Source organism: Panthera onca, chromosome A3 (genome assembly GCF_046562875.1).
Source record: "Panthera onca isolate mPanOnc1 chromosome A3, mPanOnc1 haplotype 2, whole genome shotgun sequence".
In the NCBI taxonomy this organism is placed as follows: Eukaryota; Metazoa; Chordata; class Mammalia; order Carnivora; family Felidae; genus Panthera; species Panthera onca.
In genome coordinates this window covers 110914390-111054857 of record NC_138341.1, presented here as the reverse complement: position 1 = coordinate 111054857, position 140468 = coordinate 110914390, and the positions used below count along the sequence as shown (strand labels likewise).

Genomic DNA, 140468 nt, shown 5'->3' with positions numbered 1-140468 from the left:
CAAAAGGCAACCTTCCTTCCATTCCCCATCCCAACATGCTCTCTAAGGAAGTCCAAATCACTGCTATTGGCACTTACCTCGCATCCCCGGGGGAGGGGGCCGCATCCCCGGAGGGGGCATGCCCATCGGAGTTCCCCGTCCAGGGGGGATCCCCATCGGGGGACCCATGGGAGGCCTCATGCCAGGTGGTGGGCCCATCATGCCTATGAGAGAAAAGCCCCAAGAACACAGCTCAAGTGTCTGTCTTGAAAAGGTAGCAGGGAACGTAACAAAACTGTCCACCAAGTTCTGAGGATGGACCATTCTACCCTCCCAGTCTCTGGGCCTTGAGCCAAAGAGGTGGGGCTCCCCATGGCTCCTGTCCAGCTAGTTCCGTGGTCAGTCAGTCAAGGCTGGATCTCAGAGTAATCCTGCTTAATTACACAAACTCATCACCAGTTTCAGTCAACGTTATGTCTCATCACGAATCCAGCACAGGCACCTTCCATCAATTAGCAGGGGTCTCCTTACAGGCTTCTCACCTGGAGGGGGTGCCCCTCGGCCCATAGGTGGGGGAGGACCCCCACGGCCGGGTGGATACTGGGTTGGGGCCCCTGCAATACTGGCTGTGGCGGCGGCGGCGGCAGCAGCCACAGTGCCTCTTCCTTGCGGGGTCATCACCTAAGAGGACACAGGATCGGGGTCAGGCAGAACAGCAGAGGGCAATGCAACATCCCACTCTCCTGCTCCCAACGTGGTTAAGACGGAGCCGACACCCAATCGATCCCCCACGCTGCAACTCCCGGCATCAGGCTATCTGAAACCACCTGCCAGAGAAGATCAAGCCTGAATGCTCAATTCCCACCTTCTAGACCGGAGTTGAGGAGGCCCACTCCAAATCAGAGAAGGCAACTGCATTTTCAAGTATGACGGATAACCGGTTGTAAGAGAGCATTCCCTCACATGCTGTTGTGGAAACATTCTGCCCCATTGTGGTTGGCCAAAATACCTTTCATGCATCTCTTTACTTCAGTAGCATCAACGTTAATTTACAACGTTCGGTTTCCCTTCTCACGGGAGTCTGGGACTACATACGAAGGACAATGAGATACTGACGGCCTGAGAGTCACAGGTTGGTCCTTCTGGACTCTTCCCGAACTGTGGGGCCCCTCTCCGTCCTTCATTTTAACCACGAGAAGTCGGTGCCCTTCCCCAACCCCTTACCTGTTGCGACGGCCCACCAACCCCTCGGACTGGCCCGGCAAGTCCTGCAGGAGCCTGCGGCATTGGAACACCAGCTGGGATTCCTCTGCCGGCCGCCCTGCCAATCCCTGGGCCCCCGGCAGCTCCAGCAAGTGGCACTCGGGCAATGCCAGTCTAAAAAATAAAGAAATATGCTAAAATGCTTAGGGCCTAGAGAATCCGTGCACTTTGGAACACCACTGCCAAGAGAGGCCCTCAGATTCATAGGACATCAAACCAAACAGCTTAAAAATACTACCTAGCCACCCACGTGTTAATGACATTCCTCTTCCATCCAAGATCATGTGCCTAGCTGCCACCCCTGCGCAGGCTAGAGAAACTTAAGAGTAAGTCTAGAGAAAACACACCACAACTCAACCTACGTGCATTCCTATGAAAATTAAACCAACAAAGGGCCAGGGCTCCATTCAGAAGGGTATATACCACAGGGGCTCCTGGGTGGCTCAGCTAGTTGAGCGCGTGACTCTTGATTTCGGCTCAGGTCATGATCCCGGGGTCATGGGATCGAGCCCTGTGTCGGGCTCCATGGGGAGTGTGGAGCCTGTTTGAGATTCTCCCTCTCCCTCTCTCTGTCCCTCTCCCCTGCCTGCTGGCACACCCTAAAATATAATAAAATTAAAATTACAAATATTTAAAAAAAAAAAAAAAGGGGGGGTATAGTAGTCAAGAGCACTGGATCTGGCATCAAAGAGAAATGAAGTCCAGTCCCAGCTCTGATTCTCACCTAGCAGGTGACAGTGGGCAAGTAATCCCACAGTTCTGGGGCTGTTTCCTCACCTGTAAATGATGGGGTTATAACAAAACCGGATGCAGTCATGAAGATTTAGAATGAGTAGCAACTTCTACTGGAAACAGACACCAGGAGTTACGAATACAGACGTATGCTTCAACCAAAAAATGTGATAAACCCCTTGCAGGCATTTATAATTGGAAAGGCTCCCTATTCCCTTTGGATTCAATGTATGAGTCCAAAAAAGACAGAAATGACTAGGGGGCACCTGGGTGGCTCAGATGGTTAAGCATCGACTCCGGATTTCCGCTCAGGTCATGATCTCAAAGTTGGGGAGTTCGACCCCTGGGGGATCCGCTCTCTCCCTCTCAAAATAAACTAAATACACATTAAAAAAGAGAGAGGGAGATGACTAGGATAACTACTCTGTCCTCACTTAAGGGAATATTTTTAAGTCATTAACATGCCTTTTAAAAAGCATACAGCAGGGGAGCCTGGGTGGCTCAGTCAGTTAAGAGTCCGACTCGAGTTCAGCTTAGGTCATGAACTCACAGTTCAACCTCTGTGCTGAGTGTGGAGCCTGCTTGGGATTCTCTCTCTCCCTCCCTCTGTGTCCCTCCCCCATTCTCTCTCTCAAAATAAACAAACTTAAAAGAAAAAGAAAAAAATACACCAATCAGAAGAATGTTTACAATGTTAAGTGAAAAAGCAGAACACAGTATTACACACATATTACGTGTTAAAAAAAAAAAAAACACGTACACGGACAAAAATAAGAAAAATTATTTCTTTGACGACAATGTCTTAAAACGAAAACAAGAAAACTTGGTTAGATGCTCTAAAGTCTAGTCTATTTCTAAGTGCAGGCTGGTGTTTACAGAACCAAGATTGCCTGGGATCAAATGCCAGCCTCACCACTTAATGGCTGAGACACCTTGGGCAAGTTGCTAACCCCAGTTTGTTTTATCTTAAGTGGGAATGATTCATCTCAAAAAACGGCTTACGAGAAGTGGCTAAAATACTGAAGTGCTTCGCACAGCAGATGTTTCATAAATGTTAACTAGTTTTCTCCAACTGTACAAAATATATACATTCTGCTGTTTGGAGTTAGGACTTTTTACTGTCCAGCTAGACTGCCATCACATTAAGAACTGACCAGATGGCCTTAAGTGCCTTTTGTCCTGACTCACTCTGTACATCAACTGAGGAAGAAGAGAGGCTTTAAAGTTGGAAACCCTCAAATTCTAGTTCCCCATCGCTACTTCCTACTTAGAGGGTAACCTCTTGGAGATTCTACTGTCTGTAAAAGGAGGACAAAAATCTGAGGATGCCTGTGAATTATGCAATGAAATGCAGAGAAGCTAAGGCAGAGCCTGGCTCACAGCAGGGGCTCCCTTCTCCAAGGCTTCCTGGCCTTGCTTGCACTGGCGTGCTCGGCTCTACGCTGACTTACATCTTTGGGAGGAGGTCCCTCTACAGTCATGGAGACTAGGTTCTCCCCGCGAAGCAGCACCAGACCGAGGACTCGCTTCTCTTCTCTTTCTGCTTGCTTTGAGTTCTTTGGCCTGGGGATGGGTTTAGGGAAAGAAACAAAAAAAGTAAGCATCAGAAAGGGGGTAAAGCTCCCGTTCACCTGCCTAGGGGCCTCCAAGATTTTTACACTGTATCTCCCGACAAATGGTACAAAAACTTTCTCTAAAGCAACTCCTCTGCACAGTCCTCACAGGCTGACTCATAACCCCTTAGGTGGCTGTCTCCCACGCCAAGAGGAAGCACTGGCCAAGAGATAGGACAAGAGTTAAGAAAGCCCAGCCCTGGCTCAAATGTTACTCTGTAACCATGGTGAAGGTCTTTCCTCAGTCCACTCTTCTTTGCCATTACCCTATTCCCTCCCTTCAGCTTAAGGCCTCGTCTGTGTGAAGAGGCAGCCTGAACAACTCCAGTCGACCGAATCCCAGTCAGCCCTCTTGCGCGCAAGCCTCCTTCCGCCACCAAGTTAACCCCGCAGAACTATTAACTCCATCCCTCAGGTCACCTCAGAAGTAGAAGAAAGGAAAAATAACTTCATAGAAGTTACACCTCTATCCTCAAAGCACAAAAACAGTTCCAATGCAACAACCAGAAAAGGATGAACAAAATATACCGCTGACCCTTGAACAACCCGGGTCTAAACCGTGCGGGGCCACTTAGATGCGGATTTTTTCTGATACAGTGCTATAAATTTATTTTCTCTTCCTTATGATTTTTAAAAACGTTTCTTTTACTTTACTGTAGGAATACAGTATATACAAAACAGAACACACTAATTACATGCCAATCAAACGTTTATCTTGTTGGTAAGGCTTCCTGGCCAACAGTAGACTAGTAGTTCAGTTTGGGAGAAGTCAAGAGTTACACGTGGATTTTCAATGGTGTGGAGTCTGCACCCCAACTCCTGGGTTGTTCGAGGGTCAGCTGTAAATGTAAACTGGGAAATAAAATAACCGTAACAAGACAGGGGAAGGGAAGAAAAAGCCAAAACCAATATCCTAAGAATAAAGGAAAGACAAAATGCCTGGATTTTTAAAAGCTTAAAGGTTTCTGGGGCGCCAGGGTGGCTCAGTCGGTTAAGCGCCCGACTCTTGGTTTTAGCTCAAATCATGACGTCACGGTTTATGAGGTCAAGCCGCACACAGGGCTCCGTGCTGACAGTGCAGAGCCTGCTTGGGATTCTCTCTCTCCCCCTCTCTCTGGCCCTCCCCCCCGTCACTCTGTCTCTCTGTCAAAAATAAATAAACTTAAAAAAATTTTTTTAATTAAAAAAAAACTTAAAGGTTTCCTTTTAATGATATTTTTTATATTAAATTAAGAGTTTTCTGGGGGTAGATAGTTCTTCCTTTTCTTTTGGGCCTATCTTTATTTTCTCTTTCTTTCTTTTTTTGTTTTTTTTTTTTTTTTTTTTTTTACTAAAAACATGTATTGTTCTTTCATAAAAAAAAAAAAAAAAAAAAAGAAACAAACCTTTCTGGGTATTTAAATTTTTCCTCATATACTTTTATGTATTTTTAAAATCTATCTTCTAATACACATTTTTTAATTATCAGAATAATTTCATTTAAAAAAAATAAAAGATGGAGGGCCTGGGTGGCTCAGTCGGTTGAGTGTCCAACTTCAGCTCAGGTCATGGTCTCGCGGTCTGTGAGTTCGAGCCCCGCATCGGGCTCTGTGCTGACAGCTCAGAGCCTGGAGCCTGCTTCGGATTCTGTGTCTCCTCTCTCTGCCCCTCCCCCACTTGTGCTCTGTCTCTATCAAAAATAAGTAAATGTAGGGGCGCCTGGGTGGCGCAGTCGGTTAAGCGTCCGACTTCAGCCAGGTCACGATCTCGCGGTCCGTGAGTTCGAGCCCCGCGTCAGGCTCTGGGCTGATGGCTCGGAGCCTGGAGCCTGTTTCCGATTCTGTGTCTCCCTCTCTCTCTGCCCCTCCCCCGTTCATGCTCTGTCTCTCTCTCTGTCCCAAAAATAAATAAAAAACGTTGAAAAAAAAAAAAAAAAGAAAACAAAAATAAGTAAATGTAAAAAAAAAAAAAAAATTTTTTTTTTTTTTTTTTTTTTTTTTAATTTAAAAAAATAAATAAATAAAAGACAGAAGAGACCATTTGGAATAGTTCTACACTGATCTGCTGGCCCCTCTCTACTGTGTCCCTGGCACTTGGCCATCCTTATTACACTGTATCCTGTACTTCTTGACCTCTTGCCACAAAAAGAAAACAACAGCCCCAAGGGGAATCAAAAGGAAATCACAGCCACCGACAACCTAATATGGACCACTGCATGGGGCAGAAGAGAGCTGACTGATCATGGAAGTCACATAACCTCTTTGGGCCTCAAGATGTCTCGAATGCAATATGCACAACAAGCTGGCCCACGTCTTTTAAGAGGCCAGAAGCTCAAGATCTGTGAGGCGTGGGACAAGGGAGCTATCCAATTGCATACGGAATTGTAGAAAAGTAGAAAAGATCTGATTGTGTCTATAAACGCCAACAAAAATCACTGGCCCCAAACCCACACGGGAAGCTGAGCACTTACCCTGAAGAGGGTCAGAGGCTTCTTAAAGCAGTTTCAGACCAGGCTGCATTGGGAGAGCCCTTTAGGCTACAGCTTTACAAATAGGCAATGAGGCCAGAAAATCAAGCTCTCCCCCCTCACACACCTGTGGGGAGAACATGAGAGCCCTTTACCCCAGTACCCAGGGGCACACACAGTCAGAGAAACAAAAAGCCTAGCAGCCCTCCTTACAACGTGTACTCCGCTAGAACTAGAGAGCGAGGCTTGCTGGGCTAAGGAAGATTTCTTGGAGTCCAACGTCCCCATTTAAATCTGCCCTCTAACGCAGGAGAGCAGACCAAGGAACCAGCTACAGCTACATCGACCACCTGTCGCTTGGCCCACCCACCCGCTCCACTTCCCTCGCAACTCACATCCCACCCCCCCGTGCGGCCCACTTCTCACTTGATCTTCCTGAACTCATCACAGTCACAGAGGATCAAGTTCATGTGCTTGTCAAAAGCCTTGAAGGTGCCAATGAAGATGCGGCCGTCTTGCAGGATGCACCTCATCCTGTAGTCGATGTGCTGCAGCATCTTGCTGCTCTTGCCCACGGTCTGTAAGGAGAAAGCAACGGGATGAGAGGCCAGCTCTCTTGGACCTATATATCCCCGGCGCTTCCTAAAACCTGCAGCTGTGACCTTCTTTTCCACCAGGCTATCTTGCTCCGTCGAGACTTAGCTCTGTCTTCCAGCCACAGCCCTCCCCTGGGAATTCCCCCGCATCACCCTGTGCTCAGCCCTAACTTCTGCCCACTTCCCGGTTACTCCCTGCCCTTAAAATAAATCTTTTTATTTTTCTTTTTTTTTTTTTTAACATTTATTTATTTTTGAGACAGAGCATGAACGGGGGAGGGGCAGAGAGAGAGGGAGACACAGAATCCGAAACAGGCTCCAGGCTCTGAACTGTCAGCACAGAGCCCGATGCGGGCTCGAACTCACAGACTGTGAGATCATAACCTGAGCCAAAGTCGGATGCTCAACCGACCGAGCCACCCAGACGCCCCAAAATAAATCTTTTTAAAAAAAAAAAATAAATAAATCATCTTTACTTTCATTCAATTTTTTTTGAATGTTTATGATTTATTATTTTTGAGACAGACAGAGAGAGAGACAGAATCGGAAGCAGGCTCCAGGCCCTGAGCTGTCAGCACAGAGCCCGATGCGGGGTTCGAACCCACGGGCCACGAGATCATGACCTGAGCCGAAGTCGGACATCTAACTGACTGAACCACCCAGACGCCCCTAAAATCATCTCTTTTTTTAGGAACAGGCATATTACAATTGCCTATGTCTATGCTGTGTCAGTATCAGGGGTGAGGGTGAAAAGTACCTCCAAATGAATCCAGCACTCCCCTCCACCAAATTAGCCATCTGCCACTGTGCAGATTATATGTGTGTGACTCCAGTGCCGTGGAACACCCACAGCCCGTTTAAAAGACAGAGTAAAGGGACACCTGGGTGGCTCTGTCAGTTGAGCATCTGACTTCGGCTCAAGTCATGTTCTGCAGTCTGTGAGTTCGAGCCCCGCATCGGGCTCTGTGCTGACGGCTCAGAGCCTGGGGCCTGATTCAGATTCTGGGTCTCCCTCTCTCTCTGCCCCTTGCCTGCTCATACTCGGGGTGTCTCGGTCTCAAAAATAAACATTAAAAAAAATTTTTTTTTAATAAACAAATAAATAAATTAAAGACCAAGTAAAACAGGTGCTGGAATGATTGGCACTCAAATCCAATCAACGAGAAATCCGTCATCAGAAAGGAGATGATCGGCTTGGAGGCAAGAGGCATAGAATCTCTAAAGCAAAAACATGGGCGTGCCTCCAAGACTACCTTTAAGAGGGAGACCTTCCGGTGGTCAGGGCGCTAATCAGTTCCAACACATAATGGTCTTGAAGAATATAGAACTTGCTCTCACTTCTTTATTAATCCAACAACCTTTTTTACTTTGTAGCCCGGATTCCAATGTAGCTTTGCTAAGAGACAAAATAGATCTTGCAGAGCAAGTTGTCAGATGTCTTTGGCAGTTCTCGCTCTCTCTAGAAATAAACAACCTGGCATTTCGTTTGCAGATCAGTCTCCTGTCAGCCTGATTGGTGTGGGCCAGTCCTAACTCACCCAAGTGCCTTCTTTGTGGCAGGCACCGTGCTTGCTGTTCATCTCTGTGAGCTTGGACCAGAACAGGGTTTTGAGCCCACAAATGTATGGATCAGAACCTTGACTGACACCCTGGAGACCCTGGTTATGTGGTTTACTCTCCCTCAAACGACTATTTTAACCGGCTTGTAACTGCACAGCTTCTAGCCACACAGATCTGAACCTCTATGGTCTACCTTGTAATAGCTTAACGCTTCCTTGGTGCTCACTGTGTACCGGGCACTGTGACAAGCACTACACATCTCATTTAATTCGAGAAATCAGAACTGTTATTCCTATTTTACAGACAACAGCCACTGAAGCCAGGAGAGGATAAGCAGCTTGTCCTGTCTCACAGCCAGGAAGCCGGGTTGGAACCTAGACAGACTGAATCCAGTGCCCACTCTTCCAACCAATCCCACAAACAATTCCCTGCTTTCGGTTCCCCCCAAGTGTAACAGCTACAGAACACAGTGATCTTTCTGAACACAACTAAGTTTGTGTCATTTTGCTGGCTAAATCCTTGACTGGTATACCTCATCATCCACAGGATTGTATGTAACAGCACGTAAAATTCCTCCCGTCTTCTTCCTCTCTTCCTCCTTCAGAAACTTTCAATAGTGCTACCCTTCCTGCTTTGCTCTTGTAGTCCTTCCAAACTAGAATATTCCCTTCCATTTTCGTTGGGAAGACACTTCTAACAACGTCTAAGGGCTCTGCTCAGGAATCCTCTACTCCAGACGGCGTTCTTACCCCGCCCCTCCCTCGCCGTTACTTTTACGTAATGCCCAACTACCTATCTATCACTCTGGATTAGATTATCTGTGTCCCCACCGAGAAAGTGAACTGGGTGAAGGAAGGAAGCATTTCATTATGTAGCTCCAGGGCCTGAAAAGTCAGGCATACTTAAAACACAGACACGCTGAACAAACGAGCTGAATTCTTCCCCCCAAACATTGCCGTTCACCCTCCCAGTCCCTCCTATCTACCGGACCCAAGCACTCTCTCTAGATTCGGCCACAAGTCTTCCCCACCTCTTTCCGCAACTCCTCCTCAGACCCCGTTTCACACGTCTGAGTCTCTCACCGGGTCTTTCCCACTCCTCCCGCGGCTCTAATGCCTGCTCCGAAACCCCAGACATGCATTTATTCTGCAAAAGTTTACTTCGTGCCTGCAGGAACCCAAGCACTGTGGCTACAGCGGCGTGGAGGGCCGGAGTGCTATCCTCGCCACCACCGAGCGACTCAGACCTCCGTTCCTCAGTTCCAGCCTTCCCCTCCCCCACCCTGCCGAAAGGCCAAGGTCCGGGTCTCCCCTGCCCGGACGGGGCGGCCGCGGCCCGGGCCTTCACCGCCATGAACCCCCAACCCGTGACCTCCTCCCGATCAGTCGCGGCCCCCACTCCACAACAGACTCGGAAGTTCCCGCGCCCCCCGCCTGCGCCTCCTCACCATGGTGGCGGTTCTGATGGCTCCGATTCCCGCCGGATTCCCCTCGGCAGAGGCCTAGACGCCCGCCAGTAGTCCGCTTCCCGCCGCCGCTACCGGAAGAGCGGCCGCGTATAAAATGGGGTCGGGCGGAAGCTACTTCCGGTCCCTGCGCGGGCTCACGAGTTCCGGCCAAAAGGCGGAGCTGTGAGCAAGGAGCCCTCCGGGGCTTGGGGCGGGGCTTGGGGCGGGGCTAACGTCAAGCTGAACTTCGCGGAGATGTTTGGTCACCTTCCTAGTTTCAGTCCGTTCCTGAGATGCTCCTCCACACCTTCCTTTCTGTCCTCCACCCCATGTCCCGGCCCATTCTGTCTTGGTCCTCATCTCCCACCACTCTCCCTCGGCTCTCGTGAAGCCACCGCCCTTGCTTTTCTGTTAACTTGCTTGACGCGCTCCTACCTTAGCATGCTTGCGTTTGCTGTCGCCTCTGCCTGGAATGCTAGTCTTCCAGGCATGTGCACAACTTCACTTCCTTGAAGACTTAAGCTCAAATAACATTTTCCCACTGAGGACTTCCCTAGCCATCCTGTTGAAAACTGCAGCCTTCCCACCCATCCCTGCTTTACCTTTCTCCTTAACAATGATCCCTAATATACTATATGTTATTTTTCCTCCCCATTAGAATGGAAATTCTGAGGGTACAGATTTTCCTTTGTGTATTTTTTGTTACTGCAATGCCTAGAACACTGCTTAGCACAAAACAAGGGCTCAAAACATATTTGAATGAATGAATGAATGAATGAGTCAATCAACCAATCCCATCCAGTCCTATGACCTTTGAATATTATGTAAATGCTCAGGAATCTCAAATTTATTCCTCTGACCCTGGGTTCTTCATTTAACTCTTGGCCTTTTACATCCACCGCCTGCTTGATCTGGATGTCTAATAGGTATCCTAAATTTAACACAGTGAAAATTGGATTCTTGATTGTTGTATTCCCTTTTCTTCCCAAACCCACTTCTTACCAGTGTTCCCGATCTCAGGAGTTTCTCGAGTTAAAAAACAAAAAGCAAAATGACAAACTTGGGAGCATCCTTGATTCCTCTATTTCTCTCCCACCTCATAATCAATCAGTCAGCAAATCCTGGGGACCTCACTTACAAAATGCCTTGAATCTGACTGTTGTCATCTGTTCCACGGCTACCATGCCAGTCCTAGCCACCATCGGCCCGTCAATTTCCACAAACGAGGACAAGGGGGTCATGAATTCACTTGGCCTTTGGTAAAGTGTTCTTAAGGTTCAGTCTAGAACAGGGACTGACAACCTTTTCCTGTTAAGAGTCAGATCAGCTAGTATTTTATGGTTTGTGGGCCACGTGGTCCCTGCTGCAATTACTCAACTCAACCATCATAGGATGAAAGCAGCTATAGAAAACATAACAAATATATGGCTGTGTTACAATAAAACTTTACAGACACACATACTTTTCTTCTTTTGATTCTTTCAACCATTTAAAATGGAAAAATCACTCTTAGTTCACACGCTTTACAAAAACAGGTGGCAGGCCCGATTTGGCCTTCAGGCCTATAGTTTCCCATCACAGGGTCTAAACCATTATATTTCTGTGTCCGGGTTCAGGGCCATAGCCCCAGCTAGTAGTAACAATAACTTTGACTTGCATTGTTTCTTTGGCTTATCACCGGGTTCACTGCAGATACAAAGTTCATGCTTTTGCTTTCATACAAAAGCTATACACATGTGGGGCGCCTGGGTGGCTCAGTCAGTTAAGCGTCCGACTGTGGCTCAGGTCATGATCTCTCAGTTTGTGAGTTCAAGCCCTGCACCAGGCTCTATGCTGACAGCTCGGAGCCTGAAGCCTGCTTTGGATTCTGTGTCTCCCTTTCTCTCTGCTTCTCCCCTGCTCATGCTCAGTCTCTCTCTCCTTCAAAAATAAACATTAAAAATTTTTTTTAATATTTATTTATTTTTTAATTTCCATCCAAGTTAGTTAGTATATAGTGCAACAATGATTTCAGAAGTAGATTCCTCAATGCCCCCTTACTCATTTAGCCCATCCCCCCCCACAACCCCTCCAGCAACCCTCTGTTTGTTCTCCATATTTAAGAGTCTCTTATGTTTTGTCCCCCTCCCTGTTTTCATATTATTTTTGCTTCCCTTCCCTTATGTTCATCTGTTCTGTGTCTTAAAATCCTCATATGAGTGAAGTCATATGATATTTGTCTTTATCTGACTGACTAATTTCACTTAGCATAATACCCTCCAGTTCCATCCACGTAGTTGCAAATGACAAGATTTCATTCTTTTTGATTGCTGAGTAATACTCCATTGTATATATATATACCACATCCTCTTTATCCATTCATCCATTGATGGACATTTGGGCTCTTTCCATACTTTGGCTACTGTTGATAGTGCTGCTGTAAACATTGGGGTGCATGTGCCCCTTTGAAACATCACACCTGTATCCCTTGGATAAATACTTAGTAGTGCAATTGCTGGGTCGTAGGGTCGTTCTATTTTTAGTTTTTTGAGGAACCTCCATACTGTTTTCCAGAGTGGCTGCACCAGTTTGCATTCCCACCAGCAGTGCAAAAGAGATCCTCTTTCTCCGCATCCTCGCCAACATCTGTTGTTGCCTGAGTTGTTAATGTTAGCATTTTGACAGGTGTGAGGTGGTATCTCATTGTGGTTTGATTTGTATTTCCCTGATGATGAGTGACGTTGAGCATCTTTTCATGTGTCGGAAGAAGTGTCTATTCATGTCTTTTGCCCATTTCTCCCCTGGATTGTTTGGTTTTTGGGTGTTGAGTTTGATGAGTTCTTTATAGATTTTGGATACTAACCCTTTATCTGACATGTCATTTGCAAATATCTTCTCCCATTCTATCGGCTGCCTTTTAGTTTTGCTGATTGTTTCCTTCGCTCTGCAGAAGCTTTTTATTTTGTTGAAGCCCCAATAATTCATTTTGGCTTTTGTCTCCCTTGCCTCCAGATGTGTTGAGTAAGAAGTTGCTGCGGCCAAAGTCAAACAGGTTTTTGCCTGCTTTCTCCTCTAGGATTTTGATGGCTTCCTGTCTTCCATTTAGGTCTCTCATCCATTTTGAGTTTATTTTTGTGTCTGGTGTAAGAAAGTGGTCCAGGTTCATTTTTCTGCATGTCGCTGTCCAGTTTTCCCAGCACCACTTGCTGAAGAGAGTGTCTTTATTCCATCGGATATTCTTTCCTGCTTTGTCAAAGAGTAGTTGGCCATACATTGTGGGTCCATTTCTGAGTGTTTGGCTATTCTCCAAAACAATTTCTAGATTGAAATTAGTGACGAGGATACAGGGCTAGACAAAAATAATCTTTACATAAGGAGAACATGGATTTTTACCCCTTATACATATCATACATATTAGGAGAAAATTAAAAAAGCATAGCATGGTATTATAGCACATTTCCATTAGGAAAAAGATTATGCTGTGAATCTCAGTGCTGACAAACAAGGGCAGGTGTATGACTAGGCTGTCTGTCTTTGACCAGTGAGTAGAGGGATGATGGTGGGGGTCACTAGCAGGACTGGCTCTGAGGAATGGAGGGCTGAATGGACATGGTATTGGAGCCATGCTTAGGGGTCTTTAGACATAGGAACTGACATGGGGAATAGCTAAGCAACCCAAAGCAATGATTCATGGCTGGAGAACAGGTTGGGTGTGGTTAAAGGACCTGACCCTGGAATCTGGAAGGCCGCAGAAGGAATGTGGTTAAAGGATCCCCAAAACTGGAGGACATAAACAGACCATTAAGGAACAGCAGTGCTTCCAGAGGGTAGAGAAGGATTCAGCAGGGACCTGAAGAGAGACCAGAAAGAAGGAAGGAAGGGAACGTTCCCGAGAAAGGAGCTGTCACAGAAACCAGAGAGAGATCTGGTGAGGAGATCTCCAGTTAGGAGACCAGTTAGGAGAGGAGGCAACCTGTCCCCCAGAGACCTGGGAGGGCCCTCCCTTCAGCTGGCATGTCTCCAGAACCTAGGTGGTCCTCCCCATGCAAAGGCTCAGATTTCCGTGCAAATCTATTGGATTGATTCGGGACTTCTTTATTCTCAAGGGTTGAATTCATGCAGGAAATCCAGGTCGTGGACTTGAATTCCTTTCCAGATTGCTCAGAGACTAAGGCACACAGCCTGAGCGTGTCAAAGATTTCAGTAGAACAAAAGGACAAGAGGACCTGGGAAAGAATCGGTGTATGGAAATTAAACGAGACCGTTCTTGGATTACTTACATAAAGCCTTCCACGTTTTTATTCCATCTGACCACAAACAGTGGAAAACCCAGGTCTCTAGTTGTGAGTGCCATCTTCCCTCTCATCAAGACTTCTGAAAGCCCCTTAGAGGTGAGTGACGTAGTGGTCTGCGGTGGCCAGTCTCTGTCCTCATGAGTCTGTCCGGAAGAGACATCAGGATAAAGTTCCACCCGGGAGCCCTCCCTGAGCGTGTCCGCTGGTGCGAGATGGGGGCCTCACATCCTGCTTAAGCCTCTCGAAGCTTTCCTCCTTGTCCACGGAAGGCTTCTCCCACACGAGCTATTTTCTGGTGGATACGGAGGCTTTCCCCGAGCCCTTGCTCACCCTCCCACACACACACAGCTTCTCTTCGGTATACCCTGGGGTCTGTTGAGGGGTGACGTATGGCCAAAGCCTTGTCCACACTCCTCGCACACTCAGGATGTCTCGGAGTGGATTCCCCGGAGAGACCATGAAACGGGGTTGAGTGGTTTACTGGGGGAATGAAGGCAGGACTGGGCAGAGGAAGCAGCAGCCCTGCGACATGTTTGCAACCAAATCACTCAGTCCGATGGGGGCCTCTGGATCTGAGATGACCCTCTGGGGTCGCCCCTACTGGGTCAAGCGTTGGAGTTCTGTCTCCCCGTATCAATCGGTCACTGGCCAGGAGCCCCCGCCGTGGGGAGGGTGCAGTTCCCTGTGGCTGCAAGCAAGTCCTAGTGAGGAACTCCTCTGTGCAGCCACCAGGGGCGGTAATCTGACCCCTGAATGGGTCATCTGGATGGAGCTCCCCAGGATCTCCACGTACGGATTACCCTTCCGGTGTGTGAAGAAGGCTGACTGAGCACGAGAGTCTTACACCCCCTGCAAGCACACGGCTCCTCCCCAAATGTGCCACCTGGTGCCCGCCTGCCTGCTCTTTTCCTAAGGTCTCTGAACACAGGACGCCTCTCCCAAGTCGGCCGCTGGATGTTCAGTGAATCCGGATTTATCGCTGAAGCCCCACCCGCGGTCCCTGCACACACAGCACTTCCCACCTACGTGCATCCTTTTTGTTCGGTGAGGGTTGACTTACGGCTGCCGAGTTGCCCACACTCTGCACAGATAAGCCTCCTCTCCTGAATGTGTCCTTGAAGGCTGTTGAGGACCAACATGCCTCTGAAGCTTTACTCACACTCTGTGCACAGATAGGGATGCCTCTCCATCTCTCTCTCTGGTGCAGGATGAGGTTTGACTGATTAATAAAGTCCTTCCCAGGATTCCCCCCCCCCCCCCCCAGAAGGCTTCTCGCCTCAGTGTATCCTCTGGCGTCTGATAAGATTCAACGTGAGGCACCGGGGCGGCTCAGTCAGTTAAGCATCTGACTTCGGCTCAGGTCATGATCTCACGGTTCATGGGTTTGAGCCCTGTGTCAGGCTCTATGCTGACGACTCAGCAGGCTTCAGATTCTGTGTCTCCTTCTCTCTCTGTTCCTCCCCTGCTCTCTCTCTCTCTCTCTCAAAAATAAATAAAAATTTAAAAAAAATTTTTTTTCAAATTTGACTTATGGCTAAAGCCTCGCCCACACTCCAGGCATGCATAGTGTTTCTCCCGGGAGCAGGAGCGTGTCCTCTGACGTCTGAGGAAGGAGGATTTCTCGCTGAAGGCTCACCCACACTCGCCGCAAAGGTAAGGCTTCTCCAGAGTGAGTCCACTGATGTCCAATGAGGACTGACTTATTTCTAAAGCTCCGCCCACACTCCCCGCACACATAAAGCTTCTCCACTGAGCATGTCCGATGGTGTCTGATGAGGGTTGACTTCACTTTAAAGCCTCACCCGCACTCCCTGCAAACATCGGGTTTCTCCTGGAAGTGGGCCGTCTGCTTTGTAATGAGGTCTGATTTGGGGCTACGGTCTAGTTCACATTCCGTACAGCTGGCTGCTCCAGATCTTGTGGCTTTTTTCACTCCTTTGTCTGTTTGCGCACGGGCTAGGGCTGAGGGGGGGCCCTCTCTCGACCCGCCATGTTGCCTTCTCTAGTTCTTGCGGACCGATCTCGGGGCGGGCTGGGGAATGCGCCCGACGTCTCCGTCTCCTCTGTCCTCGCACACCAGGGAGGCCACCTTGCCTCCCATGACCTTCTGTGTCTCCAGTGCAGCAGCTCTGAGCAGAATACTGCTGCTCTTGATGCCCTGGGCCAGGACCCCCTGGATGGGAATGATGCCCTACACAGAAGTCCAGAAAGATCTGAAGCACATGTTGGCTGAGAAGTTGCTGGCAGGAGATGGCTAGAAGGCAGGAGGCATGGGGGTAGATTTCTGCCTTTGGTTCTGCTGAAGAGAGAGAGTTTTTCAGTTAGAGAAGCCCTAAGTGGGGCCGCTGGGCTGCTTTGCCTTATCCTAGGACAGCGCGTCTTATGGCCACATCTATAATTAGTAATAAACATACAGCACAATTTGTTCCTCACCAGTAATTCCTTCACAGTCCATTTCTGCACATTCCATTTTCTAGCAACCCGCAAAGTCGGGCAAAATCATCTTCTACACGTGAGCGTAGGAACCTTGCGAGTAGGCACTGTGTGCTATAAACAGCTTCAATTACCCTTAGCCTTTCCTTTCTACTAAATAAGCCATCGGCACTCACAGTGATACGTACTGTCCACAGTTCAGTTCTGCTTGGACGTAACAGTCTCTGTGACCTATGTGGACACCTTCATGAGTTTTCTTATTCTAAAACAAGACTGATACACATAAAAAGCCACGGGGTCTGGGGCGCCTGGGTGGCCCAGTTGGTTAAGCAGCCAACTTCGGCTCAGGTCGTGATCTTGCAGTTCACGAGTTCGAGCCCCATGAAACCCGGCTCTCTGTTTCTGGAGAGTCTACAAACTAAGAATGGCTTTGAAATTGTTAAATAGTTGGGGAAAAGTCAAAAGAATAATAATATTTCATGACACATAAACATGATATGAAATTCAGAATTCAGGGGCCGCAAATAAAGTCTTATTGGAACACAGCCTCGCTCATTCATTTACATGCTGTCTGCATTTAGCACTGCAAGGGCAGACCTGGGAACAGCCACAGAGAGACCATACAGTTACTATGTGGCCCTTTTACAGAAAAAGCTGGCCAACTCCTGATCCAGGGGAATGTCCTAATTGAAAGTGTTTATCAATCTAGGTTTAAATAACCAATGTAAGTTTTTAAATAAGTGAAAACGCAAAAAATAGGACTTATGAAACCCCAAAGCCATACAAACTGACACATAATTGTCCCTTCCACTGCAGAAGGCACCTCTCTCTTCTCTCCCCCTTGCTGACTGTGTCTCCAGTCTCACTGGCCTCCTGGCAGGCTCCTCATAGCCACAGGCACATCCTTTCCTAAAGGTCTTAGCACCGAGTCCCTGCACCTGAAATGCTCTTCCCCCACATCCCCAGAGTTCTAACTCCCTCACCACGTTATATTTTGGGTCCCATGGTCGCTCCTCATTGATTCCAAATCCCCAACTGCAAAAGTCAGCCAGCCACCCTCTCGCACTCCATACTCCTTTATCCTGCTCTAGTTTATTATGATTTTATACTATGTAGCGTTTATCACCTTCCAACCTACCATGTTATGATATTCCTGGGTATGAAGCTTATGGTTTATTGCCTGTCTCCACACACTAGAAAGTAAAGATCAGAAGGCGGTTACTAGTAAAGACTAGGAAGGGATTACTATTTTGTTACTTACGTGTTCTAAGTGTCTAGAACATTTTCTGGCACATAGTAGGTAGCCAATAAATCTCTACAATTTTTTTTAATGTTTATTTTTGAAAAAGAGACAGAGCGCAAGTGGGAGAGGGGCAGAGAGAGAGGGAGACATAGAATCTGAAGCAGGCTCCAGACTCTGAGTTCTCAGCACAGAGCCCGACGCAGGGCTCGAACTCACAGACCGTGAGATCGTGACCTGAGCCCAAGTCGGACACTCAACCGACTGAGCCACCCAGGCGCCCCTCTACAATATTTTTTAATTAAAAATTTTTAAGGTTTATTCATATTTTGAGAGAGACAGGGACAGAGACAGAGCACTAGGGGCAGAGAGAGAGGGAGACACAGACTCTGAAGCAGGCTCCAGGCCCTGAGCTGTCAGCACAGACAGAGCCCGATGCAAGGCTGGAATTCAGGAACAGGGAGATTATGACCCGAACCACAGTCAGAGGCCCAACTGACTGAGCCACCAAGGCGTCCCAAATCTCTACAATATAAATAAAGGAAAGAACACAGCCTCACCCAACAGAGCAGATTTCTGTAATTCTCCAGCATCACTTCTTTGTGTAGGTTCCTCTGCTCAGAGCTCAGTCCCTTCCATTCTGAATCTGTGAAGACCACAGCCACATCCTGGAATGTAACCGGCACCTACAAATAAGCAGTGAGTTAACGGACAGCAAATCACCATCCATTTTCTTTTTTTTTTTTTTTTTTAATTTTTTTTAATGTTTATTTATTTTTGAGACAGGGAGAGACAGAGCATGAACGGGGGAGGGTCAGAGAGAGGGAGACACAGAATCTGAAACAGGCTCCAGGCTCTGAGCTGTCAGCACAGAGCCCGACGCGGGGCTCGAACTCACGGACCGTGAGATCATGACCTGGGCTGAAGTCGGCCGCTTAACCGACTGAGCCACCCAGGCGCCCCAACCATCCATTTTGTCAGAGTGAGAGGGTGTTATCTGGTGGCCCTGGAGAGCCCGGATATGTGAGAAATTGATCTAGTTCTCTGAAAGCACACGGTTCTCCCTATAAAGCTCTTCTAAGCATTCCTAGGCTTTGTGTTAAAATCTGAGGGGCACACAGCTGATGCATGAAACACACTTCTGGCCCTCAGATGCTTGGGATTTCCTCGCAGAAATGATCGGTGACTCAACCTGCAAACCTCAAGCAGTGCAGGGGAAAGTGACCTTGAGGATCATTCTGGGGGAATTCTGAGGTGGAAGCATGGGGCCTGGGCTGGAGAAGGAAAGAAGCACATGTGCACGGGGCTTGTGCTGGGCATCAGGGGATGATGAAGATTTAGAGGAGAAAACGGAACAATCTTCAGCTATAGAGAAAAGCGGGAGTGAACAGACGGGGACCACAGTGAGAATGTTTGAGGGATGCAGGTCACTAAGTGGGATCTGTAAAAAGCTGTCTTTGCCTGCTATTTTAAAAATAAAGTCCTGGGGCGCCTGGGTGGCTCAGTCGGTTAAGCAGTTAAGCATCTGACTCTTGATTCTGGCTCAGGTCATGATCTCACGGTTCTTGAGCTCCAGCCCCAGGTCTGGCTCTACGCTGACAGCACAGAGACTGCTTGGGATTCTCTCTCTCTCTCTCTCTCTCTCTCTCTCTCTCTCTTTCTGCCCCTCCCCCGTGCCCACTCTCTCTCCCTCTCTCTCAAAATAAATAAACTTTATAAAAAAGCCCCTAATGCTTCACTCATCACGTAGCGCAGCATGTCACATATGCAAAACAGCTGGCAAGGGGAATGGCAGGGATCCTCAAGGAAAGAAGCACTTACAGATCATTTCATCTTTTTCAAAAATCTGACGCTTTATCAAGATATAATTCAAAATTCACGGCTTCATAAAACTCACCCCTTTCAAGTACAGGCACCCCTTGCTTTGCACGGTTCCGATGTGCACAAATCGGAGTCACCACGGTTTAGCTGAATAACACCAGATCCCGACCACAATGGTTCAGACGTCAGTTACTATGATATGGTGACCGCAAGCGCGAGCTCTGCCGCTAGCTCTCCAGTCCGCCAATCACTATGTAAATGACAGATGGCGTCGTGACCAGTAACCAATCACATCACTTCTTGGGAAGGCTCCCTTCCCTCAGCTCCCCTTGGCTAGAAGGCCACCGTCTATGTGCTGGCCTATTTCTGTACCCTCTTCTGCGCCACTGGTCTACCCGTCTATCTTTATGCCAATCCCCTGCTGCCTTAATGACACTGGCACCATGACAGATCTTTCTCCAACTTTTGTTCTTCTTCAAGAATACCCTGGCTAGTTGGGGCCTTTGCGTATGAAAATAAACTGCAGTGCAAAATGAGGTACGAATCTTACCAAAAACGAATCCCAGACACAAGGTTGAATAAAAGAAGCCAAACGCGGAAGAGTGTGGACGATGTGATGACATTCATTAAAAACCAAATAGGAAACGTAATCTGTGATGCTAGGGGTCAGGATAGAGTTATCCTCAGGGGAGACTGGAGGACTGGAAGGCTTACACGCATGTAATACTCACAAGTGACAGTGTTCTGCATCTCGATCTGGTCCCATGGCTGTGTTCGCTTTCTGAAAATCAGAGTACGTTTTTTTAACGTTTATTTGTTTTTGAGAGAGAGAGCGTGCAAGCAGGGGAGGGGCGGGGGGGGGGGAGGGACAGTGGTTCTGAAGCGGGCTCTTCGCTGACTGTGGAGAACCTGAAGCGGGTTTGAACTCACAAACCGTGAGATCATGACCTGAGCCCACGTCAGATGCTCTACCAACTGAGCCACTGAGGCGCCCTGAGTACGTTTTTGAACTACGCACTTTGTTATCTATTACACTTCCATCAAATTTCAAACAAACAGAAACACCTTACCCTGGCCGGGTGAGAGAGTTCATGCTTTCCTGACATTTAAATTGCTTCTCTCCTAGAAAACTGCTGACGACAGCATTCCATATGCATCATTCGTCAAATAACACAGACCCGTTCCTGAGGGTTGGAAAATATGCTCCCACATTTTTTAGATTGGGATTTATGTTGCAGCAAGAAGGCTATTCAACACACTAGAAGATATCAGAGCTTAGGAGTCAAGGAAAACCGGGTTTAAATCCTGGCTCCACCCGTGTGGTAGAGGAGTGTGGCCAGGTAACAATCACACGCCCCTCCAGGCCAGACTTTCTCCTTCTGAAATAAATTGTATTACCACCACCACCACCCTTTTATACCTATTATTAAGAATTACTGAGCCTGGGTGGCTCAGTCGGCTAAGCGTCCAACTTCGGCTCAGGTCATGATCTCACGGCTCGTGAGTTCGAGCCCCACATCGGGCTCTGTGCTGACAACTCAGAGCCTGGAGCCTGCTTCGGATTCTGTGTCCCTCTCTCGCTCTCCCCCTCCTCGCTCATGCTCTCTCTCCCTCTCTCTACGAATAAATAAAACATTAAAAAATTTTTTTAAAAAGAATTATGGAAGAAATGTTATCATGTCCAAGACTTGTCTCTAAAATAATCCAATGAAGGAAGTGAGGGATGGAAATGGCATAAGACTGGCCATTATAGGTGACTACTGAAGCTGTACTGACGTGACCTGAGGCCTTATTACAACTTTGCTCCTACTTCTCTGTATGTTCCAAAACTTCCGCAATAACAAGGTAGAAAGATGTCTAGGGCATGACAGCATTAGATAGGGTGGATATGGGGTCAAACTTGATAGTACACTTAGAATGTTCAATAGTCGGTTTTTCAAAAATACTCCGCGTGTTGAAAAGTCTCCTGAACCCTTAATATTAATCTTGGATACATTTTTCAACAAAGACAATCAAACACACCAACGCAGGAGCCGCTCATTATGAAGTGAGTCAATGTCTGACGCAGGCATGGACGACCGCCTTTCCCCTTTTCACGAGAGAGAATAGATGCTGTTCTCTGGGAAACAAGCCAGCATTTCGGGGAGGGCGGTGGGGAAGTAACCCACCTCCCCAGCATTTGGGGCTTGTCCTCTTTCTCGGAGCCGGTCAGTAGCACAAGAAGGCAGCCCCGGGGAAAGGGGCAGCAGCAGCTGTGGGGAGCCAGGCGGCCCATGGGCATTTCCAAGGCAGCGACTCCAGGCCCCGCAGGGAGGAAGGAGCCCCTGGGCGTACCTGTGGTCGCTGGGGCGCTCTTGCTGAACCCGAGCTCGCTTCCCCCCACCACGGTGCCTCTCCAGACCCACCAGCTCTCACCTTCTGCTGTATGATTTTGATCTGTGTCTTCATGGCCTCAAGTGCCTTCCCTGCCCTCCAGAGGCAACACCTGCCCCCCGGTCCTGCTCGCAGTGGGCAGAAGGATCAGGCAATGCCGGGGCCCCACGGATAGCCCGGAGTCTGCCTTGAAACTCTGCCAGAGGGCCGGGGAGAAGTTACTTCATCTCAACTTCCGCTGCCTGGGGTGACTTCTCAGAGCCTTACTTGTGAAAGCCCATCTTGCTTCCACGAAGCCAGGACCTGTGCGATGGAAAAGTCACTCAACGTTGCCGGGAGCTGTACCGTGGGCCCTGAGCCCATGCCTCCTGGACAGGGGCCCTGTCCTCTCACGTCTCCTCATTCAACATGGCGCCTCGGGCTTCAGGACTTCCTCGGATTTCTTTACTTCACCCCCTTCCAGCCTCTACGCCCTCAAGTCTGTCCTCCGCCCCTCTTCCTCAGCTGTCAAAATATACAGTTCCTATCCACCCTCACGCTGCGGATTCAAACTCCATGTCTCTGCTCCCTGGAGCATGAGTCAGAGTGAAGACGTGGCATAATGCCTGTGGATAAAGAGGCACAGAATGTCTCCTCCCAGACCAATCTGGGCATGCAGAACTCAGCTCCTGCCTCCCTTGGCCCTGGTTCCAGCTGTGTTCAATCCCACGTCCCTGAACTCTTGAGGGCTCGGGGTCTCAACTGAGTTCTTCCTCTTTAGGTCATGCTCCAGGCCTCACGGTGACTCTGTGAAGGTGGCCCCCACCTTCCTTATCACAGGGCCTTATCAGAACGGTGCATCTGTGTCTCCAGATGAACCCAAGAGGAGATCCTCCATTCATGCGGTCCCAAAGGAGGCAGGTGGCATCGAAGCTAAACTACCATGAGAAGCAACTCGGACTGCCCGCCCAGGATCTCAGCCCCGAGGACTGTGGTCGCCCTGTTGCCAGTACTCTTTGGAGGCTGGCCAGGTCCCCCTTAGGATTCATCCCTTAATTCCATAGGCAGAGACTCACTCCCTCTTCTGTCCAACCTGGGCATCTCACCTTCTTCATACCACGTTGCAAAGTTTCTATTTATTTGACTACCTTCACTAGATTCTGAGCCTCTTGTAAGAAGAAACACATCTCAGTCATTTTGCTAATCCTGGGGACTAGGATAAAAGAGGCCTTTATGGTGGATTTTTATCACTGTTCCCAATTATTTATTTCTCTATACAAAGACGGCACCTCCCTGCCCCTGACATCAGGCTTGGCCTTGTGACTTGCCTTGGGTGATGAAATGTGACTGAAGGCCACCGTGCCACTTCTAAGCACTGCCTGATTCCACCATCACTCACGTTCTGAAAGAACCATGTCCCCAGAAGGGGCTTTGGTTTCTACTGTAAAAGATCACGGTGCAGAGCCAAAGCTGACCTACGAAGGAAGAGGAATTAGACTGGGGTTAAGGTCAGATAGCCTGGTGGGCCACGGAGAGTTGGGGGTCACGTGTCACTGCAGCACAGCTTGGCCTAAGCTAATAGAGCCCTCTGCTCCTAGTAATACCAACATCTATAAAACGAGTACTGTCCAGAGCTCATGAATCCTTACAACATAGCCAAGAGGAAGGCACTGCTATTCTTTCCATGTCACAGAGGGGCAAGCTAAGGCACTCAGAGGTCGGTTGATGTTTCCTTAAGATCATAGCTACCAAGCGTCAGGGCCAAGCCTAGAATCCAGAATTCTCATTCCAAAGCCCGTTCCTTTCAGCCTTGCTACGGCAATGCCCAGTGAACAAAGGACTAAATGAAAACGCCGAGAGCAAGCGTATGTCCACAGGGTTCTGAGTTCGCCCTGAAGAAGACAAGACCCTCACAGCAAAAGGGAGGAGGGGTCAGGAAGGGCCAAGTTATTCTGGAGTGACAAATGCTTCCCCTCAGATCTCCGTGGCTTAGAGTTATGAAGTTTCTTTCTCACTCCGGCTCTGTGTCCATCATTTGTCATCTGCAACTGTGCTCAAAGCCATCTTCAGTCCAGGACCACGGCTGCCGGGACCGCCTCTGTTTGGAAAACGGTCAGTAGGAATGATAGAGGGAAATGTAAGATAGAGAACCATACTCACGCTCTTACCAACTTTACCCAAAGTGACACCTCGGATATAGCTCATTAGCAAATCGAGACACATGGTCACTTCTGAGTTCAATAGGGCAGGGAGAGACCCCATAGGAGGGATGTCAGGATGTCTGGGAAACGTTGACATGCCATTCCACTATAGGGTCAAAAGGCCATAAATTGATTGTCCGCCTCCCCCAGGCCCTACTGTGATTGGCAGTTCAGTGTGCTGGGATCTGTGGCTGTGCCCAGGCCTTAAAACTAAAGGCACGGTTCCTTAAACCTGCCACACCATTAAGAACAAGCAGGGATGCCGACCAGGAGAACAGGGTTCTGTCACAGAAGACCTACAGCCGTGAACATTATGCTGCCACTCAGAGCGTAAGGCAGAGGGGGCCCAGCCAGCCAAGAAGGGGCTCTGCAGGGAAGGGGGCAGGGCGGCCAAGAGAGAGAAGGAGAGAAGAGAAAGGAAAAGACTAGGAGAAATGGGGGATTTCCTAGAAGAACAGAAATTGCCCAAAATCGAGTCCAAAAAAAAAAAAAGGAACCAGTTATTAACCGAAAAAGAAAAGCAAAGGACAAAGGTCTCTCCCAAAGGCACGGGCCTCAGACCATTTTATTGGCCAATTCCAGCAACACTTCGAGGAATAGGTCATTCTGTAATAAAGCTTAAGTGCCCCAAAGCATTAAAACCAGCTTCCTAGCTCATTCATCAAGGACACCAAGAGCAATCAAGGACCCTACAGAAGAAATAAAACCAGGGGTCAATGCCACTTATAAAACGAGGTGCAAAAGTTCTAAATAAAACGTTGGCGAACTGGATCCAGCTGTGCCTTCAAGAAATAAGACTACATCGTCACCAAGTAGACTTTATCCCAGGAAGGGACAGGACGGTGTAGTGTCAGAAAACCTACTAGGTGAGGAAAACTTCCTTCTTTTAGTAAGCTGATTGTGTGTGTGTGTGTCTGTGTGTATGTGTGTGCATATGTATAAATGTGTGGTAAAATATTTCTACCTGAGAATCTTCCTGCTAACGTACGACCCAGTTGTCAACATTTTGCTCTACTGGCTCTGTCACACCTATCCATCCATACTGGCGAGTACGAGGACATTCAGAACAGCAAAACTTTTCAACTTTTCTGCATGCCTGTAAAACGTCAGAAGAAAACGTTGGGGGCAAATGGGATCCAAAAAGACTTCCATATTCACACGATCTATGAACGAGTGTAAAACACCAACTTCAATCTGCACATTGCTATTTCCCAGAGAAACCAATTTAACATTGTCTTGTTCTCCCAACGGTAAAGAAATACATTCCTTACGCCATTGTAAGAGTCCTCAAGGATGAGACACTACGGCTAGAAAGAAAGTGCGATGTGAAATCTGCAGAAAACACTGTCAGCATGACTTGGGTCCTAAAATGCTACGTCTCAACAACACCTCAGGACGGGATCTTGTGTCAGCGACGTGCGATTGTAACAGGTGTCCCTGAGATGGAAACTGCTACAGTTTTTTTATACGGTGCAACCAGATTCGCCACACACTGTCTTCTGTTTGCCAAGTCCACTGTGACCAATCTATTTCCTTATAAAAAATATGAACACATGAAGTGCATAATCTTCCTCAGGCTCCTGTGGAATTACGGAAGAGTCGGCTTTAAGGGATCTCCATTTCCCGCTAACCATTTGATTTGATACAACACAAGAACATTCCAACTTGCTCTACCTTCTTGGTCAGCACTTTTTTCTCAGGATCTCTCCAGCTATTATTTATTTGCTCCAAAGCCGGTAACGACGATGTTTCAAGTACACTGACCCTGTGTTGGTCTGGTGGCAATTCAAACTGGGTAACCGCGGAACGCTTAGCCTAGGGACTGGAACGCTTAGCCTAGGGACTAGTTACGAAGGTGTGAGCAGAGTTAGGGGGAAACAAACAGATGCTTTAGCACTACGGATGCTTACGAGAGCCGAGGGTCTCGACCAACGCCAGGTCTAAAGGTGGAGGGAGCGGTTACCAGGTTCAGGAGCCAGAGTCATGGAGAGAGGGTTGCTTGGCAGAAGTTTTGGCTTTCGGCAGAGGTACACCATTAACCCGTGGTGACCTAGTAGGGAGGGAGCCATTGGAATGAAATACACAGAAGCAACAGAGGTTAGCAAAGCTATCTGAACCAAATCTCCTTCTGAAGCAAATGAGTAATTATGGGATATGCTAATTCCATCAACCCCCGTGAACTAGAAAATCTAGAATTTTGGTGTAGAAGTAAGGAGACACAAATGTGATACTCAAAGGGTTAGGTAACATTCCAGTAATCCTGAATTTGGATCAGGAATAGCAGTGTGAACAATGAGGTACTTCTTAGCTCTGTCCCCTGCCAAAGGCTACAGTGACCAATTCAACTGCAGCACCCATCCTTGATTTCCAGACTGTGGCCTTTTTTTTTTTTTTAAGTTTATTTATTTGTTTTTGAGAGAAGAGGGTGCAAGTGGGACAGGAGCAGAGAGAGGGAGAGAGAATCTCAAGCAGGCTCTGCACTGTCTGTTAGCACGTGGAGCCCAAAGTAGGGCTCGAATTCACTGTGAGATCACGGCCTGAGCCAAAATCAAGAATCAGATGCTTAGGACGCCTGGGTGGCCCAGCCGGTTGAGCATCCGACTTCGGCTCAGGTCATGATCTCGCAGTTCGTGAGTTCGAGTCCCACATGGGGCTCTGTGCTGACAGCTCAGAGCCTGGAGCCTCCTTCAGATTCTGTGTCTCCCTCTCTCTCTGCCCCTCCCCTGCTCATGCTCTGTCTCTCTCTTTCTCTCTCTCAAAAATAATAAATAAACATTAAATTAAAAAAAAAAAAAAGAGTCAGATGTTTAACTAACTGAGCCACCAAGATATCCCCAGATTGTGGTCTTGGCTTACTATTTCCCATTAAAAGAAATACGTGCTTCCAGAAATAAGAAAATGGCTTATGCCTGATTTGTTGCAGGAAATGTACAAGATGAACCTGAAATATCTTGACATACCAGAAAGCAAGGATTTACAAAGACTCTTTAGAATCATATCACTATGACTTCGTGGTTAACTAGATAAGGCTGCCAATGGCCAGAGATGGGACAATGCTAGTTTTAACAAGAATATGACTTGCAATAGATTGAAACCCATCAGATGTGTTTAAACCTATGAGTTTATAATATTTTTTAAAATAGAGGTCAACTTCTAATAACAGGTAACCAATTCACTGTCTTGAAAACTCGTTAAATGGAAGATTGAAGCATTTAATCTCCTTCCCGATATGAATCATGCCTCTGGGTAATCAAATAGTAGATGAGGGGAAGTGTCTCCTTATAATATTATTCCAGCAAAGACAGGAAAATGACAGAATTAGCATATCACCGTTTTACATTCCTCAGTGAATGAACACATCTAGGCATTACGAATCAAGAATGGCTAACATCAAAGAAAACCAAAAGCAGATGTTATATGCATCCTGATAAAAGCATACATCACTTATAATCTTTTCAAAGGGATTGAACCTAAGTGTGATGAAACTCCACACCAAATGTGGGGGAAACACAAAGGAATACCTTTATCTGCAATGAGAATATATCAGCAAAATCCAGCCTGCAGGAAGCTCTACATATCAAACGGTCTCGGTCCTTCAACAGATAAACTGGCAGGAAAGGAAGAGGATGAAAGAACCTATAAATTTTAATTTTTTTTAATGTTTTATATATTTTTGAGAAACGTAGAGAGACAGAGACAGAGACAGAGACAGAGAGAATGAGCAGGGGAGGGGCAGACAGACAGGGAGACACAGAATCGGAAGCAGGCTCCAGGCTCTGAGCTGCCAGCACAGAGCCTGATGCAGGGCTTGAACCCACGAACTGCGAGCTCACAACCTGAGCCAAAGTGGGACGCTTATCCGACTGAGCCACCCAGGTGCCCCAAGAATCTATAAATTTTAAAAGACACATTTTAAAAATCACTATTAGATTTTTTTTTTTTTTTTTTAAGATAAAAAAGCTAGGGTACCTCAGTTGGTTGAGAGTCCAACTCTTGTTCAGCTCAGGTCATGATCCCAGGGTCATGAGATCGAGCCCCATGTTGAGCTTCGCGCTGAGTGTGGAGCCTGCTTAAGATCCTCTCCCTCGGGGTGCCTGGGTGGCTCAGTCGGTTGAGCGTCCGACTTCAGCTCAGGTCATGATCTCACGGTTTGTGAGTTCGAGCCCCGCGTCGGGCTCTGTGCTGACAGCTCGGAGCCTGGAGCCGTCTTCGGATTCTGTGTCTCCCTCTCTCCCTCTCTCTCTCTGCTCGTACTCTGCCTCTCTCTTCCGCTCTCAAAAATAAAGAAAATGTTAAAAAAATTCTCTCTCTTTGCTCCTCTCCCCCACTCCCACACTCCATCTCTCTTTAAATAAATAAGTAAATATAAAAATAGCAAAATAAAAGGTAAAAAAGCTAACCTATAAAGTTTAGAGATGCTTACTCAGGTGACGGACCTTAGAGACACTCAGGGAAAGGTTGCTTTTGAAGGGAGGGACAAAGTTGTGACTGGGGAGCATCTGGGGAGACCAACAAAGCACTACTTTTTGACCTGGGTGTTCACTTTCTGTTCATTCTACACTATCCCTTTTGTGTGCTTTACTTCCTGTGTTGTATTTTATAACAAAAATGAAATTCTACAATGGCACAAAAAATAAAACCCGTGTAACTGCAGCAACAGACAGTAAGTGGAACAGAATAGAGAGCCCACACATTCTTGGGGTTTTAGGTAATACAGCCTCTCAACACAGCCAGGAAAGGATGGCCTCTTCGTGAAAGCGTTCAGACAAGCTGCTGTCAGATTGGAAGTTAGATTCCTAGCTCACACCTTGCATAAAAATAAATTCCAAGTAGTGTGAGAGCTAAAGATTAGAAAGAAACAAAAATATAGACATTTAGAAACATACAGGAGAACATACAGAGCCCTTGGGGAAAGACAGATCTTTAAAAAAAAAAATCCAGAAGCCATTAAGGAAGAGGTGAATACATATCAATTACTACATATCAATTAAATACTGCCGTTTAGGGGTGCCTGGGTGGCTCAGTCGGTTAAGCGTCCAACTCCGGCTCAGGTCATGATCTCGTGGTCTGTGAGTTCGAGCCCCGCGTCGGGCTCTGTGCTGACAGCTCAGAGCCTGGAGCCTGTTTCAGATTCTGTGTCTCCCTCTCTCTCTGCCCCTCCCCTGTTCATGTTCTGTCTCTCCATGTCTCAAAAACAAATAAACGTTAAAAAAAATTTTTAAAAAATACTGCCGTTTAACCAAAGACACCTCTAGGAAACATGGGGAGGGCATAAACATGTATGTGTGTATTTAATCTCTGATTGTCTTTACATTAAAAAAAAATGCCGGAAGGATACACAGAAAGTTAACAAAACTGATTATCTATGGGAAATAAATCTGTCTTGAAAGTGTCCTAGAATCCAAAAAACAAAACAAAACAAAACAAAAACAAAAACAAAAAAAACTTCAATAGTTGAATTTAAATTTAGCAAGGTGGCAGGATTTAAAGGGTCAATATACAAACATCAATTGTCCTTTTATAAATACTAAAAGAAATAGTTGGAAACTTACCTTTTAAAAAACATTTCCAGGGGCACCTGGGTGGCTCAGTCAGTTGAGCGTCCGACTTCGGCTCAGGTCATGATCTCACAGTCTGTGAGTTCGAGCCCCGCATCGGGCTCTGTGCTGATGGCTCAGAGCCTGGAGCCTGCTTCCGATTCTGTGTCTCCCTCTCTCTCTGTCCCTTCCCTGCTCATGCTCTGTCTCTCTCTGTCTCAAAAATAAATAAAAACATTAAGAAAAAAAATTTTTTAAAAACATTTCCAAATGCATCCCGGACACAGACGGATGGGAATAAACTTACAGAGAAATGTTGCTGGGACAAGGATGGTGGTAATCTGGTCCAGGGTAATATTCTCTGTAAAGGCTCCTGCCCTTAAATCAGTCCTGGATCCTAGGGGACCGAGCAAGGCATCTGAGCCTCAAATGGGACACTGTAGGACACAAGATGTCAGAATAGGCAAAGGAAACCGGCCCATGATGTGGAGCCCGGAAGACACTGTAGGAATGTAAAGGGTGAGTGGTACCCAGCCAAAAGTGGGCTGTCAGGAGCCCAGAAGCCCTCTCTTTCTCTACCAGTCCTCCCTGGGCAAGAAGGGATACAGCAGGCGGTAAGAATGAAAGAGGCAGGGTGAGAGCCTCAGTTCTGTCTCCCAGCACCCAGATACCCGGCTAGAAATCCCCAAGTTTAAGTGAGGAGTGCTCCTCTTCCTTTCAAGGCAAAAGAAAAAGAAAGCCTCAGATCTGCCACAGAAGAACGTGGACAGCTTCTGAGGGACAGAGTCGGGTGTGGGCATCACTACACAACCTGCCCTGATAGGCTCTTATTAAATAGGGAACTGATCCTTTTTCTACCAATGGGCCTCAAGGTGTAATATTATTAGGAATAGTTAACGTTTACATAAGCTAGGTCTTGGGATAAATTGAGGCGGTTATAAATCTCGCTCAAGCTGACAAAGCTACAAAATCCCTAGATTTGAACTCTAGCTGCAGAGTGCCAAGGCAGTTGGGTCAGTGGTCATGTCACTAGTGGTCAAGCCCTGTGGGGTGTGACAGTTCCCAAAGTGTATCCACACATAGGGTTGAGGGGATGTATATGAAAGACTGGCTGCCAATTAATAAATGTTGAATATAATGATAGGTCCATGGCGGCGGGGGGGGGGGGGGTTCACTGTACTATTCTACTGGTAGGTTTACAATTTGTCCTTGCCAAAAAATTAAAAATAAAATTAAAGTCCTGACACCTGGGCCCCATAGGTTGCCAGAGGAGATTTGGATAATCGCCCAACAGCCCTCAAAGGTTCCCACTAAGTTCCGGGCAACAGGTTTGACCCCCAAGCACAAGGGAGAAGCAGACAAGGGGGAATCAGCCAAACTGGCCACCCACATTACAAACAAACCCGAGATCCCTGCCACAAAGCAGAATGCCTAGACGAACCTTGGGACCACAGGTCCCAGAGCAGCAGACCTGCCCTTAGTCAAAAAGCTGCTTAGATGTAAGCCCCAGCGATGCAGTCCACCATCACTGATAGATGTGTGTCTGGGGCCAAAACCTGCCCCACCCACTAAAAACCCAGGGACTCTAGACATTCCTCCATAACCCCTAAGTATATCTATTATACTGACGTCAAGCTCGCCTCCACTCATCCCCAACAAACCAACGCACAGTGAGGCCTGAGAAGTTCCACAAACACCCCGATTATGGGCCCCGAATAGTAAAGAAGCCCCCTTCGGCCCCACCAAAAACCACCAACCAAGCCAAAGCTTGACATTCTCTATCAGTCCCGGGTTTCCACAACTACACCAAAACGCAGGACCCAAGTAAGTGCTTCCCCACCAAAACACACCCGAGCATACATGGCCCTAGGCGCTCCTCCACCGCCCCCCCCCCCCACCCAGGGGATGTTTGTTATTTGGCCCTGGCTGAACTCATCCCCACACCCAATAAACTCAGAGGATGCACGCTGGAGCTCCCCCCATTCGTAAATTGTTTGGCTCTGAATATATCCACCCCCTTCAAAAATGAAAAGTTGTGGAGTTCCATGTCACTCGTCCCAGTCGGGAAAGGAGGTTCCGCGCAGCGCCCAGCAACTCAGGGATTCAGGGCTGGCTGAGCGTCACCCTACTCCCCCGCCCCAAATGCGCCCCCCCCACACACGCACCTCCTAACATGGAACCCCCCAACCCGCGGGCCTGAGCCGCCGCACTCCCCATTCTAGCCTTGTCCCAGACCCTAGGCCCTCCCTGGCGCCATTTGGAAGGATCTCTCGGGGCCAAGGACGGGGGCCGGCTTCGGTCACCGGGGCCGGCGGGACCCGTCCAGCCAGCCCTCGGCCCCGGCCGTTCTTCGCCAAAACTACACTTCCCAGAATCCCCGCAGGCACCGCCCCCCGTGGGGGCCAACGCAGCAGCTTCTGGTTCCCGCGGTTGATTCACTAGGACAATGGCTATTGCAACGACAGCCTACGCATAAAATACCCGGGCGTGAAACAGGCACCGGCTTCTGTGCAAAATCGCTCCTCCTCTGCCCCTTCTCCGGAGAAACTACACTCCCCAGAAGCTACTGCGGCGGCTCTGTACACGACTTCCCGATCCAGATCCTCGGTAGGAGGGCGGGGGTCTTCGCCTCTGAGGCATTTTGGTTTGGCTACCGGCCCGGGTTTTTGCATTTCAGCTTTGTTTGCTTTCCTCCCGGGACAGAGCTGAACTCCCTAGCCTTAGGCTCTGTGACATACACACCACCCTCTGTGAGCGCCGTCAAATGTAACAAATGGTATAGCCACTTTGGAAGACAGCTGCCAGTTGTTTATAAAACTAAACATACTCTTAACCATATGATCCAGCAAATGTGGTCCTTGGTGATGTGATGTGGACCTGGAGCGAGCTGTCAAGAAAGAATTCTTGAGAGGTTTGGGGTGCAAAAAAGTGCTTTCATTACAGCACAGGGACACAACCCATGGGCTGAAAGAGCTGCACTGTGCTTGTGAGGAGGGATTGATTGTATAGTTTTAAGTTGGGGGGTGGGGAGAGATAAAGGAAGTCTCTATAGAGATTTACATTTGTTAAAGAAGACTTACAGGATCCTGGAGGTCTAGAGAATGCCAAGCTAAGTTTGCTTGTTACTTCTAGCAAAGCATGAAAAGAGGCAGTTGTGAGCTCCTTGAGGAATGCCATACTTTGCCTGTCTCGGGTATTTATCGATGGGCTGCAAGTCGTAAGGAAATTTAATTTTATCTACATTTCTTTCGCCTTGGTTCTCCTCATCGGTTTTGACACTTATAAAAATGAGCTCAGAATCACATATCAATTTTCAATAAATTTTCAAATGTAGTCAAAAGCACTCAAAAGATTTCTTATTGTGACACGGAGGAATTAGAATAAACCAAAGCAGGATTTGTATCAACAACCCCATAATCACACACTATGTTAAAAAATCCTTTTCGTTGAGAGTTAACGTGCACCAAGAGTCTAAGAGTATTTGTGAAATCAGCTCAGAATCACCTGTTATTCTCCAAGGAACATTCACAAGTCTTCCAAAAGACAGAAGTATTCAAAAGCACTGAAACTCCTTTTTTTTTTTTTTTTCTTGTTAAAATTAACTACTGCTGACTACATAACTAGATAAATAGTGACAACTTCAGACACGTGCATCTTCTGGAGCCTCTCTTTTACATTCTCTAGTTTTCTAATTATATCTAGTTAGGTAGTTCTGGATTATCTTGTTATTTCTACTAGTGCTAGTTCTCACTAATTATATTAACAAGGAATAAATTATAGTTAAGAGGAATATATGATTCAGAGGTTCTTTGCTGAACCTGTTGCTTTGACTTTGACCATAGATATGGATTTCAACTTTAGATTGTGAGGGTCAATATGAGGGTGAGAGGCAGGGTCAGGGTGGTAGGGTCAGAGTGAGCATTACACAGTCAGGAAGATGATCCATATGGGTCATGGTGAGGATCAGAGTAAGGGTCAGTGGTCCTGTGAGGGGGCAGGGAGAGTCAGACTCAGGGTATTTTAAGGGTCAAGGTCAGAGTCAGAATGAGGGTAAGTGTACAAGTGTGAAGGTGATGGAGTGAGGATGTGGGTCAGGGTGAATGAGGGTGAGAGTTACAGTGAGGGTCAGGGATAGGGTTTGGGAAAGAGTCAGACTGAGTGTTTGGTTCAGGTCAGAATCAAGATGAGGATGAAGGTCAGGGTCATGGAGAGGTTACGGGTATGGTTTAGGGTGAAGGTGATGTCAGAGTGAGGTCCAGGGTCATTGTTAGAGTCAAGCTGGGGTGGGGGGCAGGGTCAGTGTTTGACTCAGGATAAGGTAGATCAGAACAAGGGTCAGGGTCAGAGGGAGAACGGAAGCAGAGTGTGAGGGTCAATGTCAGGACTCTCAACAGGGAGAGTGAGGTCAAGGTCAATGTGAGGATAAACACCTGTTTGAAGAATAAATTTAGAATGAGGATGAGTAAGAAGGGGAGGGGAGGGTCTTGTTTAGAGTCCAGGACAAGGCCAAGGTGAAGCTGAGGGTCAGGGTGAGAATGAGTGTGAAAGTCAAAGTCAAGTGTGAGTCGGGTCCCAGTATGAGGCTTAGGGACAGATTTAGGGGGAGAGTCAGGATCAGGGTCATGGTGATGTTCAGAATCAAAGTGAAAGGGGGCAGATGAGTAGGAGGTTCAGGGTCAGGATGAATATGGTAGTGAGATTGAGTCTGAGCATATCATTCATGATCAGTGTTAGCGTCATGGTCAAGGTCATAGTTAGGGTTAGGATGAGAATGACTGTCAGGGTCAAAATGAGAGTCCGGTTCAGTGTGCAACTTGGGGTCAGGGTCTGGGTCTAAACATGCTCTAACTCACAATAAGAAATTTCATTTGAAATATTACTGGACCTGAACCTGGACCTTAATTGGAAGTGTGGTTTCCTGCCTGTTTTCAATTATTCTGCTTATTTTATATCAATTTTATCTAAATCATCATAAGAAGTTAGCTTAGATAGGAATGCACTCAGGTTCAGGAAGGGAGATGTAGCCTCTGGGTCATCAGGTCACCGCTGCGGCCAAAACTGAGACTCAGACTCTGCAAGGGGAAACGTGGACCTAGCCAGCAGGGCATGTGGTGGGGACTCTGCCTCTGTATGGAAAAGTAGGATCTTAGCCTCTGTTATGGGGAGCTGGATCTTAACTCCTCAGATGGAAGATGGAGACTTAGCTCCTGGAGCCGAAATCTGGACTGTCTCTGGAGGGGAAAGCAAGGGCATAGCTGCTGGTGGTCTCACACAAAACTGTTTATTTCCGGAGAAAAGAGAGGCCTTTATGCCAGACCTGAAGAGCCCCTCCCAGTGAGTGAGAGAAGCAGGAAATTTTAAGCTTGTTCGCACATGTAAAGTTTACAAAGTACTTATGAAGCTTACAAGATTTGTTTGAAATGAATGAGTGGTTTCAAGCTTGATTTCACATAAACTCTTAGCTACACTCTAAGTTACTCTAAGAATGTCCTTTTAAGAATGCTCGAGTGGCTCTTGTGTTAATATCAACTGTTACATTTGCATTCTCTTTAAGGGGCAATAAGAAGTTTCATTTGAAATGAATGAGTGATTTGGAACTTGATTTCACTGAAAGTGCTTAGAATTGAATATATTTAGTCTAATTCCTTCTAACAAGGTAGATTAAGGAATAATGACATATTCCCTAATACCGCTTCCACTTCTCTAAATTGGTTTTAACTCATTTTTATTTGCTTTCACACCATTAGAAGTTTCCTTAGAGGGGAATGTCTGATTCTGAGCTTGTTTACAGAAAAATTGCTTGTTTGTACACATAGTTTAGTTTCATCTTTCTTTTCACTAACTCAACATGTTACTTTTGATTTACTTTACCTGTAAATGTGTGATGTGACACTGTTTTTACTTAACCTACTTAATTTGCTCTAATTTGCCCTAAGAACTTTTGAGGTGATGGTGTGTTTCTGAGTTTATTTGCACATCAAAAATTCTTATATAGCCCTTTAAAGCTTCTACATTTGGAGCGCCTGGGTGGCTCAGTCAGTTAAGCATCTGACTTCAGCTCAGGTCATGATCTCATAGTCTGTGAGTTTGAGCCCCCTGTTGGGCTCTGTGGACAGCTTGGAGCCTACTTCAGCTTCTGTGTCTCCCTCTCTCTCTCTGCCCCTCCCCTTCTCACGCTCTCTCTCTCTCGCTCTCTCTCTCTCTCAAAAATAAACATTAAAAAAATTTAAAGCTCATATATTTTATCACAAATGAATGATTTTGAGCTTGATTTCACAAAGATGCAATTTGTTCTTATTTTCCATAGGAAGTCATGTTTAAGAATACTACTTAGATTTATCTTAATTTGCTCTAACTTGCAATAAGATATTTAGTTTGAGATCTATCTTTCTGGGCCAATTTGTTAATTTGTCTTTCTGAGCTAATGTGCCCTAGCTCCCGATAAGAAGTCAATATAGCTTAGTCTTAATTTTAACATGAACTGTTTAGTCACATTTTCATCTGCTCTAACTCACAGTAAGAAGTGACTTCTGGGGCACCTGCGTGGCTCAGTCGATCAAGCGGCTCTTGATTTTGGTTCAGGTCCTGATCTCACAGTTTGTGAGTTTGAGTCCCGCCTAGGCTATGAGCTTACAGCCCTGAGCCTGCTTCAGATCTTCTGTCTCCCTCTCTCTGCCCTTCCCAACCTGTGCTCGCTGTCTCTCAAAAATAAATAAATGTTAAAAATTTTTTTAAAAATTCTTTTAATAAAAAAAGAAGTGACTTTTACTACAAAAACACAAATCTGGTTCTGCCTGTCTACATCAGACTTGCAACGTCCTGATGAACACCTGTCCTGCCTTCTTATGTCACAACCAAAGCCGCAGTAAAATGTTGATTTTAGTCATCCACATAATTTGTTGCCGTTCCAGGCTCTTCCTTTGTTTTCCTATGAATTCTAAGGAAAATATATTTGGGAAACTGAAGTTCTTTGGGAATGCCTAATAACCTAATGCAGAAATCTTTAGCCAAAAAAAATAATCATTGACGACAGCAGCTAATGTTACTCTCAATCTCTACTAATGCCGATTATCCTACCATGTTGAGAAATTCTAATATTGAGAATAAAAAATAGGGGCGCCTGGGTGGCTCAGTCAGTTAAGCCTGGAACCCTGGCTCAGGTCACGATCTCATGGTGTGTGAGTTCAAGCCCCATGATGGGCCCTGTGCTGACAACTCAGAGCCTGGAGCCTGCTCCGAATTCTGTGTCTCCCTTTCTCTGCCCCTCCCCTGCTCACGCTCTCTCTCTGCCTCTCTCTCTCTCAAAAATAAGCATTTTTAAAAAAAAATTTTTAAGAATAAAAAATAAAAAGCTACTTTTGAGATCAAAGATCTGGGCCTCTTAAATTCTATGTTAAAATTTACTTTTACAATTTAAAAGTAGCCTCTTTTAAAACTATATTTTAAATTCGATTTCTCTAAAGTTGCTCTAACTCATAACAAATGCTGACCTTGGCAAAGAACGGTGCGATTTTGAGGTTGTTTTCACACATGCCGGTTAGTATCTACCCGGGCGGCAGCTCACTCAGTCTTCCAAGGCCCCTGCGCGGGGCTGGTTCTGGTCCTTGCTACAGGATCTGTCCCCACTGCCCGCCCCAGACGCTGAACCTCGGGTTTGTGCAATCGCCAAGTCCCGGCTTGGTCGACAGGGGGCGCCCGACGGACTGGCCAGGACCAAGCACCTGCGAGCAGCTTCCCTGGCCAATTTTTTTTTTAATTTTTTTTTAATGTTTATTCATTTTTGAGACAGAAAGAGACAGAGCATGAATGGGGGAAGGTCAGACAGAGGGAGACACAGAATCTGAAACAGGCTCCAGGCTCTGAGCTGTCAGCACAGAGCCCGACGCGGGGCTCGAACTCACGGACCACGAGATCATGACCTGAGCCGAAGTCGAAGGCCCAACCAACCGAGCCACCTAGGCGCCCCCCTGGCCGATTTTTCTAGTCCGGGGGCAGATGGGTGAGCGCCTGGATCCGCAGGGAAGGCACCATGAGGGTGGAAGGCACCGGGGGGCATGGGAGGAGCGTGGGGGCTTTGACGGGGAGGGACCTTGCTTACAGCCATCCTGAGAAGCCAACTCACCCATTCTCAATCCAGAAACTGAGTCCTTCACTCAAAGTCTACCTGAATCCCGCCGGCCACTCCCACCCAATGCTCTCCTCTCCCTTCAGGGGCTCCGGCCCCACTGTTCCCTCAGGAGTCCCAAATTGTTCACCCCAGAAGCGGAATCCAGAATTGTTGACCCAAGGTGCAAGTCCCCACCTTCGGCTCCAGAGACTGAGATCAAGGACCCACAGACAAAACAAACTTCAAAAAAAAAAAAAAAAAAAATGAGGACTCACAAGAGTTTACCAAGTGACTAAGGGAGATAAATGGTGTCCCTGACAAACATTTGCACCTCAAGGGAAGTCCTCTGCATCCTTTCTGGCTTTCTTTGTCGTGACCCATGCAGCCCCTGGTCTGGTGGTTTCGCAGGGATCTTAAAAGCGGGGATTTCCTGCTCAGTGTAACTGCTTTTTCTCCACCCCAAATTATGCAGAATTACCTTGACGTTCTAGTGTATCCGATGAGCCCTGTCTCGCTAAGAAGAGGGGGCTCTCCAAACAGAGCAGCAGAAGAAAACATCTGTGGGATGGGGGAATTCTTGTGGCAGAGGTGGCCAAGGATCTTCAAGCTGTTCGGTTGTCCCTGTTGAGGGTTTCCTGCCCAGAGCTCTGCTATAACCTCAATCGGTGACCCGCAGACTGCTGGTGAAGATAATCGCACACCACGGTCAGGGTTTGGTGCTGATCTGTGGAATAGAGTAGAAACCACTACCCCGCAGAGCCAAAGGAGCCGGAGGGACCACAGCAGAGGCCAGACAGAGGTGGGGCAGTAACGGGGTGAGGTTGACCCTCCTGCCACTGTGATCACACCTCAGTGAAGCAGTTCCACACATTAAAGAGCTCTGTGGCAGGTGCACAGAGGAGCAGAGGAAAAGGGGCTGGTCTGTGCCCTGATAACAAGTGGGGCCCGAGATGCACCTCAGGCCCACGCATTCTGGCTGTGAGCCAGGTGACGGTGAGCAGGCACCCCAGAGACCCCTCTGAACTCTTCAGAGAGGGAGACACAGAATCCGAAGCAGGCTCCAGGCTCTGAGCTGTCAGCACAGAGCTCGATGTGGGGCTCGAACTCGTGAACCGTGAGATCATGACCCAAGCCAAAGTTGGAAGCTTAATCAACTGAGTCACTCAGGCCCCCTGGTGTGTGTGTGTGTGTGTGTGTGTGTGTGTGTGTGTGTGTGTATTTGGGGTTTTTGTAACTAGAGAGATAAGTTAACAAGATGGCCCAAGAAGCTTCCACATTAACAAAAGCTTTGGATATAAAAGCACCACTGGCTTTAGATGCCTTGTGACTTTTAGTTGAAATTATACGTTATTTTTGTTGTTGTCATACTGGATTTTAGGGTTTTATTTCTCGGATCAGGCCGCTCCCAGTGAAAGAGAATTACTACAGGGCTCACCATCCTCAACCCTAGCAAGATAAATGTTCACCATCCTGGTGAGATATTCAGAGCAAACCACTCCAATGTCTATTTATGTTGGGTTGAAGGTCCAACAAATGTAACTCAAGTAGTAAGTAGCTAAAGCCAGAGAACTCTTTTGGGAAACATCGTTCCAAGTCATATTTTTATTTTTTATTTATTTTTTAATGTTTTTATTTATTTTTTGAGAGAGAGAGAGAGAGCATCAGTAGGGGAGGGGCAGAGACAGAGGGAGACAGAGGATCCAAAGCGGGCTCTACGCTGACAGGCTGACAGCATTGAGCCCAGTGTGTCCAAGGCTCTACCACAAATCCTGAGGGCATCGTCCTTCAGAGTTGTGCCCCAGGCAGAAAGGACAGTAGCAAAGGAAAATTATAGTCCTGGAAGAAGAGCGAGTTGCATTATTGGGTTGGAATGGGGACTGAAATGCAGAGACAGAGGGGACCTGGAAAGGCCCAGAGCTCTCCGGCCTTAAATGGCACAACAGGGAGTCTGGATTTCATCTTGAGGCCATGGGGTTCCAAGGCAGGTTTTAAAGCAGGGTCAACTTCTGCTTTAGGGGCTCCCCTGGCTGCCGTCCAGGAGAGAGACTGAAGGGGCAAGACCAGAAGCCAGGTGCCCGGGCGGGGGGGTGGGGGGGGGCAGACGCAAGGACCTTTGGAAGGAACGATATGATATGGTGTGGTCCAGAGTTTTCCTGAGAGGTGAAGAGTGTGCATGATAAAAGCCTGGCCCAGGTGTGAGGCCGCCTTCCCCCTTTCCCTGGGGAATGTGGGGACACATTACTTATCTCAGCCTCACTTTCCCCGTCTGTAAAGAAGGAGAAGGAGAAGAAGAAGAAGAAGAAGAAGAAGAAGAAGAAGAAGAAGAAGAAGAAGAAGAAGGTGGTAATGAGATGATCTGCCTTAGATGGTTGTGGTGATGATTAAATAAATCATTGACAGCTTGGCACATGCCTGGCAGAAAGGAGTAGAGAGATCTTTCTGAGAGCTCCTGGCCAGGACAGAGCACACGGCCCTGTGCAACACACGCGTGGCATGAATAAGAGTTATAAAATATTTAAATTTTTTTTACATTTTTATTTATTTTTGAGAGACAGAGGGAGACAGAGCACAAGTGGGGGAGGGGCAGACAGAAAATGAGACACAGAATCCGAAGCAGGCTCCAGGCTCTGAGCTGTCAGCACAGAGCCCGACGTGGGGCTCGAACTCACAAACTGTGAGATCATGACCTGAGCCGAAGTTGGACACTCAACCGACTGAGCCACCCAGGTGCCCCGAGTTATAAAATATTTTAAAGTCTAGATTGTCTGATATAAGTATGGCTACTCCGGTTTTCTTTTGTTGACCATTAGCATGATAGATGGTTCTCCATCCCCTTATTTTCAGTCTGAAGGTGCCTTTAGGTCTAAAGTCAGTCTCTTGTAAACAGCATATAGATGGGTCTTGTTTTCTTTTCCATTTTATTACCCTATGTCTTTTGATTGGAGCATTGAGTCCATTGGCGTTTAGAGTGAGTACTGAAAGATATGAATTTATTGCCATTGTGATGTTGTAGAGCTGGAGTTTCTGGTGGTGTTCTCTGGTCCTTTCTAATCTTTTTTGCTTTTGATATATTTTTTTTTTTTTCATCTTTTCTCCCCTCAGAGAGTCCCCCTGAAAATTTCTTGCAGGGCTGGTTTAGTGGTCACAAACTCCTTTAATTTTTGTTTGTCTGGGAAACTTTTGGTCTCTCCTTCTATTTTGAATGATAGCCTTGCTGGATAAAGAATTCTTGGCTGCATATTTTTCTGATTCAGCACACTGAATATATCCTGCCACTCCTTTCTGGCCTGCCAAGTTTCTGTGGATAGGTCTGCTGCAAACCTGATCTGTCTTCTCTTGTAGGTCAGGGACTTTTTTTCCCTTGCTGCTTTCATGATTCTCTCCTTGCCTGAGTATTTTGTGAATTTGACTATGATATGCCTTGTTGATGGTCAGTTTTTGTTGAATCTAATGGGGGTCCTCTGTGCTTCCTGGATTTTGATGTCTGTGTCTTTCCCCAGGTTAAGAAAGTTTTCCACTATGATTTGCTCACATAACCCTTCTACCCCTATTTCTCTCTCTTCCTCTTCTGGGACCCCTATGGTTCTGATGTTGTTCCTTTTTAATGAGTCACTGATTTCTCTAATTCTTAAATTGTGCTCTTTTACCTTAATCCCCCTCTTTTTTTTTTTTTTTTTTTTTTTTGCTTCATTATTCTCTGTAAGTTTGTCCTCTATATTGCTGATTTTCTGTTCTGCTTTGTCCATCCTTTGCCACCCCCGCATCCATCCGTGATTGCAGCTCAGTTATAGCATTTTTAATTTCATTATATTTTTTACTTCTTTTATCTCTGCAGGAAGGGATTCTAATCTATTTCTGACTCCAGCTAGTATTCTTATTATCATGATTCTAAATTCTGGTTCAGACATCTTGCTTGTATCTGTGTTGGTTATAGCCCTGGCTGTCGTTTCCTTGTGTTCTTTCTTTTAGGGTGAATTCCTTCATTTTGTTACTTTGAAGGGAGAAAAGGATTTAATGAGGTAGAAAAATTGAAATTAAAAAAATTAAAATTAAAAAATATTAAAATTAAAAAATTACACACACACACACAAATCAAATAAATGATGCTAGATCCTAGATGTGTTTTAGTCTGGGTGTTGAAAGTGGTTTGACATATTAGAGGAAAAAAGGGGGGGGGCAAGAAAAAAAGGCAATTGGTTGAGAATTTGAAAAAATGAATACACAGAAGTAGACTAAAATGAGATGATGGGAGTAAAATAGAATTTGAAAAAATATACACAATAGTAAAGAATATAGTAGAAAAAGTTAAAGAAAAATATTTTAATAAAAATTAAAAATAAAAATGAATTTTTTCTTTTTCTGTATTCAAGAAAAAGAAAAGAAACAAAAAAGAGAAAAAAAGGAAAAAAGCGAATACACTGTAGTAGACTAAATAAAATGATGGAAGTAAAATAGAATTTGGAAAAAAACTTACATAAAAGCCAAAAATAGAGTAATAAAATTAAAGAAAAATATTTTAATAGAAATTGAAAGTAAAAATGAAGTTTTTCACTTTCTGCATTTAAGAAAAAGAAAAGAAACGAAAAAGAGAAAAAAAGAAAAAGAAAAAAAGGAAATCGTTTGAAAATTTGAAAAGGTGAATACACTGAAGTAGACTAAAATGAGATGATGGAAGTAAAATAGAATTTGAAAAAATTTACACGAGAGTAAAAAATATAGTAATAAAATTTAAAAAATATATTTTTAATAAAAATTGAAAATAAAAATGCATTTTTTCTCTTTCTATATTCAAGAAAAGAAGTGTAAAGGAGAAAAAGAAAGAAAGAAAATTGAATAGATAGACCTGCTAACATATTGAAGTAGGACTGAAATTACTTCGTTTTCCCCTAGAAGTCAGACTATGAAGTGCTTTATAGTCCATAAACTAAGCCGGCAGTGTGACTTGTGTTCTTGAAGAACCAGGTTGGCCCAGTTGGGAGTGGCTCAGTGTAATGGCTCCGATCTCCACTAGATGGAGCTGCTAGCATACTGGGGTGGAGTGTTGTGGCACTCGTAGGTGCGTATGCGCATGCGCGGGAGTGGTGAAAATGGTGCCACCCAGCTACCTGGTCTGTCCTCCTGGATCACCAATGGCGCACCCGTCCTCCATTCTCAGCTCTCATCCCCTACCTGCTCCTTCACTCTCCGTGACCAGACCCCAGGCAGTACCTCTCTCCCGAGTTTTTTCTCAGATGCGGCTGTTTTCCCCGGCCCCTCACTTCCGACGGACTGTGGCTTTGACCCGTTCCGCCCCTCTGTGGGAGGGTCTCACTGAACAATGGCCGAATGTCAGCTGCACCAGGAATGCTTGCTGGATCCTGCTGCTGCCGGTGCCCCGAGTCGACAGCCAGGTGCCAGCCCGCCCCAGAAAAAGTTTGCGAGATAGTGTAGCAGCAGCTTTTCGGGGATTATGGAAAATCACAACACACATCTGGCACCAGGCTTCACCCTTAACAACCTTGTTCCAGCACCAGCGAATGTGGCCGTTTTCTGGGGTCTGCTGGGACCAGGTGGCTTCCACAGTGTCTATCAAATGTCCTTCCAGCAGTGGAACCGCTTTTCCCCGTGTGGCCCGAGAGCCTCCCGGACCCCACTCTGCTGCTGGGGATTCACTTTTCCCACCAGAGCACTGCCAGGTATGGAGCTGCGGAGTTGCAGCCTTTGAGCTCCCCTTGTTTACAGTCTTAATGGAATTTAAACCCTCTCCTTTCTCCTTTCTCCCTTTTCAGTTTAGTCCCTGCGGCTGTTTCCAACTTTCCACTTCCTTGCTTTTGGGGAGAGGTGCTTTTCCCGTATTCTCCCCCGCCCCCCGTCTCCGTCCTCTCTCCGCCCGCAAAAGCACCTCCCTTCCTGCGCCTTCTAGCTCCCCAAGTTCACCTCTCCGCGCCGTACCTGCTGAATTCTGTGGTTCAGGTTGTGCAGATTGTTGCGTTAATCCTCCAATCAGTTTTCTAGGTGTGTGGGATGGTTTAGTGTTGCTCTGGCTGGATTTCATGGGCGCGAGAGGCACAAAAAACTTCCATGCTGTTCCGCCATCTTGGCTCCTCCCCCCCTAGAGTTATAAAATGTTAATGTCATCTCTTTTTGTCACCCCTTGAGCAAGTAGCTCAACCCCAGGTCCCTGGGCCTCACAAACCCTGTTGGCTTTCCCCGTCCCCTGCTGCTGTGGGTGGACCCTTTGGAGATGAGGACAGAGTGACCTTGCTCCCTTCCTCAGGGCTGAGTGACACCTGCACGTGTGTTTACCTCAGCAAGCCCCGGAACTGATATTTACGTGGCGTGCCACGAATAAAGCAAAATACTCCGTGTTCAGTGTGACTCCCAAACCTGGACCTGGAATTCCGTAACAATAGTTGTCATAGGTTTTGTTGTGAGAATTTCTGAATTCCCAGCTTCCCCCTTCAGATGCCAAGGCCTCACCCGCCCGCCTGGGATGGCAGAGACGGCCCCTCGAGGGTAGGGGTCTCCGCTTTATTCACTGATCATTCCCCCGTGCCTAGAACTGGGTCTAGCCCTGGTGCCTGCTCGGCATTCTCTGGGGGAAACAGAGAAGTGATGTGTTCCCTGGTGTAGACAGGCCAGGTGCTGGAACGGGAGGGAATTCCCCTGCAGAAGTGAAGGTAATGTAGAAAGCCTTTCCCCCTCAGACCCCAGAGAACCGGGAAGGGCTGAGAGGGTCCTCACTCATTAGGAGAGGCAGGCAGGCAAGCTGGGAGCCCCCTCAGCCACAGGGATTGCCTGGCTGGGAGAGAGGCTGGCTGTAGTCACTCCAGGGCCTTGGGGCTGCAGCGTGGAGGCCAGAGAGTACAAGAGTCCCCTCACTGTCCTGGAATCCTGGGGCTGGGGAGAGGCCAGGTGACAAAGAGAAAGATTTAAAGCACGTTTCAGATGCTCCCTCACGCAATGGTTCTTTGGCCCTTCCCTTCACCAAGGTGGCCAGGCGACAGGCCCTCCTGATAAGTAAATAACAAGGTCTAGCAACAGGATTATAATTGTCCTAATTTCGAAGTAGTGATAGGCATACATGGAACTTTGAGACTCCCCCCCACAGCTTAACGTGCTGAGAAAATGTCTATGACTTCCACTGGGGGAACAAAACTCACGCGTTTTTGAGGGAAATGCTGAATTTCAGTTGAAGACAAGGAAAAATGAAGTTGTTATGTATCCCCCCTTTTCTGCTCCCGGGGATCCCAGGTTAAGAACCCAACACCCTAGGGCCTGTGGCTGCCTGCCAGAGGATCAATTCTGAACCTCTGGTTTGCAAAGCAGCCAGATGTGCCCTTTTGCAAGGTGGGCAACAGTGGGAAGAGTGGCCGAGCAAGTGACAGGTGGCAGGAGCGGGAATCGTTCATCAGAGGGGCCCGGGGACTCGGCATCAGGATTCAGAGAGTAGATTCCTTGGGCACTGCCCCGACCTACTGATTCTAATGCCCAGTGTCAGTCCTGGGAATCTGCATTTTAACCTCTATTTATTTTTGAGACAGAGAGAGACAGAGCATGAACGGGGGAGGCTCAGAGAGAAGGAGACACAGAATCTGAAACAGGCTCCAGGCTCTGAGCTGTCAGCACAGAGCCCGAAGCGGGGCTCGAACTCACGGACCGCGAGATCATCACCTGAGCCGAAGTCGGACGCTTAACCGACTGAGCCACCCTGGCGCCCCAGGGAACCTGCGTTTTAAACAGAAGGCCTGGTGATAATTTTCACCAACATCCCACAACTTTCCTGGTGCCTTGTCCCAATTAGGGAGTCCGGGTAGAGGGAAAGGGCCCTGGGATGCTCTTCACATCCCCCGTGGCCAGAGTGCAGGTGGCGTCAGAGCTGGGAGGTGAGCTGGCAGCTCCTGGCCCCTCCAGGGCCCCTCCGTGTGTAAGTGATGCCTGAAACGTGAGGCCACACTGCCCCTCTGCTGGGAAACCTGAGCGGAGGAGTGTGTAGCCGGATTGAAGGGCTGGGAACTCCCCGCCTCCTTCCTCACCTCTCTCCCGACCTTCACCCACCTCCAGTTCAATCTCGAACAAGCCAAGGGGCCCTGGCTGCCATCAGGGCCCAGAAAGGAAGCCCGGCCACCATGAGGGCAGGAGAGCGCACCAGGCTGAATGAAGGTGCACGTGGGCCAGCCATCGGTGTGAGCCAGCGCAGGGGCTGAGGCGCTCCTCTGACCATGAGCCGCCAGCCGAAGAGCCTGGGGGAGGAAGGTGAGTGGTCCCCAGCTCCAAAGGGCCCACCCACCGTGCTCCAGAGCAGCAGCAGCGAACCAGGGGAGCAAAGGGGGTCTCTTGAGGCACAGGGACCGGGCTTGAGCCCAGGGTCTGCCACTGGCCGGCTGAATGGCCCCAATCTGGATATCCAGCCTCTCCCAGCCTCACCCATGAGATGGACGAAGGCAACTTGCTCCCAGGCAGGACCATCGAAGGGACTGCCAAGGGCACATGTAAAGTGCCCCGCACGGTGCTGGTGTTGGCAGAACCCTGAGACCCCAGCAGGGGTCTCAGTCTCCTGCTCTCTTGGTTAGAATCACCTTTCCTCAGCAATCCCCTCAGCAAACTTCTCTATCTGTCCGTCTGTCTGTCTGGGGCGGGGTGGATGGGGGATGCGGGGATGTTCTGACCTCGTGTCCGCTCCAGGGTGTCAGAGATATGTCAGGACTGGGGATGCTTGTTAGTAAAATTATCGGGGCCAGGTCGTCATCTGGGGCAGTGGGGACCGGCTGAGGGCTCCCCAACAGCAGAATGGGGGTGATCCAGGGAGGGGGATGCCCAGAGGTCGGCTATCTGTCATGCTTCATCTCTTCCAGCAGGCAGTGGGGTGAGAGGACAGGTGAGGAGCGGCTCTCCAGGCACAGGTGAGGTGGGGTGATGCCTGAGTTGGGGTGTATGTGAGATGGGGTGATGCGTTCTCTTCCACCCTCCCCTCCCCTCCCCCCTCCCTTGTAAGGACCCCTGGGGGCGGGGCGGGGGTGGAGGGGTGGGGAGGCAGGTGCTTTCATTGGGGAAGGGACGGGATGCTGCGCAGAGAGGCCCTGCCCGCAGCCCAGAGTTAGGGACACTGAGTCAAGCCTCAGGAAGCAGTGACCATTTAGCAGGGAAGCACCGTCCACGCAGCGGGTTGGTCGTGGAGCCAGGACTCACACCCGGGCCACCTGACTCCAGACAGCACGCTCGTCACCTCCACAAAGTACCAGCGGTAGTGGGGTTAGGCCACCTTCCCATCAGGAATGCGGCCACAGCTCTTCTGTGAGCCGGGGAAGGCTGTACCCAAAGTGGGGTCACCTGCTCCAGGAGGAGCCGGAGGAAGCCATCAGCAGGAGAGAGGACCCTTCGAGGCCATGAGGAGGGCAGAGGCCATACTCACAGGTCAGGCATCCTACGCTTCGGGTCATGAGACGTGTTGTGGATGTTATGATGCCATTTTTTCTTTCTTGAATCCCCCCGATAAGCGAGGAAGCAGAATTGCAGGAAAGGAAGGACTTCCGGGGTGAGGGTGGAAGAGATTCCGCCAGCCAGTTCTGAGGGGGAGGGACTCGTCTGGGCCCCCACCCAGGCACACTGGACTGGCTCGGACGAACTGGCCAGCATCCACCTCGTCTGTCTCCTTTGCCAAGCCCTTCCCTCTTGTCACCCTCTGCTTCCCCACAGCCAGGGGCCCGAGTCCCGTCATGACAAGTCGGGGGGGTGTGGGGGGGAGGGGAAGAACCCAAGAGCAAGGCTTGTGCAAAAGCCAGGACCCTGGGCAGGAGGGAGGGGCCAGGGCACCACCACTGGCATCTCAGCCCTCCTTTCTGCCCCCAGAGCTCCAGAGCTGCCCCTTGGCCACTGTCTGTCCTCCCTACCCCACCCACCATCCAGTCATTATTTCCCTCCAGACATGGGGACAAGCATTAGAAATTGTGCCTGCGTGTGGCTGGATGGGAAACCCCTTCCCCACAGGAGGGTCAGCTCTGTTGGTGACGGTTGTCTAGGTGTAGGATGCACAGATCTGTTTCTCCACATCCCATTTTCCTTGCCCATGTCCCTCCTGCACCCAGCCTGGCTCCCCTCTGCCCCAGCTGAGGGGGCTGGCCTTGGTGTCATGGGTGGGCACATGGCCCTCAAGCAGGACTGAGATGGAAAGTCATTTTGCCTAAAACACAAACATTTTCCTACTGAAATATGCCACTCACCGCCCCCCCCCCTTGCCATGCACCCTTCTCCCATAAAAAAGAGGAAATGAATTTTCATTTCAGGGGTCCAGATGGTTAAGGAATACAGCAAAGTTAAATATTGGGAATCCATTAGGTTAACTGAAGCCCGATTACATAAAGATTTTCATTTTAAATCTCCTCTGGAGTCACCTCTGAGGGGACCTGATAGCCTATTCCTTCAGCTTCTAGGATGTTGAGGGGGGAAACTGTCTGAGAATACAAAGCTATTTTCTCAAAATAATGACAATCTGTCATTCCGTTAGTCGAAGAGGAGGGTCAGAACTCTCCTACCTTCCAGATCCTTCGGTAAACGTATTTAACGGTGAAAATCACCGAGCTGGAGGGTGAGCCAGACCCTGCTGGGCCTTCCAGCTTCTCCTCAGCCAATTTTCACTTTGGATCAGGTCCATGCGCCCGAGGAGGCCTGTTACGAGTGAGGGAGTACATGCTGGGGCTTGGAGGTCTTCCTAAGGTAGCAGCTGCTTTTCTGGCTCCTAAATTATTCATTGTGTGGAGTCCACGGAACACTGGCTGTAAAGAAAAACTAAAAAAGTAGAAAAGGCTTGGGGAAGATTGAGGAGCAAATTCTGGCTTGCTTTCCACATTCCGTATGGATTTCGTTCAGTTGGGAAATAACATTACAACAGGAGTCACAGCCTGTAAAAAATGCATGAACCCTCGACTTTCATCCATAGCGTTTGAAAAAATGCTTGGTATAGCTCATTACCAGAAAGAAAACCATTTGTTAGCTGATTGAGGACACACAGAGCTCAGAAGAAGATGCAGACGTGTATCGACATTTTTACCCAGTTCTTTCAAGCAACATGCAGCTGGTGTCGGATGGGACCCAGGAGACCTGATGCACACACTCTCTGCTCTTCTGTCCTCTCTGAGAGCATAGCTCAGTTCTAGAACTCTTCTAAAGGGTCACAGCTGCAGTAACACACACTTTCTCACACTCGCTCCTGGTCTTTGGACAGGGTGGCTTAGTTTCTGGCTCTACCCCCCCCCCCCCCCATGATGGGGGCCGAAACCTTCCAGAGCCATGCGGAAGAACATCTACAGGACAAACCCATCTCTCACTGGCTGATACTGACCTGCTTCCTAATTTGGATGAGTTACCATTACACTTAAATAATCTTGCGTTCACATTTTCTGACCGAACCCCTTTTCCCATAGGAGGGGAGTCAGAGAAGAAAGAGATCAGGGCAGGAGGGAACCAAGAAAACCTATCTGGCCACACATATGATCACCTGTCTTTGCATCTAGAAACAACGCTCATTGCTTTTCAATGAGCTGACACCAGTTACCTCGTGCCATAATCGCAACAATGAGAAACCGAGTCCCAAAGATTGTTAATGGTGGAGTCAGACCCTTGCTCGGTGCCTTTTCTTGCCTTCACAGCGAACATGCTCATGGGGCCTGCCCTGCAGTGACCAGGACCCGGTGTCCCAACCCCACAACAGTTTCATCAGTGCTTCTAGCAACATTCTCTGATGCAGACCACATCCTGCAAAACAGGCTCCAGTATCACACCCTCACCCTCCAGATTTCAACCCAGCTGCCCCATGGGTACAGCTCTCTGGGCAACCTCCCCTGTGGGAACTCCCCACCCCAGCAACCAGATTATAGCCCAGACTCTGCCCTGCCTTGCTCACCCATGCATCAGACCTCTTGGCATTTCCACTGGAGCCCCTCCATTCCCTGTTTCCTCTGCCTAGAATCCCCCCACCTTGCTAGCACCGCCACTCCCTTCTCCCCTTCTTCTCTTGGCAAAATCTTGTTCATTCTTCCAGAATCAGAGTGAACATCAGTTCTTTGCTAAGTATTTCCAATCATCCCAGTTATACTTTATCACTCTCTCTCTCTCTTTATTTCCATGACTTTTTTTTTTTTTTTTGGCCCACCATATTTATTCCTTCTTTCTAAAAACAAAATGTGTTTATCTAACTTGTTGTCAAAAACCGGCTTCCTAAATATCACCAACACAACCTATTGATAAGATAAAGCTGCTTTATTGCTTATAGCGAGAAAAGCTTTGGATGGCCTCAGGAAAGGGAAGGGAAGGTCAGAATTTACTGAAAATTGAAAGTTTGATTTCAGGCAGGACTTTCAAAGTGGGGGCTAGATTGGAATTGGATGAGAATTCTAATACAAGAGTCAACAATAAATGGCAAGGTCAGGATTTTGAGGCAAAGCATTCAAAGAATCTTTGGGTGCAAATTTTTGGTGATGCTTTCCATTGAAGAGTTGATGAGTCTTTGGGAAAATCCTGCAATGACCAATCAAGCCATTTGCTTGGGGGAGGAGACTCTTGGAAAAAAATAAAGTCATGCTAATGAAGACAGAGGTATAACACAAAGTCATCTTACTGAGGACCCTAAGGTGTAGTTTTGGGTTCTCTGTGTCTGGGCGGAGTGTGGGATAGATGGTTTCTGTTCTCAGTGGGTCCTTGTGGTCATTATTCAGCCCAAACTGAAGGTCAGACCATCAATATCTGAGAACATCAATCCAGATCTTCACCACTGTTTGAGGTATCATAATTGCATGTCAATCACCTGTGGATAGTTGTTTCAACCTCCCAGTTTCTGGGGATAGTTGTTTCAACCTGTGTGTCAGGTTTTCCAGTTCTTTCTTCTGCATGACCTTTTGCTGAATCATTTGATGCATAGCAGGTATGCAACAGCATTTAAAACTCTGGAGATCACACATCTGAACACCGGTACACAGACAAATACAAAGAGAAGGATTATGGCCAGAGTTTGCATAGTTCACTTTTCAGCCAGGAGCCAAGAATGCCCAGACTAAATAAAATAACAAATCTCATGCACAATCAGAAAAGTCCATGGAACCAAATATGGGATCAAAGTTCCCCACTTCCTGATATCTTTGTTTACTTCTTGGATCTTTTTAGTCATGTTAAAGATCTCTGAGAGGTCTTCAGGAATGCAAGTATAACATTCCTCCCCTGAACATTGCACATTACCCTCGAAAGGCCAAAATATATCTGAAGCCGCTCTGATATAAATCATCTCTCGTCCAATGTCATAAACCTCTCAGGAGATGGATTCTTGGTGGATTATCTAACCACCTTTTATTCTCTCAATAATAGCATGTAAGTTTCATTTTACCATCCAGACTTCTTCTAAAGTATGGAAATGAAAGTCCTGAATTTCACAATACCCGTAGAATAAGTAGGAGTTTCGGTTCTGGAATTAAGGCCCAAGTTTTCTTTCTTCAATGAAACTGTTTACTAATCTTGTTTTCCTAGAGGGCAAACTACTGGGCCAAAATGGATCCTGGGTGATGTCAGAAGCAATCCTGAGAATAGGTATTAGTTTACCTAAGTAACAAGTTCCTGTCTGATTTGCGGGTAATAGTAGGCTTCTGTACCAGATCCAATACCAGTTACTGGGGGCCACATAATGATCTGGTTTGGGCCAAAATACTACTATGGGATTGTGAAATAATGCTGTAAAGTTTTGACACCGTTCATCAAAAATAGATTGGTATCAGGAGTGAATGTTGTAGTATCGAGGTTATTAGGTGGGTCTAAAGGAAAAGTAACGTGTTTTATTGATCTGCGAAAGCGAGACAGTCTCCAAAAATACACCACCTGTCCCCTGATCTCCTTCTAAGCTTTAGTTCAGTGACACTATTGTTTCAGCAGAGTCAAGGCCCTCCTAGAATGCGATGGGGGTTTTGGGTTTCCGGCCACTTGGCCTATTGTGGAATTTACCATCTAAAACATCACGCAATGGTTGAGTCCAGTTTGCCAGAAAACCAACTGATTTCTTACATGGAATTGGGACCAAAGACAGCTGAGTGGTTCCCAAGGGAAATATGCACTTTAGGTAGTTCATGGGTGAATGGTAACTGGGTATTGGATTCATACCAAGGAGTGATTAAGGAAGCAAACAGGGCTTTATTAGTAACACAACTAAATACAGCTTTACGTTAGTGCAGGATGGAATTTAGGTTAAAGAGTAGAAAACGGGAATACAGGTTACAGAGTGACAATCTATGGTCTTGTTCCATGGATCTTGGGCACAACTGTCTATATCCAAAGACTGTCTGCTTCAAGAGGACTTCTAAGCACCCTCAGCTTGAGGCCACCAGTAGCGATGGTCTTCCAGTAATTTGAAGATGGTGATGTCTCTTCAGTCAAAAGACACGAATCCAAGAATCGACCCCTTGAGAGTTTCACTACTGTGCTAGTTGTTAACAATACCTGCTAGAATCCTTCCAGTTGGGGTTCTGAGACAGTCCTTTGATTAACGACAAAAACTCTAGACTACAGCTGAGATTTCAAAGAAGTTTCAGGGTAAAACAAGTAGTATCTGTAGGTGACAGAGACTTAAAATGGCTATGGTTAGCTTATTACTAATAACTTACAAAAGTGAAATATTTCATAGCAATAATGAAACTGGCCAGGAAATTTGGTTGTTTCTATGGGATGCAAAACAAACATAATAGGGCAATCTAAAAGTTTTGGGCAAAACGTTTATAATGAGTAGGCATGTTTTTGTATACACAGGGAACATTATATCTGACTTATAAAGTTGGTTAAACATAATCTTTACAGAGAAAAAATATCTTGAGATATAATGTATAATTAGATAAAAACATATACATAATATAACAAGAACATATCAATCAGATAAGAAAAATAGATCAAGAAAATTATGTAAAGAGGGGCGCCTGGGTGGCTCTGTTGGTTAAGTGTCTGACTCTTGATTTTGGCTCAGGTCATGACCTCATGCTTGGTAAGATCAAGTCCCACACAGGACTGCCAGAACAGAGCCTGCTTGGGATTCTCTCTCTCTCTCTCTCTCTCTCTCTCTCTCTCTCTGCCCTTCACCAGCTCATGCACATGTGTTCTCTCTCTCAAAATAAATAAATAAACATTTTTTAAAAAGAATATTACGTAAAGAGATTCATTCAGTCCAGAGTAGGTCCTAAGCTTATGTGGGTTTTTTTTTTGTTTTTTTTTTTTTTGAGAGAGAGAGAGAGAGAGCACATGCACATGTGCACTGGAGAGGCAAAGGGAGAGGGAAAGAGAATTTTTTTTTTTTTTTTTTTAGGAGACAGAGAATCTTAAGCAGGCTCCACAGCCAGTGCAGAGACTGATGCAGGGCTTGATCTCACAACTGTATGCCAGAATCAAGAGGTCAACACTTAACCTATTGAACCACCAGGCGCCCCAGCATGTGTATTTTAATAAAACTCTATAGGTAAATCTGATGTGCATCTCCAGTTGTAAAGCACTGGCCTAAAAGATGCCAGATTCAAATTAAAGAATATTGTTATCAAATAAACATTTTAAATGATAAGTGAGTTGTGACTGATTATTATACTGTTGCCTAACATCAGGCAAATCACCTGCAGGACTCTGATTAATGGAAATAAGTCATGGACAGCAAGGGCATGCAGCAAACCTCTCAGAACTGCCCATAGGGCATACAGTTGCTGAAATATTTAAACATTTGACCTATCCCAATTTAACCTAGGAAAGGCTAAGCGTCTCCTCTGATTTGACAACTCTTCCCATGAAACTCCAACAGTAACATATCAAATAATCCTAATTGTTTCTGGCACCTCTCTTTGTCATAAGGTGGAAGAATAAGTCTTTGTGATTTTCCAGGGACCTTCTGGGAAATCTCAAAGATAGTTTTAGATAACAAAAGATATTCTGAAAGTTATTTTTCTTCATTTTACACTTAGGACTCAATCTTAGAAAAAAGAAATCAACAGTTGTCAGATTCGAACACTTAAGATAGGATCATGGTGCCTTAGCAACCATATCTGGCTACTCATTTGTTTTACGGGCCAGAGTGTAATCTATCTTCATGAATGTTCCATGTGAGCTCAAGAAGAATGTGTATTCTGCAGTTGTCGGATTAAGTATTCTATAAACTTCAATTAGATCCAGTTGATTGATGGTGTTGTTCAGTTCGACTATGTCCTTACTGACTTTGTGCCTGCTGGGTCTATTGATTACTGACAGAGGGGCTGGACTCCCCAACTGTAATTGTGGATTCGCCTGTTTCTCCTTGCAGTTCTATCAGCTTTTGGTGTTGTGTTGTTAGGCGCATACATGTTAAGGATTGTTATGTCTTCTTGGAAAACTGATCTCTTTAGCATTATGTAATGCCCTACTTTTTGCCTGATAATTTTCCCTGTTCTGAAATCTGCTTTGTCTGGAATTAGTACAGTTACTCTAGCTTTTTGGTTCGCATTGGCATGGTATATTTTTTTCCATCCTTTAACTTGTAATCTGTATTTGTCTTTATATTTAAAATGGGTTTCTTGTCTTTCCCAATATCGGCTCTGACAACCTCTTTCTCTAATTGGTATATTTAGACCATTGTTGTTAAAGTGATTATTGATATAGTTAGATTAATATTTGCCATATTTGTTGCTGTTTTCTATTCATTGCCCTTGTTTTTTGTTCCTATTTTTGTCTTCCACTCTTCCTTTACATTTTGTGGTTTTGACTGAGCATGTCCTATGATTCCAGTTTCTCTCCCTTTTTAGCATATCAGTTGTCCTTTTTTTAGGGGTTTCGCTAGAGCCTGCAATATCCATTTATAATTAACACGAGTCCACTTTCAAATAACATTATACCACTTTATGGGTGGTGCAGGTTCCTTATAACAGAGTATTTCCAGTTCCTCCTTCCTGTCCCCTTAACACCACTGTCAGTCATTTCACTTATCCATACGCTATAGTCATCCAATATATTTTGCTATTATTATGTCAAACAAACTCTTATCTGTTGGATCAGTTAAGAATAAGATCTTAGATCTCAGCTTATCAGTTTCCTCCTTCGAAAGGCCTTCGTTAAGTCTGGGTGAAGCCCACCCCTGTGCTTCTTAAATTTTTTTTTTCAACGTTTTTTATTTATTTTTGGGACAGAGAGAGACAGAGCATGAACGGGGGAGGGGCAGAGAGAGAGGGAGACACAGAATCGGAAACAGGCTCCAGGCTCCGAGCCATCAGCCCAGAGCCCGACGCGGGGCTCGAACTCACGGACCGCGAGATCGTGACCTGGCTGAAGTCGGACGCTTAACCGACTGCGCCACCCAGGCGCCCCCCACCCCTGTGCTTCTTGAATCATAGCACTGATCACGCTGCCTCTTCCACTAACTCAAAATGTGTTGAGGGACAGAATCTTGTCAATCTCATTTGCTGCTGTAGCCTGTAGCCAAGCAGGCAGGCACATTGCCCATTTGAATATGCCACCAATATCCTGGTTTGAAACCCAAAAAGGGAACTTTGAGTAGTTTCTCTCTGAACCTCAATGCAAATTGCACTCACTAAATCTAACTCCAGCTTACATCACACTTGCACTGATACTATCTCGGTTGGATTTCCCGACCACACTTTGAGGTAGGTGCCTATAGATCGATCAGGTTCCCTGGAAGCAGAGCCCGATATGGGGATTCGTGGGCATGTGATTTATCGAGGATGGCTGTCAAGAGACAAGGAGTGAGGGAAGTAGGACAGGGCAAGGGAAGGAATCGAGCAAGGATGTATGCTCAGATGGACTCTAACCATCCTATGATCCCACAGGAAGCTCTGGAGTATGAATGAGCCACAGATTTGCTCAGCCTTGAGGCAGAAGACTGGACTTTTGTACCTCTGTATCAGTTAGTAATTGACCATGGTCTGACTCAAGGAGAGGAAAGGGATGTAAACATCTGGGCATTTCCCGGCAAGATGGCTCCCATCAACCAAAGGCTCCCTGGAGAAGGGAGAGCCTGTGAGCTGTTACAGCCACCCTGCCCAGGAACCAGGGGATGATGCAGTGGCCCGGTAATGGGATCTGGGTTGACCAGGGGCAGCACTTACCAGAGTACCCACAAGGAAGCTGACTCAGAAAGAAAAAGCAACCCGCCCAGCGGTACCCAGATAATAACCATCAGAACCAGACTTCAGACCCAGACAGCCAGACTCTGAATCCCCAACTCCGTCTGCCCAAATCCAGCCCCACCTACCACAAACTAGTTCTGGTTGCTATTTGACAGGGTGGCCTGCTTCTCAGAACGGAAAATCTCTAGGGGCAGGGAAGCAGCTAGGAAAGCTCTCTGTGGCCACTGCATTGCATGCACAGCCTTGAGAGACTGCATAAGGAGTAGGGTAGAGGTGAGAATTTGGGAAGCTGAGAGTCCACGTCCCAGCCTCCATGACTGCTGCTGGGAATGGCAAGTGATGAACTTCTACTCTGCTCTGCCCAAAGTTGGGGCTCTTGCAATGCAGCTGGGGAAATCTGCCTGGCCATGACACAAAAGCCTGGATGGTGGCTCCTGTGGACAATGAGACCAAGTGCCCTGCAGAAGAGTTCCCAGGCACTGCCCACTCAGAGGCAGGGCCTCAGGGTGCAAAAGTGGGAGGCAGGCTGGAGACAGGAGGGGAAGGGGCCTTTGTTGAATACACCCCATGGGCCAGACTTTTTACTCCTGCTTTTCATTTTTATTTTTTTAATGTTGATTTGTCTTTGAGAGAGAGACAGAGATAGAGTATGAGCGAGGGAGGGGCAGAGAGAGGGCGAGACACAGAATCTGAAGCAGGCTCCAGGCTCTGAGCTGTCAGCACAGAGCCCGACACGGGGCTCAAACTCATGAACCGTGAGATCATGACCTGAGCCAAAGTCGGACGCTTAACCAACCGAGCCACCCAGGCGCCCCTACTCGTGCTTTTAATTAACCTCCCAACCACATAAGGAAATAAGGGTTACTAGAGCCATTTTACAGATGAGGAAACTGAGGTGCAGAAAAGTAATTTATTTGTGGCCACAGAGATAATAAATGATAGACATGATCTTTTCATGCAAACCAGCGTAGCTCGTAACCTGTGTTCTTTCTAGAAGTAAAAAATATCTTATTTCTGGGGCACCTGGGTGCTCAGTCGGTTAAACCTCCAACTTCATCAGGTCATGATCTCGACCTCAGTTCATGAGTTCGAGCCCCGCATCCGGCTATCTGTCAGCACAGAGCCTGAAGCCTGCTTCCAATCCTGTCTCCCTCTCTCTCTGCACTTCCCCCGCTCATGCTCTCAATCTCTCTCAAAAATAAACAAACATTTAAAAACATTTTTTTAATACTTTATTTCTGGATTAAAAGTATCAGGGGAGTGCCATCCGTTCTCAGATGTCAGTCACTGTTCTGTGTTCATTAACAAGCTGATGGAGAAAGCATGAACATCCCCATGGCAGACGGGAGCTCAGAGAGGTCAAGTGACTTGCTCAAAGACACCCAGCTAGTAAGTGACGAAGAGGTTGGTTATTCATACCAGAACTTCATGATAACCTTGCCCGCATGTAATTCGTAACTTTGTGAATAGTTGTACTTAGCATAGCTGTTGGGCAAACTGTTGAGGAAATTTCATACTGTAGATTCTGTTCAACCAGGCCGTTTGCCAATGCTACAAAGTCATGGTTGATACACACACTCACAGGCGGGGTCCCGTGAGACAGCAGCCCCTGAAGAAAGGAGCCTGTCAGTGGTCCAGACAGAGCCTTGCCAAACAGAGACGGGGGCTTGGCCTGGCCCTGGGGGTCAGGAGATGACTCCGCTCTGACCCCAAAGAGCTGCACACCCACAAAGAGGAAAGGCATGTGCCTAAATCTCTAACCGAGCTTTATTTTTTTTTGTAATGTTTATTTATTTTTTGAGAGAGAGCGTGAGAGCGTGCACATGAGTGGGGGAGGGGCAGAGAGAGGGAGAGAGAAGCCCAAGCAGGCTCCACACTGTCCGTGTAGAGCCCGACGTGGGGTTCAAACCCACGAACGGTAAGATCACGACCTGAGCCAAAACCAAGAGTCAGTCACTCAACCGACTAAGCCACCCAGGTGGCCCCCCCTCTACCTGAGGTTTAGGCAAGAGCGTGGGAGTGCCAACCGGTCAGAAGAGGGAGACATTAATTCTCATCCCAGACCAGGGGCTCCGAAAGAGGTGGCCTTTGGAGCCAACAAGCTCCAGGAAGTATCTTGGGCATCTGGTGTCTCACAGCTGGGGGCACTTTCCTGGGGTGGAGGCCGGTGAGGCCAGAACTGCCCAATTCCTGCCCCTGCAGGTGACAGGTCCGGGAGGAGACCCTCAAAGAAGCGGGCTCCCAGAGCCGAGGGTGCCGCGGGCAGGCGCGGAGCCCAGCCTGGCCAGAAGGAACGGGTCGGGGGCAGCCCAGGGCCGGGATCCCCCCGGAGGAAGCAGGCAGAGCGCAGGAGACACCGAGAAGAGCTGGGGGAACAGGGGCGGAGCTCCGCAGAGAGGACCTGCACAGAGAGGAGGAAGAAGGATGGGAGGACTTCCCTCAAGGAGCAGAGAGCACCCTCAAAGAAGGAAAAGGAGGTGCCGAGGAAGGAGGAGACGTGGAAGCGGCTGAAGAAGCACAGGTGTGTTGTAATTCTGGTCCAGGTGCGTTTATGATCAGTGCCCTCCTCTCCTTTGGCCTTTCTCCCTCCCCTGACAAAGGGTTGATGTCCCCTCCCCTGGTATAGGTGACCCCTCCAATCTCCTGCTTCTGTTTGTCCCCCGCTTTTCCACCACCCTGCTCTCCCCCATGAAATGGGAAGAGGGTCTTGGCCACGCTTGGAGGGGACACTGGGTGATCTCAACCGCAGTGCCTCATGTCCGGCAGGTGCGAGTGGACGTACTGAGTGGGGAGGTGACATGGCAGCGGGGTGGGACCAGATCCCAAGTCTCCTAAATTTCAGCTGGTGGCTCACCGCAGCTCTTGAAGAGGAACTGAGAGAAAAGAACAAAACTGGATTTAGGAGTCATCGTAGGACTTAAGCACGCCATTTCCCCAGTCTGGACCTGTGTCCTCTTCTGTGAAAGGTGGCGTTGATTTAAAGGACCCTCGAGGATTCCACCAGCCCTGAAACCTAGGATGTGGGGGGTTTGTTTTTTTCCTTTGTTCCATTAGTGCTGGCACACGTAGGTTCACAGACAGAGCCAGCTTCAGGAGTCAGCAAGTCAGGATTTGGGTTCCATTCTTTGCTGCCAATTTTGATGGGACATCTCCTTCTCTTTGCCCTCCCCCCCCCCCCTTTTTAGCTTTCCTCACTTCCCGGGATGTTTTAAGAATCCCTGTTGGTAATGGCTGCAGAGGCTTTTGAAACAGAGGAAGGAAGCAGGGCCAGGGTGAAGGCGATGTTCCTTTCCACGAGGGTCTAACCCCCTCAATAGGGTGTTCCACCGCCCCTCCCTGCCTTTACAGAGGGAACTGAGGCCCTCAAAAGGGCCACTGATTTCTTCTGTCACCCATGCCGGTCATCTCCGGCTTGGTTAGGGCTTTTGTCTCCTGCCTGATTGTCCTTGGACATAAGCTAAAGGGGTAAAGAGTGCATGGTGCCCGCAGCAACTTAAAGAGAACTTGAATGCATGTTGATCAAGCCCTGAAGTGTCCTGAGTGTTAGAGGGAGGCTGCCCCACCCCAAGCAGACCGCAGGTGTCTGGACGGCAGAGGCAAAGCAAGGGGTGCCATTCTCAGCTGAGTGCCACAGCAGGGCAGAGAGAGACGGAAAAGACTCAGTCATGTTCCCCAGATGCTGACGGTCTAGTAGGTAAGATAGGACGTGGGCATCAGTCATCATAAGACAAGGCGGAAAGCAATATGCACTCAAGAAAGGGTTTGATGAAATGCCTTTTCCGTGGGGCCCTGGGGCATCCGGGTTTCTCCATCGAGAAGGTAAGCATTTCGGCCAGTCCCTGAAGCACACGGGGAATTGAGGCAAAGCCTGAGTGCCCTGCACCCCCAGACCAAGGGACCCCTGAGGAGAGACTCAAAGGAAGCTGTCATGGGATGTGCATGAGGCATGGCAAGACACCCCTGTGCCCTCGGCTGTCCAGCGAGGTGCTGGACCCCTCTTCTCTCCTCTGGTCCATGAGGTCTCCTCCGTTCTTTGAGTTCCTCAGAAATTAAAACTCATGGGGGCTGCTGCAAATTGTTCTCTAAAACCTGCAGGGACCCAAGCCCACATCCTGTATTTACATTTATGGAAGTGGCTGAGAAGGCTGCCTGGGCCTGGCCTTCTCCAGCCATTCCCTCACCCCATGGGCAGCTGTCCCGCTCAGAGTTTTTTTCCGCAAGCAAAGGACACTGTGAGGAACACACACAACAACTAAAATGTTGCAGCAGCTGGGGATGCCCAGGTGGCTCAGTTGGTTGAGCGTCCAACTTCGGCTCAGGTCATGATCTTGTGGTTCATGAGTTCGAGCCCCGCGTCAGGCTCTGTGCTGACAGCTGGGAGCCTGGGGCCTGCTTTGGATTCTGTGTCTCCCTCTCTCTCCCCCTCTTGCACTCTGTCTCTCTCTCAAAAATAAGTAAAACATTTTTAAAAAGTGTTTTTTTTTTTTAATTTTGTGGCAGCCGAACACACATGGTCTTGGCTGTGAGATGTTGAGGCTCCTTACACAGGGAGAAGGTTTCTGGATGCAAGTCCCCTCCCCCGTGCCATCCAGTACGACGGCCACCAGCCACATGCTGAGCCCTTGAAATGTGGCCAGTGTGACCAAGGAGCTGAATTTCTAATTTAACTTCACTTTATTCTTTAAGTTTATTTATTTATTTTTTATTTTGAGAGAGAGAGAGCGCGAGCAGGGAAAGGGCAGAGAGAGAGAGAGAGAGAGAGAGAGAGAGAGAATCCCAAGCAGACTCCGCATGCCAGCACGGAGCCCAACTTGGGGCTCGATCTCACGAACCGTGAGATCATGAGCTGAGCTGAAACCAAGAGTTTGCTTAACTGACTGAGCCATCCAGGCACCCCTCACTTAATTTCATTTTAATTCGGTGTTAATGCTACTGAGCTGACACAAAAGTTAGTGAATTTACTTCACTTGGACAGACAGCTGTAGTTTTGAAATCGACTTAACTTTGAAGCCGATGCATTTCTCCTTTAAAAAAAAAAAATGGGATGGGGCGCCTGGGTGGCGCAGTCGGTTAAGCGTCCGACTTCAGCCAGGTCACGATCTCGCGGTCCGTGAGTTCGAGCCCCGCGTCAGGCTCTGGGCTGATGGCTCGGAGCCTGGAGCCTGTTTCCGATTCTGTGTCTCCCTCTCTCTCTGCCCCTCCCCCGTTCATGCTCTGTCTCTCTCTGTCCCAAAAATAAAATAAAAAACGTTGAAAAAAAAAAAATTAAAAAAAAAAAAAAAATGGGCCAACTGCTTTTGTCCATGCAGATGCAAATGTCAAAGGAAAATGATATTCTACCACGTAATTCGTTGGCTGGGAAACTTTTAAGTATGTCTAAAACCATTTGGGTATGGTTTCAACCATACCCAACCAAATGGGTTTTACCCATTTGGGTAACCATTTCAACTACAAATCTTATGAAATCCAGATACAGATCAAATATGTTCACTGAAAATTTAATGTCTAAATCGACACACACAGGGGTTGTGAGAGGAACACCAGATTTTGAAGACAGTACAAGAATATAAAATGCCTCATTAATAATTTTTAGATTGGTTACGGGTGAGAATGACAATTTTTGACATGTTGGATTCAACGACGTGTATTATTAAAATGAACTTACCCATCTCCTTTTGCCATTTTAATGTGGTTACTAGAAAAATTTCAGGGGCGCCCGGGTGGCTCAGTCGGTTGAGTGTCCGACTTGGGCTCAGGTCATGATCTCGCGGTCTGTGAGTTCGAGCCCCGCGTCGGGCTCTGTGCTGACAGCTGGGAGCCTGGAACCTGCTTCGGATTCTGTGTCTCCCTCTCTCTCTGTCCCTCCCCCGCTCATGCTCTGTCTCTCTCTCTCTGTCAAAAATAAATAAACATTAAAAAAAATTTTTTTTTAATTAAAAAAGAAAAATTTCAAATGACAACGTGTGGCTCGGGCTGTATCTCTCCTGGGCAGCACTGTGCTAGAATGTGGCGGGCAAGGAGCACGCAGAGAAATCAAGTTGGGGGAGGTGACCCTCCCAGTGTCTTAGGCTACAGGACAGAGTGGCAGTCTCTTCTGATGGGTACTGGGAGTCACCAAGGGCTTCTGAGCAGGGGCGGGCCTCTGAGGGGTGGTCAGGGCTGGGAGGGTCAGGGAACACAGCCCGCCTGCCTTGCCCGTGGGCTCCCCTACATTCTGCAGGGTGCCTAAAGACACCAACTTCTCACTCTCCCCTCCTCTGCCCCGGGCTCTGCCTCCAGATCGCCCTCCTTGGCCTCCGGTGCCTCTGTCGGGGAGTCTCTGTCAGAGGAGGAACTGGCCCGAATCCTGGAGCAGCTAGAAGACAAGAAGAAGCTCATTGCCACCGTGCGGAGCAAGCCCTGGCCCATGGCGAAGAAGCTTACTGAGCTCAGGTGAGCAGGTGGTGGTCGGCCGGGGGCCTCTTGATGTTTGAGAGGCTCAGCTCCTTCTGATGGGCCCGGAGTCCCTTCTCCCTCTCCGCCCCTTGACAGGAAGGGAGATTCACCCTCCCACTCTGCTTTGGTCCCTTCAATCCCTAGCACAAGCATAGCGCCTGGGGCGGGGGGGGGGGGGGGGGGGGCGGGGGGGGGGTTGTTAGAGCCTAGACAGGCGTGAGCAGTGACTGTTTATTGACTGAGGCCCTGCCGTTGGCCAACACTGACAGGGTCTGGCGGGAGAGACAGAGGATCGTGGCGCTCTGGCCTACACCCAACCTGGCATCCTTTCTGTTTCGTGTCCCTTTCCTCTCATCTGGCGGCTTCTACACCTCCCTCACAACCCAGCACCGACGTGCCTCCCTTGGGCGGCTTTCCAGCCCCCACCCTCCCCACCTCGACACGTTCAGAACGCCCTTTGTGTTCTTTGGGCCCCAGAACCTCTTTGTGTGTGGCACACTCACGCTGGGCGTGTGGAGAACGGGGAGTGTGTCTGTCTCAGCTACTCTCGCGTCCCAGATGCCCGACCGCTCAAGGCCCAGGCTTGAGGTGACGCTCCATGAATGTTGTTCGGGCCTCCTCCTCTCCAAGCCCCTGACTCCTGTTTTCAGCTCAGCCCTTCTCCCGTTTCCACACAAAAGGCCGGCCCACCAAGCGTTTTGGGAGTCTCGTGTCTCTGCCGTAGTCTTGAGATAAGGCCAGGGGTCACACTGTTTAACTGGTTTTCTACTGGGAAAAAAAAAAAAAAAAAAAAATCCCATCCAATATTACCATTTCCCCCCAAGTTCTCCCTTGGTTTTTCTGCCACGGGGTGGGGGGGGGGGGCTGGGGGCGGGGGGAACACTCCCCTTGTCCTTCCCTCTTCATAAAGCCACTTTTGCTGGCTCCTGTCACACCTGAGTTTCCAGTCTGCCAACTGCCTCACCCTTTATTATGTAGAACAATTTGGCAGCTGTATGTTGACACCCCGTTTGCCCCCAAGAGGTGAGCGAAGAGGCCGGCTGCACACAGTGCAGACCCCGAGGGAGTTCTGGTAAACCCAGCTGACTCTACGCACCCAAGCAAATTACTACCGGGTGCCCTAGGCTTCTACGGGAAGAAATACCTCCCTGTGGTGCCTCCGGGCCCGTGCTGACCAACAGAACTTTGGGGCGTGACGGGGATGCTCTAAAGCTACACCCTTACTGCCGCCGCTAGCCCTATGTGGCTGGGAACCACTGGAAAAGCAGTTAGTGTGACCGAGTAACTGAATTTTTTGTTCTATTTTAATTTATTTAAATGAAATCATCGCACGTGGCCGCTGGCTACGGCTCGGGTGGCAGGTGCAGGCATGGACAGGGGCTGTCTTCTGGGTCTCCTCTCCCTGATCCCTCAGGGCCAGCTTCTTCCTCCTGTCAGGGGGCCCAGAACAGCCATCTGTCACTCTAACACCACCTCGCCCCCACTCAGGTGTCACCTGAACACATCTTTTATTAACAGCGGAAAAAGAGCAACCGAGGTGCTCATGGAAATGAGATCTCCAGCAGGCTGAAGTCTCGGGGACCGTGAACATTTCTTGAGGGCTGTTCGGCTGCCCAGAGGAGACGCGTGACATCTCCTCCAGCCGGAGGGCAGAGCTCCCGCCCCCAGTACCAGCGGCTAAGGCCTGGGGAATCAAACAGACCCAGGCGTCTGTCTCCGGGGCAGGTCTCCTCGACCCACACTGGCCTCTTCCCTTCACGATTCCCTCCTTCCTCTTCCCTCTCCCAAGACTCCTTATCCCAGAGTCAGGTCCAAGGTGGACAGCCTCTGGGTCTCCAAGCAAGCTGGGGCCTCTACCTAGAAGAGCTTTGCTTTCTGCCGGCTCGCCTGGCTAATTCCTACAACCCTGTAAGACTCGGGCCAAGCGTGCCCTCTGCGGGGAAGCCCCCACCGCCCGCCCCACATTCAGACTGAGTTACTTACTGCCCCTCAGATGCCCAAGGCACGGTGTCCTCACTCAACTGGATGCTCTTGTCCACGGAGCTGTGTCTAACACATCTCTCAGTACTCTTTCTTTTTGTACATATGGCCGCCGCTTGCTGAGTGCCCCCTGGGTACCAGATCTATTCTGAATGCTGGTATGTAACAACCAGTTACATACCAAGCCAGTTGTTGGTAAAACTCCTTTACTCCATTGTTATTGCCCCCGCTTTACTGATGAGCAAACACAGAGCCATCAGGTCACTTGCCCACGTTTTACGAGGTGAGGTAAGGGGCCTGGCCCGCATTTGAATTCAAGAATTCTGGCTCCGGTACCTACACTCTTAATGTGTCTTTTGCATTTGTCTGTTTATTTGTTTTATTTTTGAGAGAGAGAGCAAGCGGGGGAGGGGCAGAGAGAGAGGGAGACAGAGGGAGACAGAGGATCGGAAGCAGGTTCCAGGCTGTCAGTGCAGAGCCCGATGCAGGGCTCAGACTCAGAACCATTGGGATCATGACCTGAGCCGAAGTCGGATGGAGGCCTAACTGACTGAGCCACCCAGGGGCCCCACCTACACTCTTAATTTGTAATCATCTGTCTAGGGTTACTAAACATTCTGGAATGTTCGCGTCCTCCATGATTTCCTCCCATCACAAATAGCATTCCCAGACTACATCTTCTTTTTTTAGAAGCAATGGTGTGGGGACCCGTCTCTGGCCCACTCGGGCTGCTGGTTGACCCCGGGCAGAGTTGTTGTGACAATCGAAGCAGGATGACGGTGCATGAAGAACAGAGGTGAACTGGGGCAAGGCTGTGTTCACACCTCTGCTGCATCTAGGTGACTTTGGCTGGCTGTCCAGTGCCACTCGGATGATTTCCTTCCCTGAAGCCCTCTGAGCCTCCCGTTCCTCGCTTACAAAATAGGAGCGACAATTGACATCTGCCTTGCAGAGTTCTGACAGATTCAAACTGTTTATATTAAGTGTCCAGCACATCGTGTGGACGCATTTTAAAGCTTGAACATCTTTTGTGCCAGACACCATGCTGACCTCTGAGAGGTGAGAATGGGGAGCAAAGACGAATCAGAGAAGACGTTGCTGACAGGCATCATTAGTAACACAAGATGGGCGGTGCTGTCGGCAAAAGCGTTTCTAGAGCCCACGAGTCGGGGATGTTTGCTTTAAACTATAGAATTAATCGGCTATGTCCCTCTGCTTTATCAGAATCCTGACTGATATCTTCGAAATTTACGCAAACTGCTTGCTTTCTTTAGAGAAATCTGAAGAATTCCACTTCCAGGAAGATTGGGTAGACATACTTTTCCCTATTCTTCCCTAAAACCCTGGACATTATCTGCAAAACAAACATGAGAAGGCTCAGAAAGGTAGAGAGAAGAAGACGGTCTGGTGAAAGACCTCAGGACCAAAGGGTTGATGGGCCATTGAGTTTTGGGGTTTTCTTCTTGCCCTATATTTCCTAGACTGAATATTGGAGAAGCCAGCAACCCAGAAACACGAATAAACACAGACAAAGAACACCTCAAGACAGGGCATAAGTGGTGCCCCCAATGCCCTCACCAGGCTGGTATTAGAGAAAGCTGGGTGGGAAACAGGGACTTTCATCCCCAGTGGGCAGTAATGAAGTAATGAACCCTCCCTCCCCCTCTGGTGTCCATGCAAGTCCATGGGGAGGCTGGCCTTTCACCACCACCTGATAGTAACAAGGCATCCCTCCTAGGCAGGATGTTATGAGTAAAACCTGCTTGGGCACCTGAATTCCCATTCCCACTCAGCAGTAATGAAGAGTCCTACCCAGCCCCAGGTGCCAAAGTAGGCCAAGGGAAGAACAAGGACCTCCATCTGGAAGTAACCAGACAGCATCCCTTTCACCCACTGGGCCAGTGTCAGAGGAGGCCTGCTAAAACAGAAGATTTCAACAAGATCCGGAGTGTTTTAATATCCAAAGTGTCCAGGCTTCAACTGAAAATCACTCATCATACCAAGAACTAGGAAGATCTCAAGCTGAATGATAAGAGACAACTAAAGATTCTAACACCAAGATGATATAGATGTTAGAATCACCTGGCAAAGATTTCAAGAAACCATTACAAAAGTGCTTCACCAAGCAGTGAAACTAACGAAGAAATAGAAAGCCTAAGAAATAGAAGATATAGAGAACAACTAGAAATTTTTATTTTTGAGACTACTTATTTAATGTTTGTTTATTTTTGAGAGACAGAGCTCAAGCAGGGGAGGGGGAGCAGAGAGAGAGGGAGACACAGAATCCAAAGGAGGCTCCGGGCTCCGAGCTGTCAGCACAGAACCTGACACGGGGCTCGAACTCCTGAACTGTGAAACCATGACCTAAGCCAAAGTCAGACGCTTAACCGACTGAGCCACCCAGGTGCCCCACAACTAGACATTTTCGAAGTCAAAAAATACAATCACTAAAATTTTAAAAAACGAACGAGTGGGCCCAACAGCAGAACGGAAAGAGCAAAGAATCAATGAAATTGCAAGTAAAACAAGAGAATTTACCCAATCTGAACAATAGGGAGAAAATGGTCTGGGAGAAAACGTGAAAAGAACCTCAGGGACGTGTGGGACTATAATAAATGTTCTTACATTAGCGTCTCTTCCAAATCCCTCACCCTGAATATGAGAGGGTTGGGGGAGGGGTCCCAGAAAAGAGGAGAAACAGAGTGGGGCTGAAAAAGTCTTCAAACAAACAATGCCCCCAAATTTCTCAAATTTGGCAAAACTTACAGATTCAAGAAAGCTAAAGAAACCCTCCCGCAGGATAAACCCAAAGTGATCTATGTCAAGACATATCATAGTCAAACTTCTTACAAGCAGTCAGGATATTTACAAGCAGTCAGAGAGAAACAGTGCATTGCCTAAAGGGGAAAGCAATTAGAATGACAGAAAATTTGTCATTAGAAACCCTGGAGGACAGAGGAAGGGAGCACAAAAATTTTTCAAGTGCTAAATGAAAAGAATTCTATATTCTGCCAAATATCCTTTAAGAGTAAAGAAATCAAGACATTCTCAGGTGAAGAAAACCTAAAAAAAATCTGTTACCAGCAGACTATCCTAAAAGAATGGCTAAAGCAAATTCTCTAAGCAAAAAGGAAATGATAAAAGAATCTTCAAACATCAGGAAGGAAGAACATGGTAAGAGCAAAAATATTGAAAACTGTCATAGATTTCCCTTCCTCTCTTGAGTATTTAAAATTATGTTTGACAGTTGAAGAAAAAAATCATAACATCATCTAATATGGTTCTCAATGAATGTAGAGAAATATTTAAGACAATTATAAATGGGAGGATAAAGGAACATACAGGGAAGTAACACTTTTACACTTTACCTAGTAAAATGTCAGCTCCAGTAGACTTTGACAAGATATATATATGTGTATATGATATATATGTATATGTATATGATATATATGTGTGTATATATATGAGTGTTGTGTACAAACACACACCTTACATTACATACTATATTATATGATAATGTACAGTAATAATTAAATTATATTTAATTATTATAGTATATTAATTATTATATATTAATATAATTATATTAATTATAAATATAATATAATTTATATTAATATATAATATATAATATATTTATATAAATATAAATATAATTATATTAATATATAATAATTAATATAATAATAATATATTAATTATATTAATAATATAATATAATATATTACATAATATTTTGCTTAGAGCAACTACTGAAAAGGCCATACAAAGAGATAATGCTAAAAAGCATCATAGATAAACCAAAATGGAATCCTAAAAAATGTTCAAGTAACCTGCAGGGAACAAGAAAACAGAAATGAAACACAGAGAGAACAAACAGAAAACAAAAAATAAAATAGTAGGTTTAAACCCTAACATATCAACAGTTACATTAAATGTAGGTGGTCTAAATATACCAACTGAAAGACAGATTGGCAGAGTAATTTTTAAAATGACTTAACTCCATACAGTCCACAAAGTGAGTCCATAGACTCACTTTAAATATGATGATATAGGGGCGCCTGGGTGGCTCAATCGGTTGGGCGTCCGACTTCGGCTCAGGTCACGATCTTGCGGTCCGTGGGGTAGAGCCCCGCATCGGGCTCTGGGCTGACGGCTCGGAGCCTGGAGCCTGTTTCAGATTCTGTGTCTCCCTCTCTCTCTGACCCTCCCCCGTTCATGCTCTGTCTCTGTCTGTCTCAAAAATAAATAGAACGTTAAAAAAAAAAATTTTTTTTTAAATAATAAATAAATAAATAAATATGATGATATATGTAGGTTGAGAGTACAAAGATGGTAAAAAGACATATCCCATGCAAATGTCAAGCAAAATAAAGTAGAAGAGGCTATGTAAATATCAAATAAATTTGACTTCAGAGTAAAGAAAAGTGACAGGGACTGAAAGGAACATTGTAGAATGATAAAAGGGTCAGGGGCGCCTGGGTGGCTCAGTCGGTTAAGCGGCCGACTTCGGCTCAGGTCACGATCTCGCGGTCCGTGAGTTCGAGCCCCGCGTCGAGCTCTGGGCTGATGGCTCAGAGCCTGGAGCCTGCTTCCGATTCTGTGTCTCCCTCTCTCTCTGCCCCTCCCCCGTTCATGCTCTCTCTCTGTCTCAAAAATAAATAAAACGTTAAAAAAAAAAAAAGAATGATAAAAGGGTCAATCCACCAAGAGGAAGATGTAACAAACCTAAAAGTGTAAGCACCAAAAATAGCAGTGGTTTGAGTTCTACAGTATATTATCTCGGGATGTATAGTAAATTTCCCCAAAACTTAGTAGTTTAAAACAATAAGAAACATTTATTATCTTCTATGGGTCAGAAATTCAGGAGCAGCTTCGCTGGGCAGTTCTGACTTGGAGTCTCTCATGAGGTTGGGTTAAGATGTTGGACAGGGCTGCATTCATCTGAAGGCTTGACTGGGGCTGGTGAATCGACTTCCAAGGTGGCTCACTCACGTGGATGACAAGTTGGTGCTGGTTCGTAAAAAAAAGGCCTCAGTTTCCCTTCAGAGGATACTTGAATATCCTCATGACATGGCAGCTGGCTTCCCTCAGAAGAGGATGTATTCGAGGAAGAAGTCACAATACCCTTTATGTCCTCATCTCAGAAGTCATAAACTGTCACTTCTACCACTTTCTACTCATTGGAAACAAGTCACTAAGTCAGACCTGCATTCAAGGGGAGAAGAATTAGTTCTCCATTTTATTTTGTTTTTTATTTTTTATTTTTTATTTTTTTAATTTAGAGAGAGAGAGCAGGAGAGAGGGAGAGAGAGAGAGAGGGAAAAAAAAATCCCAAGCAGGTTCCATACTCAGTGTAGAGCCTGCCATGAGGCTCGATCTCACAACCTTGGATCATGACCTGAACTGAAGTGAAGAGTCCAACGCTCAACCCCAACTGAGCCTACCCAGGCACCCCTGGTTCTCCGTGTTAAAGGGAAGAATAATAATTTGGTGACATATTTTAAACCACCACTTCTGGAAGCCAGGCATGCTCGCTTAACCTCCCCTCTCTCAGATTGATTCACTGAGGTCTCTAGAGCAGATGCCTCACCTGACTGATCTCAATTTCCACTTAGCATGAGTTCAGGGTTTCTTTGACCCTTGTCTCCACAGCTGAAAATGGAGATTGCTTGGGGACAAAGAGAGACGCCAAGCCAGCCTGGCCCAGGCCGCCTTTAACCACTCTGCACCTCCAGCCCCCCGCCACCTCCTTTTGACCTTCGAGTGCATCCTTCCTATTTCCAGGTGTCTTCTAGATGTCAGGCTGGCTGATGCTCTCTCCCAGTGTCCTGCAAGGGACAGCAAAGCTCTATGAGGATCAAGCACAGAGTGGCTCTGTGTCTAGTTTTACATCTGCATCTATAAATTAAGTGTGATTTTGAATCTGAGCTCCTTCATCAGGGAAGAGTTTGGGGAGGTATGTAATGTCTCTGAGAGATGCCTTGGGTCAACTTCAGAGTGTTTCCACTGTGGAAGGCCACGTCACTGAGCCCCTTGTCAAGGCACCTGGGAGAGCAGAAGGTTCCACCCCAGCCCCTGAGCTTGGCAGAGGCTTATCAGCTGCCCACCCCAGAAACTGCTGCTTCCTCGGAAGGGGGAGGGGTGGCTGCCTGCTGAATGAAGTCCCTATGCTCACCTTGCGAGCATGCACACCTCCAATTTTCACATCCTTGTCCCCATTTCTAGATGAAAAGTGCCACTCTGGGAGGCACAGAACCCTGCCTGGGGCTCCACTCTGGCGCAATACATCCTCCTTCCCTCCCAGCAGCAATCACTGGCCCCCTCCCAACCGTGTTTTCCAAACTGTGGTTTGGGCCACTTTATTTCCAAGGAGGGTCCTCCAAGAGGCAAACGTGAGGGGATTCTGAAGCGCTGTCTGTGGGGTGACCGCGCCTGAAAGCCCCTTCCTCCATAGCTTCCTCCTCTGCCGAGTGTTGGAGGCGCCTAAGGGGCTCATCATCACTGCCAGGAGTGACCTGGAGATCCAGGCCCCGTGAAGCTTCCTCAAAACAAACGGGTCCCTCCTCTCTTGACTTCTCACTGCGTTTACCGCACACCATCCGATGAGAGGAAAAAGGCGAGTTTGTGCCATGTTCTCGTTTCAAAAGACCGTTGGTGACGAGGAGGGGACAGAAGCACCTTACAGAAGTGAGATGTGCAACGATTAGGAAGTGCAGGGCAGGAGCGAGTGGTTTCCATAAACCAAATATTCTCTGGTAAGGAAGAACACCAGAGCCTGGATTGCAGGTAACAGGGGTACAGGAGTGTGCTGCAAAAAGGTAGTTGTTACTATTTGTATCCTTTTGCAGGACCCAGAAAAGCTTGCTGCCTCCATCAGTGTTCTTAAATGAGGTGGGTCCTTCACTGGGAATGGTCCTCAGAGTTTGCACCCAGCGCTGGGCAGGGCCCTCTGTTCCCCCGAGTGCTCTTTGGGGGTCTAGACACAGAGTCTGGACGTCAAGAAGAGAAGCATTTGCCGCCAGGCTCAATGGCTCAGGCACAAGAGCTGGCTCTTACTTTTGAGAATCCTCATTTGAAGTCCCCAAATCGTAAAAGCTGGCACATTGAAAGTCACAAATTCCCAGCGCTTACAAGCCTCTGCTGATGTAAGATACAAGAAGAGAACAGAAACACACATTTTATTGGGGCGTTTGGGTGGATCAGTCGATTAAGCATCCGACTTCAGCTCAGGTCATGATCTTACGGTTTCTGGGTTCGAGCCCCACATCGGGCTCTGTGCTGACAGCTCAGAGCCTGGAGCCTGCTTCGGATTCTGTGTCTCCCTCTCTCTCTCTGCCCCTCCCCTGCTTGCACTCTCTCTCTCTCTCTCTCTCTCTCTCTCAAACTCTCTCTCAAAAAATAAAATAAAACATTAAAAAAAAAAAGAAATACACATTTTACAAAAACACTTTTTTGTGACATGGCTATGTTGGTAGCTCCAGATAGCTCATTGCCTGGACATGTCCTGCCTAGGGGACAACAGGGAGCTGATCCCATTACAGAGACTTAATCCCACACAGACCAGGCTTTGATCCTGGGCTCAGGAGCTAAACAGTCAGCCTCATTAATTTGAGACATCGGAAAAAATAAAAACCAGCTTCAGGATTGACCTGAGGTTAGAATGCGACTTTGACTCTTGTCATCTGCCCACGCCTGCGCTGTGGGGGTGGGGTAGGTATTCTTCCGCCCCCCCCCCCCCCCCCCCTTAAATGGACTTCCTTCCTCACCCGCTTGTGCGGGTCAATCCAGTGGCTGCTGGCAAACTGTGTCTCTGGGGGGTGGGATAAAGGGGGCCTGATTTGTAGCCTTTGCTGATTTCTGTGGTCTAAAGACTCCCACCGTGGCCAATTTCAAGCTACCAACCGTTTAACAGCTCACGGGTCAAGTTCCTGAATATTTAGCAGTCGGGTCTCAGGCAGGAGTCGGTTCTGACCAACTGATCGGTGTCTGACTCATTCAACATTCAGGCAGTCCACATATGCCTGGTGAACACTGTGTTCGTTTCCTTTTTCTTCGCTGAAGCGTGACATACAACGCTCTGTTAGTTTCAGGTGTTCAGCGTAGGGATTCGACATTCATATACATTAGGAAATGTTCACTGCGCTAAGTCCGCCTACCATCTGTCACCATACGACACGATTGCAATATTATTGACTGTATTCCCTAGGCTGCACTTTATATCCCCGTGATTTACTTATTTGATAACTGGCATCTTTTACCTCTCAATCCCCTTCATCTGCTTTGCCATATTTGTTTCTATTGCTGCCGCAACCCAAGTTTCACAAGTGTAACGTTTAAGACCGTGCTCACCTACCTGTTCACAGTGCTGCTGGCCAGAAGTCCAGCGTGGCATGGCTGGATTCTCTGCTCAAGGTCTCGCCGGGCTGAAATCAAAGTAGTAGCAGGCCTGAGGTGCCCATGTGGGGCTAGAGGTCCTCTTCTGGTTTTTGCAGAATTCATTTCCTTCCCTTGCTTTCCACGTGGTGTCCTCTTGAGGGGCCCCAGCAACAGAGGGTCAAGAATTCATTCTAATTCCTCTGACTTCCCCTTCTGCCACATCTGTCTGACTCTTCTGCCTTCTTCTGTGTGTAAGGGCTCATGGAGTCACTCTGGGCCCTTCCCGAGAATCCAGGATAATGTCCGTATTTATTTATTTATTTTAAGTTTATTTTTGAGAGAGAGAGAGACAGAGTGCTAGTGGGGGAGGGACAGAGAGAGAGGGAGACACAGAATCTGAAGCAGGCTCCAGGCTCTGAGCTGTCAGCACAGAGCCTGACGCAAAGCTCAAACCCATGGACTGCAAGATCATGACCCAAGCCGAGGTCGAATGCTCAGGCACCCCGAATCTCCCCATTTTAAATTAAGTCATGGGGTGCCTAGGTGGCTCAGCCGGTTGAGCATCCGGCTTCGGCTCAGGTCATGATCTCACAGTTCGTGGCTTCGAGCCCCGCATCAGGCTCTGTGCTGACTGCTTGCTCAGAGCCTGGAGCCTGCTTCAGATTCTGTGTCTCCTCTCTCTGTCCCTCCCCCGCTCACACTTTGTCTCACTTTGTTTCTCAAAAATAAATAAATGTTAAAAAAAAAATCTTTAAATTAAGTCAGGAATCTTAATTACATCGGTAAAGTCCCTTTCGACATTCATGGGTGTACCACCAGAGGGCAAAGGTCATGGGAGCCAAAATTCTGCCTACAGGTGCCTACCATGTACTAAGCACCATTCTTAGCATTTGGGAAACGTCAGTGAATGAAACAGACAAATGCCCTACCTTCACAGAGCTTACATTCGAACTAGGGGTATAAAAACACATAAGGCTTCCAGCCACATGTACACTCTCATAGTTCAGATTTTTTTCAGTTTGGGATTAAAGTTCTGCCTCTCCCCTCCTCCCCCCCCCCCTTTTTTTTTCCTAACCAGAGAGGCCCAAGAATTTGTGGAGAAGTATGAAGGAGCCTTAGGAAAGGGGAAAGGCAAGCGACTCTACGCCTACAGGATGCTGATGGCTAAGGTGGGTGATAGAGAGGCAGCAAACCCCAGGGAGGGCTTGCTCAGCCTCTGAACCTGGGTGACATCACAGGCACCTGCCCAGCCTCTGCATTTGTGGCCGGCTCCCCCCACCAGATCCTCAGCGCGAGGTCCAGCCAACTGACCGATTTGTCCGGGAAAGGAAACCAACTGTTTCCTGTCAATTTCTCTACATTTATCTGTGAGGGCTCCGGTGTATCTGAGACTCATTTCCTCCCCAGTGAAGAACTAAGCTCACAAAATTGATGAGGTTAAAAATAATAATAATAATAATAATAATAAAATAATAATAAAATAAAATAAAATAAAATAATTGATGAGGTTAAAACCACTGGGATCTTATTTTCCAAGCCCCAAATCAGGACAGTTCGTTTGATAAATCATTCATTTTTATGCAACACCTTGAGTGTTTTTTTCCTGTATTCCCTGTTCATGGGTGTGTTTGAGTTTTAACTTTTTCTTGGGGCCATTTTGATATTTCGTATTCTTCCCAAAACTCAATCATTTAATTAAGATCTTCGTATGTATTACCAGAAAGTTGCAGGTGGTGGTCCCACAATTTTTGGAACTACTTTCTGTGTATGTTGGGTTGGAGTCTTTTTATTCCTAATATTCTCTTTTCTCCTTTTTCTTAAAATTTTTTTAGGTTTATTTATTTATTTTAAAAGGCAGACAGACAGAGGGGCAGAAAGAGAGAGAGAGAGAGAGAGAGAGAGAGAGAATCCCAAGCAGGTTCTACACGGTTAGCACAGAGCCCGAGGCAGGGCTTGAACTCATGAACCGTGAGATCATGACCTGAGCTGTTTTTTTTTCCTTTTTCAATTTTACTTGCCCAATAACTATCTTTGGGTCATTTTATTAATTTGATCTAGAGACTATTTACCACTTAATAACTGCACACTTGGGTCTTCCCCACCGCCCCCCCCCCCCGCACCCCAGCTGAGGAATGTGCTCTTCAAGCATATCTTTGCTAAATGATTCTGTTTAATCGTGTTTCCCTGCAAATAGTTCTAGTTCCTTCCTTAGGAAAAGGATGGCTGTCCATCCTCTGTGTTTACCTTCCCTCGTTGTTTTAAATTCTTTACTTCCTCTCTTTGCATTCTCAGAAATGTCTCAGGTTTATTCTCAATATCACTGAACCCATTTTCTTCGGCTTCAATTATAGGCTTTATTATATTATTATAATGTTTCTTCTCCTTCAATTACTGGCCTTTAAGTTACCTTGTAATCCTTCCATGCTTCTCTTACATTCTTTTTTAAAACTCAAAGTGTTATCCTTTACTTAGAAACCACATTTCTTGTATCCTGTTGTGAATGCAGGCTCGTTTGTCAAAAATTAGTTATGGAGCCTAGAGGCAATGCTTTTCAAAAGTTACAAAGAGGTGTGTCCCCTTTTCCTTGTTCTGCAATACTATTTTTCAGGCCTCGCTGGCTGTTTTAGTCATCCAGATCTGGATTTCATGCGCGGACAGAATGGGTAGCTTGCCTGTGTCTTATTTGCCCGCTATCAGAAAGCCTGTTTCTGTACCCAGCCGGAGACAAGCATATCTCATCTCCCAGTCCTCCCTGGCTCCCGCCAGCTCCCGCCTCACCTGGCTCTGAGAAAGGGAGCTGAGGTCTTCTCCTGCCCGCGTCCCATCCCAGTTTTCTGATTCTCTAAACCAATGAGGGATAAGAGCTTCACTACAGAGCTTCCCCAAGGCCTTCTCGGCCTCTGCCCCACCCGTAGGGCATCACTTTTCAGGCCGAGATGCCCACAGCCTTGAGGGGCTGTCAGCTGGTTGCCGAGTGATCAACTAACTGGCAGGCCATCCCCAGGGGCCTCCCTGAGCCATGTTCTTTACCCCTATTGGCCCCAGCCTTGCAAGCCTACATTCTGTACTGATATTATCAGCACCCCGACAGGGGATTGATCTCTCAAGGGAGGACTCCTATTAATAAAGCTTCTGAGACCGATAGGTAAAACCAGGTGGTGGATTATTAATTTACAAGGAGAAATAGCCGATGACAGAACTAGAAATGCAAAGTCCACATCAACAGTGCCTTTTATTTTTGATAGTAGAGTTACTTACACGGGTGGCTAAACCATAATCCCAATTCCATTTTATTAATTTGCAATGACAAAACACTGCGTTCGAAACCAGAATCGTCACAGCCCAGGTGACGGGCAATGCTTTCCTTAGAGACAGGCTTACATAGAAAGCCAAATAAGCCAAAGATTAATTTTTTTTTAATGTTTGAGAGAGAGAGAGTTCGAGGCAGGAGAGGGACAGAGAGAGGGAGACAGAGGATTCAAAGCAGGCTCTCGAGATCATGACCTGAGCTGAAGTCAGACACTTAACCAGCTGAGCCACCCAGGCACCCCAAGCCAAAGATGAATTTTGAGCATGGAATCAGAGCTAGGGAAGGCAGATAAAGCCATGGGACTGGAGTGCCCAATGTCCACCATCTGCTATTCCCCTTCTGGTCTTAGGGATATATATCTCTGCCATTGTTCTCAACCAGGTTTTGCCCTCGGCTCGTCTTCTCTGTTGCATCTGTGACCACCGCCCTCTTCCACAGATGGTTTCCTTCCTTATATAGCAGTCATCCCATCGGGTTACGGTCAAAGCCTACAGATCTAGAAACTCATCTGATAAACTTCCCTTTTGATCCTTTAGTGAATTTACATGGGAAACCTCATTTCCTTCAGGAACATGTTCTTAGGACTCCTTTATCATAATGGAAACTGACCTTAGGGTCTTCTCCCTCCTACCTCCTTGTCCTCAGTTTTCTGTGAGTTGTCGCTTCTGTTGCTGTTGTTCAATTCCAAATGGATTCATTGCCAGGGAGCGGGGTTGTTGGAGAGCAGCCCCTTGAGAGCTAACCAATTTTCACCCAACCAGCAGCCAGACAGCCTGACTGGCACGAACTCTGAGTGTTGGACCTGGAGACAGACCATGGAAAGAAGCAAAATGCCTTTCTAACTCCTTTCAGCAAAAACAAAAAACAAAAACAAAGAAACGGGCTGTTGTTTCACCAGGAGAAGAATGGAAGCCATGGTTTGAGGGGGTTTACCCATTTTACCAGCACCGCATTGGAGCGACAATTCCTATCAGATTTAGACACCTGAGTGTCTGCTAAATGTGGGTTTGAGAGCTACGAGACTTCTTTTTGCCCTTCAATTTTTGTCTTAAGATTAAAAAAAAAGTTGTGTCAGAGGCTGCTAACCCAATGTGATCCCCCAAACCAGACGTCATCTAGAGAATTCCTAAATTCATATATACACGGTCCAAACTTGACATTTTATCAGTGCCACAGACCAACACAAGACTTTATGTTGTCCTGGCTTCTCTTACCCTCTGCTCCTGATTTTGGTGGTGATGTGTCAGCACCAGTGTGTCCCCCCAGGCCTCAAGGCGGGATGGCAATGAACTGAGTGTGTTGCCTGTTTACTTTCAGAAGTGGGTCAAGTTTAAGAGAGACTTTGATAATTTCAAGACTCAGTGTATACCCTGGGAAATGAAGATCAAGGACATTGAAAGTGAGTATTTTGGTGTCAGCGTTTGTAGCTGGTGTGCTGGAGTTTTCCAAGGGCTTGGGTTGCGTTCGTGACCAACTGATCGGATTCTTTCATAGGTTCTGTTGTACTGGAAAACAGAATGGGCTTTGAACGAGTCAGACCAAGATTTAAACTGTTTCTTCACTGTCTGACTGTGGGAGTTTAGGTAGAGTGGTTAATCCCACAGAGCCTCAGGTCATTTATCTGGAAAAAGAAAATGGAGATGAGAACATCACGTTCCACAGCTGATGTGAAAACTGAATCTGTCACCCATACAAAGCGCTTGGTAGTGCTAACGTCCTCCTTCTGCGGTGCTTAAATCCTACCGTCTTTTCTCTCCCCAGGTCACTTTGGTTCCTCAGTGGCATCGTATTTCATCTTTCTGCGATGGATGTATGGAGTTAACCTCGTCCTTTTTGGCTTAATTTTTGGCTTAGTTATAATCCCAGAGGTAAGACAAGGGCTTCCTATATCTTCAGATAGCGTTGAGGCTTATCATGACACCATCCTCTTTAATCAAATACTCTCTGTTTTACAAAGAACCAGTCCTTCATTTTAAATTCTATACTCCCATCAATTGCCCAGATAGTTCAGGACAGAGGATGGAACCAAATACTTCTGTCCTAAATTAAGAAGTGGACCCTACACTTTTCTATCTTTTGTTTTACTTTAAGATCGGTAGAGAATATCTTCATAAGTTTTTGTTTTACGCTGAAAAAAAAAAGAGATGGAATGCATTCTATCATAATTTATTACAAAACAAACAAACAAACAAACAGAAATGAACCCTCATGAGGCGCCTGGGTGGCTCATTCAGTTGAGCGTCTGACTCTTGATCTCGGCTCAGGTCATGATCTCACAGTTTGTGGGTTCAAGTCCCACGCCAGGCTCTGTGCTGACAGTGAGGAGTCTGCTTGAAATTCTCTCTTTCTCTCTCTCTCTCTGCCCCTCCCCCGCTCATGCTCCCTCTCTCTCAAAATAAAGAATGAAATAAACTTTAAAAACAAAACCTTCACATTTAAATAGCACTCCTCACTGTTCTCCCACTATACCCTTATCACAGATGTAAGTACATCCTTACCTACTGATGAGTAATTGAGAAACAAAAAAGGAATAAGCAAGTTATGTAAAGTCACACAGTAAGTTTGCAGTGAATGAGATCCCAGGTCTCCAGTGTGGGCCTGGAATCTTTCCCAAGGGAAATTTAATAAATTAGAAGATTTCTGTGAGGAATACCAAGCATTATGGGACCAATATATGAGTGAATAAACAGGATGACTTATTCTTGGAAGGGAAACTTAATACCGTAAAAAAAAGTCAATTCTTCCTAAATCAATATGTAAAGTTCATACAATTCTGATTTTTTTAGAATTAAGGATGCAAACACAGGCATATATATTAAAGTATTGATAACAGAACTAGATACATGCAAAGAACTAGCAATATTTCTAATGTCCAACAAAAGGTAATTTGTTAAGTAAGTTTATGGTAGACACATGTGGTTAGATATTTTGAAGTCATTTTATTTTGAGACATACTACATGCCGTATAGAATTGGTCATAAAACGGGGCGCCTGGGTGGCTCAGTCGATAAGCATCCAACTTCAGCTCAGGTCATGATCTCGCAGTTTGTGAGTTCGAGCCCCACGTCAGGCTCTGTGCTGACAGCTCAGAGCCTGGAGCCTGTTTCGGATTCTGTGTCTCCCTCTCTCTCTGCCCCTCCCCCACTCACACTCTGTCTCTCTCACACAAATAAACATTAAAAAAAATTTAAAAAAAAGAATTGGTCATAAAACAATAAAACAATATTATGCTAAATAACCACACTAATATATATTTTATTATATATATGTTTATATATTTATTTGATATTCATGTTTATATATGAATTTATATAACTATACATTTATATAATATAAATGTATACAAGTATATATAATAAAAATGTATACAATTATATATAATATAAATGTATATAATTATATATGCAATATAAATTTATATGATTATATGTATAATATAAAATTTTATACTTATGTATTATGTTTATATAATATAAATGTATATAATTATATATAATATAAATGCATATAATTATATATAATATAAATGTATATAATTATATATTTTATATATTTATCTAATATAAATTTATATAATTATATATTTACATAATATATATATAACTCAGAAACAACTACGAGGAAACATATGAATATCTAACCGTCATTATCTTCGGAATGTGGAGGTGATAGGGAATTTTTTTAATGCTCTCCTGCACTTTTTCACATTTTCTACAACGAGTACGTGATAGGTCTAAAACCAGAGAAGTGATTAATGTCATCTAAAGGAGAAAATGGGTATGTCCTGCTCTAAGAAGGGAAATATTTCACCCGGGTATGAATGTCTCCATGTGTTTGTATTTTCTCCACACGTGTCATCATGTCGTTCTGTCCCTTCACAAGGTACTAATGGGCGTGCCCTATGGAAGTATTCCCAGAAAGACAGTGCCTCGGGCTGAGGAAGAAAAAGCCATGGATTTTTCGGTCCTTTGGGACTTTGAGGTACCATCACTAACAAGCCAATGCACTTCTATTCTGTGACTGTGAGGCCTAAAAGATTGCATGGATATGTGTGAAATATTGCATCGAATCACTGGAAAACCAGTGCTTTACTCAAATGGGAGCCCCCACTATGCAAAATGAGCTAGCCAATCATGTCCTCCTAAGTCCCCTCCGTGGGTCCTTTCTCTAGCCACACACTGCCCCCCTCTCTCTGCCAGATCCATCTAAATGATCTTACAGGGTAGTTTTCTCTCCCCACACCCACATTAAGACTCCAGGGCTCTCGCCAGTTCAGCCGTTCCCAAGCTTCACGTGGCATCCTCAACGGAATGTCCTACCTGCTCCTGAAATTCAATGCCTGTCCAGCCAAACCCACATCGCTTTTTTCCATCTCCTTTATTGGAACCACCATCCATCCGAACACCGGTGTGAAACCTGAAAGTCATCCTACACTTCTCCCTCTTCCCCACCACCACGTCCCATAACCAATCAACCACTAAATCTGAGCCTTTCTCCTAAACCCATCTTGACTCAGTCCCCTTTGCCCCATCCCTCTTGCCTCTTCTTCCAATAATGTCCCCACCGTACCAGGACCATGTCCGAATCTTCTACCTCTGCTCCTTGCTTTGACTTGGCTCCTGAAATCTCCATTCCCTCTGCTGCCAGCGTGATCTTCTCTCAGGTATGCGTGGAAGTGAGTTGGAGTATTTTTTGAAGACTTTGGAATAAGTGTGTTTCAAATAATACTACACAACTAAGTATTATGATACAACTACTACCGTGTATTACCACTAAGGATTTCCTTTATTCTTTTTTTTCTTTCATTTATTTATTTTTTGAGAGAGAGAGAGAGAGAGAGATTGCATGCACGCATGGGAGGGGCAGAAAGAAGGAGACAGATCTGGAAACAGGCTCCGTGCTGCGAGCGCAGAGCCCAATGGCAGGGCTGAAATTCACAAACGGCGAGATGACCTGAGCCAAAGTCAGACGCTCAGACGCTTAACAGACTGAGCCCCCCAGGCGCCCCTCCGTTGTTCTTTATTTCACTCAAGGACTCATATGGAATATCCTATATGCCTAAAACAAACTGAATTTACTCAACAGTAATCCTCTGTTTTGTTGTCGCTGTTGCTCCCAATGGGAAGATTTTCTTTTTCTATTCTTTGTAACGCGCTGTTTAAAAAAGTAATCTCTGCCCCCAGTGTGGGGCTCAGAGTCACAACCCCAAGATCAAGAGTCACATACTCCACCCACTGAGCCAGTCCAGGTGCCCCTAAACTGTCTCAGGCCAGAATTAAAGTTTTGGAGAACTTCTATCCATCACCACGAAACGACAGTGTCCGTTTCTCAGTGATTAAATCCTTTTCTGATGAGATCAACGAAGATATTAACAAATGTGACTTTTTAAATACGGTGTAAGAAGTAAGTATGTCGACATTTGGCAGATTTTTATAACGTACGGAGCCATCATGTTCCACGTGACCAAATACATGATGTTACAGAATTACGTGTGGGTAAAAGATAGTACAGGATGGAACAATTAAGCTTTAAAAACTTTACATCTCGAGGGGCGCCTGGGTGGCTCAGTCGGTTAAGCGTCCGACTTCAGCTCAGGTCACAATCTCGCGGTCCACGAGTTCGAGCCCCGCGTCGGGCTCTGGGCTGATGGCTCAGAGCCTGGAGCCTGCTTCCGATTCTGTGTCTCCCTCTCTCTCTGCCCCTCCCCCGTTCATGCTGTGTGTGTCTCTCTCTGTCTCAAAAATAAATAAACGTTAAAAAAACAAAATTAAAAAAAAAAAACTTTACATCTCGAGATAATTTTTTAAAATCTTGGGACAATTTGAAACTTACAGAAGAGCTGCGTAAATAGTACAGAGTTCCCATGTACCCCCCCACCCAACTTCACTTTATGACAACATCTTACATGATCAAAACTAAGAAATTAATCTTGGTAGAATAGTAACTGAAGTGTGGTATTTATTTGGATTTCGCCAATTTTTCCACTAATATTCTTTTTCTATTCCAGGACCCAATTCAAAATCTCATACTGTATTTGTCATGTCTCCTTAGTCTCCTCCAAATCCATGACAATTCTCTGTCATTCAGTGACCTTGATACCTTTGAAGAGTACTGGACAGTTATTTCGGAGAAGGTCCCTCAATCTGGGTATCTGTTCTCTCACGATTGTAGTGAGGTTATACATCACTGGGAAGCCTACCACAGAGATATATGCCCTTCTCAGGGGGTCAAATCGGGGTTCCTTTATGCTGATGTGTGTTATTAGTGGTGATGTTAACAGTGACCAGTTGGTTAAAGTAGTGTCTGCCAGAATTCTCTGCCATAAAGTTAGTATTTTTCTCTTTTTAATTACTCGGTATTTTGGGGAGTGCAATGGATTTTAATATAACAAGGTATGAAAAGTTAATTACGTGATTCAGATTCCACATTACAACTAACATTTAAGATGGCCGTTTATTGAGCTTAGGTATCATATCAAAGAAACAACCCAGGGGCCCCGGGCTCAGTCGGTGGAGCGTCCGACTTCGGCTCAGGTCACGATCTCACAGTTTGTGGGTTCGAACCCCGTGTCAGGCTCTGTGCTGACAGCTAGGAGCCTGGAGCCTGGTTGCGATTCTGTGTCTCCTTCTCTCTCGTCCCCTCGCCTGTTTGCACTCTCTCTCTCTCCCTCTCTCAAAAATAAATACACATTAAAAAAATTTTTTAAAGAAGAAACAACCTTAGGTATATGAAGAGACTGTTACGATTTGCCTCCCCTTTCCAGCTACATATCTATGTGAGGTCAGAATAACCCCCAGCTTTACATTTTCAGCAAAGATGTCAAAGAAGTACCAAAATTCTAAGCTCATGTTACAAATAAAAAGTGTACTGATTATACCTAAAACCAAATTATATCTGAAAACCAAACCAAAACTTGAAGTTCAGGGGTGCCTAGATGGGTCAGTCAGTCGAGCGTCCCGCTCTTGATTTTGGCTGAGGTCATGATCCCAGGGTCGTGGGATCGAGCCCCATGTTGGGCTCCATGCTGAGTGTGGAGCCTGCTTGAGATTCTCTCTCTCTTTCCTGCCCCTCTCCTCTGCTTGTGCATGCTCTCTCTTTCTCTCTAAAAAAATAAAATTAAAATAAAGGGGCTCCTGCGTGGCTCAGTCGGTTAGGCGTCTGACTTTCGAGTTTGGCTCAGGTCACGATCTCACGGTTCGTGAGTTCAAGCCCCACGTTGGGCTCTGTGCTGACAGCACAGAGCCTGCTTGGAATTCCCTTTCTCCCTCTCTCTCTTCCGCTCCCCCACTTACACTCGCTCTCTCTCTCTTTTTCTCTCTGTCTCTCTCTCTCTAAATAAATACACTTTATAAATAAATAAACTTGAAAAAAAAAAGCAAAAATCCTAAATAAAAGTGAAAAAAAGACTTGAGGCTCAGATTCGACTGTGAGTCTTATAATGTATAGTTTTCTCTGTAAGTTTTGCACTGAGAAAGCTCACAGACTCCCATCTGCTTCCAGAGTGTTAAATCAAGACCCTGGCATTGTGGAGGGAAAGAATTTGGAGCTCTACATGCCTGTGAGCGTGCATGCGTGTGCACACACACACACACACACGTCCCCTTATCCCTAATTGTATCCGGGATGTTAGCAACGCTCTCCTCCTCGTCCTGTATCTGTAAGCATTCTGTATAATGGAGAATAAAGAGAACAAAGGAGAGACATGGAGACATGGATAGACTCGGGAGCACTGGGGGAAGTAAGGGACCCACAATTCTTCCTTTCTCCTCTCAGACTCCCATTAACCCCCTGAGAAAGACATTCCCGGCAGAATGAAAGTGTCTGGTGACTATATGCACGAAGCTTACAAACCCGGAGCGTTTGATCTGCTGTCCCACAGGGCTACATCAAGTATTCTGCTCTCTTCTACGGCTACTACAACAACCAGAGGACTATCGGGTGGCTGAGGTACAGGTTACCCATGGCTTACTTTATGGTGGGGGTCAGCGTGTTCGGCTACAGCCTGATGATTGTCATTAGATCGTAAGTATGACCGTGTCTTTCACAGGCTTTTCATTTCCTTCACGCAAACATCCCGCTCCTATGGCCACTCTGTGCCTGCTTACCTTCCTGTGGGAATTTAGAGAGAAAATAAGGAAACAAAGAATGCAGATATGGATTGTCATATGTAGTATGAAAGGCATAAACAGGGTAATAGGGGAAGTTTGGGGAAATGGGATAGAAGCATCTTTACATGATGCTGAGAACTGCCAATCGCACTGAAAGTCTGGGGGACAACATTTTACGCAAAGGAAGAGCATGTGCAAAGGGCCTGAGGCAGCGAATATCCTAATGAGTTCCAAAACCTGTCAAAAGGCCAGTGTGGCTTGAGAGGGAGCAAGCACCTGATAAGGTAAGACCAGAGAAGTCTTTGAGGTCTGTTTTTGCTTTCCCTGGAGCTCAGCTTCCTCAAAAAAAAAACAAAAAACCTCTCCTGCTCCTCTGTAACTCTAGCTTGCATGTCAGCACTGAGCCCCTCGCTTATCGACAAAACAGCGCAAAGGAACGTATATGGTGCGATTAACGATAGGTTAACGATGGTGTCCTCTCTAGTCCCAACTCCACCTGTCTCTGTGGTCAGAAATGGCCTTTTAATTCGTCGGTGCCTCTTCATTTATATTCTCTGAAGAAAAACCTTGGCCCATGAATTGCCTTCTTCGAAGCCAGGGTACCCCAATCAGCACAGGCTGGTGCAGGGTGGGGGACACCGTCTCCTGCACAAACCTGGCTACCAAGGCCCACCCACCCTTCAGCAAGGCCGTAAGAGGTCACTCCTCCCAGAAGCGTACGAGTAGCTGTGTCTGCAGGAGAAGAGTGGGGCACTCTGGGAGCCTGGATAGGACTCTGAAAGGGCAGTGTGCGGGCCCAGCATGGCTTTCTATCACATCATCTCGGGGGAAAACGCTGCCGTCCGCCAGGGCCTGCGCTGAACGTGACAGTGACCTGTCACCAGGTGATAGGCAGCCGTCCGGCCAGCCCCATCAGGCAACAAAGAAAAGCAAGGAGATAAGCTTGGCCCTCATGTTGTTACATTTTCCCCCTGCTATTATCCCAGATAAGTACAGAGACATGGAATGTTTCCCCCATGAACCAGAAAGCTAACTAAGCCCCTGGAGTAGCAAATCCCGAAAGCCAACACATGAGACGGAGAGGCACGACCTGTCCTGGCTATCGTTAGCCCAGTTCAAATCGTCTTGGCTCTCTCCTCCCCATTGGATGTCTGCCACCTGTGCCCCAGACGCGCTGAGGCCAAGGTTCCCTGGGCAGTCATGACAGCAGTGGTGTGCACCCTACAGGATGGCCAGCAATACCCAGGGCAGCGCAAGCGAGGGGGAGAGCTCTAACTTTACCTTCAGCTTCAAGATGTTCACCAGCTGGGATTACCTGATCGGGAATTCAGAGACAGCCGACAACAAGTATGCCTCCATCACCACCAGCTTCAAGGTAGGTGCCTAGAGTAGTTCCCACTTCCTGGGGGGAGCTTCGGGTCCCGCCGGTCATTAGGGGACTTCACCCAGCTGGGGCATGGTGGATAAGATCCCCCAAGTAATTTGTGGTAAGAGCTCTACCAGAGGTGTGGGCCTAGCTCTCAAGCCTTCCGGAAAGGATGCTCAGGACTGATACCCACCATCTGTTTTTTAATATGGCGGAGACTCATGGATGCTGAGACCTGGTCCTGCCTGTTTCTTCGTGGAACTGTTTTCTGCAAGAGGGAGTAGAAGGACTCAAGTGAGGCTGCAGTTCTCAACCTGTTATGCATGATGGAATCACCTCAGCAGCTTTAAAAATCTTTTGGACCCAAACCCCCAGAGATTCTGGTGTCATTGGTCAGGGGCTGGGGAATTCCTGGCAAAGGATTCTTTCGAAGCTCTCTGAGAGATTAGAAAACCTATTAGAAAGAGTAGCGAATGCTGGTTGTGGGAGTCAATTAAATGTGCAACTCCAGGGGCGCCTGGGTGGCTCAGTCGGTTGAGCGTCCGACTTCTCAGGTCATGATCTTGTGGTTCGTGGGTTCGAGCCCCGCGTCGGGCTCTGTGCTGACGGCTCGGAGCCCGGAGCCTGCTTCGGATTCTGTGTCTCCCTCTCTCTCTGCCCCCTCCGCACTTGTGCTCTGTCTCTCTCTGTCTCTCAAAAGTGAATAAACGTTAAAAAAAATTTTTTTTTTTAAATGTGCAGCTCCATACTTAATTATCTCATTGATTTGTCACAAAAGATATGTGAGGTGGCCTATACATCTCTATTTATTTTAAAAAATAGAAGCAGACCTAAGGGTAAGCAAATGAATGAAGGCAGAAACTGGTATAACAAAGCACTGTGCATCTTATTTTTTCCTCCATGACTGTAAACACCATTCAGAGCTATTGATAGTTCAATATTTCCCCCATGCGACCAGTCACACTTTCTTTCCTCACGACCTGCCAAAGGTCAGATGCATGACGTCAGTGTGCTTGTCTTCTTCCCTCCCCTCTCTCCTTGCCCTTCCTGGCCGAAGAGGGCTGCTGCAATGCAGACAGACGGCAGGGGCACCCACCAGGGGCAGAGCTTGGGCTCAGCAGCTCACTACATGGGTTTCATGAGCCCACAGTCCTGACAGCTTGGCAGTGGGAAGCTCAGGGAGCTGCCTGGGTTCTCCTCCCTTCTCCTTCTCCCAGCACTGGGGGCCCATTGACAGAGCATCCAAGGGCAGGAAAGGGATCAATGAGGGCTCTGCCTCTTCCTCCAGGCCTGTCTGAGAAAGACAAAGAAGGTCAATGCCTATGAAGCACTTTAAACATCTGGGAAGGTGAAAGCTGCTTCTCTGAGTCTATTAAAACCAGGGATAAACCCTTACGTAACAGGACATGTGCCAACAGCATGAGCTGAGGTATATTAACGGGTTGATAAATTAGTTAAATCTGAACCTGAATATAGTAACTGTTTATTGAGTGGAAAAGTCTCCTTCCAGGTGCTTTGGAAACTGGGAGGCCTCATTTACCATCTTTGGTCTGCCAATATACTGCCATCTTGTGTCTTCATAGAGAATTACAGATGCAGGATGCAAAGTTTACAATAAAAAAAAAAATCTATTGTATTTTTATATACTAACAGCAAACAATTAGAAAAAATTTTTTAATTCCATTTACAATAAAATTACATGAATTACATAAAATTCTTAGGAACAGAGTTAACGACAACAAATATACAAGATGGCTACACCAAAAAATATGACATTTCTGAAAAAAATTAAGAAACCCTAAATAAATAGAGAGATATACCATGTTCATAGATTAGAACAGGGATCAGCAAACTCTGGCCCAGGGGAAAATCCAGCCTCCTGCCTATTTTTTTAAATAAGATTTTATTAAAACAAAGCCATGTCTATTTATTGCCATATTGTCAAAGGTTGCTTTCATGGAGTTGTGAGAGAGACCCTTTGATTTGCAGAGCCCAAGCTATATACTATATGGCTCTTACTAGAAAATGTTTGCTGGCCCCTGGATTAGAAGACTCAATATTCTTAACATTTCATTTTAATCTATTTAATCTATAGTTTTAAAACAATCCCAGTCAGACAGTTGCTGAAATCTTTCCAGGCCTTAGTATCTGAGATATGGGTAATAATAGAAACTACTCCATTGGTTTGTTTTGGGGATTAGGAGAGATAATGCAAAGCAAGGGTTTAGTACCACGTCTGGCATATAGTAAGCATTCAATAAATCTAAGCTTTTGTTATCACATGTTCCAAAATAGCAATAACAATAAGCTATATCGTCTTAAAGAAAATGATTCTCCATAGGGCAACAGTGCTCTGCACCACCTCCTTTGTATTATTTCATTTATGAAAATATAGTAAATAGTCATCTCAGGAACCCAACAACAATGGTTCCTGTTGGTTCCTGGCCTGTAATTATTCACATCTCATTTCCACACATTAAGGAATCGATAGTGGATGAACAAGAGAGTAACAAAGAAGAAAATATCCATCTGACAAGATTTCTCCGGGTCCTGGCCAACTTTCTCATCATCTGCTGTTTGTGTGGAAGTGGATACCTCATTTATTTTGTGGTGAAGCGATCGCAGGAATTCTCCAAAATGCAGAATGTCAGCTGGTATGAAAGAAATGAGGTAAAGAGGACATCTCTGTGGAAGTGAATATTGAGGGCAAACACAGAAATTATACTCATTCCTATGCCATTCTGCTGAATTAATTGAAAATCTGGATTATGGGACATGTTTTAAAGAGTGAAATTACATCCCTTTCTAGTCAGGTAGCATGAGCATTTGAACCAAGAGTCACCTCTTATAAGGCTTTTGTAGGTTGATAAAGCTCCATTATAATTAGCATGTCAGTCAACTGAATAGTCAGTTGTCCTAGCACCAATTATTAAACAGGTGATCCTTTCTTCACAGCTCTACAGTGCCATACATCAAAAATCAAGTATCTGTTAATGTGTGGGTGTGATTCTGGGATCTCTAATCTATTCCATTGGTTTATTTACCTGTTCCTGCACTAAAAACACACTGATAAACTATGGCTTTATAGTACGTATTGATATCTGGTAGACTGAGTTCCCTCCCAACAAGATCCACAATAAGATGCATTGAAGTTTCATTGTAATTATATTAAATCCGTAAATCTCTTTTGGCAATTTAACATCTTAGTAGCTAGCAAAAATGGCTACATATTCTTCCCCTTATTGTATTCCTATATTTGTTTGCAATATGATTTTCTAACTCCTCTCATGAAGAGGTGGAATCTGTTTCCCCATCCCTTGAATCCAACTAGGCTTGGCCATGTAAGCTCCTTTAGCCAATGAGACAGTAACACCCATGATATAAGCAGACTTGAAAAGGGCTTGTGTATTAGAACTTACTCTCTTGGAAACCCCGAGACCTCCACCATGTGAATAGTTCCAGACTAGCCTATTGAATGATGAGAGATACAGGACCCATTTATCTCATCATTCTACATTATAGCCAGCCAATGACCAGACATATGAATGAAGCCATCAACCATCAGCTGACCACGGACACACAAATGAATCCAGGTGAGGCCAGCAAAAGAACCACCTACCTAAGCCCAGAGAACAAAATACTGACCCACAGAATCATGAGCTACATAAATTAAATAAAAAGAATCTATTTCCTCCCACAAAGCCAGAAAGGATAAAAAAAGAAATATGGAGCTTATAGGACAAATGTAAAGCACAAAATCAGACAGATTTAAATCTAAATCTATCAGTGATTACAATAAATGTAAATGGATTACAACTACAGTTTAAAGGCAATGATAATTGGATTGAATTTTTTAAAAACTACATGCTATTTACAATGAACCTATCTAAAACATCAGGTCACGAAGCTGTGAGGGGGATACAAAAGATGCTTGAGATGGATTCTGCCCTTAAGTGGATTTTGCAGTTTCTTTAGGAAGCAGACTTGACAAGAATAAACCAAAGTATGAACAGAAATAGGCTGGAATAGTGATCAAATAAGATGTTTTGGGTTACAGATGTGTGGCAGGTGGAGAGGCCTATGTGAGCTGGAGAGACAGAGGGAGTTTGTGGCAAAGGCAGGAATTAGGCTGTGCATTAAAGAAACATGTGAAGAAAGGTAGCGGTGGAAGAAGTGCAGTGATGGCTTTCCAGGTGGGAAGAACTGCATGAGCCCGTGTGAAGGTATGAAGATGATGAGAAACCAAGCCAACAGTCAGTGTGACAGAATGTGAGGGAGTCAGAACCAGCCCAGAAGAGTTGACCCACCTGTACCTTGGTCAGCAGTTTAAGGATTTACTCTCCACTAGATGAGCAGTTTTAATTTCAGAAAGAACGTTCTACTGTGGTCAGGTTCAGTTACACGAGTAGGATTCTCCCAAAATTGGAGCCAAAATTTAATGCTTACGAGGCTCTGGGCTAGTAGACTTACATCCATCATCTATTCTGACTCTCACAACAAGAACTGTCTTTCCCACTTTATATGTGAAGAAACGAGCCTGAGCTCCTATCTCTGAAGAAATTATGTAACTTTTCCTAAATTACAAAACCAGCAAATGATAGAGCTGGGGCTCAATCCCAGAGAGCTGACTCCAAATGGCATACTCTATTTTTAAAATTTTTTGTTAAGTTTATTTATTTTTGAGAGAGAGAGAGAGAGAGAGAAGAGATGAAGAAGGGACAGAGAGAGAGAGAGAGAGAGAGAGAGAGAGAATCCCAAGCAGGCTCTGCACTGTCAGCACAGAGCCCGACATAGGGCTCAATCTCATGAACCGTGAGATCATGACCTGAGCTGAAATCAAGAGTCAGACCATTAACCGACTGAGCCACCCCAGCACCCTGAAATGCGATACTCTTAACCACACCTCCCTGCTATTAGTTCCCTCCTGTGATTTGAGCTCCCTGTCTTCCATGCTCCTGAGATAAGAGCTACCACAGTGACTCTTGCCCAGCTCATGACTTTTACAGAACACAAAACACTGTTCCATATGTTAATTCATTTATTTCTCAAAGAAAGTTTGTTATTTCTATCAAGACTAATGGCAACATCATGAGAGCAACCAGTCACAGAGCAGGTATGATGTGTGGGACATACAGTGACTGCTCAGGGTGTGTTGGTCCCTTAGCCAAGGCCATACAGCAAGTTGTGGAGACCAGAGGGCATCTCCAGAGGCAGAGGAGGGGGCAAGAAGGAGACGGGGATTCATGGCCCTAGGGAGTGCAGAGACAGTGGCCAAGCAAGTGATATTAGTGGCACAAGTAATCCAGGCTTTCCTGATTTTCTCAGGTAGAAATTGTGATGTCCCTGCTTGGTATGTTTTGTCCCCCTTTGTTTGAAACCATCGCTGCCCTGGAGAATTACCACCCACGCATTGGACTGAAGTGGCAGCTCGGACGCATCTTTGCACTCTTCCTGGGGAACCTCTACACATTTCTCCTGGCCCTGATGGATGATGTTCACCTCAAGGTAAAGACCACAAACTCCCCCTAATCCCTGGTGACCACCAAATTTCCTTTTTCCACTGTAATAATTTCCTTATGAGTAATTCCTATTAAGCGAAGAAACTTTGGAAAGTTGAGGAAATGAAAATGAAGAAAAAAATATCCCCAGAATCCTATGACCCAAAGACAACCATTGTTAACATTGCGCTGCAGGTCTTTACAGTTTTTTCCTTAGTTGTCTTTTTTACATCATATACATGTCATTTGGTCCCTTAATATTTTATCTGCAGCCTCTCCTATGTTGTATCGTAGCTGCCATAAATGTTTACCAGCCAAGTAAGTGTCCATTGAGATGATATGGTATGATTGACCCAACCTTTCATCACTGCTCACCTGACGGTTATGGAGCACCCATTATGTCAGGCCCTGAAGGTACAGCAGACAGCAAGACACGGTGCTGTTCCAAGGGTATTCACATCTAGGGTGGGAGACAGACTCGTTCATTACAGCGTGCTGTGGCATGTGCTTCGATGGGGGCAAGCCCAGGCAGCATGGCAGTGCATAGGAGGGACTCCAGATTTCCCCTGCCCAACCTGAGAGTCTTACAAGACACTGGAAAAACCAGAGGGAACAGCTGGTGCAAACAAGGAACTGCAGGATGGCTAAGAAAGGAACGGAGGGAAGAAGGGGAAAATGAACCTAAGGGAAGGGTCAGATGATGATGGTCCTCTTCCCAACCCTTTCCTCCTCATTATTGGGCTGCATGAATTTTTACCTGAGGTTATCAGAAAGCTATTGGAAGGTTCTAAGCATGGAAGTAATTGTATCTGGCCTTTGTCTACCCCTCCACCTTCATTTCTGGCTTTCCTCCTACCCCAGTGAACTGCTCTATTCTCCTGAACCTCACATTTCTTCCCCAGGACAAAAATTTCTCTTGCCTGTCTCTCCACCCTTCTCCCCTTCTTTGACTAGTTGACTAATCCTCCCCGAGGTTTTGTCTCAGATGTCACTGCCTCCAGGAGATTCTCTGTGGCCCCCAGGGTCTGATGTGGATTTCCTTGGTCCCCAGAGGATATTTCCCATAGCTCTTATCCCTCTGTTCTATAATTGACTGTTCGTCTCTGTCACCTACTAGACTGTGAACTTTCTGAGGAAAGCCTGTCTCTCTTGTGCACTCTTGTGTCACCCTGCCTTGCATGCCCAGAATAGACTCTCAAAGTATTCTCAAAAGAAGAATGAACGACTGGATAGATGGATGGATGGATGGATGGATGGATGGTTGGATGGATGAATGGATGGATGGGTGGATGGATGGATAATAACTTAGAAAAGATAACTTCGTAGAAAAGACCCAAGGACTTCAGCCAAATGCCCCCCTCTCCTGTACAGACTGAAAGGCTGGGAAGGTATTCTTATAAAGACTGTTGTGGGGTAGGACAGAGGCTAGGTGGTAGGATAGTGGCATATTCTGCTTTAATTGTTGTTCCCATGGAAACAGTTGGACCATCCTTGGCTCCTTCCAATCCACATCTCCATCTTCCATTTTAGCTTTCTAATGAAGAGAAAATAAAGAACCTCACTCACTGGACTCTGTTTAACTATTACAACTCCTCGGGTTGGAATGAGAGTGTCCCCCGGCCACCCCTGCACCCTGCAGATGTGCCCCGGGGTTCTTGCTGGGAGACAGCTGTGGGCATTGTGAGTAATTATGCTTCCCTGAAAAAGTGATCCCTGTTCTCAGTTCTTTGTTATTTCTTCCTTGATGTTTCTATTTTTTTTTTTTTATTTTTTTTTTTTAAATTTTTTTTTTTTCAACGTTTTTTTATTTATTTTTGGGACAGAGAGAGACAGAGCATGAACGGGGGAGGGGCAGAGAGAGAGGGAGACACAGAATCGGAAACAGGCTCCAGGCTCCGAGCCGTCAGCACAGAGCCTGACGCGGGGCTCGAACTCACGGACCGCGAGATCGTGACCTGGCTGAAGTCGGACGCTTAACCGACTGCGCCACCCAGGCGCCCCTGATGTTTCTATTTTTAAGCCACCAAAATGTCAAGCCAGTATTTCTTCGGAAAGTTTCACCTTTTCTCTTCTCCCTTTTTTTTCAGCATCCCACATATTTCTCTGAATGCTCTGTTCAGCGGTCTAATGCCACTTGTATTCATTTAGAGTTTACTGCAGATTTCACTGAAAGCCTGTACCCGGAAATAATGAACCAATACTCCTAAAAATTTCATGCAGGATCCGTGTGTGTATATGCCTCTGTGCATTTTTGTAAAGAGAATTAATGGTTCGGATTAGTCTCAACAATTAATAACTACCCTTTCTCCTAACCACTGTCACCACTGTTCCTGTGGGTCGCACAGTGTGGACTTCAAAGGCTAATGTCTTTTGCCTTCCTGGGCAGACACTTAAAGTATTTGCTGGCAACACAGGGATCAGCGGCCCTCTTTTCCTCAATTTTTGCACAGGATTTCTATTCGTACGCCACCCCACTGAGAGGCAGAGTTTATCACTTCTTCGTGGGCTCCCTGAAGAACCCACTCACATCCACCCGCATCAGACAACAGCGTTTTTAACTGAGGATGGCGAAGTACAATGAAGGAGGGGATTACATCACTCAGTCCATCAAACACTGCCTATCAATCCACGAGCAGATGTTTTCCTGCTGCACGGTGTCCTTCCCATGTGGCCCTGGGGGGCCTGTTCTCCCTCCTGCCCCCCGAGCCTTCCCTCCATGGAGGGCTCAGACTCACCATTTCTTGTCTCCTCCAGTCCAGATTCCCCCATACTCTTTAAATCCTCCTCTTCGTTATTGTACAAAGCAACCCAGCTTCCCTAGCTCATGCATTTCTAAAGCCCTCACGTGTGTAACAGAGAAAGCGTCTTCAAGTCAATAAAACCCACCCTCCTTAGAAGGCCGAAGAGAGTTTATTACCTACATGGTTCCTTTGGAGTATTCTGCGATAGAATGTCTCATTTCCTGCCTGGGTGCCCATCACCGTTCCAAACACTGATTAAAGCTTGTCTCTTTCTGAACCTGTAGCAATGACGAGTGTGAGCTGTTACGTACTGCTCACCTGTACCCTCCACCACCTCCACCCCAGGCCCCAGAGCATCACCTTGCCCAGACGTGGAGACCTGATACACGTTGATTTGTCTTTTACTTAGGAGCATTAACTTGAATTATTATTGAGGAATACTACCGAAAACTCATCAGCCGTTCATCCAGCATTTATTAATCACCTTGGAGGATGCAAACAATGAATAAAGCAGACCCTGTGCCCCATAGGAACTCCAAGACGTCTTAAAAATTGTGATAATGCCTGGTGGATCTTTTCCACTTTTTTTAAATTAATAAATTATATTCACCCCATAAAGCAGAGAAAAGCTTTGCTTTTGGCTCTTCCATTATGTGCCTCGTGTAAAATCTGCATTATTATCTCCATATAACAAGCAAAACATCCAATTAGCAGGAGATGAAGAATGCTGGCTGTTGTCCTGAGGGCAAGTGGTCAGATTCAGTCTTAGCTGGGGGCAGCTGCACGTCAGAGGAGGTGGGGGAAGCAAGGAGGAAGACTTCAGATCCTCTCTCTGTGCAACAGTGCTGATAACTACCATATACTGGGCCTTGCCAATGTGCCGGGCAATTCGCATGCATAATCACTAAGCTTCCCAATAACCCTGCAAGGCTGATATCATTATCAGCTTCGAGAGGCTCCGAGATTATTCCAAAGCAATGCAATTGGTAACTTGTAGAGCTAGGGCCTAAAAATAAACATTTTCCAAAGCCAAGGGGCCTTTGTCTGCACTACCTCTCTGTCACCAAGAACCAGAAGGTCGCAGAGAAGATTCAGGTGGGTGAGGAAGACTTTGCGTGGCTGCAGTCCATTGGAAGGGATCGGCAAGGTTTGACCTTAACCATGCCCTTTTCCTGTGTTCCCCCTTGCAGGAATTCATGAGGCTGACGGTGTCTGACATGCTGGTAACCTACATCACCATCCTGCTGGGGGACTTCCTGCGAGCTTGCTTCGTCCGGTTCATGAACTACTGCTGGTGCTGGGACCTGGAGGCTGGGTTTGTAGGTCACCGTTTCAGGGACATTTCCGCAGGAAGGCATCTCAGCCATCCTGTCTGATATAGCCAGACGCATTCCGAGGCATTTATTTAGATAATTGATGCCAATCTCTGCTCTGTGAAGTATTGAAGTATCCCACGTGTATGTCCTTTAAGTGTCATATTTGCCTTCTCAGAGGAAACTCCACTTCCCCCATGCCCCCGTGTAATTAACAATGCAACCTTCCTATCCGGGAAATGGGGGCATTTGGTCTGGGGAAAAGTGGAGCCCATGCTTCAGTGCTGAGCAGACGGTAGTAAAGAAATGCCACAGTGGCATCGCCTCTCATTCGAGAAGGCAAAGAACACCAGCCTTTGAAGTCCGCACTGAACAAGCGATGGGAACGGTAATGGAAGTGGATGAGGGGACAAGGTAGCTCGTAATTTTTGAGACTCTGTGAAATCTCGGGGTGGGAGAGGGCAGATGTGGACATGACTGTTTCAGAAAGTCTTGGAACACCCAAAGAACACAGTCGCCATTGGTGCAGTCTTCTGGATTATGCTTTGAGACACCTCTTTGGACTCATTCCCTCCACCTGGAATACTCCTCTTCGCCACCTACCTAGGAAACTGCTCGTTCTAAATGTGGGTCATTTCCCCTCTGGGTGGCCTTCTGTGATATGGCAGAATCTCTGGCCTCATCCATCCTGTGTGTGGCTCTCTCACAACTCATCACTCACTGACCCTGTAGTCACTGGTGTTGGGGTGGGGGGCACTTTCCCTGAACTGAGCCCCATATCTTGTTTACCTGAGTCGTTTTCATCCTGGCCTGCAATAGAATTAGCCTGGCCTAGGTAAGGGCTCCAGTACAGGTTTGTGTCATATTTTTTTTTTCTTTTAGTAACCAACCACAATGTTACACAAGCCTCTTCAACTCCTCCTCATAGCAAGGAAAACTTCATAATTTTATCTGAGAACAAGAGTAATGAACTTTGTGCTCAAAGAGAATGCCATCTTTATTTTTTTGTTTAAAAAATTTGTCGGGGCGCCTGGGTGGCTCAGTCGGTTAAGCGGCCGACTTCGGCTCAGGTCACGATCTCGCGGTCCGTGAGTTCGAGCCCCGCGTCGGGCTCTGTGCTGACAGCTCAGAGCCTGGAGCCTGTTTCAGATTCTGTGTCTCCCTCTCTCTGACCCTCCCCTGTTCATGCTCTGTCTCTCCCTGTCTCAAAAATAAATAAAAACGTTAAAAAAAAAATTTTTTTTTTAATTTTTTTTCAATCTTTATTTATTTCTTTTAATTTTTTTTAACGTTTATTTATTTTTGAGACAGAGAGAGACAGAGCATGAACGGGGGAGGGTCAGAGAGAAAGAGACACAGAATCTGAAACAGGCTCCAGGCTCCAAGCTGTCAGCACAGAGCCCGATGCGGGGCTCAAACTCGTGAAACGCAAGATCATGACCTGAGCTGAAGTCGGCCGCTTAACGGACTGAGCCACCCAGGCGCCCCAAGGAAAAAATTTTTAATATTCATTTTTATTTATTTTGTTTATGAGGGGGGGAGGGGCAAAGAGAGAATTCCAAGCAGGCTGTGCTCTGTCATTGCAGAGCCTGACATGGGGCTCAATCTCATGAACCATGAGATCATGACCTGAGCCAAAATCAACAGTTGGATGCTCAACTGACTGAGCCACCCAGGCGCCCTGGGGTGAGGAAAAAGTTTCTAACCAGGACACAAAACCCAGCAGATGAGAAGTTTTTTGGGTTTTTTTGTTTTTTTTTTAATATATGAAATTTATTGTCAAATTGGTTTCCATACAACACCCAGTGCTCATCCCAAAAGGTGCCCTCTTCAATACCCATCACCCACCCCCCCCCCACCCCCCATCAACCCTCAGTTTGTTCTCAGTTTTTAACAGTCTCTTATGCTTTGGCTCTCTCCCACTCTAACCTCTTCTTTTTTTTTCCTTCCCCTCCCCCATGAGTTTCTGTTAAGTTTCTCAGGATTCACATAAGAGTGAAAACATATGGTATCTGTCTTTCTCTGTATGGCTTATTTCACTTAGCACAACACTCTCCAGTTCCATCCACGTTGCTACAAAGGGCCATATTTCATTCTTTCTCATTGCCACGTAGTACTCCATTGTGTATATAAACCACAATTTCTTTATCCATTCATCAGTTGATGGACATTTAGGCTCTTTCCATAATTTGGCTATTGTTGAGAGTGCTGCTATAAACATTGGGGTACAAGTGCCCCTATGCATCAGTACTCCTGTATCCCTTGGGTAAATTCCTAGCAGTGCTATTGCTGGGTCATAGGGTAGGTCTATTTTTAATTTTCTGAGGAACCTCCACACTGCTTTCCAGAGCGGCTGCACCAATTTGCATTCCCACCAACAGTGCAAGAGGGTTCCCGTTTCTCCACATCCTCGCCAGCATCTATAGTCTCCTGATTTGTTCATTTTGGCCACTCTGACTGGCGTGAAGTGATATCTGAGTGTGGTTTTGATTTGTATTTCCCTGATAAGGAGCGACGTTGAACATCTTTTCATGTGCCTGTTGGCCATCCGGATGTCTTCTTTAGAGAAGTGTCTATTCAAGTTTTCTGCCCATTTCTTCACTGGGTTATTTGTTTTTCGGGTGTGGAGTTTGGTGAGCTCTTTATAGATTTTGGATACTAGCCCTTTGTCCGATATGTCATTTGCAAATATCTTTTCCCATTCCGTTGGTTGCCTTTTAGTTTTGTTGGTTGTTTCCTTTGCTGTGCAGAAGCTTTTTATCTTCATAAGGTCCCAGTAGTTCATTTTTGCTTTTAATTCCCTTGCCTTTGGGGATGTGTCGAGTAAGAGATTGCTACGGCTGAGGTCAGAGAGGTCTTTTCCTGCTTTCTCCTCTAAGGTTTTGATGGTTTCCTGTCGATGAGAAGTTTTTAAAAATATTTTTAAATGTTAAATTTCAAATTTCTAAGATTTAACTCTCCCGTATCTGGAATACGTATGTTTCCTCCCTTGATCCATGCCTGACCTTCCTTTCTCTCTCTCTTGACTTCTTCCTCCTCCTCCCCCGCCCCCGTCACCTTTGACCTCCATTCCCGAAGGACAAATGGGGAAGTCGGTTTAAGCATGCTGCATAAGGAGGCCCAACTCCCTAGTGCTCACACACTTTGCGTTCTTTCACATAGCTGACAGATCTCCGAAACTCTGAAAATCAGATTCAGGCTGAAAATAGGAATCTGGCTGAGCTCTTTCATTTCCGTGAACTGCTCTGAGACTAGAGGAAGGTGAAAAGGAGAAAAGAGAATTGAAAGGGTGGTTTAGTTATTTTGTTTGCTTGTTTGCTTTAAGAAAATGTTTATTATGTTTATTTATGTTTGAGAGAGAGAGAGAGAGAGACACAGAGTGCGAGTGGGGGAGGGGCAGAGAGAGAGGGAGACTCAGAATCTGAAGCAGGCTCCAGGCTCTGAGCTGTCAGCCCGACACAGGGCTCGAACTCACAAGTGTGAGATCATGACCTAAGCAGAAGCCGGTCACCTAACCGACTGAGCCACGCAGGTGCCCCTGCCTGTTTGCTTTCAAAACTATGGTTTTATTTGACTCCTCATCTGATTACTCGCATTTGGTTATTTATTCGATTTATGCCTCGGCTATAATTTCAAGATCCATCTCTGATTGGAGCATTGGTAAAATGTTCTCCTAGGGGCTAGTGCCCTCCCAAGAACACACTGTTGGCCTGCAATCCCTAAAAGGTAAAAATTCTCACTTTTTTCATCGAAAAAGTCATTGGAAAAAATTTCAACTTTGACAACTTCAAATCTTCTCTTGAAACGTGGAAAACGTGTTAAAGAAACAGAGCCGTGAAACCCAAGTTTCTTCAGTCACCGGAGCAGGCCCTTTGGGATAGAGTGGCCTTGGCTTGGCCAGTTAGTTGGCTGGTAATAGAGGCTGGCTGATACCTAACGGATTCCTTTCTCTCTGTCTGCCTCCCCCTGCAGCCCTCTTACGCTGAGTTCGATATCAGTGGAAATGTACTCGGTTTGATCTTCAATCAAGGAATGATCTGGTGAGCTCTGCATTTTCTATCTGGGGACCACCTCATCGGGGGAGTCAGAAAAGTGGCATCCCAGGCTTTGCCCCCCAGCTAGCTGGGGAGAGTCTGGACAAATCTTCAGACCTCTCTGAACTGCCTCTTTTGAGATGACAAATAGAGGGCAGGATGGGATGAGAACCAGGGCAGTGTCTGGCCAACCCATGTGCTACCATAGAGTGGGGAGGGGAGGAGAGTAGGAAGAAAGAGAGGGGAATGAGAAGGAGGAAGGAAAAAAGGAAGAAGTAGAGAGGGGAAGAAGGAGGAGAAAAAAAGGGAGAGAGGGAGGAGAAACAGAGGGGAAAGGAAAGAAAGAGGGAAGGAGGGAGAAAATAGGAAGGAGAGGAAGAGTAAAGGAGCCAAGGGGCTCCCTCCTCTGAGACACGAGTTGGAAGAAAAGGCTGCGTAACTTCAGCCAAAGACTTTCAAGACATCCGAGGGCTCTCACCAATTGCCCTCCATAGCAGCTCTATCTCCAACTGAGCCTCAGAGCAATGTGCCCTAACAACTAAGCAAACAGCCACAAGTGATTTGAGACCCCAAATTATATGGTATCTCATTGACAGATAAACTTTTCCTGCAAATGTCCTCACCCAAGGAAAATCTTCAAAATATTTTGTAGCAGCCTAATAAATACTTCATGACTAGAAAAAAAAAAAAAAAAAAAAAAAGACTTCCGAGGGCTCGCCGCAAGCCAGTGTCCAATGCTCTCAATTTAAGGACTCCAGATACTTTTCTGGGCAGCAATGCTGTTTTAGGGGGGCCACGGAGAAATGGACAGGAGGCCAAAAAATTTGCTAGGTGCCTTGTGGCAAGACAGTGGTTAAATCCTGGCCAGAGCCCAAGCCGGGGGTGCTCAGAGCGCCTCCTTCCCCTGAGGAACCGGTGGCCAAGGCTTGGTGAGAAATGTCCTGCTTACGTGGGAGACCCCAGCCCTCGGGACCTGCAGGGAAAGCGGCTAGGCTTTGTGCTCCCAACCGCTCGGTCCCGTTTCCTCCTGTCTTCCTTCCTTGGCCTCTCCTGCTGTTGGGCCAACCAGGTGTGTGATGTCTGTCCTTCCAGGATGGGCTCCTTCTATGCCCCGGGACTGGTAGGCGTCAACGTGCTCCGCCTGCTGACCTCCATGTACTTCCAGTGCTGGGCGGTGATGAGCAGCAACGTCCCCCACGAGCGCGTGTTCAAAGCCTCCCGATCCAACAACTTCTACATGGGCCTCCTGCTGCTGGTGCTCTTCCTCAGCCTCCTGCCCGTGGCCTACGCCATCATGTCCCTCCCGCCCTCCTTTGATTGCGGGCCGTTCAGGTGCACAGGCTTAGTCGCCCGGGAGCAGCTCCTCTCCCAGGGCAGCCCGCTCAGAGAGTGCTGGCTCAGAAGGCCAGGTCTAGCGTCACATCGGGCTGCGAAGGGCCATGGAGCCTTGGGCAAAATCATCAGGGCTGTTCAGTAGAGATTGTTGCAGGGCCGGAAGGGTTCTATGTCTGCGCGATCCAATATGGTAGCACCAGCCACACGTGGCTACTGAGCACCTGAAATGAGGACCGAGACACTAAATTTCTATACTTCATTACAATTCATTTTCACTGAAAGAACGAAAAACATGGCCGAAGGCTACCATGTTGGACAGCACAGCTCTGACCTTTTAACATCTGGATGATCTACCGCCCTGGATTACCTTACTGTAGCATGAGTAATGGGAGATATTCTGAAGACGAAATAACCATATATTTACAAGCGCCTTTCAAGCGTGAAGCAGCCACTGAGACCCTGGCCTGGGTCCCCACGCTCTGCAGAGCATTTGTCAGTGCTGTGGGCTCAGGGGATAAGCCGGGCTAGTTTAGGGGGCTGGGCGTTGCGTAAAGAAATAAATAATTGCGTAAGGAGGTACATTGAGAAGCCATATGTATCTGTTGCTATCTTTCCAAGGGTGAGGCCCCTTGGAAAGAAAGCCATCTCTCTACTTCGTAAGAAGGAGTTCTGTGGTTCAAGCAGTTTGGAACATGCTACCCCTTTCACCCGCCACCTTCTCACTTAGAAATGCTGGAGGCACACTCTTTATTAAAGGATTGGAAGAATCGTACGATAAGATCACGAATGCACACCAGTGTCTCCAGCCTTATTGACCACAGACTCTTTCTTCACGTAACAACCATCCAGGGCCAGGAGTAAGGTGAGGCCAGGAAGGAAGCTCCATGAGGGTGTGATGTTTGCTTCCTCTCTCGCTGCTTCATACGCGGCATCTAGAAGAGCACGTCTGGTTTATGGTCACCGCTCAAGCTAGACCGTTCATGTCACAAAAATTCACTTGTACAGGGAGGGACTTAGGGTTCCAACCAGATCCCGGCAGGCAACATAAATGAACGAGATGGGCAGTATTGCATAACATAAAGTTTTTGCAAATAAAGTGTCATTGGAGCACAGCCACACCCACTTGCTTACTTCTTTTTTTTTTTTTTTTTTTTTTTTATTTTTTTTTGGGACAGAGAGAGACAGAGCATGAACGGGGGAGGGGCAGAGAGAGAGGGAGACACAGAATCGGAAACAGGCTCCAGGCTCCGAGCCATCAGCCCAGAGCCTGACGCAGGGCTCGAACTCACGGACCGCGAGATCGTGACCTGGCTGAAGTCGGACGCTCAACCGACTGCGCCACCCAGGCGCCCCGCCCACTTGCTTACTTCTAATCTACGGTTGCTTTCTCAATATAACAGCAGAATTGAGTCATTCCAACAGAGACCATCCGGTTCAACAAGCCTGAAATTGTTATTATCTAGCTCTTTCCAGAAAAAAAAAAAAAATCACCAACCCCCTGACTTAGAGCATAGACTCTCGAGTCAGCTCTGTCATTTGCCAGCTGGGTCATCTTGAGAAGTTACTTAGCTCCCAACACCACAAGCTAATTGCCTCTAAGATGGAAACAACAGTAGCGCCTACCCCAGAGGGTTGTTCTGAAGATTTAGTGTATTATTTGCCAAGTACTTAAAGGAGTGTGCTAATCCATAGTAAGCCAAGCCTGAGCCCTGGCCAAACTGGGGAGGAGCTGGGACTCATAACAATGCTATGAGGTGGGAGGTATTATCTACACAAGGGCTTAGCTAACTTTTTCTGTAAAGAGCCTGAGAGCAAATATTTTAGGCTTTAGGAATCAAGAGGAAAAATCAAGCATATCACGTAAGTACTGATATAACAAGAGAAAGAGATGGCCACAAAGTTTTTGTTGACGAAATTCAAGATAGGACGACAAGAGAGAGTAATTTTTTGTAATATAGGTCTACCAGTGAAAAGAATGGAGTTCTTTTATGAGAGCGGGCGATAATAGTTCACATAAGAGAGGCTCAAAGTTACTGTTCCCCGTCATCAAACGTCAATTTCACTGCTCAGATGGCCACCTTTGCCGCCCGGATCCATCACCGTACCAGACGTGATGACACATCTCCTCCCATAGGAAAACAATTGCCAGTAAGCTTTCCTGCTGCTAAGCCATCGAACTGCTGTGCAGTAGGGCAAGTCAGAATAGTTGGCTTCCATCTCTTTCCTTTTTTTAAAGTTTTGTGTATTTAACTAATCTCTACACTCCACGTGGGGCTCAAACTCACGACCCTGAGCTCAAGAGTCACACGCTCCTCCCACTGAGCGAGCCAGGCGCCCCTGGGCTTCTGTCTCTGACAAAAACGTACATGTTGGAAAAGGACTAAGTCATGAGAGTGAAAGAAGTTCACCATCGACACTACTGATGGCGATTGCGCGTGACAGATTCATCTATTTTCTGCAAATTACCTACAGCTGAATAAGAGAATGAATAACCGTAGTCTGCACACATCCAAAATTTCACAAGCTTTGTCAATTTGTCCAGCTAAGCCGTCTTCTACTCTACACATACTTCGACTGTTATCAGCTACAGCACGTCTTAGCAGATCCATTTCATTTCACCCACACTGAATTCCATTCCATTCAATGGAATTTGGGATGGAATTCGGGACTAGTTGTATCAAATTAGGGTTTACTTAACTTCTTTGAGAAATTTTCAACCAAATTTGTTCCACACAGTATATTCACAGAAATCAGTCCTTCAGTCACTTCAAACTTGGCATTGATTCCTCAAATGAACAACTGAATAGCATCAGTAACATCTATGGACCCGTCAAGAGCCAAAGAAAAGCGCTCAAACTCATTTGCCGTCCTTTGAATACAACGTTGCTCTCAGTGTCCTCAACTCTTCCAGCAGCTGCTTTTGCCAGAAACTCTAAAAGTCTTAAGCAAGTTTCTTTTCTCCAGATGCATTTCTTCAGCTCCTGCAATCAAACGCAATTCAATTATTGCACCACTGGTCAGTGACGAACATAATTTTGGAAAGCGGAGGAAGGCGGGGGGTGGGGGAGGTGGTCCTTGCTATATAGAGAACAGAAAGCTTAGCTGAATTATGTCCAACAAGTGTATGGAAATCTGAATTTATAAATCATGAACTTGCATGTTTGGCTAAGGAGACTTCTTTTTTTTTTTTTTTTTTTTTTTTATTTATTTGTGGGACAGAGAGAGACAGAGCATGAACGGGGGAGGGACAGAGAGAGAGGGAGACACAGAATCGGAAACAGGCTCCAGGCTCTGAGCCATCAGCCCAGAGCCTGACGCGGGGCTCGAACTCACGGACCGTGAGATCGTGACCTGGCTGAAGTCGGACGTTTAACCGACTGCGCCACCCAGGCGCCCCGGCTAAGGAGACTTCTAAGCAAAGTGTTGAAGGTGCAGCCTGGTTTCTTCTTGCTTTAAACTGAAACGTGAGAGGAAAGAGATAAATTGAGAAAAGAGCTGACTAGAGAAAAGGAACCAGAACTTGATGATTTGGGAAAACCTTATCCAGATTGAAAAAGACCCTAAAAACGAATTCATGGTCAGGAAAGCACACTCGAAAGAGAAAACGAAGGGGCAGCCTGGGCAACTTTTTGCTAGTGCTTCTGAAGAATCAAAAAACCTGAATATTCATTCATGCAGAGGATTTTTTTTAAGCTTGTGACTGGGATCTCTCAACCACCGTAGCGGAAGCCAAAAGTAGAGATAGAATTCTCCAGGAAAGATCTGGGTACCACCCTTTGGTCTAAGGGACTGAATTCCCACAACCTACATGGAAGACCCACCAGGTACTTAAGAATGTTATATAAGCCGGGGCTCCAGGGTGGCTCAGTCAGTTGAGCATCTGGCCTCGGCTCAGGTCATGATCTCACAGTTCATGAGTTCAAGCCCCGCATTGGACTCTGTGCTAACAGCTCAGAGCCTGGAGCCTGCTTCGGATTCTGTGTCCCCCTCCCTCTCTGCCCCTCCCCTGCTCATGCTCTGTCTCTCTCTCTCTCCCTCAAAAATAAATTTAAAAAAATTTTAAGAATGTTATATAAGCCAGCTTTAACTGTTATCTTATGGCCGACTGACCAGTGTATTCATGGAGTAAAGAACTTGTTTTCTGGTTTCCCAGGTCCACAGATAGAGAAGAATTTTGCTCCAAGATGAATCCTATCCAGAGTCGCATCTATACCTGATTTAGATGATGAAATTTGGGGCTTTTGAGCTGATGATGTTTAGATGAGATTTTGGACTTTGGGTTGATGCCATAATGGGCTGCAACTTTGGGGGAGGAAGGGAAGGCAAAGAATGTGTTTTGCAGGTGGGACAAATGTGAATCTTCAGGGACCAGAGAGGATGCAGTGGTGGGCTGAATAACGGCTCCCCAAAAGATTTATGTCCTAATCCCTGCAACCTGCGGGTGGTAGCTTATTCAGCAAATGGGCCTTTGCCAATGTGATTAAGTTAAGGGTCTTGAGATGGGGAGATTATCCTAGATTATCCAGGTGAGTCCTAAATCACGAGTGTCCTTATTAGAAGGAGACAGAGGGAGATTTGACCACAGAAAAAACAGAAAGTGATGCGACCATGGAAGCAGAGAGAGATTTGAAGATTCTATGGCACCGGCTTTGAAGAAAGAGGAAGGGGCCATGAGCCAAAGAATGTAAGGAGTAAAGCTCTAGATACTGAAAAAAGACAAGGAAACAGATTCTCCCCTGGAACCTCCCTCTGAAGGGAGCGCAGCCATGCCCAACGCCTTGGCTTCAACCCAGTGAAACACGTCAGACTTCTGGCCTCCAGAGCGATAAGAGAACAAATTTGTATTATTTGAAGTCACCCGTGTGGGAATCTGTTGTAGCGCATCCTGGAAACTAACACATCATCTAATACATCACGATTCAAGGACAAAATAACCCATACTTGACTGTGACTTAAAATCAGAACACGTGAGATTTGCTTTTCTTGTGTTTACATGACGGGTAGGTGCTGATAATAATAAAAAATTAATTACCTGTCATACTATGGTCATACGCATGGCCCTTGAAATGCTGTCGTTATAACTGCATCAGGGCAATTCATAGTTTGCTGTGCGACAGCACTAAGCATTGAGATGGCGACAAATGGTCTCTGACCCAACTATTCATTGTCTGCCATTGTAGCACAAAAACAACCCTAGACCATATATGAAGAAATGAGCGTGGCTGTGTTCCAATAACATTTTCCCTACTGACACTGAAATGTGAATTTCCTACTTCAGTTTCTATGGTTCACAAAATATTCTTCTTCTTTACCCCCCCCAACCATTTAAGTACATAAAAACCATTCTTCATTTTCGGGCCATATGAAAATAACAAGCCAAATCTGGCCCGTAGACCATTATTTGCCAATCCTTGATCAATACTTTCCAGAAGAGAAAAATGAAGCTTCTGGCTATAACATTTTGGAGGGCACTTACAGTCTGACGGTCCCATACACAATGTTGTATATAAATTCCTATCTATGTCCTCTAAACTACCGTCAGGGGCAAATACTATTATTATACTTATAATCCCATATTATACTATATTATTATTATACTATATTATGCAGAAGAGGCGACTAGGGAAGAGAAATTTTCAGTACCTTGGCCAAAGATATCAAACCTCCACAGCACTGTCCAATAAAATTTTCTGTGCGAGGGAAAACATTTCATATCTCCTCTTCAAATACAGTAGCTACAAGTCACATGACTACCGAGCACTTGAAATGAGTGACTAAAACCCTGAATTTTTAGTTTTACTTAATTTTACTTAATGTTTAGTTTCTTTTCAATAGCTACACTGGACAATACTGCTCTAATGGGGAGAGCGAGGGAACAGGTAGACACAGGAAGAAAGAGAATAAGTAAATTATCCACGGTGTCCCACAGCTAATAAATGAAGGAGCAAAGACTTGAAGCAGGAATTTCAAGCCCTAAAGTCCATTGTCTTGGCACTGAAACGACCAGCCAAAGCTAGCAGTGGACCATGATTTCTGGGCAGGTGCTTGTGGAAGTCAGTCTACGTAGAGGTTCTTAGGCATTTGAAGAAAATCGAAATTACCACTGTGACCTGTCCAGGAGCCCGTCCCAGGTGGTCCATTCTCCTGAAACTATAATCTGAAGACTGATTGTAGGTGTTTTTGAGAGTCACCATGAGGTTGTCTATCACGTAAGCCTCTGGAGAACTGTTTCCAAGCCAGGGGGTCCAGAGGGAGCTCCATGTTGCTTACGGCTACATCTCGCAGGCAGTTTTCTCCCACGAGAGTGTCGTAGAAAACCCGTTTCATCTTGTGGAGGAAGGTATCAGACACAGGAGACCCATGTGGTCTGAGAAGTTTTGAGGGACCAAGGGGCCAGCATGAAGCTGGTGAACCGGGCTCTGCCCCAGCTCTAAACCATAGCCAAATGGCAGCTCCTCGTGGGGCATTTTTCACCTGCAGCCCATTTGGAGCAGAGCTCTGGGTTTTCCAGGGAAGCAGGGGTGAATGGCAGCTTTGAACCCACAGGGGCAGGGGCACAGTTGTGTGTCAGGCGAGCTTTCTGACGTGCCGTAATGTGTTCTCTCTACAGTGGGAAAAACAGAATGTATGACGTCATCCAAGAGACGATTGAAAATGATTTTCCAACCTTCCTGGGCAAGATCTTTGCTTTCCTCGCCAACCCTGGCCTGATCATCCCAGCCATCCTGCTGATGTTGTAAGTCAGCCAGGGCCCCTCCCCTTGCCCTTGAGACTCCCCTGGCGGGTCCTCCTTTCCTGCCCTCTTACTTAATCTACACTTCCCAGAGGCAGAGCCCAAGACGAAGACTCGAACGCAAATAGTTAATTGGTGAGGGAGGAAGGTCATTATCACTGGGATGATTTTAATGTGGATGTGGATGGTGGTTGGGAGGGGGGGGCTCTGGGAAACAGTGTGTCTGAGTCATCCTGCTCAAGGGTGAGGGATGGGGCTTTCGTAGACCAGCACCCATCAATCACTGGTTGGTTGAGATCAAAGGGGAGAGGGGTTGTTTCCTCAGCCATTTGAGTCAGGTGCATTTGCGGGTAGAACGGATTCCGCAGGGGAATGGAAGGGAAACTCCAGGCACAGAGCTGAAGGAACTGGCAGTTGTAAGTCTTTCGGGGAGCACGCTGAAAGACGGGGTCCAAGGAATACAGATGGGCAAGCCAGTATTTTGCAGCACCCTCCTAAACGTTCGCTAGAAATATCAACGATTTCTGGGCTCTGAGTCTCTGAGGGCTGATTCAGCCTGTCCCTGGCTGGGCCCCGGAGGACTTCTCCACAGGGCACACCGTGCACCTGCACATTTGGGTCTCACCACTATCCCTCCCAAAGACTGAGAAAGCCCCGAGGACAGTGGGTGGGTTTGATGATTTCTCTACCCCCAACACCAGCCTAGGCCATAGGAAGTAAATGACAAATAGTCAAGGAAGGAGCGAGGGAAGAGAGAAAAGAAAGTGGGAAGCAAGAGTCCTGAATTTGAATTACTGTCATCAACAATGTTCTAGTGAGGGGAGCCTGGGTAGCTCAGTCGGTTAAGCGTTCGACTTCAGCTCAGGTCATGATCTCACAGTTTGTGAGTTCAAGTCCCACGTCGGGCTCTGTGCTGACAGCTCAGAGCCTGGAGCCTACTTCTAATTCTGTGCCTGCCTCTCTCTCTGCCCCTCCCCTATTCATACTCTCTCTGTGGCTCAAAAATAAATAAATGTTGGGGCACCTGAATGGCTCAGTCGGTTAAGTGCCCAACTTCGGTCTCATGGTTCATGGGTTCAAGCCTCACGTCGGCTCTGTGCAGACAGCTCAGAGCCTGGAGCCTGCTTCGGATTCTGTGTCTCCCTCTCTCTGCCCCTTCCCCAGCTCACACTTTGTTTCTCTGTCTCTCTCAAAACTAAATAAATGTTAAAAAAAAAATTTAATAAATAAAGGTTAAAAAAAATTTTAATGTACTAGTGAAAATATTAGGGCACTTTTCTTCATAAAAATCTTTTTTTGGCATGCTTTTTTTAATTGTGAAATATTCCTGGGGCACCTGGGTAGCTCAGTCAGTTAAGCATCAGACTTTGGCTCAAGGTTTGTGGGTCCGAGCCCCACGTCTGGCTCTGTGCTGACAGCTCAGAGCCTGGAGCCTGCTTCGGATTGTGTCTCCCTCTCTCTCTCTGCCCCTCCCCCGCTCGCACTCTGTCTCTCTCTCAAAAATAAACAAACATTTAAAAAAAATTATGTAGGGGCGTGTGGGTGGCTCAGTCAGTTGAGCATCCGACTTCAGCTCAGGTCACAATCTCGCGGTCCATGAGTTCGAGCCCCGCATCAGGCTCTGGGCTGGTGGCTCAGAGTCTGGAGCCTGTTTCAGATTCTGTGTCTCCTTCTCTCTCTGCCCCTCCCCTGTTCATGCTCTGTCTCTCTCTGTCTCAAAAATAAATAAATGTTAAAAAAAATTTTTTAATAAAAAAAAATTATGTATTGTGAAATATTCCTAACCTACAGAAAAGTAGAGACAACCATGAACATGATTCCAAGAGTAAACAGATGTTAATATTTTGCAGTGTTTGCTTCAGATCTGTCACTTTCCACGAAATAAAATGTTACAGATAACACAAGTCCCACCTAATCCTGCTCTCTCCCTCCCTCTCTCTCTCTCTCTCTCTCTCTCTCTCTCTCCCCGACAGTAACCGCTCTCGAAACCATTTGCACGCAGCACGGTTTGGTATTTTCATCACGTTGGCCATGTCCTATTGTTTTCTGGGCTTTAAATTTTTTCGTGAATGGTTCACCCAGCATAGCTTTCCTCACTCAACATTATGTTTGGGGAATACATGACCACACATTTTAACGACTCTACTCCCATCTGCCGTATGATTAAACCACAGTTTATCCACCCCTCTGCCTAGAGGTGGGTAGATTGTTTCCACTTTTTTGCTACTGCAGATGTGGTCGTTGGGCAAATGTGAGGGATTCCCTAGGACAGACCATGGGAAGTGGAGTAGGGAATTGTGGGTATGAGTTTCTTCAATCTTTCTATTTTATTTTATTTTATTTTGTTTTATTTTATGTATGTATGTATTTATTTGAGAGAGAGAAAGAGAGAGGCAGAGCAGGCGAAGGGCAGAGAAGAGAGGCAGACACAGAATCCGAAGCAGGCTCCAGGCTCCGAGCTGTCAGCACAGAGCCTGACACGGGGCTCGAACTCACGGACCATGAGATCATGACCTGAGCCAAAGTCCAGACACATAACCGACTGAGCCACCCGGGCGCCCGTTTCCAGTCCTTTTAAATAGTGCTGAAGTGCTCCCCCAAATAGGTGTATTTCCTCCCATCCTTGATTGGAACATCAGCCTCTCTCACCCTGGCCTGAGAGAGGACTGGGGTGATGGTGACAACCTGGCCTATGCCTTGACCGCCTGAGGAAATTCTGGAACCCACACACCAAGCCTGACCCTTGCAGGTGGCACCAGGAAGTGCTAAATTTGGGGACGGAGGGACACAGCCACCCATGAGGATTTCATCCTCTCCCACCTCCGATTCCTCCCTAATAAATGGGTTGTTAACTAGGAGAGAAGGTGAGGCCTGGCACAGAGCAGGGACTTGCACAACAGATTCCGCTCCCCCTGCCTGTCCTCCCTTCTCTCCTCTGAGTCTCTGCTGCAGGAGGCTCCCATGACAGTCTGGGGCCCACGCTGTGCCCCGAAGACAAGGTGATTCCTCCCCTCTGGTGGGAGGGAGCTGGCCGACTGGAGTTGCCCTGAGCGGGCCCCACCCTGAGGGGAAAGCTTAGAAGACCCAAGCCGGAGCAGCTAAGGCTTGAAATCCAGGGAGAAAAGTGACAAATAAGGATGAACCACGAAAGCCCCCAAGGAACAGGCCGACGCAGCACCCCATCCGGGTGGCACCTCGGCTTTTGTGGCCCCTGCCCTCTCAGGTGGTGCACCCAAGTCACAACCCCCCCCGATCTCAGGTCCTGTGAAAGGGAAGCCCACGCTCTGGCCTCAAAGGACGCCTAGGCAGCCGGTAGGAGCTGGACCTTGAAAACCATCAGCCCAAGACAGTGCTCCCTAAGCAGGGACCTCCAGGACTTCGGCAGCTGTGTTTTCAAGCAAACTTGGAGCAGGCACCTAGCGCCCAGACTCTCCTCTCTCAGCCCTCGAGGCCTGTGGAAAAGAGCTTTAGCTAAATGAGGGCTCCACCAAGAACTGATAGATGGGGCCACCTTGGGCAAACTCCTTAATGTCTCACCATTCCAGGTTGCTGATCTGGAAAAGATCATCCTTTCTACCTCATGGGGTTTGGGTGAAGACCACTGAGATGTGGAGTGGGATGCCCGTGGCGCGGAGCCTGACACAGGGCAGGTACCCAGGAAGCAGGGTCAGGAGACCCTGCCCCTCCCCCACCTCTTCAGATTTCCAAGAAGGAAGGCTTTACTGAGCACTCTGAGAGCTAAAAATGTGTATGTCATTTCCACATTCAATAAAACAGAAGGCAGAGGTGTCCAGAACCTCCTCCGCACTAAGTGGAGACAGGAGAGTAGGTGTTCTATCCCTCCAGCCTGTGCAGAGGCAACCTACTCCAGGAAGCCGGCCTTGATTCCTCTGGAAGGGGTCCAGCTTTTGTCACTTTCCAAGACTGCGGTATCACAGGAGGCTCACTTTTCTCTTGCAGCCTGGCCATCTACTACCTGAACTCGGTTTCCAAAAGCCTTTCCCGAGCGAATGCCCAGCTGAGAAAGAAAATCCAAGCGGTGAGTCTGTCGGGAGTTTTCGCTCAAACAGATGTCACGTTTTTGTTTTCTGCTGATTTGCTCTTTGAGCCCAGCTGTACGATCTACATGGCCTTCTTCTAAACGAAATCCCAAACTATCCGTATTGCAGGAAGCCTTGTAAGATCGAACAACACGCGTATATGTTCTGAGGCTATTTGGGGGGCAGACAATAATAACGCCTTCGATTTGGAGAGGTTGCTAAAGAACAGGAGAAATTCAATAAAACCAGTAAAAATTTCAGTAAAACCAGTACCCATAATAATACCTACAGTTTAAAGCTAACACAATAAACACTAGAGAAAATATTGTCAAAATGACTTAGTGCTTGTGCCCAGGGCCTAAGGGGTCTCTTAAGCCCCTCGCCACTGTTTCTCTCTCCCTCCCCCTCTCTCCACCAGCTGACTTCTGACTGCTGTTTTCCACTCTCCCAGCCCCCAAACCCCTCCTACACATGGTAAAGGGCAGACCCCAACCCTCTCTGAGCCTTGTCCTCCTGGCTCCTTGCTCCCCCCCCCCCCCCCGCTTCTGGAATAATCTCATTTGCCTCGCAGCCACTTCCCTATCCGCATCTCCCTCTGTTAATCTCACCATCCTCCTGCCCAGATTCCAGAAAGCCTTGAAATGGAGGACTGGCGAGGTTTCTGTCCTCCCCTGGCCAGATGTTCCTTCAAATACTGTGCAAACTTGAGTCTTGGGCTGTCCCTCTTCAACCAGTGGTGAGGACCGACAAGAACTGAAGACGGAGTCCTTGTCCCCCTAGGTCTCAACATCCTAGGCTCTGAGCCTCAAACACTCATTTCCCTGAGAACTAATTATTTCTCCTGCAGCTCCGTGAAGTTGAGAAGAGCCACAAATCTGTCAAAGGCAGGACCACAGACAGAGATTCAGAGGACACAGCTAAAGGCAACTCCAAAAATGCCACCCAGCTCCAACTCACCAAAGAAGGTAAATTCTAGGGGCGAGTGGGAGGCTCAGTCACTTGAGCATCTGACTCTTGATTTTAGCTCAGGTCATGATCTCACGGTTCGTGGGTTCGAGCCCCGCGTCGGGCTCTGGGCTGATAGCTCGGAGCCCGAAGCCTGCTTCCGATTCTGTGTCTCCCTCTCTCTCTGCCCCTCCCCTGCTCATGCTCTGTCTCTGTCTCAAAAATAAACATTAAAAGAAAAATTTAGTGTCCAGGGATGAGATGCAGAAGAGTGACTGGCTGGCAGCTTATCGGAAAGCTGAAGAAAATATTTGAAATCTTCTCAGTTTCCCACATGGGACAGGAAATGGAGTAAATGCGATGTTATGTTGTAATTTCACCAGCAGAAGTGAGACCAAAAAATGGAACGGACATATCTGGGCGCCAATAGACTTAAGTGTGGAAGGGGAAAAAATAGATGTACGAAAGGTTTTCTATGAGAAACCAAGGAACGCACACTGGCTTGGCAGTGGTAGTCTCATGGCCCCCACAGTCCCAATGTGCCTGTCCCTCTTACCCAGTCCTTCCCCGCCCTGCTCTTCTGGCTGCTGCTTTCAAGCCGGCCCTTCTCCAAATTTGAGTTTTCAGGGGCCCCTGGGTGGCTCAGCCGGTTAAGCGTCCGACTTTAGCTCAGGTCACGATCTCAGGGTTCGTGGGTTCGATCCTGCTGCCGGGGCAGAGCCTGCTTCGGATCCTTTGTCCCCCTCTCCGTCTCCCCCTCCCTAACCCCCAACCAGACGCACGTGCCCTCCTCTGTCTCTCAAAAACAAACACTTAAAATACTTTTTTGAATTTTTGTTACAAATCCAAAGGCCTTTCAGTTGTGTACTGAGTAACTCAGCACTGCAGTGTTTGATGTTTAAAAAGTTAGCGGGGGGCGCCTGGGTGGCTCAGTAGGTTAAGCGTCCGACTTCAGCTCAGGTCACGATCTCGCAGTTCGTGAGTTCGAGCCCCGCGTCGGGCTCTGGGCTGATGGTTCAGAGCCTGGGGCCTGCTTCCGATTCTGTGTCTCCCTCTCTCTCTGCCCCTCCCCCATTCATGCTCTGTCTCTCTCTGTCCCAAAAATAAATAAACGTTAAAAAAAATTAAAAAAATAAAAAAATAAAAAATAAAAAAAAAATAAAAAGTTAGCGTGATCTAGAGCACATCAGCGGGAGTAGGCTGGCGGGGGAGCGCCTAGGAAGATGGCCAGCATTTCATCTGAAAAACTCATGGCCTCCATCGCTGCCCTCACTTAGCTTCTCTTCTTGAAGAATTTGCTAGAATGATACCAGTTACTGTAACAAACAGGCCCAAACAACTAATGACTCAAACACAATGAAAGTTTCCTTCTCACTCCACGTAAAGTCCAAATTGGGTGTTTCACCCGATGGCCACTTTCTTCGCAAGTGACAGCCGCAGGGACGCTGGCTCCTTCCATCCCGTGACTCCACCCGCATCAGGTTGGTGCCGGGGGAAGAGGCCAGAGGACACCTGGAAGCGGGGCTGGGCAAAGCCTGGACTTCAGTCACAGGCCACATTCACCCACCCTGAGAACCTAGTCCATTTCTGTGTCCCGGGAACTGCGTCTGGCTAAGAACGTGCCAACAATTGCCCCGAGGTCAGAGTGAGGGGGAGAGAAGGACACGGGTAAGCAAAAGCACTAGAAATTGGATATGATGCCACACAGGTTGCAAAGGCCCTTCCAGCATCGTCTGTGACCCTGTCAGCCACCTGGGAGGCTGTTATTATCATCCCAACGTCATGCTCAAGAGAACCCAGGCTCAGGGAGTCCAGCTGAAGGCCAACATTCGAAATCTAGCTCTCGGCCAGCAGACCATATTCCTCCAGCAGATCCGTTTATGCTAAGGCTAGCCCGAGGCCCAATAGTGGCCCCCAGACACCTAAGGGCCACCTGACCATTGTCACATCACCAGATGGGACTGGAATCCACAGGCCGAGCAGGGCAGCTCCAGAAGGGCTCCGATTCGATACCAGGCAACTGAAGCAAATCCTCCCACGCCCTCATTCTTGTCTTGGTTCCTTTTCCAGGGACCACGCCTCACTCTGCCAGCCAAAGCCAGACCGCAGGCAAGAAGGCCCAGGATCCTGGGATCTCCAGTTCTGCCAGCAGGATCACGCTGCCTGTCTCCCAGCACCTCCCCGTATCTCGGCCTCCTGGTGTCAGACCAGATTCTGGCCAACCTCGGCCTCAGACCCATCCTTGGAGGTCAGCCTCTGGAAAGAGCGCTCCCAGACCTCCCCACTGATAGCGGGGATACACAAGCACCATTCTGGGGCTGATCCTTGGGCCCTGCCAGCTCACACACCCAAAATGATATTCTCTCTTCCTCTCTCTCTCTCTCATGCACACACACACACACACACACACACACACACACACACGATACCCATGCACGCACGTTCTCTCTCCTCTCATTGAATGTGGGAATTTCAATTACTTAGCCTCAGGCACTTGTTGGCCACCACAACTGGAAGACAATGGCTTCATCCACTCTTTAGGGGAGCTGAGCCTCCCGACTCCCCCTAAACTGCCCTTCCTAGTATCTTGGTTCAGGTAGCCTGGACCTTGAACTCACCATGGTTCTCTCGGCTCCAGACTTTGGGAGGAGGGACCAGGGCCATGATCATCACCATAGACTTTGTCACGGCACCCATGTTGGTGTTATGCCCAGAATTCGTGATCCCCAAATACCGCCAGGGAGCCGAGTCCGATGTAAAAGCAAAAGAGCCTTTATTCGAGCTAGCTCGAGCTCAATCCCCTACCTGCACCCGACGCAGCGGTGAGATACCGGGGAGAGAGAGGAGTTTCAAAAGGACAAAGGTTTTATTGGGGCCTAGGGGCAGTTGGTGAAGTAATGGCTGTGGCCTCAGCCGATTGGCTGGGGAAGGGACCGAGTCTTGTTAGGCAGGTGGGGGGGGGGGTGTTGCTCAAGGGGAGGAGGTGTGGTCAAGGTGAAGGACACAGAACAAGATGGAGTCGGCAGGCATAGGCCCGCCCTTTCATTGGGACCCTGGTTTCTGCTAGCCTTACTAACTGGGAGGAGGGGCCCACATTCCTAACTGTCAGCCCTATCCAAAGGAGATGAGGCGGTTTAAATAAAAGGTACAAGAAAGCACTGAAAACAAAGGTAAATGAGCCAAAGTGCAGCCATGGTGAGTGGGAAGATGGTTCTCCCCCGGAACCCAGCCTGAGGGGAGCTGAGGCCATTAAGCAGCAAAAAATGCATCGGAGCCTTCCAGCAGCAAGGCAACAAGCAAGCGTTTCTTCCAACCGAAGAGGACTTAGATTGCTCGGGGCAGAAAATCCTTCTCAAGCGTCAAATTCTAAAAAGAATTTGATAGTCTGCTTACTGTCTAGGGAATGTTGAAGATGGTTTCTCTGAGGAGTTTTGCAAAGGATGCAATGCAATCGCCTTGTCTGGCGATCCGATGTTCAGCTAGCATCACGATGTGGTTCTCTGCAAAATGTCTCCTCGGGGGCATAAGCCAGGGAGCCCCAAGCCACGGAGAAGGCCTCGACAGCAAGGACAGAGGCTCGGCAGGGAGCGAGTCATAGCCCAGGACACTGACAGCGCAGGTATCCTTCGGGTGGTTTCCTCCCCTCCTCTGCCCCTTGTTCCCAGCCCCCCGTGAGCCATGTGGCTTCAGAATCATCTCATGCCTGGTCTCTGAGTGCTCTAAGGGGAGTCCTCTCCCCGACCCACGGCCCAACCACGGCCCCAGGGGTTTTCAGGAGAAGCCCCCACACCTTGGAGGTCAGGCAAAGTCCTGGTGGGGAGATGGAGATTTTACAGAGATTTCATAAGCTATAAATTAAAATAAGTCCCAGGTTCCATCCCACTTCCTTCCCCTTCCCAACCCAGCACCAACGCTTCACGTGTGACCTGGAACGGAGTGGGAACGGGGACCACATGACGGGGAGAAACAGATCAGTTCTTTCTCCCCTATCTCCGGGCGAGGCTAACGAAGATGTTTGTGGAACTCAGGTCCAACCCTCAATCCCAAACTCTTGTGTGTCATGTGCCTTCTTCTGGGAGGACACAATCTGGTCCTGAGCTTACTACCTACCTGACCCCTCGACATGGGAATCCAGGCTGCCTAACCCAACCGCCCAGGACTGGGAGGTCAGACACCTGACCTTCAGAGACACCCGCCCAGATAATGCCAGCCCCTGGGGAGGGGAACGAGAGGGGCCTGAGTCATCAGCCTCCTAGTGATCCCTGTCCAGCTCCCAATGGCTACCCAGATGCCTAAGCACCCACTATAAACACAAACACACTATCCTTTTTTTTTTAAGATTTATTTTTGAGAGAGAGTGCAAACGGGGGAGGGGCAGAGAGAGAGGCAGTCAGAGGATCCAAAGCAGGCTCTTTGCTCACAGCAGTGAGCCCGATTCGGGGCTTGAACTCACAAACCGGGAGATCATGCCCTGAGCCCAAGTGGGACGCTCAAACGACTGAGCCACCCAGGTGCCCCACAAACACTTTATCCTGTCCTGAGGATGCACAATTTTATGTGAGGGAATGTATTTGTTGTCTGTTTCTGCATAACAGATTACCCCCCAAACTTAGCAACTTCAACACTTAGTATCTCACAGTTTCTGTGGGTCAACCATTTGGGAGTGGCCTTCCTGGGCAGTTCTGCCTCTGGGTATCTCTCAAGATCTCAGGCCGGGCTACAGGCGCCGGAAGATTTGGCTGGGACTGGAAGATTTGCTCTCAAGATGGTTCCTACACATGGCTGTTGACGGGAGGTTTCATTCCCTGCTGGCTATTAACAGGAGACTTCGATTGCTCCCCATGTGGATCTCGCCAGGGATCTGCTGGGGTGTCCTCACAACACAACAGCTGGTCCCCACCCCCATCCACGCCCCCAGAGCAAGTGATCCAAGAGAGAGAGAGAGAGAGAGAGAGAGAGAGCAAGGAGGAAGCCACGTGCCTTTTATAGCCTAGTCTCAGAAGGTACGCCGTCAATCCTACCACTTTCCATCCGTTAGAACTCAGTCACTAGGTCTAGCTCACGCTCAAGGGTAGGAGATTAGGCCCCATCTCTCGAAGGGAGTTATCGAAGAATTTTTGAACGTGTTTTAAAAGGAGCTTTCCTAACTCAAACAGTCACAAGACTTCGGTCAAACTCTAGAGCTTTTTCGAGAGTTGTCCATCAGAGAATTAGCTAAGGTGGTTCCCAGGACCCTCAAGCAACAGGAATCTTCCACCAAGCTAGGGAGAGAGGCAGGGGAAGAACGCACGGGTTGTTGATACAGTGTGGCTTTACAGTGGGGGCATGTTATTAGAAAACGGTCCTATCTGCGATTCAGCCTATCCAGGAGCCATCAGTCATGAAGATCACTCTTTCTTCTTTTTACTCCCTCCCTCCCTCCCTCTGTCTCCCTCTCTGTCTTTCCTTGTTCAACTCACCTAAGAATGATTTGAAATAGAAAGTCTATTGAACAATTTATCCAGAGAACTACGGCTGGTGTCTTACTGATGATACCTTGTTTGTGCATTTCTTACTGGGGGAAAATGAAATGGACACTGGTTTTTATCTGTCAGGGGTTATTTCTGCAGTCAGATCCTTTCATTTCCGATAATCGCGCTCTATGACCATAAAGAACGTCGTTGTACACAGACTCACATAAGTAGGAACACATCTTTGGGGAAGATCAAGGAAGACACCTGATCTCGCCATGGCTTGCATACTCACAGAAACCGGGGTATGGTGCACCAGCCAGTAAGGGGAGCTGGGCCACGTACCAAGAGCATCCACTCTGCTGGTGACCCTCAATTCAGTAAACTCCCTTCAGACATTCTCGGGAGAGGCCCGCCCAAAGCTGAGACACCCAAGTTCCTATAAGGGATAATAAGAACAAAACCTGCACTGCAGAAAGGGACATTTGTCCTTTTTTGACCTTGGCAGAAAGTGGAGGAGGAAAAAGTCTCCCTTGAGAATTTATACCCACAAGGCAACCCTCACACAGAGGATCTCAGTTCCCACACCAACTGGGCATTCCCAAAACCTCATATGGAAAATTTTAATTTAAAGTGATCTTAGGTTCATAGCACCTCCGAGAAAGAGGGGGGCAGAAAGGCAAAGCAACAACAAACAATGTAACGAACAGAAAGCGTGTAAGATGAGAGAAATAGGATATATCAGCAATCAAAACAAATGCAAATAGACCAAGCCCTGCAGATAGAGGACAGAGATTATCAGATGAATATTTTATAATCCCATGTGCTGTTTCTAAGAGATACCTTTAAAACCTAAGGATAGAGTCAGTAGGGACTTTATCCCTTTTTGTTCCTAGGGAACAAAACTAAAATACAATCTTCAAAGGCAAAATCACCAGGGGTGTGAGGGCCATCCAATTTTGTAAGTTAGGCTTGTTTTTGAGTGCTGAGGGTTGCTGTTAAAGACAGCTCTCTGCAGCACTGTGCCAGGTAATTTATTCTGCGATGCAGTATTGATTTTAGAAAGCGTGAAGAAAGGCCCAAGATAATGGGTTGGGGCAGATGAAGTATACAGAGCATTACAGACATCTCTGTCACCGGACCATGTCTGCAAAATGAGCCATAGAAATCTGAGCTCCAAATTCCGTTAGAAAGATCCCACAAGTTGACACGTGTCAGACACACGTAAGTCAAGCACGGTGCTACAGGCTCAGAAATAACAGATATGATCACAGGCGTGGACGAGATCAAACATCCTGGAGGGGCGCCTGGGTGGCTCAGTCGGTTAAGCGTCCGACTTCAGCTCAGGTCATGAGCTCATGGTTCAAGGGTTCAAGCCCCGTGTCAGGCTCTGTGCTGACAGCTCACAGCCTGGGGCCTGCTTCGCCTTCCATGTCTCCCTCTCCCTGCCCCTCCCCCACTCATTCTCTGTCTCAAAAATAAACAGACATTAAAAGAAAATTTAAGATCAAAAATTTATGAACTCAATGATCTTCCTTGGACGCTTTTCATTCTTCTGTGTCTGTGGAAATATTGTTCATATGTGTAACTCATTACCAAAGACTGTTGCAGGGGTTCTTTCCACATTTGAGAAAAGGGCCAAGGAATTCCTGGAAGCCTTTCAAATTCAGTGTGAGGGTTTTCCATTCTAGAAATGAGTGTAGAGTGCCGCCATCTTGAGGTTGTTTCATGCAATTTCCTTTCCTGAAGTTCTCCCTACGCGCTGGAATTCAAAAAGCATATTCCATTTCCATAGGTCCCCAATAGTGTCGACAGGAGTGAAAACTCTGGGCTAACTTACACCAAAATGACACAGTGAGCCACAGCCTGGGCTAAATAAAAGCGGAATAGATGCTATAGAGTATGATTCTTCCCAGTGAATGGATAGTTCTATCTACAGGGAGAAAGAAAAGGCTCCAGGTGCCACATGGCTTTAAAGCTTGAACCTGGGGCGCCAGGGTGGCTCGGTCAGTTAAGCGTCTGACTTTGGCTCAGGTCATGATCTTGCAGTTTGTGGGTTTGAGCCCTGCGTTGGAACTCTGTGGTTGGAGCCTGGAGCCTACTTCGGATTCTGTGTCTCCCTCTCTCTCGCTGCCCCTCCCCTGCTTGTTCTTTCTCAAAAATAAACTTTAAAAAAATAAGTAAATAAATAAATAAAAGCTTGAACCTGGAACATGCCCAGGCAACCAGCACTCTTGTTCCATCCTATAGCTCATTTTGTTTTGTTTTTTTCAAACATTTCTTTTTTTTATGTTTATTTATTTTTGAGAGAGGGAGACACAGAGGGCGAGTGGGGAAGGGGCAGAGAGAGAGAGACCCAGAATCCGAAGCAGGCTCCGGGCTCTGAGCTGTCAGCACAGAGCCTGATGCAGGGCTCTAACCCACGAGCCGTGAGAGCCCAAGTCAGAAGCTTAATCTGCAGAGACCCCACCCCGATCTCTAAATGACCCACACATTCTTCTCGTAACTACCTAAAACCTCTTCTAGCTGTAAAGTCTTCCCCAGGAACTTCCCCAGGAAGTTGTCTTCCGGTCAGCCTCCCACACTATTGCACTAAAGCCCTTGGTGATGCTCCACTCCTGGGATTATAAAGTCTCCGAGGTCAGAGGTCACAGGTTAGCGTCACCCTGTCACCCTCGTATCTCTGCTGGATACCGCCTCTTCCCTGAGGGCCTGGGTAAAACGAAGCAACCTTCCGTATTGTTGCACTACACATTTACTTGATTTTTTTTTTATCTCCTCCTAGAATGTAAACTCTGCCATGGCAGTGACTTGGTTTCTTTACTACTGTCTCCAAAACACCTAGAAAGATACCTAGCATGCTATAGGGACAAAAAACCCCTTTTTCCCGTTTTTTTGTTGTTTTTTTTTTTTTTTGAGAGTGACTGAGTGGGGGGGGGGGGGGGGCGGGGGGAGAGAATCCCAAGCAGGCTCCATGCTCAGCAGGGGCTCGATTCCACAACCCTGGGATCATGACCTGAGCCAAAATCAAGAGACCGATGCTCAACCAACTGAGCCACCCAGGTGCCCTAAAATCTTTTTTTTTTTTTTTTTGGATGAATAGAAGAATTCACTGATGCTGTCACTTCTTGAATACCCAGATTCCTCATCCTGACTCCTGAACATCCTCATTCCTCCTCTGCAAAAAGACGTCGGATTGTACAGCATCCGAGGTGCCTGCTAGCTTGAAACCTACCTATATCCTCAAAGACTAGCCCAAAAAAGACTAGCTGAATTCAGTTGTTTAGTTTGGCTTCTGAGATGAATGGAGGTAGCTTTGGGCTCGCTTCTCTGCTCCCTCCCCCCACCACTTGCCACCAGCCCATCTTCCTGTCTGTAAGGTGTCTGCATGCTGAAAGAAATCACCTGGGCCTAATACAGGGCACCTGGGTGGCCCAGTTGGTGAAGCGTCTGACTCGATCTCAGCTTGGGTCTTGATCTCTGGGTCATGAGTTCAAGCCCGATGTTGGGTTCTACACTGGAGAAGGAAGGAAGAAGGGAGGGAAGGAAGGGGAGTCCCCTGGGCCTCATGCATATAAGGATGCCAGAGGTCAGGACCACATCAGGATCTACAAGACTGAGCTGAAATGATACAATCAGGGTAGTAAATCTGAGGTTAGGAAGTTCACCGGCTTATGGCACCCCCCCATTTTTGCAACAGCATCTTGCCTCCTTATCCAAAAAGTAAGCAACAGCCCTCACAGTGCACAACTGGATGCCACCGGGCAGCGATGGGTAGCCGAAGTTTTTCAAAGAAAAAGAGGAGGAAATAACGCTTAGAAAGCAGCAACAGGAAGCAGGGAGAACATCGACCTTTATCACCAGTCCAAATAACATGTGGGTCCTCACAGCATCCATAAAAGAAACTAGAATACATTTGGAACTGAATTGCGATGAAAATGTTGCACACCGAAAATGTGTAGACTACAGTGAAAGCAGTACTTTGGAGGGAATGCAGAATCAAAAAGAAAGGTTTACATTAATGAGCCAAATGAACCCATGTTTGCTGACTGATTCATGGTTATGGCTGCTTGGCAAATCATCCCCAAATGTAGTGGCTTTGAGCCACAACGTCATTTCTCACAATTCTGCAGGTAGATGGGGCTCAACAGGTGGTTCTTCTGCTGGCCTTGTGTGGGGTTGCTTGTGTGACGGCAGTCAGACGGTGGCTGGGGCGGGAACACTCACAATGGCTTTATCTACCTTCTTGACGGGGACAGCTGGAAGGCTGGGCTCAGTTGAGCTGCTCAGAAAGCTGGACCTGTCCATGAAGTCTCAGGGCCTTTCCTTCTCTACGAGGTCTCGCAAGCAGAGTGGCTGAATTTCTCATTAGGCAACTCAAGGCTCCGAAGAACGCAAAAGGCTGAGGCTTTGCCCTGGCACAGTATCACTGTTACCACATTCTATTGGCTAAAATGAATGAATCACAGGTCCAGCCTGGTTCCTTGTGGGAGGACTACACGAGGACCTAATGCCAGGAGGGATGGATCACTGGTGGTCATCTTTGGAGACGAGCTACCACAAGGTGATCCTGAGACACCAAGCCCTTAATCTTTCCTTTACTTCACGCTACAATGAGCACCTACAAACAACGTGATTGGATTCTCTGCCTTAGGAAGATCATTCTGGCAGTGGTGAGGAAGATGGCTTAGAGAAGGGGAAGCCAGAAGTTTTGCCACTTTGGTGGCAAAGAACTGAACCTAGGTAGGGATGAACCCAGCCCAAAGGGAAGGAAGCTATGGTCTCTAATATCACATGCTGCAGAGATGCCCATCGAGGTCAGGACCATGATGTATCAATGAGACAGCTTAGTTAAAGAGGTGGAGGTGAGCGGCCCCCGGGTGGCTCAGTTGTTTGAGTGTCCAACTTCAGCTCAGGTCATGTTCTCATGGTTGGTGAGTTCGAGCCTTGCACCAGGCTCACTGCTGTCAGTGACGCGCCCACTTCGGATCCTCTGTCCTCCTCTCTCTCTACCCCTCCCCTGCTCGCACTCTTTCTCTCTCAAAAATAAATAAAACATTAAAAAAAATAAGAAGCAAGGGCGCCTAGGTGGTGGTTCAGTCGGTTAAGCGTCTGACTTCGGCTCAGGTCACGATCTCGCATTTGGTGAGCTGGAGCCCCGCATCAGGCTCTGTGCGCAGAGCCTGGAGCCTGCTTCAGATTCTGTGTCTCCCTCTCTTTCTGCGCCTTCCCAGTTCACACTGTGTCTCTCCGTCTCAAAACTAAATAAAAATAAAAATAATTTGTTTAATTTAAAAAGCAAAGAGGTGGAAGTGAGGAAGCCAAAAGAGTAGTGTTAGTGGTCACACCACATCCCATCTAATCGCGTATTTCACTAGTTGAAGTGCTATTCTCTTCCGCCATTTCTGTAAGTTAGCCAACCACTGTAAGTTAGCTCTGTAAGTTAGCTCTACCACAGTTCCTTTATAACCAGACAGCTCAAATCTATGGTTAACTTTCAGCTCAGTGACTCGCAGGCCTCTTGAATTTAATCCATAGAAATGTATGTTTATATATATACACCCACACTATAAATTTGCATGTGTGCATATGGATTTTACATACATACATACGTATATATTTCTATGTATGCTTAGCTGAAGCAAACGTCTTACAGATCAATCCTCTGTAGGACCTACTATTATGTCCTATTCTCTTTCTTCCGATTTTTTTTAAGTTTATTTATTTATTTTGAGAAGAGAGAGAGTGTGCACAAGCAGGGGAGGGGCAGAGAAAGAGAGAGAGAGAGAGAGAGAGAGAGAGAGAGAGAATCCTAAGCAGGCTCTGCACTATCAGCACAGGGCCCAGTGTGGGGCTCCATTCTATGAACCATGAGATCTTGACCTGAGCTGAAATCAAGAGTTGGATGCTTAACCAACTGAGCCACCCAGCGCCCCACATCCTATTTTTCTAATGCTGGCCAAGAATGTCTAAATTAATTCTGCAATCCATTGATGCATTCTGACTTTACCTTGAAAACCCCTACTTTAGCAGGTAAGCACCTGTAACCCCGGGAATATTTAGGATTAAGTACAGAAATAATGAAAAAAATCAGTCATAGCATTAATATTTTCTGTTACATTTTGGAAACATCTACTTAATTTGGTATTTATAATTTAAGAGAATTTAACATACTGATGTATGTAACAGATTAATTTTGCAATTCCACTTTAAAATGTGAAAGAGTGGGGCACCTGGGTGGCTCCTTTGGCTGAACATCTGACTCTGGATTCTGGCTCAGGTTACCATCCACCGCCAACGGTCCAGGGTTGTGGGATCAAGCCCTGCCTCGGGCTCTCCGCTGAGTGTGGAGCTTGCATAAGATTATCCCTCTCACCCTCTGCCCCTCTCCCCTATTCACGCTCTCTAAAAAAAAAAAAAAAAAAAAAAAATTTAATGTGAAAGAGTAACTGATTCAGATTCATGACTGTACAAGAATATATGTAATAAGAATTTAATCACATTTTAAGCAATATTGAGATTATGAGATTTTAAGGTTCCTCCTATTTTTAAGAGTGAGCTCAGTACTTGGATTTTGTTTACCAAGGAAGTGTATTGCCTAAGAAGAAAATAGGTTCAATTTATAAATGCGCTTTAGTTATGGGGATATATGGAATAAAAATCCCCTTAAAATGATTTTTTTTTAATTTGCCAGCATATTTACTACTTTAGGATAACCAGGTTTGAGGTTTATAGCTCTAATATTCATTACTAAAGCAAAGGGAATTTCAAAAGTCACCAGATTGCCCAGAACCCCGTCCTAGAGGGCCTGGAAGCAGCTCCCATTCACCTGGAACTGGGCCTTCAACGGGGTGAGCAACACGTGGCCCTACCAAAGGAACTGGTTCTGCTTCAGCAGGGGAACCAGAAGCCGACCAAGGAACAGGTGAGACTGTCGTTCGTTTCTACTGTATCGCCTGCCACCCTCATTTTTTAAAGTAATAAACAAAATACAACCGAAAAGCTCGAAGCGGGCCACGAAAAGCCGTTTCCTCCGGGTCTGCGCCATCGCGCCCCAGGCCCCGCTTCCATCCGCGGGAGCAGTGTGGTCCCCGAGTGGGAGGCGGGGACGAAGGGGTCCCGGGAGGCGTGGGGAGCAGGGAGGGGTCCGGGGCTCTAGATCACCCGCGTTGCGGAAAGCGGGCTCGGCAACAGTTTCCGCGTGGGAATAGTCGCCGCGGCCCGCACGGGACCTCCCGCCCGGTCTCTGCCGAGCTCTGCATCCACAATTCCTATGATGAAGACCTGGGGCTGGAATATTATCTGGGAAAGCGCCTTCCCAAACCGCTTTGCGGCCTGCTGGCCAGGCCTCATCCCGCGCGTCCCCGGCAACCAAGCCGACCCGCGCCGCAGCGGAGGCCGCAAGGCAGCCCGCGCGCTCGCGCTCCCACCTCCCGCCCTCCGGGCGATACCACCGCGGCGCACCCCTCCGAAGGCCCGCAAAGGTATCGTCCCCGGTCTCTGATTGGCCGGCGGCGCGGAGGCGTGGCTTCCGGAGCCCGGTTCCGCGCGCCGGAGCCCACTCGCCGCATTGCGAGCCGGGCCAGGAGCGGGCGCCATGGTGAGGAGTGGTAGCGGGTCCGGGTGAGGCGAAGGCCGAGGTTTGGGCCTGAGTTCGGGCGGGAGCCCGGGCCGGGGCGGGAGTCTGGCCTGGGAGCGGGGCCGGGTGAACTCGGGAACCGCGCTGACGCTCGCGCCCCGGCTCCCGTTCCAGGTGCTGCTGCACGTGCTCTTCGAGCACGCGGTCGGCTACGCGCTGCTGGCGCTGAAGGAGGTGGAGGAGATCAGCCTGCTGCTGCCGCAGGTGAGTGGAAGTGGTGGGCTTGCCGGCCGCGCCACAGCTCCTCGGGCCGCCGGGCCCCGGCATGCACCGCGCGCTCCCACGTGGCCGGTCGCGCTTTAGGGGGTGCGCTGGGCCTGAAAGCTCCCGACTTGGCGGTGGGTGGGTGTGTGTGGGGGGGTCCTTACCTGCGTTCGTAATTAGTGTCGCGTTAGAAGCACTTGCAAGTAAGCCCCCCCCCCGGATTGCACCCCGTACGATGAAGCCGACCGGGATTCAGGGCCTATACTCCGCTCGTTTTCAAAGCGTTCGGTTGGTTCTTAAACATGCGTGCAGGGCTGAGAACCGCTGCTTTACTGCGCCCTAGAGGCAAGAGCCAGGGAAGAAAACCGCTCATCCTGTTTCTTCCCCAAGGTGGAAGAGTGCGTGCTCAACCTGGGCAAGTTCCACAATATCGTTCGTCTCGTGGCCTTTTGTCCCTTTGCCTCGTCCCAGGTTGCCTTGGAAAATGCCAACGCTGTGTCTGAAGGTGAGTCGGCCACCACCAAGTATTTTACAGAGATAAGTCGATGTTATTTCTTTGTGGGCCTTCTAGAGATAAGTGCTCCATAGGTGAAATCCGGTAGGGTGGCATGGTTTGATGGTAAAGGTGGTTCTCTGGTAATTGTCGAAGTGCTTGGAAAAGGCGGTTTTGATACAGAAGAGCCAAGAAAAAAAGATTATTCCAGAAGGCACATCAGGCACTAAATGCTTATTTACACAGCGCCCTAGGGTGTGTTGAAGGCTTCAATTATATATTGCACACGCTTGCAATTGGACCTGAGTCCTGTTCCTTCCATGGTTGATGCAGGCTTTGCAGTGATGACGTGAATCTGTCAATCCCCTGAGTGCAATCATTGATGTCTCCATGTCTCTGAGCAAAGCCTGAAGCAAGGAAGGATCTAGGTGTGCCATCCCAGCATGCCCTGTGGGACCAACATAGGATAAGTCTATCACTTAATCAGCGTTTAGGGTGACAGGATCCCTTTTATGAGTTAAGCATTCTTCAGTATGTTAGTGGAAGCTCTCTGTTCTCTGCCCTGAGGTGTTGTTCACGAGGACCTCCGCCTGCTCTTGGAGACACACCTGCCGTCCAAAAAGAAGAAAGTACTCTTGGGGGTTGGAGACCCCAAGATCGGTGCTGCTATACAAGAAGAGTTAGGGTACAACTGCCAGACTGGAGGCGTGATAGCTGAGATCCTGCGAGGTGGGACTGCTATTAACATTCACTACATTCGTGGCATCTCTGAGGGGGGATCTGGAAACTTAACAGGGTGCTTAGCCTAAGGTTGCTTCTGGGAAGCCCTTCTGCTTGGCTGGTGCCCGTGGGTGCAGAGGTTGGCTTAGAACCTTCCCTTGCTCACAGTCTCGCTCTCCTCCAGGGGTTCGTCTGCACTTCCACAACCTGGTGAAGGGTCTGACAGATCTGTCTGCTTGTAAAGCCCAGTTGGGGCTGGGACACAGCTATTCCCGTGCCAAAGTTAAGTTTAACGTGAACCGGGTAGACAATATGATTATCCAATCCATTAGTCTCCTGGACCAGCTGGATAAGGACATCAATACTTTCTCCATGCGTGTCAGGTAAAGAGCCTGAGCAACCCCTGAGAAGGGGGTCTTTGGCCTGTGGTTTAACTAATTTGAATGCTGAGGTCAGGACTGGCTCCTGCCGGCAAAACTGCATGGGGTGGGGCTGAGCCTCCCGGTGCTTACCACAGGCTGTGTTCTTACACTGACTGTACAGAAAGAGGAGGCAGAGTAAATCCACCCATATACACCCCAGCCCAGGTGCTTTGCCTGGTCTGTATTGTGAATGGGGGGACATGGAGTTGACGTTTTAAATCTGACTTGTTTCCTGTTCTTCAGGCAAAGAATAGAAATGGAGAGGGTTGAGGCTATAGCTTTGAGACCTGGCAGCTGGGCAGGGAGTGACTGTGCTGGCTTTTTGCAGGGAGTGGTACGGGTATCACTTTCCTGAGCTGGTGAAGATCATCAATGACAATGCTACATACTGCCGCCTCGCTCAGTTCATTGGAAACCGAAGGGAGCTGAATGAAGACAAGCTGGAGAAGCTGGAAGAGCTGACAATGGATGGAGCCAAGGCTAAGGCTATTCTGGATGCCTCGCGGTCCTCCATGGGTCAGTACAGCTTAGTGGCCGGAATAAGTTTGGGGCTGTGAATATCTGGTCTTGCATTCACTCTTGGTGTCCCTTAGGCATGGACATATCAGCCATCGACTTGATAAACATCGAGAGCTTCTCCAGTCGTGTGGTGTCTTTGTCAGAGTACCGCCAGAGCCTACATACTTACCTGCGATCCAAGATGAGCCAAGTAGCCCCCAGCCTATCAGCGCTAATTGGGGAAGCGGTGCGTCATGGGGAACACAACATGGGGTTAAGGACTATTACAACAGAGGTCCATACTGCTGTATTTTCTGACCCATTGTTAATCTTCCCCAGTTGCACTTGATGACGGGTGAAGCGGAATTATGCAGTTGGTAGAGTGGCAATTCCAGCTTCTCTAATTCCTTGAATCCTTTTCTAGGTAGGTGCACGTCTCATTGCTCATGCTGGCAGCCTCACCAACCTGGCCAAGTATCCAGCGTCCACAGTGCAGATCCTTGGGGCTGAAAAGGCCCTGTTCAGGTACCAGTGAGGGCACCTGCCCACACACAGGTGCCACTTGCGGTGCCCACTGCTTGTTTGGGGATCACGGTGATGGCTGACCAGGGCTCCCTGACCTATACAGACCTCTGCTATGGGGTGATGGCCAGTCCTGGTGTCTGAGTGATTCCCAGGGCCCAGCAAAGGGACCAGATTTCCAGGTCAGCGACATTGGATGCCTTCCCTTTGCCTCTGGGAGCTGTGGGTTGGCATGAGGTGGGGGTGTAGAGACCCAGTCCAGCCTAAGGCTCACTTTGGAGACTGGGAGCACGGGAGGGGAGGAGCTGCCTCGGCTGGTGGGGTTGAGATTTCTGATCTTAAACTCCCCACTAAATATTCTTCTCCCAGAGCCCTGAAGACAAGGGGTAACACCCCAAAATATGGACTCATTTTCCACTCCACCTTCATTGGCCGAGCAGCTGCCAAGAACAAAGGCCGCATCTCCCGATACCTGGCAAACAAATGCAGTATTGCCTCACGAATTGATTGCTTCTCTGGTATGGGTGGGGGGGTTGGAGGAGAAGGGGCTGGGAGGAGGGGAGGCTGACTACCTAGCAGCTTCTACAATGATGGCAATATTTTTCGTCAACAGCAGTTCACCTAGTGAGTGTTGATACCTTGGGTCTGAGTGAAGCTGAGGGTAGAGGGAATACGGTGGGGAGAAGCTGGCCCTTTAGGAGCTGACAGGCTTTGTTTACCCACACGCACGCGCACACACACACATCCAGAGGTGCCCACAAGTGTATTTGGGGAGAAGCTTCGAGAGCAAGTTGAGGAGCGGCTGTCCTTCTATGAGACAGGAGAGATTCCACGAAAGAATCTGGATGTCATGAAGGAGGCGATGGTTCAGGTCAGTTTGGGCTTTGCTGGGTGGGGGGAGGACCAGAGCTGGCTGTTGGAGGTGATGAACTGGCTTAGCCTGACTTTGTAGAGTGGAGGCAAAAAAACTGATTTAATGAGCCTGATCCAGTGAAGCTGGAAAGGAGGCCTAGAGAACCTGCAGTCTTCAGGGCCTTTTCAGCACTTTTCTTTGGCCAGGCAGAGGAAGCGGCTGCTGAGATGGCCAGGAAGCTGGAGAAGCAGGAGAAGAAACGCTTGAAGAAGGAGAAGAAACGGCTGGCCGCCCTTGCCCTCGCGTCTTCGGAAAACAGCAGTAGTACCCTGGAGGAGTGTGAGGTCAGTGGGCAGGCCAACCCTCAGCCCAGGGTGAAGGCCCTGGGTATAGGGTTCTTGACAGCAGAACAGAGGATGTGCTACCTCACATCATGGTCTCAAGTCCAGGCTTTTGGACTAAAATCAGGACCTGAAACATCTCAAACTACCTCTTGATTCTATAGGAAGGAGATAGGTGCTGAGAGAACTGGCTCAGGAGCCCAGAGAGCTGGTTGTAACACACCCGGTCCCTGGGCAAGTGTTCTGTCCTCGGCTGCCTCCCAGGAGTCCTCAACCGGGGGTAGTGTAAATTCCTGCTCTGCGTGTTCTCAGACGTGTGTCCGGAGGTTGTAGCATTTCACAGTGGGGCTTGGGGCAGGGAGGTCTCCACGATGTGTGCTAGGTTAGGGTCCTCCCCAGGATTTTCATGCAGCGCCCAGTTTGTCAAGTAGTCTTTCAGGGTCCCCTTTGGAACATAGCATGATGGTTCTATTGTGTGTTTTTCTATAGCTATTTCATGGGCTTAGACAGCAACATATCCTCCTTAAGTGGGAGTCCCCTTGGGGATGGGTTTGCAGCGTCTTGCCTATAGTTAGAAATCCTTTCCGAAACACTGGGCGATTTTCACACTATTCCCACCAGTTTCTCTGCCCTATTTAGTTGCTGGAATTTTCAGAGGTGCGCACATGCATACGACAGAAGATAGTTTCATGCCCATTTTTCTCTTTAGGAGATAAGTGAGAGACCCAAGAAGAAGAAAAAGCAAAAGCCCCAGGAGACTCCTCAGGAGAACGGAATGGAAGACCCATCGGTTTCTGTCTCCAAACCCAAGAAAAAGAAATCTTTTTCCAAGGAGGAGCTGGTTAGTAGTGATCTTGAAGAGACCGCTGGCAGCGGAAGTCTTCCTAAGAGGAAGAAATCTTTCCCCAAAGAGGAACCAGTTAGTGATGCCGAAGAGGCAGCAAACAGGAGCATCCCTAAGAAAAAGAGGAAATTCTCTTCCAAGGAGGAGCCACTCAGCAGTGGACCAGAAGAGGCTGTTGGCAGCAAGAGCAGCAGCTCCAAGAAAAAGAAAAAGCTCCAGAAGTTCTCCCAGGAAGATTAGAGCGGACATTTTCCCGGTGGGGCATAACCCACATGGCATTTCCCAACCCATCCCTTATATCCCAATAAAAACAAATTCACAGGAGTCCGTATATTTGTTTTATTGAACACCTTACATGGCTATGGGTGTGGATGGGACCTACTGGTGAGGCAGAGCACCAATGACCGCCTCAGTGAAGTCTTGGCAGGTGGCATAGCCACCCATGTCAGAAGTTCGAACCTGTAGGGGAGAATGGTCATCATCCCTGTGGCCTAGGCCCCATCCCTAGGCGGCCCCCTACCCCCACCTAGTAATACACAGGTCCCTAAGGAAGCCAGCCCCAGGACAACCTAGGCTCTGCCCAGATGATTATGGTCTAAAAGGTTTAAGAGCTCTTCTCTGGTCCACTGTACTGAAGGGAGGTGTAGGTAGTATGGTCCTTGTGAGGTTGGAGGGAATAAAGGGGTTTAGCCCCCGTGGGGGTGCAGGTGGCCGATGACAGACTTGATGAAGTCGGTTGTGGTACTGTAGCCGCCCATGTCTCGAGTCCGCACCTACAGCCACCACCGGCAAAAGCCGTGGGGAAGAAGAGAAGAGAGCCCATGAAGGGGGGATAGGGCAATGTGATGGGCATGGAATCCAAGAAGGAATGACAAGGCCAGAAAGAAGATGCAATGCAGCAGAATCGCAAGGAGGTGGCCAGGTTTGGAAGAGCATGGGCTCCCCCACTCCTGTCTGGGCCAGAGCCACTATCAGAGCTATGCTGCAGCCTGAGCAGGATGGGAGGGAGGCTGAGGGTGAAGTGAGATGGGAGATGCAAATCCTGGAGGACTTCAGACCACGTGGGAGGACGGAAGGCAGGGGAATGCAGATGAGGAAGGGCTTGCAGGTGTGGAGAAGCAGACACCTGTGCCTCATCCTGCCTGCTACCTCCCTCTGCTCCTCTGGCCCCCACACCCTCCCCCAGACAGCAGCCACAAAAGAGCCGATGGATGGAGCAGGAAAGAGGGCATAGCAGACAGTAACCAAGAGGCAAAGGAGACTCAGAGGATGAAACAGCCAGGAGAAGGAAGGTGAGGAACAGCCCTGAGAGCTGCAGGGGAAGATCAGAGCGCAGAAGATGTTCTGGGGACCTGGAGGGAAAGGAGGCCCCGATTCAGGTTCCCCAAAGAGGAGTGCTGAGGCCCTGAAACCCACAGCCTTTCTAACTCACCTTGCCAACTTTGATCACCTTCTTCACGGCATCTGCAATCATGTTGGAGTGATACTCAAGACTGTCAATGTAGACAGGAAGAAACTGAGATTCTCCCCACATCATCCCCCTGATTTCCCCACCTGTGCTCCCCCTTAAAACACCCAGCCTCCTGCCCCAACCCACCAACACCTACTTGAGATGCCGCAACATGTTGGAAGCTGACAGCAGCATGGCTGTGGGGTTGGCTATGTTCCTGCCCACTGCCTGGGCAAATGGGTGCCGGGCGCCCTGTGGAGAGAGAGCAGGCCAGAGTCACTAGGAGCAGAGGTTACGCAGAGGCTGAGGTCAGGGAAGGGCACTGAGGAAGAGAGCTCAGGTCAGATACCCAGGGTAGAAGCATAAGGCAGTGGGGGGAAGAACACACCAGGGTCACTGAGGAGGGGGATGCATCGGAGGGCAGCTGTCAAGGGACCTGAAGTCAGAAGCCAGGCATGCAGAGAGGGCCGGGGGGCGAAGAGAAGAGGTGACCTCACGTACCGTCTCAAAGACCGCATACTCTGCGCTATAGCTCTCACCAGGGACCACACCAGCTCCCCCAACCAAGCCAGCAGCCAGATTGTCAATAATGTTCCCGTAGAGATTGGGCATCACCAGCACATCAAACTGGTAAGGATTCTGCACCAGCTAGGAGGCAAAATGGCGGCATGGAGAAGTTCTGCTCCGTGCCCATCCCGGACACTCTGAGGGTAGAGACACGGGGAGGACATTACCTGCATGCAGCAGTTGTCTATGATCATTGTCTCAAACTTGATTTTGGGGTACAGTTCAGCAACTTCCTCACAGCACTGCAGGAACAACCCATCCCCAAGTTTCCTGTCCGTGGGCCAAAGGGAACAGATTCAATCAAGAAAGTGCAAGGGGCTACCTTCTCAGGGGCTCCTATCCCATGCAAAGACATGTCCCTCACATGATGTTGGCCTTGTGAACAGCCGTGACCTTGCCCCGCCCCTTCTTGGTGGCATAGTCAAAGGCAAACTTTGCAATCCGCTGAGATTTGGTTCGGGTGACGATCTTCAAGCACTCAATCACACCCCTTGCACTCTGGATAAGAAAAGAAAAACAGCCAGGTGACCCTGAAAACAAGGGAAGGAGCCATGCCGCTCTCTCCCTTCACCCCTGCCCTCCCCAGTTTCCAGGGCCTCACCTCGTGTTCCAGTGAGCTGTACTCCCCTTCTGTCTGCTCTCGAATGATCACGAGATCTAGATTGTTGTGTCGAGTCTTGTACCCAGGAAGCGATTTCACGTGGACTACGTTGGCAAACAAGTCCAACTTACGCCTGAGGGTGGGGCAGAGCCATCAGCACTCTGCCTGGTGCCCCAGGACTCCTCTGACCCACGGCCCCCGCCACTTACCTCAGTCGCATATCGTAGGAGGCCAGTTCTCCCTTATACTCCATCGGGGTATGGATCTTTCCTGTGTAAACAAAGGGGGAGGGGGAGGGCACAGGCTAAGACCAAGGGAACCCAGATCAGTGTCCAACCCTCTCAGTGACATGATGCAACCCAGACTCTCCTCTCCCACTCCCAAATCACTGACTCTTAAATGCCTCTGGAGACAAGAAACTGATGCTTGCAGGTCTATTTGACATTTTTTCAACCAATACTTATTGAATACTGACCATGTATCAGGTACTAGGGATATCAACCAAAAAACACAATACACAATTCCTGTCCTCAAAACGTAAACAAGACATTGGGAAAGACGAATAATATGAAAGACACGATAAGTACCACAGGAGAGGTATTAATGTCGTACACAGAAGCACAGAATAGAAATTCTCTCTTGTAATATCAAGAAATTTATGAAAACAGCTGGCACTTCAGCCAAATCTTAGGTTAAGTGGGTAGAGTAGGTTGAATAGTGAGCCCACAAGAAATGTCCATGCCCTAACCCTCAGAACCTGTAAGTGTGACCTTATTTGGGAAAACGGTGTTTATAGACATAATTAAGGATCTAGAGATGAAATCATCTTGAATTACGGTGGGCCCGAAATCCAGTGTCAAGTCTTTATCCAGGAAACAAAAGAGAAACAGATACACAGACACAGTGGGAGAAAAGCTGTTCGAAAAATGAGGCAGAAATTGCAGCGATGCATCTACAAGCTAAGAAACACCAAGAGCCACCAGTAGCTGGAAGAGGCAAGGAATGATTCTCCCCTAAGCCTTCAGAGGAAGCCTGGCCAACACCTTAATTTTGGGATTCTAGCCTCCAGAACTGTAAGAGAACATATTTGTTACTTTAAGACACTAACTTTCAGGTGATTTCTACAGTAGCCCTAGGAAACTATAGCAGGGTAAGTGAGGACTATTCTAACAGCATCAAAGGAAGAACATTCCGGGCAGAAGTAACAATGTAAATCAAGATAGTATTTGAAAACTAACAGTCCAGTGTGCCCCAAGCACACAACAAGTGTTATTGAAATGAGGGCAGAAAAGCTGAAAGTCAGCTTACGAAGAACTTACTCTCCCACGCTAAGGCAGGGTCTGGCAAAGCCATGTCGGTCTTTCCAAAAGAACAGATGCAGAAGACAGATTGTAGGGGCAGAACTGCAAGCCAAAAAAAACTCTAATAGGGAGATTAAAGCAGGGAAGGAGGGGGGAAGACAAAAGAAAAGAGGAAGCTAGAAATGGCATTCAAGAAACACAATTAACAAGATTTGATGACCCATGATATAGCCCCCTGACAGACTTCAAACCCTTGAAACCCTCCTGCACAGGCAGCTCACATTATCTCTCAACTCCTGGGTCCCAAACAGAAGAAACAAATGGCCACCACAAAATAGTGATGGGAGCCTGGGGGACTTAAGGTGTTAGTATGTGCCAAAAGAAACTTAAAGAACGTTTGCTCGCGTGATTTTATTTAAAAAAAATTTTTTTTTTAACGTTTTATTTATTTTTGAGACAGGGAGAGACAGAGCATGAACGGGGTAGGGTCAGAGAGGGAGACACAGAATCCGAAACAGGCTCCAGGCTCCAAGCTGTCAGCACAGAGCCCGACGCGGGGCTCGAACTCACGGACCCCGAGATCATGACCTGAGCCGAAGTCGGCCGCCCAACCGACTGAGCCACCCAGGCGCCCCAACTCGCGTGATTTTAAAAGGCATATGGGTGGAATAGCAAGGGGGCACACGTACCAATGATGGCCACCTTGTTCTCCTTCATGGAACTCAACACCTGCTCCAGCTTCTCCTCAGATGCCATATTCTGCACCTCGCTCAGGTGATGCTCCTGGAACTCCACTGGGACAGAGGCAGCCTTCAGGGACAGGTCCCCAAAATCTCTGGGTCACGATGGGGTAAGTCCTTTCCAACCCGCCCCATTAGTGTGTCCTGGCTGATTCCCCGACGTCACTCACCTTGAACACCTCCTTGACAGCGTGCATCAGTTCAGGCCCCACGCCGTCGCCTGGCAGCATGGTCACGGGAAAGGCGCCCTCCACCCTCATGTCCTCAGCCTGCCAGCGGGACCATCAGAGCTACAGCTGGGGTGGGAGCACTGGTCCCGGGGAGCGGGGGACGAGGGGACAGGCGCGTGGACAGACCGGAGCCGGACTTTCCCTTACCTGGCTTCGAGAGGCGGCGTGCGCCACGGCAGAGGTACACAGGTTCCTCCATGTCCCGGAATTCGGGGCGGCGACCAGCGCCTGAGACAGAGACGCACACGCCCGTGAGGTCGGGTACGGGGGTCCCACACCCCGAATACTGCAGTGAGCCTGGTACACACCCGCCACACCCCCACCCGCCCCCGGCACGACCTGACCCCAGGCCTCACCCGGGTCAGCCAGCGGACACCGCTGAGAGCCGCCATGTCCTCCGCAGGAAGTCGCGGGGGAAGTGACGTCAGAAGCCCGCGCGGGCCCGACCCCGATTTCCGGTCTGTTGTAGGGCAGTGGGCGAGTCTCCATTGCCCGGACCAACGCTAGCCGCTCTCTGCTTTCCTTCTGCTCTTGACTCTTCTGCTTATCCCTTGCCGTGGAGCGTGAAGGGACACACACACTTTGCTACTTTGTTTTGGGGCTCCATATTTAATTTATGTTGAAACTAACACTAAAGGAGAATATGAGATTTCATGCTTAGGGAACGAGTGCCGGAGTTTAACGGGGTGAGAAACAATACTGAGGAATCTGTCCTTTCTTAATGTTTTTGTCTCTATGCCATGGTAACTCTTTTAAGCAATACGCACTGAACATTCCGTATGTCAGGGACTAAAAACATTAATGAACACAACACAGTCCTTGGGGGAAGGTTGTGTGTCTGGTTTCTCCGGCAGTCTCCTAGCCTGCCCAGTTACTCTGTATTAATCACATTTCCTCGTTGTTTCTTCCTATGTGGTCTTGTTCTTTGCTCTGACAGTTGTTTCCCTAAAAGTGTGTCCCAGGCCTCGACCACCCTGGGCAGAACCATTAGTTGGAGACAGAAATTATCTCAAGCATGTAAGTGGGACCAAAGGGAAATTTTGAACTGATTTTCTTAAGATTTTATTTTAAAGTAATCTCTACACCTAATGGAAGGCTCAAACTCACAACCCTCAAGATCATGAATCAAAGGCTCTACCGACTGAGCCAGGCAGGTGCTCCCAGACTGCTTTTTTTTGTGATTTTTTAATGTTTATTTGTTTTTGAGAGAGAGAGAGGGGAGGGATAGCGAGAAGGAGACACAGAATCCAAAGCAGGCTCCAGGCTGTCAGCACAGAGCCCGACAGGGGGCTCAAACCCACAAACCATGAGATTATCTGAGCTGAAGTCCCTATGCTTGACCAACTGAGCCACCCAGGTGCCCCCATATTGATTTTTTTAATTCCATTCACGTGCTGCTTTCAGATGACCTGCCTAAAAACAAAACGACACAGGAGGATTTTGCCTAAACCGATATTCTAGCAGTGTGGTTTTGGATCACCTGTCCCAAGTGGACCAGTGGTACTTGTTTTTTGTTTTTAATTTTTTTTTAACATTTATTTTTGAGAGACAGAATGAGACAGAGCACAAGTTGGGGAGGGGCGGGGGGGGGGGGTGGTGAGATACAGAATCTGACGCAGGTTCCAGGCCCTGAGCTGTTAGCACAGAGCCTGACGCTGGGCTCAAACTCACAGACCGCAAGATCATGACCTGAGCCGAAGTTGGCCGCCCAACCGAGCCACCCAGGCGCCCCAGCAGCACTTGTTAAAGATGCAGACTTAGGAGTTCTACCCCAGACTTGCAGAATTTGAATCTCAAGGCCGGGGCACCAGAAAATACATTTTTAACAGGCACCCCCAGATGATACACTGAAAGTTAAATACTAGCTCTCTGTAATTTATATACTTCATCCATCAAAAAAAGGTGCAGGGCATTCTGGCAGCCGAAGGGAGGGAATGTAGTCTTCTAAATTTTTTTAAATGTTTACTTATTTTTGAGAGAGAGAGAGTGCGTGAGCGGGGAAGAGAGAAAGGGAGAAACAGAATCCAAATGAAGCAACCTCCAGACTCTGAGCTGTCAGCACAGACCCGGATGCGGAGCTCAGACCCACAAACCACAAGATCACGACCTAAGCTGAAGTCGGACACTTGACCAACTGAGCCACCCAGGTGCCCAGGGGAATGTAGTCATTCTATTCTTAGGGACCAAGTACAGGCTTTGTGCTTCCTTCTCTGCATTCCTTTAGACAGCGCAATCTCTACAGTCGTGGGATGAAAAGATTTATAGATTTTTAAAGATTAAGTAGGAGCCTTGAGCAAACGACAAGTGCTGTGTAAATATAAGGCTGTTGTAAATTTATAGTTAATATAATTAATGTACACTATTAATATAATGTACTCCTCCATCCCCATTCATATATTTCCATGAAACAAATCAAACCACAGAGCATCGCCACATTGTTCCCGTAGACTCCCTAGTCCCACCTTCCACACTGCATTGCCATCCACCACCACTTTTCTCCTCCAAATATTACTCTTTCTGATGAAGTGAGAGATTTACTTTTCTTAGAAATCTATATCCTCTTACTTGAGGAAATTTAAGGTGGAAAAGAAGAGGGATGTGCCATCTTGATCCAATCTCTGGTAATAACCTAATTTTTATCCCCCCAAAATGTTAATTTTCTTTTCTTTTCTTTTCTTTTTTAGAGGGGGGCAGAGAGAGAGGGAGAGGGAGAATCCCAAGCGTTGAGCAGGGAGCTGGATGTCGGGCTCGATCTCACAACACTGAGATCATGACCTGAGCTGAAATCAAGAGTCGGATCCTCAACCAACTGAGCCCCCCCCACCCCCTCCCCCAAAATACTAATTTATCTTGAAGATAACTATGTTATTTTCATCCCTAAATTCTGCCCAGCCTGACATTCAAGCAATATCTGCTAACTGATGTGACACCCTGTAGCTACCCACAGGGTGACTCCAATTGACTCAAGCCAAGAAGATGAGACCATCACTGTCTGGAGGCCATTGCGTCTTCCCTAGGAGCTTGGTGAGTTCTCCTGGCCTTCAAGTCCCCAAGGAAGTCATCTCTCACTGATACTGCCTGACAACAGGGAAGTTTAGTCAGGACCCTTGAAAAGTTCCTCAACCAGTCTCTTGGGCAGGGGAGAGAGGTTAAACCATCTGTTTAACTGTTAAGTTAAACAAAGCATGTAGTGCGAGGCTGAGTGAATTGAATGTCAGTTTCCTAGGCCTAGAAATCCTCTAGTACGGAGGTCCTAAGCTGGGGTCCACAGAGCCTATAGGTGTCCACGAATACAAATCAGTATCATGAACTTCAATGGGGAAAATCCAAAAATCACATCTTTGTTCTTACTAACCTCCAACTGAAATTTAGCATTTCCTTTCACTATGAAGGTAGAATGAAATTTTAGTTCTACCTCTAGTACCCTTGACTTGGTTACTAATAAAGATTATATTTCACTCCGCATTTCACTTAGGCCCTGCATGGCCTAACCCCCCAGGCATCTCTCTGGCTCTTGGAGGCTCCTCTTGTCCATAGACAACCCACCAGAGAAGGGGGTAAATGTGAGCACTTAACAACTAACATCTGAAGCAGTTGGGGAAATGGATACACCTGCTGACAGAAGATCTGAACCAGGCAGCTACCACCCTGTGGAGGTGAGATGAACATGGCATGCTGGGACACAGTGAGGAGAGCAGGCATGTTTGAGGAGGTGATGTAGAGTGAGGAGTAGTGAGTGAAACTGACACAAGTCTTAGGGCTGAGAGAAATCGGAATTTATGGGCAATACCAAGGACCCTGTTGGGATGGCAATGTCAATTTATCATGGTATGGTACAATTGTGTGCGATTTCACGGAGAAAACTAATTCTTGGGTTCACCCAAAAATATTTTTTGGCCAGAGAGAGGTACAGGGGAGTTGAGGGTGTTGGCAACATGAAGTCCAGGGGGAAGAAAAGACAGAAGCTAATGGATAAGCAGGTGAGGAGAGGATCAAAGATCCCAAGATATTCTAAGAGTAGTGCTCGTGGGAGTCACTGAGCAGTAAGTTGGAAGGGAAGGAGGGATTCTCCACCAGCAATAATGAAGCAGTAATGAACTGGGAATAATGAAGTCCCAGACGGGGCTGTCAGAGCGGGTGCTAGAGAGAGCTCAAGATGACTCCTACAGAAGAGGACTCGGACCCACAATTATTGGATGGGTCATCAGTGTCCCCATGGGAGTCACCCATGATAGTGTCATCAGCTGAGGCAGGGGAAGGGCGAGGATTCAGGTGCCAGAACCTTCCCCTGAGAGCGGGAGAGACCAGGACGCCAGTCATGTCAGAAATGAGAAAGGTGGTGTCAGTGACCGGCAAGAACCCTCAGAAAGTAGGGCTGCTCTTTTCTGTGAGAGAAACAGAGAGAGCGAGTGGCGGAGGGGCGGAGAGAAAGGGAGGAAAGAATCCCAAGCAGGCTCGGCACTCAGCAGGAGCTCACCCGAGGGGCTTAATTTCAAGACTATGAGACCACGACCTGAGCCAAAATCAAAAGTCGGACATTCAACCAACCGAGCCACCCAGGCGCTACGCTTGGATATTTTTAATTAGTAAATTATTACATTCCTTTTAAAAAATATTATAAATTATAAAGAAGGCCAGAGTTTCTTAGCACCCCAGCCACAGCCCCCAAACCACCTGCCCTATCTCCAGAGGCAGGTTCTCACCTCCTTCAAAACCTTTCTCCTGTGCATGTACAGCACCCAGAGTATATAGTATTGTTTTTAGTGGATGGGTGTGCACTTTAGAAGAACTGTCCAATAATGCACTTTTTTTCACTCAATACTATGTCTTAGAAATCTCGGGGCGCCTGGGTGGCTCAGTCGGTTAAGCGGCCGACTTCAGCTCAGGTCATGATCTCGCGGTCCATGAGTTCAAGCCCCGCGTCAGGCTCTGTGCTGACAGCTCAGAGCTTGGAGCCTGTTTCAGATTCTGTGTCTCCCTCTCTCTGACCCTCCCCCGTTCATGCTCTGTCTCTCTCTGTCTCAAAAATAAATAAACGTTAAAAAAAAAATTTAAAGAAATCTAAGATACCATGTTTTAGAAAACAAGCAGACTCGTTTTGTTTTGCTGCACGGTATTGTATAATGTCTGTTTACTAAATTTATCGAGCCTTTCCCAAGTTGATGGATATTTCGGTGGTTTCTAGTTTGGGCCATTAACAGCAATATTGCTGCGTAAATCTGATTTTCTTGGTACACGTGATAAACATTACAGAGTGCCCCCAAAGCATCTGTACTCATGTATGTGTTACAGGTTGTGAATATGTTCTGCCGTGATAAACAGAAAACTCATTAAACAAATAAGGGTTTGGGTTTTTTCCCCCTCATTTCTGAATTTAAGGAGTCACTGGGGTTGGTTTAACTGCTTGGTGACACCCCCTGAGGCCCCAGCTTTCTGACTTTGCAGTCTGCTAACCTTAGCGTGTTGTATGATAACCTCATCCTTGGTGCCTCATAATCACCATATGGCTGCTGCAGCTCTAGACATCACTTCTGCATTCAGCTGGGAAGGGGAAGAAAGAAGAGGCCCAGCCACATCTGCTCTTTCTAACCAGAAATGTAAAAGCTTTCCCAGAAACCCTCTCGGCAGATTTCCACTTAGGAATCACAGGTCAGAACTAGGTCCATGACCACTCTGACTG

The 140468-nt window shown here is 47.4% G+C and overlaps 4 protein-coding genes, 2 long non-coding RNA genes and 5 other non-coding genes across 17 annotated transcripts in view; 7 read left to right on the top strand and 4 right to left on the bottom strand.

The window, feature by feature from the left end:
* The window catches only part of SNRPB (small nuclear ribonucleoprotein polypeptides B and B1), a 10704-nt gene extending 938 nt beyond the window's left edge, over nt 1–9766 (bottom strand). For both annotated transcript variants that reach the window (XM_060613981.3, XM_060613974.3), the window contains exons 1-6: nt 9637–9766; nt 6460–6611; nt 3426–3537; nt 1204–1356; nt 522–660; nt 78–203 (exon numbers count right to left, since the gene is read on the bottom strand). In XM_060613981.3, coding sequence (XP_060469964.1) covers nt 78–203; nt 522–660; nt 1204–1356; nt 3426–3537; nt 6460–6611; nt 9637–9639 — 685 coding nt within the window. In that variant the 5' untranslated portion in view covers nt 9640–9766. The remainder of the gene's footprint in view (nt 1–77; nt 204–521; nt 661–1203; nt 1357–3425; nt 3538–6459; nt 6612–9636) is intronic.
* Nucleotides 9767–11576: 1810 nt separating this feature from the next.
* On the bottom strand, nt 11577–32158 carry LOC132666031 (uncharacterized). Of its 5 annotated transcripts, XR_014137434.1 has the most exons (10): nt 29510–32158; nt 27927–28230; nt 27479–27564; nt 24922–25053; nt 23081–23231; nt 19955–20181; nt 18144–18269; nt 17482–17536; nt 15553–16209; nt 11577–14053 (listed from the first exon to the last, which is right to left on the bottom strand). It is a non-coding gene; the product is annotated as an uncharacterized LOC132666031 (long non-coding RNA). The 5 variants fall into 5 exon arrangements; XR_014137435.1 differs by lacking the exons at nt 11577–14053; nt 15553–16209; nt 17482–17536 and having other exon boundaries at nt 17677–18269; nt 24922–25040; nt 27467–27564; XR_009604421.3 differs by lacking the exons at nt 11577–14053; nt 15553–16209; nt 17482–17536 and having other exon boundaries at nt 17677–18269.
* Nucleotides 32159–45802: 13644 nt separating this feature from the next.
* On the top strand, nt 45803–114568 carry TMC2 (transmembrane channel like 2). The gene is made up of 20 exons (XM_078443813.2): nt 45803–45836; nt 45992–46072; nt 57899–58217; nt 61976–62128; nt 73569–73659; nt 77118–77199; nt 77562–77668; nt 79683–79781; nt 83680–83822; nt 85136–85283; nt 87756–87944; nt 90600–90779; nt 92303–92452; nt 94704–94832; nt 98799–98866; nt 99953–100192; nt 106806–106931; nt 110889–110967; nt 111816–111933; nt 113984–114568. Exons 1-20 carry the CDS (start codon nt 45803–45805, stop codon nt 114199–114201), a joined length of 2754 nt encoding a protein of 917 aa, XP_078299939.2. The 3' UTR covers nt 114202–114568.
* LOC144615804 (uncharacterized) lies at nt 68927–72191 on the bottom strand. The gene is made up of 2 exons (XR_013554416.2): nt 72017–72191; nt 68927–69319 (listed from the first exon to the last, which is right to left on the bottom strand). It is a non-coding gene; the product is annotated as an uncharacterized LOC144615804 (long non-coding RNA).
* A 10283-nt stretch (nt 114569–124851) lies between the features above and the next one.
* NOP56 (NOP56 ribonucleoprotein) lies at nt 124852–130223 on the top strand. Its single transcript, XM_060613920.2, has 12 exons — nt 124852–124963; nt 125117–125206; nt 125597–125711; nt 126267–126428; nt 126604–126802; nt 127170–127357; nt 127435–127586; nt 127764–127864; nt 128231–128379; nt 128611–128732; nt 128921–129058; nt 129765–130223. Exons 1-12 carry the CDS (start codon nt 124961–124963, stop codon nt 130137–130139), a joined length of 1794 nt encoding a protein of 597 aa, XP_060469903.1. The 5' UTR covers nt 124852–124960; the 3' UTR covers nt 130140–130223.
* On the top strand, nt 126036–126103 carry LOC132672828 (small nucleolar RNA SNORD110). Its single transcript, XR_009607722.1, has one exon. It is a non-coding gene; the product is annotated as a small nucleolar RNA SNORD110 (small nucleolar RNA).
* On the top strand, nt 126915–127045 carry LOC132672782 (small nucleolar RNA SNORA51). The gene has a single exon (XR_009607688.3). It is a non-coding gene; the product is annotated as a small nucleolar RNA SNORA51 (small nucleolar RNA).
* Nucleotides 127927–128011, top strand: LOC132672814 (small nucleolar RNA SNORD86). The gene has a single exon (XR_009607709.1). It is a non-coding gene; the product is annotated as a small nucleolar RNA SNORD86 (small nucleolar RNA).
* LOC132672733 (small nucleolar RNA SNORD56) lies at nt 128444–128514 on the top strand. The gene has a single exon (XR_009607660.1). It is a non-coding gene; the product is annotated as a small nucleolar RNA SNORD56 (small nucleolar RNA).
* On the top strand, nt 128779–128850 carry LOC132672729 (small nucleolar RNA SNORD57). Its single transcript, XR_009607658.1, has one exon. It is a non-coding gene; the product is annotated as a small nucleolar RNA SNORD57 (small nucleolar RNA).
* Nucleotide 130224: 1 nt separating the features above from the next.
* On the bottom strand, nt 130225–135208 carry IDH3B (isocitrate dehydrogenase (NAD(+)) 3 non-catalytic subunit beta). Of its 2 annotated transcripts, none has more exons than XM_060613936.3 (12): nt 135145–135208; nt 134936–135016; nt 134729–134827; nt 134508–134628; nt 132727–132787; nt 132518–132650; nt 132281–132414; nt 132084–132186; nt 131851–131997; nt 131507–131601; nt 131332–131392; nt 130225–130672 (listed from the first exon to the last, which is right to left on the bottom strand). In XM_060613936.3, exons 1-12 carry the CDS (start codon nt 135178–135180, stop codon nt 130586–130588), a joined length of 1158 nt encoding a protein of 385 aa, XP_060469919.1. In that variant the 5' UTR covers nt 135181–135208; the 3' UTR covers nt 130225–130585. The 2 variants fall into 2 exon arrangements, with proteins under 2 accessions (XP_060469919.1, XP_060469925.1); XM_060613942.3 differs by having other exon boundaries at nt 130225–130358.
* Nucleotides 135209–140468: the final 5260 nt, after the last annotated feature.

What these genes read in the sequence shown, in the direction of transcription:
- IDH3B (XM_060613936.3), bottom strand. Translation starts at nt 135,180, where the DNA reads ATGGCGGCTCTCAGCGGTGTCCGCTGGCTGACCCGG. An exon ending in TCCTACGATATGCGACTGAG is followed by an intron (nt 132,651 to 132,726) that starts GTAAGTGGCGGG and finishes CCCCACCCTCAG; the next exon opens with GCGTAAGTTGGACTTGTTTG. An exon ending in AACATGTTGCGGCATCTCAA is followed by an intron (nt 131,393 to 131,506) that starts GTAGGTGTTGGT and finishes CTACATTGACAG; the next exon opens with TCTTGAGTATCACTCCAACA.
- NOP56 (XM_060613920.2), top strand. An exon ending in TGCCAACGCTGTGTCTGAAG is followed by an intron (nt 125,712 to 126,266) that starts GTGAGTCGGCCA and finishes CTCTGCCCTGAG; the next exon opens with GTGTTGTTCACGAGGACCTC. An exon ending in GTACCCTGGAGGAGTGTGAG is followed by an intron (nt 129,059 to 129,764) that starts GTCAGTGGGCAG and finishes TTTTCTCTTTAG; the next exon opens with GAGATAAGTGAGAGACCCAA.
- TMC2 (XM_078443813.2), top strand. Translation starts at nt 45,803, where the DNA reads ATGAGCCGCCAGCCGAAGAGCCTGGGGGAGGAAG. An exon ending in AAGAAGCTTACTGAGCTCAG is followed by an intron (nt 62,129 to 73,568) that starts GTGAGCAGGTGG and finishes TTTCCTAACCAG; the next exon opens with AGAGGCCCAAGAATTTGTGG. An exon ending in GCTGGTATGAAAGAAATGAG is followed by an intron (nt 87,945 to 90,599) that starts GTAAAGAGGACA and finishes TGATTTTCTCAG; the next exon opens with GTAGAAATTGTGATGTCCCT.